Genomic DNA, 118,547 nt, shown 5'->3' on the forward strand with positions numbered 1-118,547 from the left:
CAAGGCAAATGGCTTCTTGGTTAGAGTGGGTGACAATGTTATCACACGTAAAGATGAAATTACCTACCTAGGTTCCATCCTGGAGGCCAATCTTTCCGGTGATAAAATGGCCAACGTAATCAAAAAAGTCAACCAAAGAACAAGATTCCTTTACAGGATCTCCTCACTGGTCAACAAAAACACTTTGAAGACCTTAACAGGAGCCCTCGTACAAGGTTTCTTTGACTATGCATGCACCTCCTGGTACCACAGCACATCAAAGGCCCTTAAAACTAGGCTCCAGACTTCCCAAAACAAACTGGTCAGGCTCCTACTTGGCCTCCCCCCCCGAACCCACCTCACCCCTGCCCACTTTGACAGGCTGGAATGGTTTAGGGTCGACGACAGAGTACAGCATCTTGCAATGGGTCTGGTCCACAAGATTCGATACACCACCAAGATACCCATGTACCTGTCTAGATACTTCCTTAATGTTAACGAAGTCCACACCCACAACACCAGAGGGAGTGCAACAAACCATGTACAACCCAGATTCGGCACAAACAAGGGACTAAATTCTTTTCGCTCCTATGCCACCAAAATGGTTCAAAACCGCTCTCAAAGGGCACCTACGGGCGGCTGCAATTCGAAACTGGCCCCCGTAAAAATCTGAATCCCCCCACCCACCGCCCACCACTTTTTCCCCTCACTGTATATGTTTCTTTTCCCTTTTTACCTCCTTTATGATGAATTCCTGTTCTGTTCTTTGACTATATAGAAGTGTCTATTTGTACGTCTCTAAATGTTTTGATGAATTGAACAAGGTGGACCCTCTTGTAAACAAGTGTAATGCTTAATTGGGTCATCCACTCACAGTTAACAGTCTTTGTATTGAGTTTGTGCTTGAAATGTACTGTAATTCTGCAAACTGTTAATAAATATTTCAATCAATACAATACAATACAATACAATACAATACAATACAATACAATACAATACAATACAATACAATACACTCAAGGCACCACACACAGTATAATACACAGTAGTCACTATAACACACAGTAACTATAACAATTAAAGTATAGTTCCACCGCTCAGTTCGCACGGTTGGGATTTTTCTAAGAAGACCGGGTTTCAAGCAATAGAGGGTATGCACGTGACATCATCATCATACCAGGAAGTTATGCGGAAATGCATACTGAGCGGCAAAAAACTACGTTCTGGACTCGACAGACCGTACATCCAAACAGAAAAGTCATATTTGATTGCATTAAATTACTTTAATCAACATTAAACTCACTTTGTCACTCACTTTGCCACTCGATTTGCCACTCGATCTGCCATTCACTTTATGCATGCGCATACCCTCTATTGAAAATGGGCATTTCACATTATGAATGGACATTCATCATATAAATCTGTTAAAATGCTGCCATCTACTGGCCTTAAATGCATATTACCACAGGGAGCAAACTGACTCATGGACATATTTGACTAATTTGAGTGTGTGAGTCATGAGTGAAATGTGTGATTAGCCCTAGAGTGGCTGTAATATTGCATTTAATCATGTATTCCATATTTACACAGCCATAGATGATAGATCAAAAGTAACTTCATCAATGATAAAGCTCAGGAAAACCAAAACAATCCTCATGAGCTCTGGAAGCTACTAAACAATCAACTAGGCTATGGTCAGAAACTAAAAACCAGGTTTTCAAACATAAACATCAAATCAGACAACACTCTCATCACTGACAACCTTGATGTGGCCAACTACTTGAATATCTTCTTTACAAACATAGCAACAACTCTGGTTAACAAACTGCCCTCCCACTCTGGGCTCTTTGGTGTAGAGCACATTACAACCTTCTACAGAAACCTAGGTGTTTGTAAAGACGATTTTAAACTAGTTATGGTAACAACTGATGAGGTAATTAAGAAACTGAGTGCCCTCCAACCCCACAAGGCCACAGGCCATGACAACATTCCCTCCAAATTTCTCAGAGACTCAGCCATCTCTATAGCTCCAATCATCACCCACATAGTAAACCTCTCCATCAAACAGGGACAGGTCCCCCAAGATTTCAAACTGGCCAAAGTAACCCCCTTGCACAAGAAAGGGAGTAAATTAGACCCCGGCAACTACCGCCCTATTTCTATTCTTAGTTCCATCTCGAAAGTGATGGAAAAAATAGTCTATGAACAGGTTGAAAAGTATCTTGCCACTAATAAATTATTGTACGAGTTCCAATCTGGCTTCAGAACATCCCACTCCACTGACACATGCCTTCTCTATTTGAGCGACCACATCAAACAAGAGGTGGACGCTGGCAAATACTGCGGCATGGTCATGCTGGACCTCCAAAAGGCTTTTGACACCGTGAACCACTCCATACTGGTTAACAAGCTAAAAGCAATTGGTTTCGATAGCACATCAGTGAGCTGGATGCAATCCTACCTGGAGGGGAGAGAACAGATGGTGGAAGTGAACGGAACACTGTCCCCCCCCCTCCCAGTGAGCTGTGGCGTTCCACAAGGAAGCATACTAGGGCCTCTACTGTTCCTAATATATGTAAACGACATGACTTCAGCTTGTGACTGCAACTTGTTCCTGTTCGCAGATGACTCAGCACTGCTGGTCTCGGACAGGGACAAACTGCAGGTTGAAAATGCCCTCAGCTCTGAACTCGGTAGAATCTGCACCTGGCTCGCTGATAACAAACTATCTTTACACCTGGGAAAAACTGAATCCATTCTCTTTGGCTCTATTAGTAATCTCGGCAAGGCAAATGGCTTCTTGGTTAGAGTGGGTGACAATGTTATCACACGTAAAGATGAAATTACCTACCTAGGTTCCATCCTGGAGGCTAATCTTTCCGGTGATAAAATGGCCACCAACGTAATCAAAAAAGTCAACCATAGAACAAGATTCCTCTACAGGATCTCCTCACTGGTCAACAAAAACACCTTGAAGACCTTAACAGGAGCCCTTGTACAGGGTTTCTTTGACTATGCATGCACCTCCTGGTACCACAGCACCTCAAAGGCCCTTAAAACCAGGCTCCAGACTTCCCAAAACAAACTGGTCAGGCTCCTACTTGACCTAGCCCCCCAAACCCACCTCACCCCTGCCCACTTCGACAGGCTGGAATGGCTTAGGGTCGACGACAGAGTACAGCATCTTGCAATGGGTCTGGTCCACAAGATTCGATACACCACCAAGATACCCATGTACCTGTCTAGATACTTCCTTAATGTTAACGAAGTCCACACCCACAACACCAGAGGGAGTGCAACGAACCATGTACAACCCAGATTCGGCACAAACAAGGGACTAAATTCTTTTCGCTCCTATGCCACCAAAATGTGGAACGCCCTACCAACTGTCATTAAGACATGCGAATCCCTTGACTCCTTCAAAACCGCTCTCAAAGGGCACCTACGGATGGCTGCAATTCGAAACTGGCCCCCGTAAAATCTGAATCCCCCCCCACCGCCCCCCCCCCCCCCTTTTCCCCCTCACTGTATATGTTTCTTTTCCCTTTTTACCTCCTTTATGAATTCCTGTTCTGTCTATAGAAGTGTCTTTTTGTACGTCTCTAAATGTTTTGATGATTTGAACATGGTGGACCCTATTGGAAACAAGTGTAATGCTTAATTGGGTCGTCCACTCACAGTTAACAGCCTTTGTATTGAGTTTGTGCTTGAAATGTACTGTAATTCTGCAAACTGTTAATAAATTCTTCAATCAATCAATCAATCAATCACTCCTATCATATGCCCATATATTGCCCGAGCTCATGCCTACGGTCGGTTAGTCAAGGTGGCGGCATTGTTTAGGCTAGCCTAGTACTCACCATAGACTGTAAAAAATAAAATGTAGGCCTATACTCACCCAATACTTATTGCTGCAAGCCTGCGACATATGGTCAGCTGTCATCTAGATTAGAAAGTTGCTGGGTCGCTACACGTCCAATTGAAAGTTATTTCAGAAAACGTGTAGGTATATTAGGTAGCTAGCCTATAGTAAAATATCTCCACTTTCCCAGTTCCCACGAGTTTGCACTGAACGGATCGACAACGAGATCATTCAACGGCGTCGACGAACCACATTTCCTTCAGTGAACACTACACGCTTGTGACATGCTGTAAACATCTGCTGTTTTTGAATAGCCAACATATGAATGGATAAAGTCTACTATAGTTTTGTTTTTATTGCATTCATTTGTCGCACCTGTTTTTGGATTAATTGGTGAAAGGAGAACGTCAATGCAAATGAGCAACGGTGAAGACCAGGCCAGCACTGCTCTACAACACTCCGAAGGTAATCTAACTAATCTTAGTTATATCATATGCCTACTTTTTAATGGCAGTAGGCCTAATGTTTTAAATTGTTGAATGCTACCGTAATGGGGGGGGGGGGGGGGGGGGGGGGGGGGGATTTACAACATGCAGACGATTGTTTAAAAGTGCTCAGTGGGTGGTACCGTGGTGGTACCACGTGTTCGTATGTATTTGCGTCATTGTTCGCAGGGAATTATGGGTAGGCCACTGTTACATTCGAGATGTTAACATTAACGTATTGACTAAAAGAGTTTTCTTGTCAATGTGTTCACATTCAATGTGTGTTGTGTAAAGAGTAGCCATTTGAACCGTCCAAGTGTTCTTTCGTCCATTATTCATACCACCACTAGTAGCAACCGTTACTGTAAGCGACATTCACATGAATCACCTCTCGTTTGCACCCTCACTTTCATTAAGACTATACTTTCAGGGATCATTTCTATAGTTTTTAACTTGAGAGATGACTTTCTAAATTGTTTGGTCTCGCTAACCACGATGAAGAGTCGTGATATTCCCTTTTGAGCGCGAAGCGGGCGGCAAATAATGATTCAGTTCATACGTTTGCTGTCATTGATGACCGTTCTTTGCTTCCTAGTGGAGCATTGAGGAAGGGAATATTGTCAGAGTGGTTCTCTAAATTTGTCAAAAAATAAAAAGCTGCAATTCATTTTATGTCCTATGGTGTTGTAATGTTAAAGTAGGATCATCTAACAAAAAAGTATAATCCGAAACCGCATCTATCGATACACTGGTTTTAACAGAAGTTAGGTTGTTTGTCATCCTATTTTATGACGTGTATGTTTTAATCCTTATACTAGCTAAATGTCGTTATCATAAACTAGTTCTGACGTGGTTAAACGTGGAAAAGGCTGCTACTGAAGTAGCCTACATAGTTGAGGCCAGGGACGAATAGTTTTCATAATCCTCAAGGGGGCCGTGCCGCGCCGCGCACACTAAACTCAAGCATACGTCACAGTGTTTAGTTTATAAACAGAAGAGCATGTTTAAATGCCATGATTGCAGGCTATAGTCCCGTCCGCCTCCGCGCTAGTTCTGTCTCACTCACTCTCTCCAACAGACATCCTCAGCCACGCTCCAAAAGTGGCATCACCTGTCACTCATTAGTAGTCTAATCACTCTGTGAGGAGTGCATAGGCTTTTCCTTTTCTCCATAACGGACTTTTTCGCTTCTAAACCCCTTGTTTCTTTTCCCTGTGACGGTCACTCTGCAATAAGGTGAAACAGAACACAAAGATGAGTAGCCTATTTATTTTTTTAACACGCAGCACCCCTCTCCCCCTCTCCCTCTCTCTCTCTCTCCCTCTCTCTCGTGTGCGCAATGTCTGTGACTGTGAGACTGTGACAGAGACGCGGTCAATAATATATAGCATAAATAATAGGCCAAATATAACACTTTCCCTCTATCTGTGACTGTGATCAGATCCTCACACACATACCTACCTGGCAGGTTAAGCACCCAGATTAGCATTTCAATGCCTGATGATCTGCATGTGTAGCCTACAAGGGACAGGCAACGCGGTCCACCCCCCACCACCCCCCGCCCCGGACAGTGAGGAAAACAGAGAGCAGCGCGATTGTATACACAGTCAATGCAAGACGAGAACTAGAAATCCCCTAAAATCATCAAGGGGGCTCGAGCCCCGCAGCCCCCACGTAGTCGTCGTCACTGGTGAACAGTACTGTGCACATAAACACGTAGCCTACGGGGTACGGCGGGGTAATTAATGACACCTGTCGATTTGTGTGTGCCCCCCTGCGAAAACTAGAAAAACCTGAACAAAATCTATTATGAGTGTAGGCTACTGCAGTGGTTCTCAAACCTTTTCATGTCAAGGACCCCCAAAATGATACAAAATGATACTGCGGACTCCCATTTGAAAATATATGTCAAGGACCCCCATAAGAGAAGATTTGTATGTGATTTTCAACCATTTTCATTTCAAGGACCCCAGGTTTGACCTGAATTAGGCTACGGTCCCCTATGGCATTTATATCTCTGGGACCCCAATGTATATTGTAAAATCAAAGTTAATTTAACTCTGAGAGTGTACAAATGTAGCCTACTCTCTAAATGTAGTGCACTCTCTGAGTTAAGGGTCCATTTGGTTCCTAGCTGGGGACCCCCTGGAACTCCCTCAAGGACCCCTAGGGGTCCCCGGACCCCACTTTGTGAACCACTGGGCTACTGTATAAAATAAATGCCATTTTGGAATCAAATTAAAGCCTTTAAACAAATGTCCATCTGCAGCCTAATAACGGAACTCCCTGGCCATTAGGTATTCCTGCAGATCTTTTCATGATCTTCACATAACTCCAAGTTATGTATTTAGATGCAATTTAACCATGAAAACACAGGCCTTGGTTCTGGTGACTGATAGCCTATCTGTCTTTAAAAAGTGTTTTAAAGTGAAATGCCCATTTAAGTTTATACATTTTTGTTGAACTCTCGCTTAGAGGTAGAGCTGATAATTATTTGATGATGATACTTATTTTGTTACATGTTTTTGAGCAACCCGTGAAGAAGCAGTGAAGATATAAAAAAATCATACTCTAACATCCTTCATTTTCATTTCAGTTTAAGTTATTAAGATATTTGTAATTCTCACACAATTTCTCAGTGAGAGTAGTCCTCGGAAACCCAGACGTTTTTATTTCCAGGAAGAAAATAAAAAGTGAGAGTGATAGATGCTGGCAATTTTACCAATGACTATACTATAGTCTCTCTCTCTCTCTCTCTCTCTCTCTCTCTCTCTCTCTCTCTCTCGCACGCACACTTAGACACATGACCCACTATAGCCATAAAAAGCACCAAAGAAATGCATACTAAACTACATCTGCCATCATTTATTCAGAACATTAATTAATGCAACTTCATAATAACCTAATTCTAAATGCCTTCATCAAAATGTAAAAGGTTTGTTTTATGCATTTGTAAACCACTATTTGCACGACAATGCTGCGTAGTAGCAGAAAGTGTCTCTCTCATCATCTCTCCGGTAGGTATTGGATGAACAGCTTCTCACTGGGCTTACTGGTGTCCAGTGAACGTGACCGCTGGAAGCCTGGGTGGATGCAAACACAAGCCCCCAGAACAATAAAAAAAAAATAGGCTTTCTTTTTAAACTTTCATGTTTGCAAGAGCACACACACACACGCACGCACGCACGCACGCACGCACGCACGCACGCACGCACGCACGCACGCACGCACGCACACGACACACACACACACATAGTACCACACACACACACAGTACGCGCACATACAGTTGGAGGCCATCGATATTGTCCTTTTCTTTTTGCTGAGGTTTGCGTGATCTGCGCAAAAGGACAGTTAACCCATTTTGGGCGGGAACCCCTTTTGGTGTTTTAAACATTGTTATAATTTAGCTATTGAAAAATAGCAGATCTACAAGCTCATAGCGTGCCACCGAGTGGCGCGCTACGAGCTTGTAGGTCTGCTATTTTTGAAAAATCGTGAAAATATTTATTTCAGAAAACTGGAGGATTTAGAAGGATTTTTTTAAATTTTGAGGTCAGGCCTAAATGGGTCAAATGATAAGGGACAATATCGGTGGCACCCAACTGTACACACACATTCACATCATGTGCAGGTTCTTATGTTGTCAGCCATGGTGCATGCTGCATACAATACTTTTTAGTGCATGCAGCATATATGAGTCAAAACGTTGTCACACTGTAGAAGAGACAGCCTTTAGTGTCTCTAGAACACTAAACCCATGGTGATTTTCACCCGAACAATTGTAATTATGTGATTTTCATAATGTTGCTGATGTCTGAGGTGGGTGGGCCCTTGGGTGTCCATCCTTCAGGATGTACGGTGACATCACAGAAGGTATAGGAGTGTTTCCCTGACCCCATCCCTGTTTTTGTCTAGTGCAGGCATGGTGTTCGGGTGAATTTCAGCCAGGTTTAGTGATAGAGGGTGTTGAATCATAACAGAGGGTAAAAAAGATATCCCATAGGCTACTCCCACAATGTGGGCAATTGATGCAATTATCAGAATGTATCACTGGACCAGTCATGTCCTGTCCCAGCTCCATTGTTATTATTACTTTTTTAGGAATAGTTTTAAAATAATACCCACATTCTTTCACTGATTTTGCCCCCCCACGATATAATTTTTTCTTTTTTTCATGTTGAAATATTAAAGAAGAGTGCCTCAAATATATTTGGATGAGAATGTTTTTTTTAATCAAATTTATTATATCGGGTAAAATATACCCGGGTTTAGTGATGGTGTGACAACATTTGGGTTTAGTGTTCTAGAGTCGTGGTTTTCAACCCTTTTCATATCAAGGCCCATTATTTATTCAGCATTTGAGCCTGCACAGACCACCATTATGACATGTAGCCTCTCAGACCCAAAAAGTATTGGGTTGTATAAAACGTATTGTTGTTGGATAAGATTTTGTGCGCAATTCTATGCTATATTTCTGTGGTACCATAGGAGAGATAACAGGCAAACCTTGATCAAAATAACAATTATTCTACATTCTCTAATTGTGTAGACTTCTTGTAAATTAAGTAATGCAGATGTTTAACAATACTTTCCAGGTCCATTATGGACCTGGTTTCATTTTCACACTCTCAAGAGTTCAAGATCAATAAAGGGTCTATTTGGTTACCAACTCTGCATATGGGGACTAGCTGGAACCCCCTCAAGGACCACTGGTTGAAAACCACTGTTCCAACTTCCAGGGCTAAGGCCTGTATTGAACAGTTTGAACAACACCACTTAGGAGTTGAAGTGTGGTGTCTTGTATGCACTACATTATTGCTAATGAGACCAACTAGAGTCTGATCAATGTGTGGCGGCTACCTGGGATGTATACCCTGCTGGCATGGAATCGAATGTCACCACTCACCATGCAGACACATTTCTCCTCTGTGCATCCTGCACATAAATAATTGTCCACCTTACCAGTTCCTACTGTCTGCATCAATGAAGAAATACAAAGAACAAGGTTGCTTAATCGATTGGCTATATCTACACTTTTGGATACATAACTAATTATTAATTAATTGAAGGTTTGGGGAAATCTCTGGCATTAACAACGTGCCCAAAATAGAGACACCAGGTTACAAACAGTTTATAATGAAGCCCATTTGTAGCCTACCTGTGACTGCTGTATACCAGCCCTTCAGTTCCTGTTCCAGAACACTATTTTCATTGTCTGGAGCATACCTCCGGCCGTCTGTAAAAGGAGTCAACGAACAGTCACTTTCTGCACAGACATGACAAAACAAATAATGTTCTTTTTGTTTAATGGGTTTCAGCTCTAATTAACTCACATTTGCCTTTCAGGTACATCATGGACTGTGGGCCCCAGCGGATCTTTAGCTGAAGAGAAATCAAAATAGCAGATAAGAGCATAATTGTTCTGTCCAAATAGAAATTGCGGGACCTATAAGTTGTTGTTATTCTTTCAGGCTGTGGTGGAAAGTAGCTAAATACGTAAATTTACATGTACGTACTCAAGTGCTGTACTTTAATAAAGCACAATTGTGAGGTACTTTTACTTCATTTTACTGGAGGCTAATCTTGTACTTTTTAATTCCACTACAATTATTTGAAAACTTTAGTTAGAAGTTACTTAGATTTTATACATTGGTTATTCAAAAATAGCCGACCGACAAGCTCACAATATATCTACACCTTGTAGATTAGAACATATAGAAAATAATGACTACTTTCACTTTTGGTACTTATTTTGTTCTTTTACTCAAGCAAAAATGTTGAATACAGGCCCTTTACATTTGACTTAACAGAGTAAAAGATGTGAGTAATTCTTCCTTCCACTACTGCCCATAGGTTGACATAAAACAGAAGCACAGAGCGCTGTACCTTTTGTGCGTGGCTGCATTCCACAAGCAGAGAGACAAGCAAGGTACATGTCCAGAAAACTGTTGTTGCTACCCTCTGAAACGAGACAGAGAACAACCTGTCATTCATCTCATCCACACTGGTCGATAACTCTGCCACAGTTCCAGCAGTGGGAAGTAGCTAAGTACATCAACTCCATACTTAAGTACCAGGTCCATTTTGAGGTACATTTCATGTATTTCTTACATACTTGTTCAGTGCTTAATAGACTGCAACATCTCAGAGGCAAATATTGTACTTTTTCAGTGGTGCAACCACTTCCTTAAGTGACTATGTGTGTGCCTGGGTGGGTGGCTGGGTGGGTGGGTGCGTCTGAGCACGAAAACAGCATGGTTGTTTTTCACCACCTGTGCGCAACCTATCACACAAACACACGCACATATCAACTGTATATATGGTGATTTTGGGTGTGCCAGTACAGTACAGTACAGTACAGTACAGTAGAGGGTACAGTAGAGGGACCCCCACACGGTAACTCTGTCATTTCTCAACCGTTTCGGACGCGGGACGGCTCGCCGGAATCGGGCCGGCACCCTGGGTGCGTTCCTGTGGGTCTGGAACTCCCCCCCCCCGGGGACCCCCACACGGAGTTGCACCACTTACTTCACACAGGTGTGATTTTTTTATTCCACTACAATTACTCAATGATGGAAAGTAAGTACTGTATTTAAGTACAATTTGGTTGCACTTTTACTTTACTGGAGTATTTCCAATTTTCAGTACTTCTACTTCAGAACGAAAAAATACATCACTTACAAAATATTGTACTTTTACTCCACTACAATTATATAAAAACCTAGTACTAGTTACAAAAACACCACCACTTCAGCCCTATATATATTTCGGCCATTTGAAAATAGCCGATCTACAAGCTCACAATTAATTGCGATGTGATGCATATGAATGAGTTTTGTGAACACAATGACTATACTTTTGGTGCTTCAAGTACATTTTGATGCCAATACTTTTGTACATTTTTAGAGTATTTCAATTATTGTAGTATTGATACTTTTACTTAAGTAAAACATGTACCGGTAAGTGCCGGTACATGGGTCATAGCAGGGGCATAATTTGGGGTCCCAACCATGGCATGGCAATTGCCATCAGCCATAGCATTCTCAAATTCAATGCATATAGTTATTTTCTCTACCACTGCACATTTATTTTTCCTCGTCCAGATAAGTGATTCTAGATAGGCCAGCGGTGAGTGTATCTTAATCCACACTATCCATCAGTCTGCATATTATATCATTTATTTGTAACCACACACAATACACAGCATTCATTAACTACTTTCAACCAGGACTTCCATATTTTGGGCATGTCATTAGGCGAAAAAATATATTAATATATAAAGATATTATGGAAGTACACAGCAAAATCCTCCAAAATAACTTAAATAGAGGTCCCTGTACATGAAGCAAGAATACCAAGGACATACCGTGACAAAATCATTTATCAATATCATTAGTCCCATTTTAAATACAATCGTGCCGTTTACATTTCTGACTAATAAAGTATTCAATCAATCAATCAAAAAATACTCACAAATTGAACTCTGCACACACACACGCACACTATGCTTCTGTATACCTACCTTTTCTGCCATTGTAAAGCCAAACTCCATCAATCTGGTCACACCATCTGTGATTACACCAATGTTCCCATCCCCTTATATTCTCAATTTCTCTGTCAATAGCAGCAGGCTATTCGATCTGGCCCCCCCGCGCAGTGTACTGAACTCAGGACTCAGGAGTGTGCTCGCCTAGCAGGACTCCTGTTTACTAGCAGCTTACAAGCAGTGGTGGAAAGTAAACTATAGTACATTTACTTAAGTACTGCAAAGTACAATTTTGAGTTCTTTATAGTACTTTACTTGCGTATTTCCAATTTCCAATACATTTACTTCTACTCCACTACATCAAAGACAAATATTATATTATAACAAATTATTTGATAACTAGCTACTATTATTATTACAAAACAGACATTATAACCACTTCAGTTCTATATACATTTCGTCCATTTGAAAATAGCTGATCTACAACCTCACAGTGCGTCGCATTGTGTGCTATTTTTAAAATAATTTTATATATTTTATATATTTGAAAACTTCTGAAATGAGACATTCTGTACAATGAGTACTTTCCACTTTTGGTACTTTAAAGTACATTTTGAAAAAAAATGGGTCAAAGTCAGCTAACAACAGTGACATGAAACATGTAGAAACAAATGTGAAAAGAAAATGTATTTCCTACAAAGAATTGTACATGTGATTGACTCAATAAAGTAAAAAAAACAAAAAAAACAAAAAATACATTTTGATACCCAATACCTAAGTATTAAAAACATGTGAGTACTTTTTCCACCATGCACTGCTAGCAGCTTTAAAGCAGTGAGTCATCACCACGACTTAGCGTAATGGTTGTCAATAGTTTACCTAGGGTGTTAGAAGTGGTGGAGAGGGGATTGGTTCACTGTTTATTATTAACCCATTTAGGACTGAGACCAGATTCTACAAATGTCTTCCAAATCACGACAGTTTTCTGAAAACCTATGTTTCTATGTCAGTGGTTCTCAAACTATTTCATGTCAAGGACCACCATCTGAAAATATGTTGTTCCAGGGACCCCCTAGAAGCAAATATTTGAGTTAAAAACGTTTGAGTTAAAAACGCCTACTCTGAAAGTAGGCCTACATATATTCAAAGATTTGTGCCACATTTTCACGAGTTTCAAAAAATAGCAGATCTACAAGCTCGTAGAGCGGCATTCAGTGCCGCGCTATGAGCTTGTAGATCTGCTATTTTTCAATAGCTACAGTATAACATAATGCTTAAAACACCAAAAGGGTTAACATGCAGGTGTGTACGTGCACACAGATTGAGAACCCATGAAGCTGCATCATGAATCGTTTGATTTGACTAATTTCAATCAGTGGTGGTTACACATTTTGCCTCCCTATGAAATGTCATTCCTGGAGATGCCACTGATTTGAATATGAACTGATTCATAATCACGGTCCTCTGTGCGCAGGCTCTGATCCCCCCCACCCCACGCTCTGCTGCCACTGCCTGGACCTGCAGACACGCACAGTATGTGGCCTCCAGTGCAGTCGATCAATTGACCGGAGACACCTGCACACACACACACACACACACACACACACACACACACACACACACACACACACACACACACACACACACACACACACACACACACACACACACACACACACACACACACACACACACACACACACACACAGCCTCCTTGGTAGTCCATCGTTGTCGAAGATGACGTAGCTTCCTTGTGCTGTGGGTTTTAGCAGTGGTCATCGTTGCTAAGTAATATAAACATGTTTTTTTGTTTGTTAGTTTTTTGCAACAATTTTCTTCATTTTGTTGAGGAAATGGTGAGTGCCTGGTGACGCCAATTGGATGATTTGAGGCATTTTGTTCCAAAAATGTGTTTTGCAAAAATCAACCTGTTGGTGGCGCTATAACAGGCCAATGTGAAAAGGGTGGGATATATTCCTCAGCCTAGTAAGAAAATGTGTGAAAGATTTCGCGTAAATTGCATGCTGCGTTCATGATTTGAGGCTTTTGTTCAAAACGGGGCAATCTTGCAAACTGTAAAAGCCAATTATAGCCAATTAGGATGGAATATGAAATATCGGACAGATCCGACTTGAGCACATGACCATAGAGATACTGTGTAACGATTTGTGAGATTTTTGGACAGAATCTGGAGGAGTAATATCAAAAATGTGTTTGGCAGATGGCAGATGTGGAAAATGCAGGTCAAAGATTTGTCCTTGGCCTCTAGAGAGTGTGCATGCAACGTTTCACGCAGATCGGTGCAGTTTTAGGTAAAACATGTGAACAGCTGCCTCATGGTGGCGCTATAACAGGCCGTTCTGGAAAATGTGGGAAAGAGGTTCATCATTGGCATCCAGGGAGTGTGTGTGCAAAGTTTGGCATCGACCGGGTTAACGGTGCCGGAGATTAGCTGGTAACGGACGGACGGAAGGACGGACGGACGGACAGACGGACACACAGACGGAGTGCAAAACATACTCTCTCCCCATGCCTTCGGCCTGGTGGAGACAATTATGGACAAAATTGGAACTGGACTATATAACACAACAAGGCTGGTAAACCTGGATTACTTGACAACGTTGTGATTATTTAAATAATTTCATCTAAGTAAGTAATATAGTAGGTAGGCCTATATGTTTAAAAAATATATATCATTTTAATATACAAGTTTGACAACATTTAATGTGAGCTATTGGCCCTTTCTGAAACCAGTCCCTTGACTTGAAGTGCTCTCGGGAGGTTCCCTCGTCAGAAAGTGCCCCTCCAGCTGAATCAAGTTCCCTTGATTAGGGTGCTGGGTATAAAAAACTGTTTCGAAATACACTCGCCCTCCTTGTGCAGAAACAGGAAACAGACACCATTCGTTGCCATGGTTACCATCACGCAATTGTGTTACCTGTTATTTTGTTTGTACAGTTATATTGCATTGCATCGATTTGTGTATGTTTGTGACATGTGGATTTCATTAATATGGAAAAAGGAAATACAGCGTGACTGTCAAAAATGACATGTCATATACATCCATGGTGTTTATAAATCATTGTGTTAAAAGTTGTTTTGTTTGTGTGGTTTCATAACTTTCATTTATAGTTTTTTCACGGTGGGGTAAATAAAGAGCCCTTGTGAACATCAGTTGGAGTGTTGTCTATTCTGCATCAGATGAAGATTGTTTAGGAGGAGTTTATTTATAATTTATTTGTGGTGGTACTTACATTTGTAGGTCGCGGTTTCCATGCGGACAGAGAACAGGGCTGCACAAGGCAATCGAGTCTAGATCAAGGGGCCAGTGAGGCTATTCAACGTTGAGGCGCTCGGCCCTAGTGGTAGGAGGAGGGACTACAGGCGGACCCGTGGATTCATGACCGGGAAACCCCGTGCAGCTGGGCTTTAACATTGAGCGCTCGGTTGCACTTCCGCATTTGACCACCAAAATTTGGTGGTCAAATGCGGAAGTAGACGTTCTGAGACGGTACTTCCGGCAGTCTTCCGGGTGCTTCAAAACGCCACTGAGCAACTTCCACTGACATGAATTGCTGGGGGGGCGGAGCTTCGCGCCAGTTCAGTCTCTATCCTTTTATATACTCTATGGTCTAGATCGGCACAGACTCGCTCTTGAGGGCTTTATAAGCCACTTCCACTCAAGGCTGCTTGGTTTCGGACGACACTTAATATGGCGCAGCCTCGCGTGAACGCGCATATCGAGGGCAAGTGTGTAGAGCGAGTGGCGAGGAGCTGGTTTCAGAAAGGGGGATTGTGTCCAATAACCTTGGAGACGCCATCTTGAATTTGCCAAAAAAGAATTAACTCATGGCAATTTCACTGATTCCGTCTCTAAAACATAGATATAGGCCTACCTCATACTAAGCATTTAAAGTACGAGGTATAAAGTACAGAAGCCTTGTGTTCATAAAACAGAAAGATTGGGTATTGGGTAAGACTGACGTTATGTATCTTTCAGGACCTTTCACTGCTTCGTCTCAACCATTACTCTAGGCCCAATCCCAATCCACTCCCTTGCTGACTCAATGAGCCCTCACTGATTTAGCTGCGCGTTCATGTGAAGTCTGCGAGGGCTTGAGGGATGTCCCATTTGAAATCGGTAAGTCAGTGAGGGCTCAGCCCCGCCCCTTTATGTGCCCTTTGCCAAAGTCAGCATCGATGCTGACTTTAGCTGACTTTGGCAAATAAATTACCCACAGTTCATAGCGTTACCAGGGGAATGAGGGGGATCCGCCGAACGTCAATCATTTAAGTATGCAATTAATGCAAATTAGTTATGTATCGCGGTTAGAATGTCAACAAACACAATAGTGCTTTCTCACTGTTCTCAAAGGGAGACGGAATGGAAGGATAGGCTATATATTTAATAACAATAAGGGAAACATGATGAGAAATGACTAATGAGCAAAGTAAAAGAATATAGAAATGCAATTTATAATGAATATTATATATGAATATTACAACCCCTATCACACAGGAAAGTGTATTTATGAAACTAATAATAAACGGATCAGCTTAAATACTAAAATAGACCTAGACATGTATAAATAGGCACTGCCTGTGAATAAGGACAGTTTTTATAAAGTGATGCAAAGTGTCATGAATGGCGGACTCATCTTCAAAGTGATCCCCATTTCTTTCAACACCAATTTGGAGCCCTTGCAGCCTCTCACCCTCAAGCACTTACAGCTGACGTCATTAAAGTCAATGAGGGTCCAGGGCTCAGGGCTTGAGGGAGGCAATTGGGATTGGGCCAATGGCTCTGGTCTCAGCCACGTGGTGGATATTTTGAGATTCCGTTTTTTTGGACTTGGAAAAAAATGAAGGACCGTACAACCACGATCATAGCTGCAGCTCGCAACCGGCTTCTGCTGCAAAAGTGAGTAGTGTAGGCTACAGCCTACAGGAATGCAGGAATATATAGTTAAAAGACCAAGCAGTCCTGAAAGGACTTGGTCCTTTTTTGGAATTTGGAATTTATTTTCTTCCGCCAAAAATAGCAGTTCTGGCTGAACCGTGCAGTCAGTTTTCGCGAAATTTGGAGATATGGTAGAGGGCCATGCCAAACGGTGAGGATGCGAAGCCCACAACCATTGGCCAAAGGGTGGCGCTATATTGAAAATGCATGTTACTTTTGACCTCTGACCTCTAGATCACCCGCCATTTTGAATTATATGAAAATCAATTAAAATGCATCTCCTCCCAGGATCTTTGATCAAAATGCACGAAAACTTCTACACGTGAACTTTGGACCTATACGGACATGGGAAAGTATAGTACGTTTTTTTAAGTGAAAATTGCCGTTTTGTGAAATTTTGTCTTTACTTTGTTCTGTTGTAGTGCCTGTGGCTTTTCTGACCTCTGCTGGTCTAAAGTGCCTCACCTGTCAATCACCTGAGAGTTCTGGCTACCACACCCTTAGTCAGCTGTTCTTGATTAGTTGCAGGCTATATAAGTGGACCTGTGGCCAGCAGCTCATTGTCTCCCAAACACCCAAACTGAACAGTTGTGTTCCCTTTTTGTTGCTGTTATTAGTTAGGTTTCAGATGGGCTGGTCGTAAGTATTCTTATCCATCAGTCCCTGTTTTGCAATGCAGGATTTTAAATAAATGTGTAATATCTTTGTAAACTTTTGATCTGACTTTGTGTCCTTTTATGTTAGCCCTTGGTTGAGCCGAGTTTAAAGGGCCGTAACAATGCTAGAAACTGATTTGTTTAGTGAGAAACATGTATAAAGAACTTGATCCTGATCAAATCAGGTTCTTTACTCATGAATTGATAGATTATTTGATGTTGTACAACAGTGATTTTGAAAAAGACTGATTTGGACAGCTGGCCTTTCAGTTCAGGTTTTTTGTGTCCTGAAAGGATTCCCTTGCATGGATGGTTCTGGTACCGGATGGTACCCAGACCTGGCGAGCCGACCCGGAACTCTGAACCCCCCTTCACCCACAAATGTGGTAATCTGGTTCTCCAAATTGGAGAAAGAGACTGCTTTCCCTGAACTGAATTATCTTTATTCAGACTGCAGCCATCTTGCCAGCAAGGTGATACCCAGGTGACACTTCCCATAGATAGCCCATTCACCCAAACAGAAAAGTCCTAATTATATTAAACAACATCAAAATCACCAACATTGCAGCTGTAGGGAAAGCTTGAATTATCCTCTTTCAATCTGTAAAGTGTTTGTTTCATAAAAATCCACCGTAGACATTTTATGAGCTACTTCCTGTCAATACATTCCTTGCAGATTTTTTTCTAAGTGCTGGAGTTTGGAAGTGCTCGTTGACAATCACTCAACGGCCGATGCGTACCACCTGTTTTGTATGTGCACATAATGCAGGAAGCAGCAGGAGGTTGCTTTACTGATAACGAGCGCTTCCATACTCTGATACTTAGAAAATAATCATCTGCAAGGAATTTCTTTACAGGAAGTAGCTCATAAAATGTCTGGTGGATTTTTATTAAGCAAAACTTTCAGATTGAAAGAGGATAATTCAACCTTTCCATACAGCTGCAATGTTGGTGATTTTGACGGTGTTTAATATAATTAGAGAGGACTTTTCTGTTTGGATGAATGGGCTCCCTATGGGAAGTGTCACCTAGGTATCACCTTGCTGGCAAGATGGCAGCCGTGTGAATATCATCAATAGGAACTGAACTGGGACTTTTCAAGTCAACAACTTAAAGTGGGCCCCATTTGTTTGTTTTTCATGATTGTTCAAAGCTGTTTATTTTCTCTGAAGTTTAATAATACTTTTTCAGTTAACCTTAATCCCTGTTTCAGACTCATTTCATTGGTTTTCACTCATTGAGCTCCTCATCCGAATCTGGTATATTTTCTGGTTTATATGCAGTCAATTCATAAATCTTTATACCCACCTTTAGTTATCCTTGTGCAACTTGCTACAAAAATACTGGTCATGGGTTCAAATCTGGGCACCGCCAACTCTGTGTATGAGTCTTCAAGAACCCTTACCTGCCCCCCCCCACTATAAAAAACCGACCCTGTCACAATTCCATGGTCTCTTTCTCAAGTTTAGTCTTCCATGTTTCTTGTGCATATTATTCTTATTGCCTTCCTGCTTGGTCCTGCCTTATCGATCCTTTTCTAGTTAATTCTTCTAATTGCCACAAACTAAAGAACAATAAATCATAAGATTGTGCCTATTTCCACGCCTGCTTGTACTGTACAATAGTTTCTCAGTCATTCCCAGTTCCATCTTCCCACTGTTCTCACTTCCCAGTTTGCCATTCATTTCCAAGTGTCAAACACACACAAGCACGCACACGCACGCACACACAATGACATGCAGTCAGTAGCCTACTGTCAGTTTGCACCTCAAATAATTATTTTACTGTATGTTTTTGTTTACATTTTAGGATCTGCAAGAGCTCTCCAAAACAAATGCTGGGGTTCACATTGTAACATTAGGTGAGTGAGACATGGTGGTGCTGCTGCCATATTATGTAAATTAAGATTATTGGCTGCAACTAAATAAGTGATGCAATACAGTATATTAATACTGCTGCCAATTATGTCCCAACTGCTGAAAAAGTTGTAGTCCAACTGTTTGGCTGTTGCTATAAATGTAGTGTTGACGTTGCTGGCACTAGATGGCACCAGAGCCCTTTCTATGCAAACACTGCAGAGCTAGCCTACTTTAGTCTCTCAAAACAGACTGTTGCCTCAACAGGGGCCGCTGTTTTCCCGAATATTGGGATTGGGATTGGGATTCTCAGATTGGGTCCAAACTGATATGGGAGGACCTCATGTGAGTATCCTCTGTTCTGTGTTTTGTTAACCAATTTAACCCTATTTTTATACTGCTGTGAGGTTGTAACGCGGCAAAATACTGAAAGAACTGGTCACATGAAAAAATAAAACATTTTGCCTCTAATGAAGTGAATTTCACCAGGGTGAAAGCACATGATTAGTGTCCCACCTCGCATACTGCAAGATAATAAACTTCAGTTTGAAGGCTAGTAGGCTACTAAACAACATCTATCATCTGAACGTATCTTTATGTAGCCAACCGATTATTTTCATCTTCATAAAACTATTTTGTAACAGTATTAGGTTCAGATGTGTTGATGAATAAACCCAATAAACTGAATGAGAGCATATTTTTAAAGCTGTGATCATGCAGCTAGTACAAGCTACTACTGTTTTTGCGTTTTACTGATCCAGTCTCCCAGGCCCCTTTTCCACCGGTGGGGAACTGGTTAATTTCAGAACCAGTTTTTAGTCCATGAGCCAGACCTCCAAAATTAGACCGTTAATTATGAATTGAGTGGGCAAAACCATACATATTAAATTGTTTATAGGATCAATATTCAATAGAAGTAAATTAATATATGATAACCCTTGCACAGGAGTAGCTATTTCATATTTATCACACATTTTGTGATTTTCACCTACAATAGGCTATGTGATAGGTGAATAGCTAAAATTGTAATTAATAGTTAAAAATTAGAAAATATGAAAAAGTTATACTGTGGAAGAGTTATCATATATTCATTTACTTACAATTTTGGAGGTCTGGCTCATGGACTAAACTGGTTCTGAATTTAACCGGTTCCCAACCGGTGGAAAAGGGGTCTCAGTGACCTATTTATGCATATATGGTCTGAGCTTCCAAAAATAATTCCCCTCGGACAGCAAGCGGCCATAAATGCATGATAGCGGTCAGGCTTGCCTACTCATAAAACTGTGAGGTTGTATGCTTCTTCAAGTAATTCTTGGAAGACTCTGTTTGGTATTTCCATTTTTATTCTAACTCTTAGTGAGTGAGACTGACTAGCCTATGCTAAGGAAAACCAGACCTTTAGCCTCATGGAAAGGCTGATGGCACAAGTTTATGACATATAGTTCTCTCTGTTTCAGGCTGAACTGTCAGTGGAGGAGAGCGTCTCTGGGTTGCTGTCCACCGTCTCTAATCTCACAGCTGTCCACCGTCTCTAATCTCACAGCAAAAGACAATGGGGAGTTCAAGGACCATTCTGGAAACACAAACACAAACACAAACACAAACGACAATCTGCAGCGGTTTTAAAATATTGAAAATAAGTCGCAAAAGAATGCCAAGAACACCCTTCACTTGTGAAACACTATGAGCAGCATTGTTTAGGTAATGTTGTAAATTGCGAGGTAATTAATCTATTACTCATATTCATATTAACTGTATATTTTCGGGCTCTAAAATGCAGAAATCATGTGTAATACCCAAACCCCAGAAAACAAAAATTATACAACAGGTCGTTTCGAGGAAGCAATCTGATTGGTTGAAACAGCCTTCTAGCCGTGGATCAAACCAGCACCATTCACCACCTAATCAAAACAAAGAATTCAGCTGCTCTGTTTTCCCAGAGCACTAGCAAACTCGGTGGCTAGGCTAGCTAGTTTCTTGGGACATTTGTGACTACATCTGTCATTAAAAACATATATTTTTTCAACGATTTTCTTAGTTTTAAGGGCTGTTGTATAATTGCAATATTACACTGGAGGGTGTGGTTTAACGTGATTATTGCCACTTGAGTGATTCTTGCGGAACTCTACTTCGTCTCGTTCCTGACCGCATCACTGTCGTGGCAATAATCACGTTAAACCACACCCTCTCGTGTAATATTGCTTAAATATCAACCAGAGGTAACACATGACCTCTCCATAATTTAGACGCCATTTTTTGTTTCCCATTGTTATGTGGATACATACACAGATTATTCTGTTTTTGGCTCAGACCCAAGAATATTTTGTTGTCGTTGGATAAGATTTTGTCCACAATTCCATGCTGAATTGATGTTGGTACCATAGGAGAGATAACAGGCAAACATTGATCAAAACCAACTCTCTATAATTTAGCTGGGGACCACCTGGAACCCCCTCAAGGACCACTGGTGGACCCCCGTACCACTGGTTGAAAACGGCTGCTCTATTGAACTTAACACATGCAGTAACCCTCACAGATGGTGCTTATGAGTTGAGAGAGACATGGTGCGTTGAGAGAGACAACGTAAAATGCCATTTGTTTAATTTTATTCACTCCTTCCTCTCAAATCAGACAACAGTTTTAACATGATGAAACAATATTAGTGATATTTGGAATACATTTTTCTGCAGTCCCCTGTACCCAGAGCCGTCCAAAACCAATCTCCGTTCAAATATCTCAGAGGTTATCCATATTGTTGCCTTTACATTGAGTGCTACAGCCAGAACTATTTCACCTTGTCTTGCACAGCAAAGACATTATCTAGTCTTAGCTTTATGTGCTGAGAAAATAATACCCTACAGTATGTGGAATAACCCTGCATAGACAGCCACATTGATTTGTGTGCCACAACAAGGTAATGACTAATTTATGCTGCATCACATAGCCAATATACAATATTTGGCTATGGTGTCGTGTATACAATATACACGACACGATCACACTGCAAAGTATAAATCGGGCTCACGAATAGAACTTTTGAACCTTGTCAAAGGGAGTTGTTGAGACTAACGGTGTTGAGACTATCTTTTGAGTAACATGGGCCGAGACAGCAAAAACATTGATTGGTTTTAGGAAGGCGAACATCAGAGAAACAAACAGGAGAGAGGATGAGCAGACACACAGGTGAAGCGACAAAGATGAATTAGGAATTGGCCAGCTCTTCTGAGGCCAGAGAGGACTGGAGGCTGTCCAGGGAACCCAGCTCTGCAATAACAAAAGCATACATGTGAACAGAGTTCCATTTGTAAAAAGCAATTCAAGCTCTACACTTATTCAGCAAATAAAACAAATGATAATTTACTACAAGCTCACAATGTGTAGTACATGAACTTCTTTATCTGGAATGGTTATTGTGGAAAATATACAGTACAAGTGAAAGATTATATCGAAAATATATTTAAATTTAAAACATTCTGTCTCCAGAAGCAGAGATAGAACATACTGTATCCCCAACTAATGGCGATACAAATTAATGACCGGGGGGGGATACCAAAAGCAGAGGCTTGGATCTCCACCCCAGACACAGGTGAAGAGTTGGGACTGACTTGCCTTTAAGTTTGAGGTAGGACAGGAAGTCGATGACTGTATGAATAACGTCCTCATCTGCTATCCTCTGGGCCCCTGTGGAAGGAGAGCACAGCAGAACGTCAGTGTACCAACAACCGTATGTACAGTGAAACACACAGTGGCGTAGCAGTCTGGCCACCTAGCCTGTCAATGCCGCCTGACAGCGTGTTGTGGGTTCGACTCCCGATCCTGATGACCTTTGCTGCGTGTCACTCCCTGTCTCTCTCTCCCCATTTCCTGTCAGACTACTCTATCAATAAAGGCAGAAAAAGGCAGAAATAATATCTTAAAAAAAGAAAGTGTCTTCATACTGCCATCCATAGCACTGGTCCACACAAAGTGGGTTAGGACTAGCGTTGTCCCAAAATCTGGGCCGATCATGTCATTTTCAAATAATCGGATCGGGAGCAAAAATCGGGAAAATCCCTGGTATATCAATATTACATCCATATGTGCGTGTGCGTGTGCACGTGCACGTGCGCGCACGTCTGACCTGTTCTGTAGTCTTCATCCTGGGACATGTCTCTCTTGCCAGCCAGGCCAGCCTTGTCCGCTAGTGTCCTGTGTCCTTCCATGCCATCTGAACAATCAAGGTTAGTGAGAGATCATTACAATTATGACCATAGATGGGACAACTAAATAAATACAAACATATACACTGACTCAACTGTTTGTTAATATTTTGAGGTAAATCAATTTCTTAATTTGACAGAATTAACCTAGTGTTAATGAATAAATAAATCTCCACAAATTTGAGAATATATTATGTTCTAGAATCAGGCAATAAGTTATGAAATTAAAACATTCTACAAACTGATTTAATATTTAAATCGGAAATGAATGAAAGCATTTAAATAAACTGGATGGCACACCTACTTAATTTTACAAGTAACCTAATATTAAAAGTGATTTCATTTAATTTAAATATCACTTTTTTGTTTTGTTGTGATAATCCTCCCTACTATAGAGTGTGCTGAGAGGAGTTCCTCCCTGCCCCCAGTTAACCCCTGGGGTCAAAAAACCATAGGTTTCGGTTTTGGCTAGGTGGCCCAGCCTTCATCCAATCAGGATAGAGAGGGGCCTTCCGCCAAGTAGAACACACATTCACACCTGTTTTCTACATTAAAAAGCATCCCAATTCAGACAAGAAGCATCGCGTGAGAAACATTTACGCACACACACACACACACACACACACACACACACACACACACACACACACACACACGCACACGCACACGCACACACACACGATACATATTGTCTGCCTATACCTCATGAGAAAAGCAAAATGACATCGTTCTAAACGTAGTCAGCTAATTCAGAGTGTCACTTCATTTTTCTGTTTGTGTCGATTTCCAAACTTCTACGGACCAGCTGCAGGGCTTGGCTCTTGGAATTGCATAAAACAATATGAATGAAATGAGAAATAAAGTAAAACCACTATAATTCACAGAAAACAAATGTTAGCCTATGTACAGAACAAGCTTAGAGAAACAAAAATCATGATACCTAAACAAGCATGCAAAAGTATTCTTTGCACATTAGGGTATTTCAGGGCGTGGCCGAATCCACCATTCCTTGATGGGGTGAAAACAACACAGCTTCACCTTTGGAATTGCAATACGGAACCTAACCGTTGTTTTTTCTTATTTTTTACCCCATCATGACATAACTTATGGGGAAGTACTGTAATGCAGGTAATTGCAACAACCATCGATGTTGTGAAATTTTTAAACGGGACCGCCAAATATTCTAAACTTTACGCGATTCTGCTAATAATCACAACCAAGTTTTTGTGGGGTCAACCAAAGAATAATCACGCAAAGATGATACCCTTCCCCTATCCGTTCAGCCATAGCATTAGTTGCCGTACAGTACAGTATACTACTATTCAGATTTTATAGGCATGGATATAAAATTGGTTATTATAAACCTACTGGTATTACTCTACAAAAAATGGTGTGTTTCTTCGAGGTGTTGATTTTGATCAGTTGAAAGAATCAATCATAACCTTTCGAAGTACAGTATGAGCACGAGTAGTACTCTCAATAAAATAATTGGGTGGTGAATTCACCGGAGAAGTGGTTATGAAAAAAAGAAAAGAGGACAGTACTAGTACTATAAGAGCTGTTTTTAATTTGTCACAAGCACTTTACTGGCCATTGGCCAATTACCTCCTTCATGGACGACCAAATCAACTCCTACGGAATGGCAACAGGTTAAGAACTTTAACGTCATTTTATCACTGTCAATGTAGCTTATGATGTCTGTCTGTCTGTCTGTCTGTCTGTCTGTCTGTCTGTCTGTCTGAAGTAACATATATAATCCCCTTCATAGCCGTTTCCGATTTCTTGTGACATTAACGCGTCATGAGGCCATGCCAGTTAGCTGAAGTAGTGCTTCAGTTGTGACCGTCACCGTACTTACGACCCATCAGTGGTGCTTTTTAACCCTGAACATATAACATACATTACCTTCTTAGTGTGTTCACAAGGCACTATGGGCTCCATTTTCGTCACCGCTAAACCCCTTATCCCTAAACTTCTTTGTCTTTTTTTTACTATTTTGCAAAACATTTTTGAATAGTTAAAATGGCCATTCTACAAGCTCACAACGTGTCAATGTAGATTGGCTAGTTGAACTATTCAAAAATGTTTTTCAAAATAGTAAAAAAAAGGCAAAGAAGTTTAGGGATAAGGGGTTTAGCGGTGACGAAAATTGAGCCCTATGTCTCTTTTTCTGGCCTGACACTTTATTATTACAATTATAATCTACAATTGATATTCTTTACCTGGCTGGCTTTCTTTTTTTGTAAAGCATTGAACTGTTAAATCTGAGTGGGTGTATTGTAATCTCTGTCAGACATAAAAAGGACTTTAAAATGTTAAATTAAAAAAGCTATGACAAATAGTGAATAGTGAAGTGAATAGTGAAGCTATTTGTAGATCTGTAATCTGTTTAAGCAATTAAAAAATGATATAGCACCTCAGCACAAGCACAAAACCTGTATCATACAAGTTCTATTGGGAACTGAACAAATAATAATAATAATAATAATAACCTTCACATTTTAACTTATGAACACAAACAGCAGCGGCTATAGTTAAGGATAGACTATGGGCCAATGGAGCAGCTGCTCCCCTGACAATACTTAAGGGCACAAGACAAGTGGCAGGATGTTTGCACAGAGCAATTCCTGTCCGTCGTCCAAGGCCCTGCAGCGTCCGTACATGTTTCTATCTTACATTGAGGGCCCTGCAGCTCTCCTGTGTCTCTGGTACTGGGAGAATCCTTAATCTGAATTAGGTGATCAATACGACCTGCAACACAGGATGAGGCAGGAGCAACCTTTACCTGGGCTTCGCACACGCACGCACGCACGCACACACACACGCACGCACGCGCACACACACACGCACACGTGCACACTCACTCACTCACTCACTCACTCACTCACTCACTCACTCACTCACTCACTCACTCACTCACTCACTAGGTAATGTGTCTCTCAAATCTGAACTGAATCAGATTCAAGAATTTAAGGAAGCCAAACTTGTAGTGTCATGTTGATATGTTCTTCTCTGTTGCATGGATTGTATGGATATGACATAGGGACCGACAACAACGCACATTTTTACAAACCAGCATAAATATTGATGTGATCATCAGTCTACTTGTCGCCCTGCCCGGTATTCATCATACCTCGGCTACTGAAGACACAATGTGTATAATGGAGCAGCAGAGTAAAGCTGGCCTAATGTCATGTCATAGCATGGTGAAATGTAATGGAGAACTGATATGACTCCACCAGCATGGAGATGAGGACAGACAGGCTGCAGGTCTGCAGTATACCATCAGTTTGGATTCAGAATCAAAGCTGCACTCCATTGCATATACCCGTACTAATACTGTACCCGGGGATACAGTATGTTCTCTCTCTGCTTCTGGAGACAGAATGTTTTCAATTTAAATATATTTTTGATATAATCTTTCACTTTACTGTATATTTTTCACAATAACCATTCCAGATACCCGTGTGTAAACTAAGTAGGTTAATCACTCAAGTATTTCCAATGTTCTATTTGCTCATACTCCGCTACATCTCAGAGGATCTTCATACCAATAACTTTTACTCAAATCAAGTGTTATTACCAGACTTGTATATGGACTACATTTAGGTTTTGATACTTTTACTTAAACTAAAGGACCACTTTTCAACCTATCTTCATATAATGGGTCCCCACTAATAATCATGATAAAATGGCACAATCATTTTTCTACTCAGTCTGTGTCTCATAGGAGGGCTGTGGGTAGTTCAGAAACCCGTCCACCAGTGACATCATCGTTAGGCAGATTTCTTTTTACCAAAATGTTTAGATTTTTATTATCGTGAGAACGATGGCTTCCTGCAGTTTCTATTAGCTTGGATTCCCCATCGATGATGTCACTGGTGGACGGGTTTCTGAACTGCCCACAGCCCTCCCATGAGACACAGACCGAGTAGAAAGAATGTGTGGTATTTTATCATGATTATGATAGGTTGAAAAGTGGTGAAGTGGTCCTTAAAGTAAAAAAAACAAAAACAAAAAAACCCTACTTTTTTTACCACTGATCCTACCCAGGATTAAACTTTTACAGCTCAGTCGAGACGGGGAGATATTTCCCATTATGAGCTTCAGGCAGCACTATACTTGTTTTTGGGATGCGTCATTTTCGTCATTTGTGGTGTGGTGAAATGTAATGTCATTCAAATGCAGTTATGTTGTTGGATGTGTAAAGCTGTGTGAAAGCAGAAACACTTTAAATATACCTAAGAAATGTAACAAAGTATATTAATACAAAAAGAAATATATACATTTTGCCCTAAGCACTCTACCTTGCGAATGTGTTGTGTTGAGTATAGGCTGTTATTTACTTACGAGGACCTAGGAGGTAGCCTGCGCTGTTCAGAGTCCAGCCTCGCTTCTCTTTAGCCTGCCATTGTGGACACACACACACACACACACACACACACACACACACACACACACACACACACACACACACACACACACACACACACACACACACACCCACACACATGTGAATTAGGGTATATGGCTGCCTATATTTGATATTACCAATAAAGGCCTGCCCTAATGTGTGGATTTTATTGTCTTGTCTTTTAAGAACTGAATTAATGCATGAAGCATACACATGGAAATATGGATATTTTAAATTTGTAACTCTGTTAAATTAACACATGTGCATTAAGCTAGTCTACATTAACATGTTTCTTTTGTAACTGAACTGACACACTATAGCTACTTATTTGCCATCTAATAAAAAAGCTAGGCTAGACGTTTGGTAATAAATTGGACGAAAAGAGTCAGACACATTTCAAGCAGTGTTGCCGTGGTACATGTGGTTTATAACAAATAACAAAGTAACCTAAGAGCTAAATACAAATCCCACAACATAAATTACAACTTACTGCAATGAATCCAATGGTCTCAGAAAGAGTTGCGCAAAAGATAAGCGACACGCAAAAAGCCCCAAAGTACTTCTGCATCTAAAATAAAGAAGGAAAATGTCACGTTCGTTGATGCACACAATTTGTCACGACACAAGTAAAAACGATCAGTGTCTAAACAATTAACAGTATAGGCTCTACGTCGCAATACTATACGATCTGAAACTCACCTTAAGCTGGTGGTGTGACTTGTTGCGTGTTATAGAGTTATCTGAGAAAAGACGCTTGGATGCTCTTTCCAAGTTGCGCGGTCCGCTTGAAGTTTCGCTGCGTGTCCCTGATGTGCTCTTTTACGACAGGATCAGTTTCTTAAAATGTGGCTATAACGACACTTTCACTCGCCTTTTATAAGCCCCTTGAGGAGAAAAGGGGACGCTGCTCAAAGACGTCATCGTAGCCCCGGGCCCCCCTCCTTCGATGGGAACTGGCAAAGGTCACGAATGGGAATTAAATGTAATAATATCGTCATTATATTTGCCACCTTCGTTCTGAATCATGGAGTTTCTTTCATAATCATTACGTTTTCGAGCGCCACGTGCTCCATGGATTGGAAAGTTTGTATAGTAGCCTGATATGTATAGGGCCTATGCTATACACTAGGCGCTTGCGGTCCTTTTAGGGATATTTCAGTACCATGGACAGCTCCAGATTGCATCTAATACTCCCTTACGGAGCTATGTGTGTGGGTGGGTGGCTGGCTGGGTGGGTGCATGGGTGCGTCTGAGCATGAAAACAGCATGGTTGTTTTTCACCACCTGTGCGCAACCTAACACACACACACACACACGCACATATTAACTGTATATATGGTGATTTCGGGTGTGCCAGTACAGTACAGTACAGTACAGTACAGTACAGTACAGTACAGTACAGTACAGTACAGTACAGTACAGTACAGTACAGTACAGTACAGGGACCCCCACAAGGTAACTCTGTCATTTCTCAACCGTTTCGGACACGGGCGGCTCGCCGAAATCGGACCGGCACCCTGGGTGCCGGTCTGTGGGTTCCTGTGGGTCTGGAACCCCCCACACGGAGTTGCACCACTCACAAGTAATTTCAGTGATGAAAACAGTCTGACGAATTATTAGTGTGGTGGCCAGAGAGCCAACCAGACTGTAGTAATTTCCCGACTTTATTTATTTATTATTATACATCACTGTACGCAGTCAGTTATATATTCTACACAGTCTCTGTTAGTGAATAAAATAGAGAAGTTGAACAATTGCATGATGAAATGTATCCCCGAGGAAACAATGTTTTGTAAAGCAGTGATGTTGATTGAACATCTTAATATAGTTATCATCTACTCCAGCAGAATATATTCATCTTTTTGGTCCTGAAGCACATTTTGAAAAAGCACAAAATTCTCCACACCAAATCACCACTCGCTGGCAACTGCCAAATAAAAAAATAAAAAACAATCCGTCTTTTATATCGTTGAGAAACATGCCCTGCATAATGACTATTTTCAGAGCCCGCATGGATTTGTTTTTACATCCGGATACCCCATCCAGGTATATACCAGCTCAGTGGCCTTGTGGTTAGAGTGTCCGCCCTGAGACTGGGAGGTTGGGGTTCAATCCCTGGCCGTCAAGGGTTGGATTGGGGGTAAGTCCCTGCGACATACTAGCGTCATGTCCAGGGGGTGTACTTGTACATCAAGCTGCCTCACGCTACAGAAACAGAAGATAGGCTCCTGCCCTATGGGCCTCATGGCTTGGCAAGGCTATACTTACTTACTTACCCCCTCCAGGACAGGCTTCAGACGCACCTCCTCAGGAGACCATTTCATTTGGCGTTAGGAACCCATTGCGACCGTATGCCCTTGCTGACGTCGATCCCAGGCAGGGTTCGAACCCACAACCTTTCGAATGAAAGGCCAATGCTCTAACCACTACACTATGGTATTGATTTTGACCACTTATAGGTATTGATCAAAGACAGGTGTATTTGTTGACTTGCCCGTACAGTATGTGTAAACTATGGTTGGCAAAGCATGGCACCACCATTGCATTTGGTCTATTATAATTAATTCATTGATTCATTGTCTTTTCATAATACCACATTGGACCATGCATGTTCATGTCCATGTGTTCCTGTGAACATTTAATTTATACCCGTGTAACTGTGACTTCCAGTAGATGATCACACATACATTACCGAGACATACAGTACCTGGCTTACTGACTGTGTGACTGACTGGGGAACACAAATCAGTGTCACAACTCAGAGACCTCTTAGCCCTTCTTTCACCAGTCACCATTGTTATTTCCATGACACCCTGTGTGGACAGTCATCATCATTACCACATCTAACAAGAAACTCTCCCTGGGAGCCACCGGACTCATTGCTATAAGACAGTGCTCTGATGGGACGTAGGAACAGGGTAGGAACAGAATGTTCAGTGAATACATTGGAAAAGTGGCCTCTGTCCTTCCTTGCTCACTGTGATGACCTCCCTGTCTAGGCCTTGTACGGCAGTGTGTCTCTCCCTGTACTCCTGTGTGCGTCTCTCTCTCTCTCTCTCTCTCTCTCTCTCTCTCTCTCTCTCTTTCTCTCTCTCTCTCTCTCTCTCTCAAAATGTCCGCAACACAAACATTAAATGCCATTGACAATGAAGAGAAAATTTACGTCATCTTGTCCCCACACGTCTCATAATTATTTGCCATCGCAATGAAAGGAGAAATTAGGTCAAATGTCCGCCAAATATGACATTAATTGGTGGCAACAGGCATTCTGGTTGGCCAGTATGAGATGATGCATGATGATGTAAGAACGCCCCTCACTTCACACGGGTGTGATTTTTTATTTTGTATAGTGCACTACTGCGACTCATAAAGCTATAGGCTCTGCTGTTCTGAACATGCACATTAAATAAACACAAGCCTCAATAGCATACCAGTTAATTTAACGTGTTTCTTCACATTTGATCTAACCCAGGCCATTTTCACTGACATCCACATCCAAGGCAGAGGAACACTCGCTGAAACACGGTGGTTGTGTGTTTTATCCAGTCAAATAAGGCCTACGTTCTGCTCATGTGAGCTCATCTATTGTGCATGCACCTGTGCCCTCTTTGATAGCACAAGTGCACATACGAAGCAAATCAAACACACGTACGATGGCTCTATAACAATAGGCTACGTGCCAATCGCCTATGTCAGTGATTTTCAACCTTTTTAATGTCAACGACTCTCAGATTGATATGCATTAGGCCACATATACCCTTTTTCATACAATTTGTATCTCTGGGACCCCATTCTACACTGTGAAACGGAACCTAATTTTGTTCAGAGTTACAGACCTGTAATGGTCTATTCTATTTGGTTCCTATAACTAACGGCCATTTAGCTGGGGACCCACTGGAGCCCCAGTGAGTTACTACTTTTGAGTTACTTTATCAATACTTGACTACTATCAGCAGTCAGCACTAATGCTATCCTCCAGCCCATTCGTTTTTAATTGTTTTAATGAACTGATCTAAGGTCTACGCATCTGAAGGCTTTGTGAAGATCATAAATAAGCAGTTTAGCTTCAAGTAAGAATAGTTTTATTCAATCTTACAGTATGTTACATCACCGAGGACACTGATGTTCTCCATTCGATTGATGTAAATGTGGACTGATTTTAGCCCACAGCCCACACAAGTGGTTATTTCTGTGTAAAGGAAAATGGAAAATAATGTATCCATATTCAATATTTTTGTTTAGCAGTATTTTAGTGATTCATTTCACTGATACTTTCCTTGCTTAGCGATGAGCTCAAAAAACCTTTAAATGCAATTATATAATGACGTCGACGATGATAATAAAATACTGTATACTATTTCTTCCCCTGCAGGAGGATGTGGGTTGAGTTTTTCATCCCCTGAAAATCTCACCCATTTGGACCATTATCATCAGCCCACTGTCTACATAGCAGGGAAACATATAATTGCATATAGACACATTTAGTCACACAAATGGGATTTTTTTGGTCTCTTGCCATGGGGTCCAGGGTCATCATTTGTGCAAACTTGGGTGTCCAACAGTGGATGACAGTATAACAAAAAGTAAAAAAGAAAAAAAATGTGTAGGCCTATATTGTACTAGTATGTGTACTTTTCTTGAGTAGGCCTATTTGTTTTTTGATAATTATGACTTTAACTCCACTACATTTCAAAGACTAATATTGTACTTTTGACGCCACTATATTTCTAGAAAGAAAAAAAAGATACATTATGAATTAACCACTTACACGGCAAGCCTTATTCATATAGCAGATCTACAGTACAAGCTCACAACACATCATGATGTTATGTGCATGTTGTGAGCTTGTTCTGCTATTTACACAATTATTGATATTTTTTTGGAAATGTTCTAAATGTCAATACAGCAATGCATTGATATATTAAAAATCACACTCGTGTGAACTGAGTGGTGCAACTACTCGTGCTCGTTTTTTGCTCGTTTTTTTGGTTGCTAACCATAGCAACCATGCTCGTTTCTTTGGTACGAACAAACACGGGTACACGGGTACAAAGCCAGTTGTTGGAGTGGTTTGCACCACTCAAAAAAATAAAATGTACGATAATTATCATAGCGACCAGTCATATCAATCATATCACAGATGAGATTAACTAACTAATGTACTGGGCCAAACTAGTAATTGTAAGTACTCCCTCCAGTACTCAAGTACAAATTTGACAGAGCAACATTCACTTGTAGTTGCATGAGTAATATTTGAACAGGAGTATCCATAGGCTACTTTGACGCAAGTATTGAGGTTGAGTACCAACCTAAAAATGGTGTAGTTTTAAGACAAAAAACAAATGTGCAAATAAAATGTCTCGTCCTACACATTATCTGTTTGGAACAAACGCCCAAACACACGTAATTTTGGCCCTAACTAACCCCTCAGTGTTTTCCATTCTGTTTGTCAGCCTGCGTCAGTAGGCTAGCAGGTGCACGGTCAGCAGGTGTGTGTGAGCAGGTGCTGATATAGTAAGTCCAAAACAAAGTTGGCCTTCCTTCTCCCACTTCAGTCTCTGCAGCTAGTTATTAAGAAGGTTAGAGTTGTGTGAGGCCAATTTCAAAAAGTCTGAAATAACCACGCTTTGGGGGCGGGCTCTCCACGGCTCGGGGCGAGCCGTCTTCACTTTTCGCAATTCTGTGGCGAGCCGTCTTCACTTTTCGCGGGGGCGAGTTGGCAAAGGGGCGAGATGACCTGGTACCCCGTGAACTTGCCATGCCATAGCTATTGGCTGACATGACGCCACTGATTAGGACGTGGAGGTTTCATTTGGGATGCACAGACAGAAGAAAATAATTTAAAGATGATTTTCTATATTTACAGTGTATTTGTCCCCCTATATGTCAAATCATTGCGAGGCTGCATGCCATATTAAGTTAGAACCTGTCTGTGTATTATGTTAGCGCTCTTAACTTGACCGCGCTGCATGGTCTGCTTTCCCTCAGTCCCGTCTAACTGCTGTCAACACAGCCCTCTGTGGAGGCTTGGATTGGGTTACAATGACTGTGATGAACAATTCATCCACACAGTAGCCTACGTTATTGAACTGTCTGGAATGGATCCACGTCTTGAAATAAAGGTTTTGTGCGCTTCCGCAGGTGATAACATTAATTAACCACTTTCAAACTGGCATCTCTGTTTTGGCTGTGTCATTATGGCTGAAGATTCACAAAAACATTAAGAACCTTTAAAAAAATGTCCTTTTCCCCCCAAAAATCAAGTAATCCATAAAGTAATCAAATAAAAAGCATATGCATTGCTCAAAAAGGGGGAAAAGGTATATATTCCTCACCCAACCTTCAAGTCAGGACGTACAGCAGGTTACCCCAAGAACACACAAGGCAGGTGGAGCCTCCTGTTGACTCTGGCATAGAGAAATGACAATATGGAAGCCTGGATGAGAGGGGCATGTGATTTGACCAATCACTGCTGACCCGCCAACTGGAGAGTGTTGTGGTTAAGGGTCGAAAGAAGAAGCTTTGGACAACTGGTCCAAAGCTCTTGACGCAGTTCAATTAATTATTTAATTGATATGACGTTGTGACCAACGGTTTTCTTTTGGTTCCCTTGTCTGTATATATGCCCTTGTACTGTACATGTCTTATTTGTCTTGTCTTGTCCTTGTCTGTGTTTGTTTGTGTTTGTCTTGTAGGCTACTGGTCTGTAGTGTCTGTATGTTTTTTGTTTTTCTATTTGTTTATTGTTTTCCTTCTTAAAAAAAAAAAAGAAATCCTATTATATTTTGCTGACTCATGAGTTTTTCGAGTTACAATATATTTATATATGTATATTATATATCGATTTTGTTTTTTTCTTTAACTGTATTGTTTTAGCTGTCCCTGTGTAAGGCCACCTATGTGCATTGGTGATTTACATATGTTTGTCTTGTTAGAAAATATAAAATAAATACAAAATTGATCAAAAAAAGAAGAAGAAATGCTCTAAGAAGGTTGGGGACCACCTGATGACCTCTCTTCCAGGCCAATACTTTATCCGTTATAGATGGATTATAATCACATCTTTGATGTACTGTATTTACAAACTGCCAGACATAACAGCCCAATACCTTGCATCCAGCAGCCCATGCAGTATAGTCACTTTGAGTGGTACCGGGTGAGTCTTAAACGACCACGTATACGTATATGTCGGACATTACTAACCCTACCCCAAACCCTACCTTTTTTTATTTACTTTCGTCATCATTTCCTCTTCTCCACTCAGCATCAAAAGAAGCACATCACCAGTAATGAGCACTGGTAGGGGGTCTGGTAAAAACAGAACTCCTTCAGATGAAAGAGGAGCTCGCTGAGAAGAAAGGGAATAGATCTATTGTAGCCCGATTAAAGGGTCCAGGAAAATGTAGTCATGATAGTGGGATGGAATAAGGCTTCAGAAGGACACGGTCCCCTGCAAGAAATGTCCAACTCTACGTGTGCATTTATCCTGTGTTCAAAAATAATGAAAAGGGGAATGTCCGCACACATTTTTTGCTCCCTGTCCTCTCTTAACCAAAGAACGTTTCGCACCGATCCAGGCTTTCTCAAGTTACTTGGGTATGGCATTGGAACCCTTATAGGTCAGAACCAAATGGATGTCACTCAATCAGTTAATACACCAATAGGTGAAGATCCACTCCAAAAAAGAAAAATACATTACATCAGTTAACACCTTGATGGCCCGGACCTATTTAATCCATTCATAAAATGTGCCCATCATTTATAGCGTCCGGACCACTTTTACCGGGGCACCGGAAGTTGTTGTGAATGTCTGTGTAGCAGCTAACAATAGCCACACCACTCTAGAGTCGATCGACAACAACGGGAGGTAAGAATAAATCTATCGCGACTAGCGACTGGACAGCGGAGCGCCGTCTAACACAGGATATTTTTTCTCATTTTTTATTGACAATTTACACGAGAACGCACACTTTATGAAAACGCTATAATGTCGCTAGGTGGTGGTAATGGGCTGCCAAATAGACCAGTCACCCACGTACGAGAAGAAGAACCAGGTAACCCCCCCTTCACGCAACCCTATTGGGGTTTTGAATGACGCTTCAGACCACAACGTGGTTGTGGCCGTGGCCGTGCCTCGCTCGCTGCCTGCTTTCTATAACGCATCGAGTGACACACAGGCTGACAGGCAGCCCAGAGCTTGCAGGCAGAGCGCGCCATGGGATGGTTATATATTTTATAATAGGCCTACATTAGGCTACATAAATGCTGCTGCCGCCTATCAAGGCATTTTATTTACATCATGGTTTTACATTCACCATCGCTGATGAGCGGCGCTTTGTAGGGAGGCTTGTTCATTGTAGGATATCATATATGGCATCAATGTAATAAACATATGCGTTGTGAGCCAACGTGAGCCATGATGTCATAAGTTTTGCGGATTCACCGGTTTGACTGTTTACACGGAGACCGGAGGAAACGGTGTTTTCAAAGATTTCCACTCTGGGAGGTGCAGTTTGTTGCGTTTTCACCTCCTGAAAACGCTGTTCTCGTCTAAAGGGACACCAGCAAACGATACTTTATTTTGCCGTTTCCTATGAACACCGTTCTCGTCTAAAGACCACCTAAGTTGGCTCTCACATCCTGCTGAGAACCATGGCCTCAGATTTGGAGATGACCGGTCCAATGAAAGCTGAAGGTCTTGGACCGATGGTGCCATCAGGACCACATCATCTGCAAAAAAACATATCAAATACATATACAATCCATGATACATACAATATGGAGATCTATAGGCTACACAATGATAAAACGGCATGTCAGACAGTGATATTAAGAACTGCCACCCGCAGCTTTTCAGTGCCTTCTGCCAGCTCTATTCATATTTTTACAGCACGGCAATCAATAGTATTAGAGACCCAGTCCTGATGGTCGATGCCGATTTTGACCGAAAAGAGCGAATCTGGCGATGTCATTTCCGGTTAAACGGATCACAACATCCGCTAGCTTTCTGCACTGTGTTACACAGTGATCTGTCCCCGATGCTATGCGATCATCGTTTATTTTAATAACTAAGTCAAATTAAGCTCTAATCAATCCCCGAATATCGCATTTTACGCAGCTATGCCCATATAGACTGTGCGCGTGCGTGAGCGACCGTGCACGCGAGGATTTCGGCCGGTTTTAGGTAGATTACATAGCCAAACTAGCCAAAAGTTGCTACATGATGCTACATTAAGCCCCCGATTATAGAGAATAAAATAAATCCGTCAAATCGGTGGGTTTGGATTAATTGATTCAATCCGTCAAATCCGCCAAGGGTTAAAGAAATGGTCTAATATCTAGGTTCAAATTCATACCAAAAGGTTTTAGGGTTCTCAGTTCATAAATCCAAAAAGCTTCTCTTTTGAGTATAGGAGAGACACCCAATCTCCTCCCCTATGTGATTTTCTACCTTCTCCAATGTATCTTAGAGCAGATACACTATGAATGCAGCTTGCATGAAATGAGTCACCACTGGACTGCGCCTACTCTGAGTTAATAAGTGCTCTTTTTGTCATACCAACATATGCCGGGAGGCATACTATGGTCCGACGGAGCATTGGTTCGACATGCGTCCGCACCTCGGACTAGCGCCTGCTCCCGTGCTTGCGGTTATGGTTAGGTTAGGGGTTAGGGGTATCGGATCAATGAATCGTCGGACCAAACACATGTAACCCATATGCCAGTGACATTTCAGCATGTATAGGCACTACATGGTCATTTCAACATGTACACTACATGTGTTGATTTACATGAAATAACCCCTTTTATGTTATACTTCTTTCCTGTTGAAGGATGGTTAAAGGATGTGCATTTACAGTATATGTGAAATTTCATCCAGGAAGGATCGGGGTTAGCACCTAGTAAACCCCAAACCTTCCTGGATGAATTACAAATGTGGTAATTGCACACAATGTAATTTCACATATAAATGCACATATTTTAACCATCTTTCAACAGGATCTTTCTTGAAAAAGGGGTTATTTCATGTAAATCAACATGTAGTGCCTATAGGCTAATGTTGAAATGTCCATGTTCACTAATCACTAGCATACAGTATGTTGGTATGACAACAAGAGCACGTAAGACACGCATTACTGAACAACGGAGTGACTGTGGGACATTAGAACTCAGAATATGAGCAGTCCAGCATTTGTATTTGCATTTTATGCAAGCTTGCCATAGTGTATATACTGCTCTAAGATACATTGTATTGGAGAAGGTAGAAAAACCACGTAGGGGAGGAGATTGCAAGTCTCTCCTATTCAAAAGAGAAGCTTTTTGGATTTATGAACTGAGAACCCGAAAACAAATTGGTTATTTACTTGAGTATTTACAATTTACAATACTTTTACTTCTTACTCTACTACATCTTGGATCCAAATATTGTATTTTACTCCACTACATTTATTTGAAAACGTTTGTTAACTTTTTTGATTATAATTGATTATAATTACAAAACATAGATTAAACACTTCAGCTCTATATACATTTCAGCCATTTGAAAATAGCCTATCTACAAGCTCACAATGTATCACGATGCGACGCATTGTGAGCTTGTAGATCTGCTATTTTCAAAAGATTATACATTTGATAACTTGAAATGGGACATTCTGCATGATGAGTACTTTTACTTTTTGTACTTTAAGTACATTTTGATGGCAATGCTTTTGTACTTTCCAAGTACATTTTGAATTCTGGACTTTTACTTGTAACAGAGTACTTCTAGCATTGATACTTTTACCTAAGTAACAAGTATTGTTCTCACTGGTCTGTGTCCAACTGTCCATACTCCTAAGGCCTCCCTGCTGAACTGAAGCCGCAAGTCGTAGATTTCTGGAAATGTCATAGTACACTCAAACAGTCATTAGCATTTAGACAGGCTGGGATCAGCTCAGAACACAGATACGCACGCACGCATGCACACACGCACACAAGCTATTCACTTTCTATTTCCGTAGAATGACGAATGTCACCATGGGTTTTCATCTGTTGTTTGATGGTGAGGGCACATAGGGACTGGCCATTGTATGAAACTCCATTTCCTTGAGTAGATTTTTTCCCCCTGTAAGTAAATCTGTAAAGATCTCATTCCATTATTGTTAATTCATGTAAGGGCTACCCGGCTACACACAGGCAGTTGGGACATCAGCCAGGAATTGACATTGTTATCGGGTTCAATGAGGCCGCTGGCTGATGGCGTGTGGTGATTTGCAGATTGGGAATTATCTGCTCGATGTATTCTGTGATTTCCTCACATTCACATAAAGTGGCAGATACTCCGATCATAACGTAGATAGAGTTGGGTCTTATCACCTCCACAGTGACTGTTAGGTCTGTTGAGGTTGAACCAGGCATTCTGTGCCAGGTCGTACACAGGAGGATTTCTTGAGGGAGACATGATGAACTTCAATACAGATTGGATCCGTGCAGGTGCGGCATACAGTATGTACACAGCAGTGGAGTACAAGGGCAAAGGTGGAGGTGGCTGTGGGTATAGGGTTCACGCAAAGCAGCGGCCTTGGCAGCAACTTGTTTGATGTGTGAGTTGAAGGTGAGGCTTCGGTTAAGTATAGGACATGAAGATACTTGGGACATACTTGACATGTTTGATACTCAGCTGTATGTCAGTTTGCATGATGGAATACAGAGGATGTTTCCTATCCTCCTCTCCGGGATCCAGGTGGGGTTTCACTATACTCAGGCTCACCCCGTGGTCTCCATAGCGTCCATGCACTCCTCGGAATACACCATTCGGTATAACCTTGACCTCGTATGCCATAAATGGCCATGGTAAATGGTGCATTTATATAGCGCTTTCATCCAAAGCGCTTTACATAGATTGTGCATTAATTACATTCACCCACATATTCATACACCGATGGCGGAGGAAACCATGAAAGGCACCGGCCTGCACATCGGGAGCAATTGGGGGTCCAGAGCTCCGAGGGGGCCCGGGATCAAACTGGGAGCCTCCTATCCGGCCACTCTACCCCTGAGCCACTGTCCCCCCCCCCCCCCATAGTCTCTTTTGGATAAATAAAAATGTACTGTTGTTCTGTTTGTATCTATTTCTATGTATTGCTTTTGTTACTCTGTTTTTATTTTGTTGGTGCTTTATTTTTGACTGCTGTTCTTGTTTTATTCTATTATTTTATTGTACAGCACCATGTAACGATTGTTTTGGAAGGCGCTTTATACGTAAAATGACCTTACCTTACCGTACCTTTAAAGGATGACTTCAACCCATCTTCATATGTAATTAGTCCTCACTAATGCTCATGATAAAAAATGGTACAATGTTTTTGAGTGGTGCAAACCACTCCAACAACTGGCTTTGTTAGTACCCGTGTGTGTATGTGTCCCCAGAAAAATGAGCATGGTTACTATGGTCACTGACATTACGTCAGACCACAGCTGATCAGGCTATATAAGACCTTGCACCACTCAGTTCACACGGGTGTGATTTTTTCTATTTTGTCTGTGTCTCAGAGGAGAGCTGTGGACACTTCAGGCATATACTGTAACAGTACAGTACGCACACACTCACTCACTCACTCACTCACTCACTCACTCACTCACTCACTCACTCACTCACTCACTCACTCACTCACTCACTCACTCACTCACTCACTCACTCACTCACTCACTCACTCACTCACTCACTCACTCACTCACTCACTCACTCACTCACTCACTCACTCACTCACTCACTCACTCACTCACTCACTCTCACACACACACACACACACACACACACACACACACACACACACACACACACACACACACACACACACACACACACACACACACACACACACACAGTACAGATATATACTGTACTGTATGTATGTTACTGTGAATCAGTGATTTTACAAAATGGCAGGATTTGTGGTTTTTGAAGGTGATGACTGTTTACCTGAATATTTGAATGTTGCATGCTGAGTGTCACTGCGTATTAGCCAACGTGTGAATCATAAAACAAATGAAATGTTAAATCCTATATATTTTAATCACAGCGCTAACCCGGGGTCTCTGCATTAAAAGCCAGCACACGACTGAACATGAACCCATGCAGTGGCCGCCTCTGCTCTTAATATGTGCAAATTACACTTAATAACTCATCATTTAGGTCACCTTCAAATGGAGCTCCAAGCCAGCCATTCAATTACATTATGCTGTGAACAGGCATGCAATTATGGGTTATTTGGTAAGAGAACGTGTAATGGTTTACATCACTTTGTGGGAACTCAAGTAACTGTCTGATGATGCCTTGTCTCTCTCCTTATTCCTTTAAAGTGGGAAATGGGTTGTCGTATTTTATGATACCCGATTCCTGTCAGCCCTCTGTCCCTGCTGTGATTAGATTAGAGAGAGAGAGAGAGAGGGGGGGGGAGAGAGGGGGGGGGGGGGGAGACAACACATTGCATCATGTACATACATTGCATGTACACATGTTAATGTCCTCTCTCCTACTGTATAACCACCCTTTGATCATTAGTAGCATTCTGTCCTAGACTTATCCGCTCTGAATCACGACCAGTAATTTAGCTCTCTGGATAATGACACTCATCAGGTGACTCACACCACACAAACAAACAATGAAACACGCACGCACGCACAAACACACACACACACACACACACACACACACACACACACACACACACACACACACACACACACACACACACACACACACACACACACACACACACACACACACACACACACACACACACACACACACACACACACACACACACACACACACACACACACACACCTACTCTCATGGCTGTCTGAGTGTTGTCTGTTAACGTTCACTCTTCGGAACCAGGGGCCTGTTTCACGAAACTTGGATTAGAGATTAACTGGGATTTGACAGATATCCTGGATCAGCGATTAACCGGTTTCATGAAAGCTGGTTAATCTTGCAAGATTAATTTAGCCAGTTAACCTGGATATGTTGAGGCTTGATTCGGTTTCATGAAAGCAATGCCACATAAGTTATATGGAAAGGGGCCTGCCGCTCGCGGCTTTTGGCATCTTGGTGACGCTTTAATGGCAATGTGTATACCATTAGCAGGACAACCTATAACAAACAGGGCAAACAGAACCCTTAGGGAAAGCAGAGCCTATGGTGCTGGGAACAAACAAAGCACATACATCAGTGGCCACCAGGGCCGGATTAACACCTCTGAGGGCCCCTGGGCACAGAAGCTCGAAGGGCCCCCCTTGCGTAAATCTTTGTGCGCGCGCAAAATATTGGCTGTTTTGGGCCGTTTTGGGGCGGTTTTATGCCGTTATATTGGCCTATTCCCGGTCGCCTACCCCGCCCCAGAGTGACAGCCAGGCAGTAACAAACACATTATTTTGTATTTGACCCACATAGTAAGCAAATGGGTAAGAGAATTCGCCAGTGTATTTCAGTGTTTTTACCTTTTTTTGTAGAGCCACCTGACGCTATGTATGCAGAATGAAAACAAAGCAATGGTACAGTAATGAGGTACAGTACGTCCACCAAAATCACCTCTCCACCTGACCTCACACAGCCCAGTGGGCCCACCCACCTTGAACAACAGCCTATCTAGCGGCGCATTGATGCTGCTTTACACACAATTGCACTTTTCAGCTGCCTTCTCACCAACAATAAAACACTAATCTTTTTAGACACCATTTATTTCATTCGCCAGAGGGAAATCATGTTGTATCTTTGAAGCTAAAATGTTATAAAGCTAGGGTAAGTGAAATGTTTTTGGCTTAAAGCTGCACTATATTCTGATTGTACGCATTGCTGAGCATTTGTCAGGTAACAGGAGTCTTCCTGTCTCTCCAACTCTTAATACATTTATATAAGCTTAATTTTTGTTCCAGTATCCTGCCTGTCTGAGTTCCCTATCCTGATTGGATACAATTGGTATCCTGACCTGAAAATGCATCTTCTAGCTGTGTAATAAATAGCTGGAGAGACAATTTAACATTGAGTCTCATGTTACTGAACAAACAGTCTATAGCAAGGATTAAGAATATAAAGCTATTTAACTCTTATTTTAACCAAAGAAAACCCCTTAACCTACCTTTAATTCTACACAAGTGACCTACTGTGTGACAATACAAGACAATGATAGACTGCCTTTGTATGTAAAGCAAGAACGCAATTTGCAAGCTTGTTTTAAAAGCAGCGTTCAAAATGCAACAATATCCTGATCATGGGCTTTCCTTATAGTGTCTTTGCATAAATTGAGATGTGGTTTTAAGCCTGTTAAAATAAAAAATAATTCCTTCTGTTTTAAGCGTTATTCATAAGGCTCATTCATAGTCTGGATTTTCGGTGGTGAGGTAACCACCGAACTACAACATGACGTCACGAGCCGCGGTGAAGAGCAAACCACCGCCCCAGCCCTTCTCTCTGTTTTTACTCACCACCGTTCAACGTTATTTCAGCTCCGGTGGTCACCTCACCACCGGAGCGGTGGTCACCTCACCACCGAAAATCCAGACTATGAATGAGGCTTTAGAGAAGGCCCGGGTTGACAAAATGTGTTATATTACTGCCTACAAAATCAAGGCATTCAGTGTTTTAAATTATTATTCAGGTCAGTGTTTATCCACTGTCCATTTCGGTATATTCCCCTGGAGTTTTACTTGGAGGCGAAGGGGTGGTGGCAAAGATGTTTTGTTTTTTTATGTTGCAGGTGTATGATGAAATTCTCGCATGATGTTGTGATACACAGTCAGTGGCCAAAGACAGTAGTTGTAGTACCAAGGGCTGTTTTTTTGTACAAGTTCTAATCAAGTCATCAAGTTAGTACCCACAATGTTAGCAAGTGTTGTCGACATGACCAGCTAACACGTGCATTTGATACATTACATGTATAGTTGTGGGATAATCAACCATCTCATGGACTTGATAAACATGTTTTCCACATGAATAGTTTTGAAACTGATGTAATTTCCAGCCCATGCACATGCTGTGCAGACAAAGGGTAGAACCATGCACCAATCACCCCCATAATGGAAATATTATGATAATGTAATGAGATCATTAATTGTATGATCATAACTATTATTACCAGGCTATTATTAGTACATTGCAAACATTCTGTGGCCCCCAAACAATTGAAAAACGGTCATCTAGATGAGATAGTGCACAACTGCACACATCTCTGCCTTCCTGTTAACTTGTAGGCTACATTTTATGATTTGTTTTATAAAATATGGATACATTGATTTTACATTTCATATATTTTCTCTAGACATAGGCTTGGCAAACTACTCATTGGCTGGCTGTGAGCAATGTGTTTATATTTTGAAAATGTTGGGAGAACTACAGTAGGCACAGTGCCACAGTCACAGAATCATATTATGGTCCCTTGACCCAAATGGAACTAAAACTTGGGCTCGTCCGGGATTTGAACCCGGGACCTCTCGCACCCTAAGCGAGAATCATACCCCTAGACCAACGAGCCTCATACATATAACAGTACATGCAGCGCACTCTTCTCGCCCATCAAAACTGGGGGTTTAGTTTGTAACTGGTGATGTGGCAGATTGGGACAGAGCTGATCTGGTAGAACAGTGCCCTCTGGTGGTTACAAGTTCATTAGACTTTTTTGTTGTGTACTACCCCGAGTGAAATAGTAAGAGAGTGGCGACACTATAGCGTTAGGACTGACTCCCATTGTAACAATGGAATGCGGAAGTGCTCATTCTATCTCAATGGGATAGTTCCAATGTTGTTTGGAATGTTTGGAACTATCCCGCTTTGCGGCGAGACCAAAGCGTGTCGCCACTCTCTTACTATAGAGTGACCAATTATTTGTTTACAAACATTGGGACTGGGCGCACGGGTTAGTAATCAATTCCCAACAGATCTCCAAACCTGTTGTTTTGGGGAGCGCTGGTTTCAGTCCATTCAATCTCCTCTTGTGAGTTGGCTAGTGAGGTGCACCCTAGGAGACATTTATACTTCAAAGCCCAACAGTATTGCGAACAGAGAACAGCTGATATACAAGCTCACAAGCTCGCAGATGCGACTGTTGTGAGCGTAGAGGTCTGCGTGCGCGACACCATGCGGGACGAAGGCCCTGGACCCTCATTGACTTTAATGACGTCAGCTGTAAGTGCTTGAGGGTGAGAGGCTGCAAGGGCTCCAAATTGGTGTTGAAAGAAATGGGACATCACTTTGAAGATGAGTCCGCCATTCATGACACTTTGCATCACTTTATAAAAACTGTCCTTATTCACAGGCAGTGCCTATTTATACATGTCTAGGTCTATTTTAGTATTTAAGCTGATCCGTTTATTATTAGTTTCATAAATACACTTTCCTGTGTGATAGGGGTTGTAATATTCATATATAATATTCATTATAAATTGCATTTCTATATTCTTTTACTTTGCTCATTAGTCATTTCTCATCATGTTTCCCTTATTGTTATTAAATATATAGCCTATCCTTCCATTCCGTCTCCCTTTGAGAACAGTGAGAAAGCACTATTGTGTTTGTTGACATTCTAACCGCGATACATAACTAATTTGCATTAATTGCATACTTAAATGATTGACGTTCGGCGGATCCATATATACTCTATGGGCGGATCCCCCTCATTCCCCTGGTAACGCTATGAACTGTGGGTAATTTCTTTGCCAAAGTCAGCTAAAGTCAGCATCGATGCTGACTTTGGCAAAGGGCACATAAAGGGGCGGGGCTGAGCCCTCACTGACTTACCGATTTCAAATGGGACATCCCTCAAGCCCTCGCAGACTTCACATGAACGCGCAGCTAAGTCAGTGAGGGCTCATTGAGTCAGCAAGGGAGTGGATTGGGATTGGGCCGAAGCATAAATTATACTTGATCTGAGGTGGGTGGGTCTTACAGTACCTTCATGATTCTCAAAGGTATAGGTTCGTTTCCCTGCCCACATCCCTGGTTTTTCCTACTAGGTGCATTTCACCTGTGTTTAGGTGTGATAGAGAAAAATCCATGATGTATATTTTGATAGCTTATGCCTCTCAACATATGTCATAATTGTACACATAACACTTCAGCTTGTAGGAGGTTACATACAGGGAAGCCTGAGTGAAGAGGTCAGCTAGGATACCAAGTCACTAAAGATGGCCTAGGGACACTTTAAGATAACCACCTGTTAAAGCTTGCACCAGCTGTGGGACAGTGACTTTTATCACTCAGGAATCCTTTTAAAGAAGGACCCCTGTGGTAACTTGCTGACTGACCGAAACAGCTTACATGTACACACACACACACACACACACACACACACACACACACACACACAGTAGGTGCTGCCACATGGTCGAAAGAGCTGCGCACGTTCTCGGCTGCGCGTAGCTTAAAGCTTGAGTTTTTAGACAGCTGGTGGATGGAAATTAAGCTCCACCTCCGCCGAAGACTTGCGCGACGGCCAGATTCCCGGAAACGCTCTCCTCCGCTCAAGTCTTCGGCGGAGGTGGAGCTTCTTTTCCATCCACCAGCTGTCTAAAAACTCAGAATTTAAGCTGCGCGCAGCTTAAGAAGTGCGCAGCTTAAGAAAGTTTTGCGCTATGGTGTGGAGACGGTGACACACACACACACACACACACACACACACACACACACACACACACACACGCGCACGCACGCACGCACACACACACACACACACACACACACACACACACACACACACACACACACACAAAGGGACAAAGGTGACACCCACATGTTAGAGATAAGATGGGACAGAGAATCAGGGAGAACGGGAAGTGAGACACAGCAGAGAGAGACAAGGGGGAACCTAGGCGCTCTGCCTGGGACGAAGGCCTCAATATGATGTGACTGTATGGAACGATGATATCAGTAACCTGATGTAAAGCTGACCAATAAATGGAAAGAAGGATATGTGCCTGTGTGGATCTCCGATTCATTTCAACAGCAACTTCAACAAAGGAATTAGGTCAAATCTCCACAGAACCCTGTAAGAAAGATACATCATCCAATACTCACTTCACACGTGTGATTTTTTCTTCACTGGACCATTCTCACATGTCTGGGTGGACCAAAGGAGAAGTTCCCAACTTAATTTCTCTTTTTTTAGGAATATATTAAAAATAATATGCACGTTTTTCACCGATTTTGCCCCCCCATGATAGGGCCCCCCATGAAATCTCTTTTTTTGTTTTTTTGTGAAAAGTCATGATGAAATATCAAAGAAGAGTACCTCAAGTTGCCATGTATTGCTGTACTGCAATATATTTTGATGAGAAATATTTTTTATGGAATATTTTATTTTGGGTAAAATATACCTGTGTTTAGTGATGGTGTAACAAAAAATATGTTTAGTGTTCTAGGGTTAAGCAAACCTTACACACATCAAGCTAACAGCTTGATGTGTGTAAGGTTATCAAAGATGATAATTATGTATAATTTGCACAATAGTAGACTATTGTGCAAATTATACATAATTATCATCTTTGAATGGGCCTGATACCAGCCTTATGATTATGAATATATTATGTGTGTGATATATGGCAATTATGGGCTATTTGTTAAATTGCCACATGCCCTGTTTATGGCCGGGCTAATCTTAATTGGCTTTTAGGATGTTGTTCACTAGCTATCTAATCTTCTTAAACTAGTTGGATGGTTGGGCTGCAGTGTTGTCTTCACTGTAAAGACAGTATATGGCTGACTCTGTTTCATTGGTCATTACCACAAGAAACATTATATTAATCTTTTCTTTCCTTTTGTATCTTCAATTTCTTCCATTTTTTCCTCTGCCTTCTGAAATTGCAGATGGATATGTTCTCTCCGTCCCCCCCTGTCTCTGATTCATCAATCTGGGAACAAGCTAATGGAAAATCACCAAAATTAGCCATATTAAAGAAAGCAGCATATGTCTCAGATATGAGTCATTACTAGGCCTTCACTTCCTATGACCTAGTTTGAACGTATTGGGTTTGATTTTGATGATGTTAATTATTACTATAGGCCTACATACCTTTTGTACTTGATTAGGTATAGTGTTATATTCTATTTTAGAATTCTGATCCGCCTAGTCTGAAAGGTATCCGGAGAACTCGCCGTTTTTTCCGACTCGACGCGGTTTAGTGTATTTTAGTTTTACTTCACCTTCATTTAAATTGCATTGAATTGAGAGAGAGAGGATAGTTGTTTAGAGTTTACACTAGATGAAGTAGCAATGCTAAAGTTTAAACACCAAAGTACCGAAACAATAGTAAACAATATCCTGAATTGGTAGGCCTACTATCATTGGTATTCACATACTCAACTTTTTATCATTATCTAGCAGACCATTTAATTGCACAAAATAATTGGATCACTTTGGAAATTAACTATAACATCTGTGGGTTTGACATACTACACTGATGAAGACAGCATGTTAGCATAACGATGAAGACATTGATGAAGAATTTTCGCTGCGGCGAGTTGGTAAACTGGTGAGTTCTCCGGTATCCGTCTGAAAAGTCACCTCTACAGACTCCACCTTAGCCCATAGCACAACCAAAAGCCTGGACGACCTTGCAGGCGTATGCAAAGGCTAAAATATGTAATTTAGCATATTATGTGGACATAGCATTCTAGTGTTTACTTTTATTGTTCAGACATTCTACTGTTAGACGGATGTTAGGTTCTTAGTTTACCTATGATCCTAGTTGACTGTCTATTTCTATGTATTTGATGTATGATCATGTGTTGTTCTTGCTTACTGTAAATTCGTAAACTCATATATTCCAGATATTTCTATAATGAATGAATTGCATTTTTATAGCGCTTTTCCAAGTGCTCAAAGCACTTTACAATGGTTCATTCATTCATACATTGGGAGGTGAAGCGGCGAACAGTCGACGCCAGCGTCCTCACTTCCCACATTCACAAACCAATGGTGGCAAGCTCACACCGACCAACTCATTGGAGGCAATTTAGCATTCAGTGTCCTGCCCAAGGACACTTCGACATGTGGACAGGAGGAGCCAGGATTCGAACCGCTGACCCATATCATTGGACATTACATTACATTACATTCATTTAGCAGACGCTTTTATCCAAAGCGACTTACAATAAGTGTATTCAACATAGGTAGGGAACAAAAACTACTAATCACCAGAAGTCTTTAGTGCATTTTCTGCAAAAACACGACATGTTCTACCTCCTGAGCCACAGCCACATTTACCCGTTAGTGGCAGATGTAATTAAATACAGCCTACTACTGTTGGATTATTCTCGTAGAAATGCCATTCAACATTTTTTAAATAAAGTTAACGTAACATTTTGTTTTGTGCCAATTTTACATTTTATTTTAAGACCTTTTAAGGTTCCGGTGGGTGAACCTTGTACAAATCGTTTATTACAGAAACCTTAAAACTTGTACAAGCAATTGACCACAAAAAAATCCCATTGTTCAAACATTAAAATAAGTCAATGGTAAGTAACACATGATTTATGAAATGCAATAAATAGTTGTAAGAAATAACAGTGAAAAAATATGTTTATCGGTATCACAGAGCTTGTAAATGGCAGCCCTGAAACAACAAACGGGGCATTTTGTAATATCCATAGCATTCACAGCATCCATAATGATGCTTACTGCCCCATTTACACTTAGTTGTGCCCCTGCGTTGCGTGCCAAAAATGGACAATCTACAAGCTCACAATGAAGGGTTTGTGAGCTTTTATTTTGCTCATTTTCGGAGCACAACAACCAGCGTCGTAACTAAGTATGAAATCAGGTCTTTGGGAAGTCATTCCTACTCTGCTTCCTCTCATGTGGTGTCTTCAAACGTTTGCGTTTCCAGCGGAGCTTGAAGAACCGGAGCGTTGCTGCTGTTACAGTTGATGTCTGGTATCTGTGACATCCACTGGTCATACGTCATGTGACCTGCTACCTGCTCCTTACTATCCATCCCTGCAACACACCGGGACAGGGATGAGGATAGAACGTTGCTGTCGGACAGAAACCTTGCATCTCCATAATACTACTACTAAAATAGCAGACCTAATACATTTAATCCCGTCTGTGTCGAATTCCGTCAGAACTAAATTCCCAATGTGTAGTAGTGGTGAAAGCCGGTATTACACTCAATGTAAACAAGATGTAAACAAATAAAATGGTGTTCAAGCACAGACAGGATCAAACACATACTGTATCTCTTGAAAAATATCCACTAATACGAACTGTATTAGTGGTTCCGAATGTTTCCGAATGGAGTTAACATCCATGGCTACAAGGTCAGCACTTATATGCTTTTTTGTACATGTACAAAAAAGCATATTTTTTGTGTGGGTGGGGGGGGGGGGGGGGGGGGGGACGGACCAAGACTATCATAGATATGAAAGCAAAAGTCAGAGTCGATAAAATACATCCATGATAGTCTTGATCCAAGCCTAGTTTCCACCCAAGAGCAAGAATATGACTACTGACAGTGACAAACGCTCATGGACTCGAGTGCATTCCGTGAACCTCTGCTTTGTCACTATTTGCCAATAGAAGGCTCTGTAGAAGACTGGCCCGGTGATATGAACAGAGGTGGCGCAACTGTCCTTAGATGGTGCTGACCGCTGTGAGCGGTGAACTCTTTTGATAAATGAGTACTTTTTTCCACTGTCAGTCAGTGGACACTTCATAACCATAATTATGAGTAAAATCTGGATTTGAATGGGGAAAAATCTTCAGAGTGAAAAAAATGTCCTTTTGCACACCACTTCAAGGGACAGGTGCGTGCGCAGTCAATGCATGAGATGGGACAAAAGGGAGATCCTGCACACGGCCTTCACACAGTGTTTCTTTTTTTTAAATGCAAATACAACTTTTTGGTTGCACTGACCTTCATCAGGTATCTGTTGCATTTGATTTATTTATTAAATGCGTTCTTTAACAGTTTGGAGAAAAGAAACACAGGAAAGTACAGTTTAATACAAGGTCTCTTAAGAGGATTTATAACCCAAGAAAGCACTATGGCTTGTTTTGTCCTTCATATTCAATTAATCTAAGGTACCTTTTACACTAATTATATTCTTGTAAGGCAGCCAATGCTGCACATTCTATGTGCACAATACATTACCGGATACAACAGATGTTATGTACAAGTGCAACATCTAGTGGCTGAATGATGTCATTGTCGAGTGCCCCTTTAAATGAACCCTGGGTTTTACCATCTAGGACTTTTTTGTTATCCTTTTGGACTAAATATTTTACTGTACCTCCTGGAGGGTATGTTACGGTATTATGTGTGTTACCTGTGTGTTTGGAGATGTTACAGTAGTATGTGTGTTACCTGTGTGTTTGGAGATGTTACAGTAGTATGTGTGTTACCTGTGTGTTTGGTGGAGGGGATGCTGCAGAAGTCGGTGGTCTGCCGTTCTTCTGAATGCGCACCGCCACAGTCCTCAAATTCCGGGTCCACCTGCTCCTCCTTGATTGAGATTCTCTTAGCATCCTCTGCAGAACAAAGTTAAAAACATTTTAAGAATGAAATAAGAAAAACAATGATAGATAGATAGATAGATAGATACTTTATTGATCCCGAAGGAAATTTGTTTTGTCCAACAGCTCCAGTGCAATACATACATACATACAGAATAAAAAGAGCATGAACAACATATACAAAATACATTACATCAGTAAATAGAATGCAGTAGAAAAAGGCAAAAGCTATAAGTTAAAAAGGCATGAGTTAAGAGTGCAACACCACTAAAAAAAACAAAACAAATACGTTAACTGACCAACCCCCTCCCTCCTCGTATCCCCCCCACGGCCCCCATTGATTCATTGTCTCCACCAGGCCGAAGGCATGGGGAGAGAGTATGTTTTGCACTCCGTCCGTGTGTGTGTGTGTGTGTGTCCGTCCTTCCGTCCGTCCGTTACCAGCTAATCTCCGGCACCGTTAACCCGGTCGATGCCAAACCTTGCACACACTCCCTGGATGCCAACGATGAACCTCTGCCCCACATTTTCCAGAACGGCCGGTTATAGCGCCACCATGAGGCAGCTTTTCACATTTTTTACCTAAAACTGCACCGATCTGCGTGAAACGTTGCATGCACACTCCCTAGAGGCCAAGGACAAACCTTTGAACTGCATTTTCCGCATCTGCCTTTTATAGCGCCACCAGGAGGCCGACTTTTGTAAAACACATTTTTTGATATTACTCATCTAGATTCTGTCCAAAAATCTCACACATCGTTACACAGTATCTCTATCTCTATGGTCATGTGCTCAAGTCGGATCCGTCCGATATTTCATATTCCATCCTAATTGGCTATAATTGGCTTTCACAGTTTGCAAGATTGCCCCGTTTTGAACAAAAGCCTCAAATCATGGACGCAGCGTACAATTTACGTGAAATCTTTCACACATTTTCTTACTAGGCTGAGGAATATATCCCACCCTTTTCACATTGACCTGTTATAGCGCCACCAGGAGGCCACAACCTGACCTGGCTTGGTCAGGTTGTGGCCCCGAGGGGCACTTTTTCTAGTTATACAGTCTAATGGCCCTTGGGATAAAGGAGTTCTTAAGTCTATCTGTGCTACATGTCTGGGATAAAAAACCTGTTGCTGAATTTGCTCTTCTGAGAATAAAGTGCTGTGTGCAGTGGGTGACTGACATCATCCAGAATGGCTAGTGTCTTAGCCAGAGTCCTTTTCTCTGCCATCACCGCCAGAGTCAGGCTTGATCCCTGTCACCTTGCCTGCTCGCTTAATCAGTCTGTCTAGTCTGGCTGTGTCCCTCTGTCTGGCGTTCCCTCCCCAAAAGAACGCTGGAGACCACTGACTGATAAAACATCTGCAGGAGCTTCCTGCTGATGTTGAAAGAGGCCAGTGTCCTCAGGAAGGAAGGAGGGAATAAGAAAGATATCTTCAAAGTGATTGAGTTTATAGTGCATAACATACTCATTGGTGAAGTATCAGCGCAAACAGTTGTACTGTAGCCATGTCGATAATCACATTCCCATGTTGTGTTTTCTGGACAAACTGTTGTTTGTGAAACTGCAGAAAGTTAAACCGTAATATTAATTTCATGAATGCGTATCTGGCTCTTGCTTTCCTTTTGTACACCACAGGCTCTCTCTATGTGTGCAATAATAAGCGCCCTCAAGCTAGTCTCGCGTAGCCAGATGATCGGATATCCATGCCTGCCAAGATGTCTTGGGACTTCTAAATTCACTGCAGGGGCTAAAACCGTGTGAAAACAATCCAGAGATTTATTGGGAGAATTTGGGACAGTGATGTGATTTGTTTTCACAGTAGTGGACGTAGGTTTGTCAGGGGACGTTCTGTACACTGTTCTCAACTTCTAGCCTATACATTGGATTTGGATTTAGATTTAGATTGGCCTGTCACAATTATTACAAAATCTCCCAATCGCAATTATTTGAGCTAATCACAGCTATTTTGCATAATCATTTCATAATGTTGAGAAATAGCAGAGATAGCCGATCTGTAAACTCACAACGTGTCTCAATGCAACAAAATAACCTATTTAGTCAGTTTACCTTTTGCTAGCTGAAGATCAAAGGAGTACTTGGTCTCCTCCACATCGTGGCTGGGTGAGAGGTCTTTTACTTTGTCCCGTAGTTCTTTCAGCTTAATGTAGAAATGCACTTTGTCTTGAGCACGAGGAAACTGGGCACACCGTGGACTGGACGACGGCATCAGGTAGCACACCTGCACAGACAGCCACACGTTAGGTTAGAAAGACAGGCATTTCAACAACAGACACACGGGCATTGCAACCACCACGCTGATGCCCATCTGGCTGCATCCTCACCGTTTCGGTCTCTGGGATTTTGTACGGTTGTAAGCCAAATTCAAGGTTGGTTGCCTTCACACCGAAGATCTCTTTGCAGAAGATTTCATAGATGCCTGCAAAAAAACATACATTTACCACACAATGGCTTAACCACTTAAACCCTCTCTAGTCTACATACCGGAATTACAGCGGTATTTGGAATGCAGTTTTCCTTCTACAATACATTTCTTTGCCAAAAATAGCTTGGGTTCAAGTGGTTAAAGGCAGGGCTTAATTTGTGCAGAAGCTGGCCAGAGCCCTCCGGGAAATCTAGAAGGTGCTCGGTCACCTCAAATGCACATACTGTACAATACAATACAATACAATACAATTATACAATACAATACGTATGATGGGAGGACATGTGGAGAGAGAGAGAGAGGAAAACAGAACAAAAAACACCATGATTGACGAGTGATCAAGTAAACGTATGTTCTCTCTCTCCGTCTGATGTCATTCAATTCTCACATCCTAAAGAAAGCATTTCTTTATTTCTTTTGTTTTTCATCAAATAAAACCAATAAAATAAAGATCTATGAAGTTATGTGTATTAGAAATGTGTATTATATTCGTCTTACCTTTTCCATTAAAAGCTGCTATGAGAGGCTTGTATTTCTGAAGTTTCTGCAATAACTGCCGACCACCTTCACGGATCTCTTTACTAGAATAGACATTAAGGAAAATAATAAGAGACACAGCTAGCAATGTGCCCTCCTTACAATTTTCCCATTTCCCCTATTTTATCTGATAAATATTCCACTCGGTGTAATAAGGGTTTTATCTCATGACACCCAGGTCCCTACATAAAATGTTGGGAATACACTACAGTGGCAGTAAATGTCAATACTAGTGTTCAATTAACCCAAGAGACCCCCACAGATCTATTGGATTCCATTTGTACACTGATTCTTAGCCGAGAAGAACTGTTAAGTGATATTATTACACCAACGGTAAATATGTTCTTGAGGTAATTGTTTATCCCCCAAAATCATAAAGGCTAATTTGACCTTTCGGATACACAAATAAGTCGATGTGTCCAAAAACAAAGTTACTGCACTTTGGCTTTCTGTCCAATCAATAAAGGATTAAAAGCCCCAAATAAATCTTACAACAAAAACAAAACATGATGAGTTCACACTTCACAGTGGCACATGCAAAAGATTCAAAGATGCAAAGCTTTGTGCCTTGTATGTTAGTGGCTGAAGTTGAAACCAGCTCAACTTTTTGGTAGCTGTTGTAGCTTTTTTTTTTAATATATATATATATTTATTTATAGAGGGACAGACAGTAGGCTGACAGGAAATGGGGAGAGAGATGGGGGGGGTGACATGCAGTAAAGGCCGTCGGGATCGGGAGTCGAACCCGCGGCACACTGCCAGACTGGATTACCAGCCAAGGTGCCTGGACCGCTGAGCCACGGCCCAGGCGCTGTTGTAGCTTTTGCAGCAGCTACAAACGTCAGATGTATCATTGAATCTTCACGTCGCTGGCTTCCATTGAAAATGAATGGTACACTGTATCGTTGTATCTGTCCGTGTGAAGGCAGCAATAAGTATTCACCTGGACAGGTCCTTGCTCCCTGGCGTGGTCCTCTCCACCATGTTGGTGAAGCCGATGCCATACTTCTCTGGAAGGCTCTGGTCGTGCATGAAGTTCAACTGCTCGTCTGTGAACCCGGCCAGGAACAGACACTTCCCTGCAAGGGGTCACATGACACAGTACAGTCCTCATTGTTATAACTTTGAGAGTAGTGCTGCACAATTGATCGAAAAAAGATCGAGATCTAGATCGAGACACCTACTGTATGCGATCTCATTTCTAAATTTGAGCAAGAATCATGCAAGAATCATTGGCTTTCCAATTCATTTGAGTTACTCTTTTGTTTTTTGCTACAAGAGAGACTAGAGGTTTAAGTTGAGCACTTTGATGTTGTCCTTTTAAGCCACCGTAGACAATAAGACAATAAATATTGTCATGGAAAAAAAATGAGAAATAGTGCAGCACTATTTGAGTGTACAACATGGATAAATTAACACAGGCAAAGGAGATGAAATTCATTTGTTCAGATAAACAAGAAAGACATACAGTCCAATAATGGCTCTTCCAGGTCTAATTGTTATAACAGAATGATACATGCATAGAGAAATAACTACGATACAAATGTCACACTCTTCACAATTTAAACTAATACATTTAGTCTGACATTTGTATAGCTTGATGTACAACCATGAAATGCCATTTCATGGTTGTACACCAAGCTATGTAAAGAGTTCCTTAGTCGTGTGGAGTGCTATGGTTTGTGACATCATCAAGCGCCAGCCTGCGCTCTACTCGAAATTTTGAGTGCATTCTAAAATCTGTAATCACAACAATTTTGCAACTTTTAGAAATGCAATAATTACAGAGTAGTCTACAGTTATGTTGCTATGGCACAATCAGTAGGTTATTGCACATATTGATTTGTAAGGCATTCTTTGAGAAAGAGTTACTTATAAAGAAAAGATAACATAACTTTGCATCACTCAAATGTAGAGGGATTCTTTGGTAGGATCTACTGCATTCATATTGAAATGATCACGCTCAAGACAAGACCATATGTAACTAGCAACTGTTTGAGGGTGCCCATAGGGTAGAGACTCAAGAGGCCATCTAGTAATCAGAAGGACAGCACACTTGTCCAAGTGCCCCAGAGCAACACTCGTAATCAATAACAACCCCATCCCCCCACATAATATTAATATTATGTAATCATCAGGATCACTTTCTAAATAATCCCAGAGGTGTAATAAAGAAGGACTGTGAACGGTAACATACAGAAATGGTTTCCTGGATTGGGGTAGTGGCGTCCTTTGAAGGCTGACATCAGTCCTGGGTTGATACCAATCTGGGGAGAGATTTAAAAAAAACTGTTACTAATAATTGAAAATGGAAAATTAAGTGTTGTCTGCAACCATTATAGGTATATTGATAATCCTTTTTGATCAATCAAATAATCTATTCATTTTCTTTGTTTTGTTCTTTATGAATCGACTCAAATACATTCTAATAGATTTTTCATAGTGTGCGTCTGCGAAAATAGTGAATTTACAATCCACAATGCAACGCCCCCCTAAAACATATATATATATATATATATAATTTTGTATAATCATAATCATTTAATTGATTAGTTCGATTAACCCGCTGCACCTCTAGAATCAATTAACACTGAAACACACATGTGCACAAATGGAACTTCCTCACAAAGCGGTGACGATTCACGCTCACGTGTTTCGCCATTGGAAATGCCCCACGGGTACTCCCGGCAAATACACCCAAGACGGCCACTGACTGAATGGTCCCCATTAAATAACTCACAATCAAAATGTCAAGATTGTAGGTTATAATGTCTGGCAGGGTTTTGGCCATAACTTCGTCCACTGACATGCCGTTGAAGCGGTTCAGCGTTCTCTTGGCCTTCCTCGCCGCCGCCGCCTGCTCCTGCTCTTCATCCTGAGCGCTCCTCTCCTCCTCTCCCTCCTCTCCGGATTTCCGCTTCGGAGGTCTTCCTCTCTTCTTCTTGCCTGGCGTCACAGCTGAAAGAGAGAGACAGAAGTAGGCGTGGCTGTCACAATTATTACATAACCGCAATTATTTTGTCATAATCGTCATAATTGTTTCCACGTTGAAAAGTTTTCATACATTAAAAATCACACCCGTGTGAACTGAGTGGTGTAAGGTCTTATATAGACTGATCAGCTGTGGTCTGACGTAATGTCTGACGTAATGAAATCACACCCGTGTGAACTGAGTGGTGTAAGGTCTTATATAGACTGATCAGCTGTGGTCTGACGTAATGTCTGACGTAATGAAATCACACCCGTGTGAACTGGGTGACCATAGCAACCATGCTCATTTTTTGAGCACAGACAGACAGACAGACAGACTAACAAAGCCAGTTGTAGGAGTGGTTTACACCACTCAAAAATATATATTTTGACACCTGCTTCGGTACCTTGAGATGGCTCCGCAGGCGGAGGCTTCCCATAGGAAGCCTGTTGAAAGGGTTCCACGGGCGGAGACTGCCCATAGGAGGACTGTTGGGGTCCCGCTGTGGGACCATAGTGGGGGTGGTGCTGGTCCTCCTCATAGGTATGGTAATCCAGGGTGTGGTGGAGGGCCGAGGAGGCGTAGCTCTGATGCGAAGGGAAGTCATGGTGGTGAAGAGCCGGCTCCAGCTCCGTCAGGTGCGGTTCGGTTCCGAACGACTCCGCGGAGTACGGATCCTGGTTGTGGTACTGAAGAACTCTATGGCCCTCCGTCTGATGACTGTTCTGATACCTGACATGAGACAAAAACAACAAAAAAAACATGAGGGGGTTGGAAATAGTTAGCGGGAAGGAAAGGTGTGTGTGTGTGTGTGTGTGTGTGTGTGTGTGGGGAGGGCAAGAGAGAAAGAGCAGGGAGAGTTGGAACAGAAAAAGAAGATGGAGAGAAAGATAATGATACAGAAAAAAAGAAAAGAGGAGGAGAGGGGGGGGGGGTAAAGAATCAGAAGAGAAGAAGTCGAGAATGACAGTGAATATGAACAACAAAATTGGAATAGTAGTCAGGAAGGCTGGGAGGCAGAGGAATAAGACACAAATGAGAAGCATAATATTCAATCTTATCATTTATATACGGTGTGTGTGTATATATATATATATATATATATATATATATATATATATATATATACACATACATACACATACACATACACATACACACACACACACTGTATAATATATATACTGTATATATATACTGTATGTCATGCAATGTCATACATCTGTTGGTTTTGTCCCCAACTCGTCAATGTTTAAGTGTTAACTGAGCTCTTATATTTATCACAGGTTTGTAGCTGGATTTATCCACTGTTCTGAACACAAATTATTTTGAACATCAGCCCTAAAGCAATATTTTCCCTCTTCAATATCTTATTATTGAGCTGTACAGTAACAATGCCAAAATGACACAATATTGCACAAATTGAAGACGACCTAATGCATTTTGGATACCTATAATATATATATTGCATTTTGTAGCATAATATACAACTTGTATGTCCAATCAATGTATTTCTCTCAATTCCCTGTGCATGCAACGTGCAACACAATATCACGTTTAAACGTCCAAATAAAACACACACATCAATGCTGATATGCCTGGGGATGCACAGTTGCACACACACACACACACACACACACACACACAAGGTTTCCATGGAAGCCTCCTCCTCCTCCAACATCACAGATCGCACTCACCACTGCTGGAGATAATCCGTAGAAGGAACCGTCAGAGACGTGTACTCCTTCTCCTCCATCTTTACCGTGGATTTTTATACCAATAAACCGGAATGCATGTTGGCTGTGACACTCGAGTACGAGCCTTTTATCGTCAAAAGGCTTTGATTAAGAGGGACAGCTAGGGATCGAGAAGCTGCCTATCTGAAAATCCAACCAGCACAAAGACGTTGGTGTTACTAGACACACACAACCATTTCACAATCCCATTGTTTACACAAACATCGACGTGCCTGCTGTAACGTGCAAATGGTTAGTGCATCTGTGCCGAAACGTACCTGTACGTGTCCATCGTTTTGTTGTTAAATGATGACCATGAAGGCAACCCAAAACAAAGACATTTAAATGTCTACGGTTTCGGATCGTCTGCTTTGGATGTTTTTCTTTTTTTTTTTGCAGGAAATAATAGTTTAACTATCGCCACCCGCTGGTCGGAGTAGGCTACTACGTGACTCGACAGCATCTTCTTCTTCTTCTTTTGACCTTCCGGCAGACTAGACGCCGGCGTATTGCTGCCTCCCACTATTTGTGTTCGGTATTGCACAATTACACTGTCTAAAAGAAACGTCATGACAGCTTTCACCACAAGTCACTTTGCTGTTCCTCTGGTGGTTTGAGTACGTTTTTCAGTGAGATGCGGAGCAGCCGCATCCAGCACTGCCGTGCACATTCTTCTCCTTTCCAATGCATATTTTGGACACTCCATGAACACATGCTTCAGTCTCTTCAGCCCCACATTCACATAGTCCTATATTTTGCTTCCCAATGTGAGCCAGCCCACTTGATAGTCCACAGTGTCCAAGTCTTAGCCTAAGATTTAGACTCTCGTAGACGTATTTATGGATTCTGACGTCATGACGTCAGAATCGATAAATACGTCTACGAGAGTAAATCTCAGGCTATCAAAGTCTCAGCCTCGTCATTATGACCTGTTCCCTTCTGTTGTTCCCCAGCGTGGCGTTCCCTCCCCTAACACTATCCTGTATGTTATGATAAAACCTTCCTCTCTCTTCATTCTCCCATTCACTCTGCCACCTCCTGGTTATCTCCTCCTTTAGTCTACTTCGGAATTCTGAGATCCCCAAGGCTACATCCCCACATCCACCTCCTCCTCCCTACTCAGGGCCTCTTTGGCTGCCACACATGCCCTCGTTTCCCTCTACTCCAACATGAGCCCGGAACCCACATAAAACCCACCCCTACTCCAGCACGTTCTGCTCTATAAAGTGCAGTCAACAGTTCACAGATGAGTTCCGGCCTGACCCGTGACCTCCCACCCCGCAGAGCCATCAGCACAGCCGCCGAGTCAGATCAACTCGACAGCATCGCTACACCACGCAGTAGATATACGATATGTGCATGTACCTGTCTAAATACTTCATTGATTAATTGATTGAAGTATTTACAGTTAACAGTTTAACAGTTTGCAAAATTACAGTACATTTCAAGCACAACTCAATACAAAAACTGTTAACTGTGAGTGGACGACACCATAAAGCATTACACTTGTTTCATCATAACATTTAGAGACGTACAAATATACACTTCTATATAGCCAAAAACAGGAAATCATCATAAAGGAGGTAAAAAGGGGGGGGGGAAACATATACAGTGAGGGGGAAAAGGGGTGGGGGGGGGGCCCGTAGGTGCCCCTTGAGAGCGGTTTTGAAGGAATCAAGGGATTCACATGTCTTAATGACAGTTGGTAGGAGAGAAATTAATTTAGTCCCTTGTTTGTGCCGAATCTGGGTTGCACATGGTTTGTTGCACTCCCTCTGGTGTTGTGGGTGTGGTTTTCATTGACATTAAGGAAGTATTTAGACAGGTACATGGGTATCTATCTTGGTGGTGTATCGAATCTTGTGGACCAGACCCATTGCAAGATGCTGTACTCTGTCGTCAACCCTAAGCCATTCCAGCCTGTCAAAGTGGGCAGGGGTGGGGTGGGTTCAGGTGTGAGGCCCATAGTAGCCTGACCAGTTTGTTTTGCTGTGGTACCAAGAGGTGCATGCATAGTCGAAGAAACCTTGTACGAGGGCTCCTGTTAGGGTCTTCAAGGTGTTTTTGTTGACCAGTGAGGAGATCCTGTAGGAATCTTGTTCTTTGGTTGACTTTTTTTAATTACGTTGGTGGCCATTTTATCACCAGAATGATTTGCCTCCAGGATTGAACCTAGGTAGGTAATTTCATCTTTTCGTGTGATAATATTGTCACCCACTCTAACCAAGAAGCCATCTGCCTTAATGTCAAAGAAGTCCACACCCCCATAACACCAGAGGGTGCCCAGATTTGGCACAATGGACTAAATTATTTTCGCTCCTATGCCACCAAAATGTGGAACGCCCCACCAACAGTCATTAAGACATGCGAATCCCTTGACTCCTTCAAAACAGCTCTCAAAGGGCACCTATACGAACGGCTGCAATTCGAAACTGGTCCCCGTAAAATCTGAATCCCCCAGACCCCCACCCACCCCCTTTTCCCCTCACTTACCAGTATATGTTTCTTAATTTATTTACCGCCTCTATAATGATTTCCTGTTTTTGGCTATATAGAGTATATTTGTACGTACAAAACGTTATGATGAATAACATGGTGGACCCTATTGTAAACAAGTAAATGCTTTATGGTGTCGTCCACAGTTAACAGCTTTGTATTGAGTTGTGCTTGAAATGTAGTGTAATTCTCCAATCTGTTAATAAATAGTCCTACTTCAATCAATTAATCAATCAATCAATCGACAGTAACCTGGTTCTCAAACTTTTTTATGGACCCCCTTAACTCCCTGAGACTGAGTGAGTGAGTGTACAAAACAAATGGCGCCAAATTGACCCGTAAGACCTGCAAGGGTCCATTTGATAACCCCCCAAGGAACCCTGAGGGTCCCAATGGCTCAGCCTGGACCCCAATGTGAGCAACATTGTCTCATCACGATTACCTCACCTTCTGACGTTTGGCAAAATACTTCAATTACCTAAATTCTTGACGTATTTCGGAAAAACGTCATGGCGTGACTTAAGTGTAAAAAGGTCACGCTCTGACGTTTATTTATTGGCTTGTTTTTCGTCGCTAAAGTATGCAAATTCCGCTAAAATCCGCCTTTTTGTACACAATCGTTTTGGAAGATAATACTAGTCTTTTACTAACTGGCTAACAGAAATAGCAGATAAAGAAGTATTAACACTGATAGTTTGTAAAAAGTGTGTTTATTTTGGTCCGCCTAAAGCTAATTCATGCTAATGTTCCAGCTGGGGGCACTGGTGGAAAATGGCTTCCTATTTAGCTACAGGATTGATTGATATCAATTAGAGCTGGGACTCGATTAAAAATTTTAATCTAATTAATCAGAGGCTTTGTAGTTAATTAATCTCGATTAATCGCATTTTAATCGCATATCATTATTTGACCCGAGAACAGTGAGAAAGCTATTTTTTCAAATGGATTTTGGTATACTAGTGAATCAATGAATAGTGAATACATAAGTTTAAGCAATAAAACATTGTTTTGTAGTAATAATAGGGGTAATAAATTATAATAATATCTCAAATTTAATAATTTATATAAAGCTTTTCTGAGTACCCAAAAATGCTTTACAAGTGGGACATGATAAATCAAAAACAACTTTATTAGAGGAAAAACACTAAGGAATTAAATAGATGAAATAGCTGGGGAAAGCAATATTGAAGGTTTGGATGGTGGGGGCATGTCTCTGAGAGTTTGGGGAATGCATTCCACAGGGTTGGGGGGGGGGGGGCTTGGTGCAGCAAATATGTGACATGACCATAACAAAGCACCTCTGTGTTTCTTCCGTGGACATACAGTAACAGCCATTAACAGATTTTACATTTTATTTGGCCATAACCGTTTAGTTAGAAACCATGTCATCTGGTCGGGTCCTTGAATTGCTACTGGTAGTTGGAATAACGTTAGCTCTGATCCATAGTGTTAGAAGGAGGAAAGTAGGCTTTCACATATTTGTTTGTGCTAAAAACGAGGGGCTGCACAGACTGCACTTCCGTGGGTGTGAGGGGAAAGGATCAAATTAAGTACCATAGAACTCCTCCTGAGTCCTAACTACGCTAAGGACCAGAGCTACTGTTGTTGACGTTAGCTTCCAGGCTAGGCTCGGTGCAACATGTTTCGCATCGAGCCGATACTGGAGGCTTGACGAGGTGCGGTCTTCGGTGATATGCGAATTCTTTATTGAATAATTGCACACAACTGTGCTGTAATCCACGCTATCATCGGATAGCCTTTTAAATCCTATTTCCAATCCACGGGGACAAGCAAAGTGATCTCAGCGGTTTCCCCCGGTCTGGTGAACTGTCTGGTGGTGTTATTGTTCCCCCAATGCTGCTGGGGCATACCATTCTAAAGGGGGGTGGTTTCCACTCCCTGTAACAACGGACACTTCACTCGGTGAACTGGGTGGTGCGCCGGTCCATCTGAAAACTGTCCAGTGACAACGTTCCGCGGTGAAAAAAATAGTGCGATTAAAATGCGTTAATTTTTTTAACGCGTTAATTTTTCTGTAGTTAATTAATCTCAATTAACGCGTTAAAGTCCCGGCCCTAATATCAATATATTAGCTAAATGTAGCTAACGGCTATCGTTGCGGCGTTGCCAGTTTCTGCGAGAGAAATAAGCAACCCGCCCGGTATATGAAAACAAGACCAAAATAAGCGAAAAAAGCCGATCTACAAGCAATTAACAACACAAATCTTGTCCAAATCTGATATGGGGTCCCAGTCCCTGGCACAAAATACATTTTTTGATGTAGGGTTCTTGGACAATACATAATTCTGGGGGTCCTTGACATGGAAATGTGTGAAAATCACTGGAAACTTTAGAAAAAAGCCCCCCAAAAACGCAACCTGCAAGGCTGCAACTACCAATAAGCTCAAAGTCGCTTATAATAAGAGGACTTGGCAACCCTCGCAACAGGAAGTTAAGTCATTTGACACTACTCTGTGAATATAAATAATAATAAAAACATGTAGGACCAACCATAGATATATATAAACACTAGATGGCTCAAGGCGGAGTTTCTGACGTCGTTCACCCGGCAGCCATCTTACTTCGGGGCTACAGTACAGTATGTTCAATGGCAGCTCAAACAGAAACAGTCATAACTCGCTCAAATCTTGACGGATTTACAAACGGGTTTGTTTATTACAAACGTTGTCAATGTGGCTATGATTCAGGACGCTTATCGGCTTAATTTATGTTTTTTATATGAACGTCGTATAAAATCATATACGTATGCGGACGTCTCTGACGTTTATAACAAACCAACCCGTTTGAAAATCGGTTGAGAATTGAGCAAGTTATGGTCATTTAAGAGTACATGCCCCATAGACACAATATTATGTGTCCCGAGGTAAGATGGCCGCCACGTAACGACGTCGCTCTCCATTGGCCAACAGCGCGGGTGAGCTATCTAGAGTTTATATATATCTATGGGACCAACTTCCTGTAGCGAGGGTTGCCAAGTCCTCTTTTTATAAGCGACTTTGAGCTTATTGGTAGTTGCGTTTTTGGGGGGCTTGTTTCTAAAGTTTCCAGTGATTTTCACACATTTCCATGTCGAGGACCCCCATAATTATGTATTGTCCAAGAACCCTACATCAAAAATGTATTTTGTGCCAAGGACTGGGACGCCATATCAGATTTGGACAAGATTTGTGTTGTTAAATGCTTGTAGATCGGCTATTTTCGCTTATTTTGCGCTTGTTTTCATTTAATTGCTTATTTCTCTCGCAGAAACTGGCAACGCCGCAACGATAGCCGTTAGCTACATTTAGCTAATATATTGATATCAATCCTGTAGCTAAACAAGTGCATTATCGCACTATATTACATATCGATGCGATCTGCGTTATTATGACCTTAATTTTCATGGCAGGTACATTCCAAAGCAACTAATAATAACCACGTTATGGTGACATAATGTTACAATGTTTACACTAAATTCGTTCGAGTCTTCTTCTTCTGCTATTGGAAATAGGAAGCCATTTCCGCATTTTCCACCAGTGCCCCAGCTGGAACATTAGCATGAATTAGCTTTAGGCGGACCAAAATAAACACACTTTTTACAAACTATCAGTGTTAATACTTCTTTATCTGCTATTTCTGTTAGCCAGTTAGTAAAAGACTAGTATTATCTTCCAAAACGATTGTGTACAAAAAGGCGGATTTTAGCGGAATTTGCATACTTTAGCAGGGAAGCTGTTAGGGTAACAAGACAACTCACCCCTAAAGCCACTTTTGGTGAGTTGTCCAGACAACTCACCCCTAAACGTGAAGACATCTCACCCCTGCTTTTTTAGGGGTGAGATGTCTTCACTTTCCGGGGTGAGATGTCTTCACTTTTGGCCACTTTCGGGGTGAGATGTCTTCACGTTTAGGGGTGAGTTGTCAGGACAACTCACCGGGGTGAGATGTCTCGTATTCTTTGAGCTATACTTTACTGAATATTTCACAAGAATATAACACAAGAGTCAAATGTACGGTCAAATGTAATGTAGTTTATTTAAATATAGAAACATTGTAAACAAAGTTCAAACAGCAGTTTGTACAAAAAATATAAAAAAAAGGTAAACATCAAAAGTTTAGAAAAACATCAGTTTGTACAAAAAAATATAGAAAAAAGTTAAGTATAGAAAAAATGTAAACTAAAAAATATAGTAAAAAGTTGTCATAAAAATAAATAAAAACATCAGTTTGCTACAAAAACACTAAAAAGTTTAGGTAAACATCAAAAGTTTAGAAAAACATCAGTTTGTACAAAAAAATATAGAAAAAAGTTAAGTATAGAAAAAATTTAAACTAAAAAATATAGTAAAAAGTTGTCATAAAAAAAAAACATCAGTTTGCTACAAAAACACTAAAAAGTTGTCATATCTACAAAAAGAAAGAAAAAAGTTGTGCTGTGTGTAGGGGAGTGTGCTGTCCCATTTTGGTCAAAAGTTGTGCACTAAAAAAAAAAGTTGTGCTGTGTGTAGGGGAGTGTGCTGTCCCATTTTGGTCAAAAGTTGTGCACTAAAAATAATGCTATATAGTTGTTTAAAAAGTGACATAGTACTGCTTTAACCCATTTAGACCTGACTTCGAAATAAAAAAAAGTCTTCTGAAAGAATATATTCAAAGATTTGTGCTGCATTTTCACGATTTTTTCAAAAATAGCATACCTACAAGCTCGTAGCGCGCCACTCGCTATGAGCTTGTAGATCTGCTATTTTTCAATAGCTTAAAGTATAACATAATGCTTAGTTAAAACACCAAAAGGGGTTCCCATCCAGAATGGGTTTAACTGTTACACCCCTCTAACAATGCTTAAAAAAAATGTGTACAATCTATCAATTATGCAAGAATGTAAACATGAGATAGTCAGACTGCAGCACTGAAGCAAATTGATATAGCACAGAGGCCATTAAAACCCACTTCTGTCTCATTCTGTCTCCTAAAACTCAGACTTTCTGCAGCATCTAACTAAATAAAGCTGTCTTCTTCTCTGCTCTCAATGTCAGAATGACTTATAGAGTTACAATGTGTAACTTTGTGTATGTGGAAAAAAACCTCTCGATCACTCTCTACTTACTAGAACTATGCTTGTTATGGTTAGACCGAATAAATTGAGTTTGTTTAGCTATCCAGTGTGCAATCATTAATATATGTGTTCCTGTCGGGCGCCCGCTGGCCTAGCGGTCCAGGCGCATGCCACACATAATATGGCTCTGGCCTGACTGCGTGTCACGGGTTCGAGTCCCGTTCATGACGACCTTTGCTGCGTGTCTCTCCCCTTCTCTCTCTCTCCCTCTTTCCAGTCATGTTTAGCTTGGGAGGCAGGGTTGTTCCTGTCTACCTTCACTTGTATAAAAAGGCAAAAAGCCAAAAACAAATCTAATATATATATATATATGTGTTCCTGTCTAGACTAGAGATACTTAGAAATAATTAACTCAGTATTTGGTATAGATCAAGCAATGCATCCACAATTCCACTATAGCACGCAGCCTATATGCCAAATGTTATACTGTGATATTATACAGTATTCAGCACATTATTTTAGGGCTATTTTGCAAAGACATTTATTTTACAATATGCAATCATTAGCGACATTGTCACTCGTGTGTGTGTGTGTGTGTGTGTGTGTGTGTGTGTGTGCAAACTTCTGAAGAAATGTGAACTGAACCCCTCTCAATTTGGTTACTCCAGAAGAGTCCAGATGGCTGTCACTTTTCTCACATGCTAATTAACTAGCAGTAGCAAGATCATTGTCCGAAAGTTCGCTTCGTTTGGCAGGTGTGAAGGCTCATTCGAATCCTAATGCGTGTCTAATGTGTCTGTCTGGTGGGGATCCGAGTGGAGACTTTCTTCATCTTGTTGAAATATAAATACTTCAAAATTAAAACACATGTTTAGCTCAGCATGATCTATAAACTGTATAGCTAACATGGAATATGCATAATAATTGTGATCGGATCATCAATGGGACTCTGGGAGTAGGCTATCTATTGTAAACTTCGGATCATTTTGCGCTCCCGTCTCCGCTGTGCCTCGTTCATGTGCCCAAAAAAAGAACAGTGGCGCGCACACACACACACACACACACACACACACACACACACAGTAAGTCTCCGACGACACACTGCATCCGTTACTCTCACTTTACGTGAAAAGTCTATTTTTTAACATCGGCTTCTGAACACATTGATAAAATTCCCTGCTACGTTTCCTTGCTTTCCCTGACACAGCCAGTGTGAAGGCAAACCGCATCAAATTAAATATGCAAGAATCCAAATTCTCCGCCCATACGCATTTGAGTCTACAGAAGTATTAGGTGAGAATGTGACCTAATTAGCAACTTTGTACAGCCGTCAGACTCTGCCTTTGAAGCGCAAACATTATCCACAAACGACCCCCCCCCCCCCCCTCAATGCTGCATAGAGAGAAAGAGAGAGAGAGAGAGACGCTCTACTCCTAAGTGTTTCACCGGATTTTACTGTTAAATAAATAAATAATTAGCCGTGACTGCGCACGTCTGTAGGAACCGATAGTTAGATCCGAAATTGAATTATGCCTACTGTAATGGGTGCCACGGAAAGTACAGACAACTCACCCCGCAATGTCAGAAAGTGAAGACATCTCACCCCGGAAAGTAAAGACATCTCACCGGGGTGAGATGTCTTCACTTTCCGGGGTGAGATGTCTTCACTTTCCGGGGTGAGCTGACCGGACATCTCACCCCGGACATCTCACCCCGACATGTCAAAAAGTGAAGACAACTCACCGGGGTGAGATGTCTCGTATTCGCTGTTAGCATTGGTTAACCCAATGGTTATAACATTAGACATAGTGACATAAGCATTTATTTCATATTTATGTCGATATCAGCTCTGACATTTATTTCAGACCTTCTCTAACATGACATGAATAATAATATAGCGTCAGATTATTTTAGACAGAAAAATAAAAAACGTCAGAGCGTGACCTTTTTACACTTAAGTCACTCCATGACGTAATATTAAAATACGTCAAGAATTGAGGTAATTGAAGTATTTTGCCAAACGTCAGAAGGCGAGGTAAAATTATGACATGTGTGAGAATGTGTTGATGTGAGAGCCACGTATATGCTGGCTGCTCAAAGAAAAAACGGAAATGTGTGCCTATCACTGGTTAACACGAATTCACCAGATCTATATTACTTACTATAGTCCTTATTTTCCTAATTTTAAATAATGTTATATAATTAATTAATTAATTAATTATGCAACGATTCTTGATCACAAATTCACAACCACTTTATTGTGATTGCTTTTACTGACAATGCCAGCTAGGAGGAGACAAACAGAAGACTTACTCGCGTACCTGACATAGAAGAAGAGTGTGGTCCGGTTGAGTTTCCCATAGGCTGAAGAGACGGCCTGGTTTGTCGTGCCGCGATTGGCGGATTGGTTGTCACGGGTAACCACCGGGCAGCGCGTGCGGGTGCCAAACTGCCAATCACAGCGCCTACTCTCCGAGGTATGGGATTTGTATTACCCTCTGTACTACTGTGTGTTTACAATCGTGATATGTTTATGCAGTTTACACTGTGATGGTTAGGTTTGTACCTATGGTTTATGGCTTATTAACTATGTAGCATAGTGATACGACTACGTAGTCACTAGTCAGTCAGTGACCCCTAGCTTCTTGGTGGACATTATTTGACAAGTGAGTAGTGACAACTGTTTTCTGCCTTAGAGGGGGATCGAGCAGTGATGATCACCAGGACTGAAACAAACAAGACTCATTCTGATTAGCATTTGACGAGCAGGTGGGTTTCCAGACAGATCGGTGTTGATAACAACTGTTACATTTCCTTTTCGGTATTTGACTTGTGCTGCACTCATACTAATTTTCTGACCTTGAGCACTGGTGTGTGCACAGTACTGTTTGTGTGTGCACTAGTACTGTTTGTGTGTGTACTAGTTCTACAAGCAGAACTAGTAAAATATCTCCACTTTTAATATTCCATTTTCGTGATAGGATATAACATTCACAACATTACTGACTGAAATATGTATAAACTTCAATGAGCATGTATGTATAATGTACAGGTCAGGCCATACACTGTCACTAAATGCATTACATTTGAGTGGTGCAACCACTCATATAGACAGCTATGTGTGTGGCTGTGTCCCTGGGTCGGTCCCTGTGTCCGACCACGAAAATAGCGTTTGTACACAGACACACACAGGCCAGGGAGGAGGTCTAGTACAGTACAGTACGCTAGTTTTTTATTCCTAGGATAGCTCAGGGTTAGGAGCGCTCGTTTTACTACTCCGCCACATCTTTTACTACCGCGGCTTTTTTAATAGTTTTTGGATTAAGGTTGGTGAGGGGTATGTTAATAGTTTTTGGATTAAGGTTGGTGAGGGATGCGTTGCTCCCCTGCTTGCGGTTATGTTTAGGTTAGAGTTAGAGATAGGGTTAGTACTAGTCATAGAGTACTAGTAGGCATAAACACTTGTGTGCGGTCCAAAACACAGCCCAGCGCTTCCTACTCCACTGACAACCAATCACAGCGCTCCAAATTCCCTCCCATCATAGGAATAAAAAACTCGCGTACAGTACGTACAGCATCACTCACTTCAGACAGGTCTGATTTTTAATGTTTTATGAAGATCAGGAAGATCATTAACCATTTTTGGGGTTGTCACTTGGATTTTGAGGTGGACTGTTGGTTGGGAACCTTAGTGTTGAAGAGGATTTGTCTTGACTTGTAGAGCTACACAACTGCAGGACGTCCTCTATACAAAGACTACATATGATGAGAATCATGAGAGATACCCATATGGAGCAGGCCGAGATCTGTCAGGGTAGATTAGAGCAAAGTGTTATACACCATGGGCATAGGGACCACATAAAGGTCCATATATGGTCAAGTTGGGAAGTAGTGACAGCTAAATTACATCATGGTGAAGCCATCTCTCAGGAGAATGCATAAGACACATTTGTGACTAAATTTGACTGAGGGACTGCCATTGGATTTTTTAGAATTTTCGTTTTTTCATATCATATGAAAGCAGGGAATCATAGCTTCAAATTGACATATTGGTTCAGTTTGACCCACCAGTTTTGGAGATATGGCTTATAGAGTAATGTCTTACAGAAAACAGCGAGTTGAGAAAACAGGCTTGAAAGGTTCACTTCTGTGGTCTCTAACATTACACCTAGCTACATGTTTAAGCATTTATTTCATATTTACGTCGATTTATGTCGATATCAGCTCTGACACTTATTTCAGACATGCTCTAGTATGTGAAGAGTCTGCCTGTGCTATTAACTCATTTTTGAAAAAAAAAAAAAAAAAAACGTTTTCTCCTCTGGTGAAAAGCTGGAATGTGCGCGATGGCAGTCTCTCAGTCAAATCTGGTCACATTTGTTACAGAGTTTTTTGCAACTGGTGTCTGCCAACGAAGTGGCTACACAGCAATATTTCTTCAGAGGACCTCCTGACCATATACTTTACTATATAGTAAATACTATAGCCTACTGACGATTGAGTCTTTGAGCGCCTCAATCTGGAATAATTGAATTCACTTCTTATTCACCTCAAGCGTCTTACTTATTATATATTATTATTATATATATATATATATCATATATAAATGCACCATTTACTTAAGTTCACAGGTATGTTCTGCTGTAGACAGCTATGCTAGACAGTATATAACTATTTCTCACTTACGGTAGTATCTAGCCTACAGACAATACATTCATCATAGCATTTTCAAATAATTTCCCTACACTGAGAAGGCACACGCATTTTTCTAAAAAGTCTGTACAGTTTGCTTACACGCTACCACTGTAAAATATATGGAAGAAGTTGGGAATAATTAGCCTAATCCCATATCAGTGCCTTACCGGTTTATATTCACTCACTAGGTAGAGCAGAGAGTAATATACTTAATAGAACGGTGATGGGCTTTGGATAAAATGTCTGTCTGTTCTGATAACTTCTCTTTTAGGCTGAGAGGAACCTGTTACTCCTCTGTGAAGATGCCAGCCGGTGTGACTTGGCCTCGCTACCTGAGGATGCTTGGGGCTAGTGTCCTGTCCATGTTCGCAGGGGCACAGGTTGTCCATCAGTACTACCTACCTGATCTGGTGAGTGCTAACATGAATTGCTTTCCTTTTCATTGTGGGCTTGAGTAGCGAGCCCTGCAGAACCTCTCTTTGGCATCTAATCACTTCCACATACTTTGTGCTAGAAATCTAGTTCAAACTTCAACATCAACAGCTTTATGCAGTTATGTGTGCTTGTGTTTTTGCATGAGGAAGGGTCAGATCTTTCTAGGTTCACACAGAGGTGCTGATAACTTTAAAATGAATTATAGATATATAATTAAATTAGGACTGTACTTTGATAGCTCAAATGAGAAAGTAAGCCAAAATGTAGACCAGGAGGATACGTTTTCAAAGGTCCATTCCGTTATATTATGGGGAGAAAGAACGGTAGTCCAAAACAGCGTAAGAAATTTCTCCCACTGACCTGAGTCAGCTGGCTTGTTATATAGTACAGACTTCAACACAACGATTTGTTGCCACGTCCACAACCAAGCTTCTTAAGGGGATGGGAGTGCGAGGACAGGCGTTCCGCAAAGCCGTCAAGTCACTGTCAAAGGCTGCCGAACGAAGCAGCAGCTGGCTATGAAGTATGGATCAGGAAAAAGTACCACAACTGGGCTGCAAAATGAACATGGAGGGGTAAAAGCAGAGGGGGGCACACCTGGGACGGCAGGTGTCGCCGTTGAGCCCTTTGGAGGTGTCGTGAGCCTACTTTATCAACGAAACACCTATGAAGGAGGGTGCCCACCTGATGACCTCAGTGAAGCTTTTACCCCTAGACCCCTTTTACTCAATGCCAAGTTCTGATTATCTCTAAGGGATTGTACTAGTTGTATCTAGTCCTATAAGCTGAACTGGCTACTGGGCTGTGACGTCATGACCAGTGGCGGATCTACTTGCGGCCGGCCGGGTGCCTGCCTACCTCGTATTGGCTATGCCTTACTCATAAAGAATTCCTGGCTCCGAGCCTGGTCATGACTCATGTACTAGTAGTACTGGGTACAATACATCATCATAGAGTAGCGAGCTACTCGAGCCCACACTGTTTCTTCAGTAACAGTATTTTCTAGTTTCCACTGATATTGGGTGGATGCTGTGATAATTCGCCTGCGTTTCCACTCATTTGAGAACCAAGGGACCACGGGCAGTACAGTGTATGGTTCGGCCCAATTCTTCCACCCGAGAACCAGTAGTTATTAGGGGGAAATGCACATACTAGAAGAAGTCCACTATACTTTTAAAGGTCTTATATTTGCTACAAAATATGATCAGATTCCATAGCTCTGGAATGATACAAAATACATAACAATTTCAAGGTTTTTGTTTGCACATACCATACCGATATGTTGTATGTCTCAGCACCTGGCTGAAAATGTGATGTTCTGTACACATCAGCAAACTGATTTGTTGTCAGGAATTTGAACTTAATCCATGAATGCCTGCAAACTTCCTGCCATGCATACTGTATTCCTAATATGCCCTGTCTTTTTCCTTCTGTCCATTAGAGTATCCCAGAGATCCCACCAAAGCCAGGGGAGTTGAAGACAGAGCTGCTGGGATATAAAGTCAGAGAAGAGGCTGCCGCAGCAATAGAGCAGCTCAAAGCTCAACAGAAACTGGACTGATTGCTTTGTACTGCAAACTTTATGTCACCACCTGTTGGTCACTGAATCAAGGAGAATACATGTTAATGCTTGATGTCTGGCAAGAGCTGTTTGACAACCAAAGTATCCAGATATTGGACCATTTTTGGGCTGCATGTTGTAATCTTTCAATTGTGTGTTCTTCATGGCTTCAACCGTGTACCTTTTGCTGTGGGTGTTCATTAATGGGGCACTAGCCATTCACTTTCTAGAATGGCATCCCCCCCCACCATTTTGAATCCCAAGGAAAGGTGCGGTGACACATCTTTCAGCGACGCCCTGGCACATGGTTGTGTACCTGTTCAAGATAAGGACTTCAACACGGAATAATAGGAAGCTACTTTAAGAGGATTCTGAGACTTTGTATATAATGGCTTATGAATTAATGTGTCTTATAATCTGTGCTGAGGTACAGTTTGTACAGAGAGAGCATCAGAGCAAGTAAATAATATATTGATAAGCATGTTTGTATTGTCTTCTTTCCACTCACAAATTATTTCACCCCGCCAAGCATCACCTGTTCAAACAAACAACCAGCCTGTTTTACATGTCCCTGTGAAGCAGTTGACGGGTACATTTGAACTGGCTTATTGTGGCTGACATGTTCAGGAGGTGGCAGAAACACAACAGATGATCAAACAGACATACACCTTCAATGATCCTGGGGGAAACCTAGGTGGCACGGCAGCAGCAGTAAGACTGAAATATAGGAGAGGTACCATGAATATAATGAATGAGTATACAGTATGTACACTATTAACAGTGAATATGATTATAATACAGTGTCAACATGTCTACCAACAGTGTTTTGTTTTTCTTTTACAAATCTATTGATTTTTGCACAGACAGCAAAAAAAACAGTGAATTTATGTAGATTGGCTGATGGCTACAGTCTATTAACTACAGTCTATTGTTACTACAGTCTTAGCCCTGTTTACAGCGAGTCTCTCACAGGCTACTACTTGGCCTCACTCCCCGAACCCACCTCACCCCTGCCCACTTTGACAGGCTGGAATGGCTTAGGGTTGACGACAGAGTACACTGTACTCTAGCCTGTGAGCAGGGGTGTCAAACTCATTTTGGGGCAAGGGCCACATTGCGCGAAAGGTGACTTGATGAGGGCCGCGGCCAGTTGCAGCTCACATGCGTTGACTTACACAGACTGTTTATTGACATAAATTTACTTTATTTGTATTACAGTTGTAGGCTACAAGATGTTTGGTATGAGGTGGAAAAAATACCCAATAAACCACTCAAATAGTTAAAAATGCAATCATTATTTTATCAAAAATATCCATAATGGCAAATTGACATGTAGCCATCATGAAATCTGCACTTTGCATCTCTTTGCTTCGACTATCGTGTGTAAGTAAACTATATTCCTCACTTGGTAAGGGAAATTAAACTCTACTGATCTGTAACAACTATGGTTAGCCTCTCCATGTCCTGCTGCATCAGAGTGTGAGGAGAGAAATCCACAACAACTCAACTAGTAGTTGAATAGACTGTTAACGAGCAATCCGCACCTGGGCAGAGACAAAGCCGTCTACAGCAGGGCCATTAGCGGGGCGGGAGGGGGAGTAGCAGTGTTGTTTACTTTTTGAAAATCATCTCGAGGGCCGCATTGGACCTCTCCCTGGGCTGCATGCGGCCCACTGATCACCAGTTTGACACCCCTGGAGTACAGCATCTTGCAATGGGTCTGGTCCACAAGATTCGATACACCACCAATACCCATGTACCTGTGTAAATACTTCCTTAATGTCAACGAAGTCCACACCCACAACACCAGAGTGAGTTTAACAAACCATGTGCAACCCAGATTCGGCACAAACAAGGGACTAAATTCATTTCGCTCCTATGCCACCAAAATGTGGAACGCCCTACCAACAGTCATTAAGACATGCAAATCCCTTGACTCCTTCAAAACCGCCCTCAAACGGCACCTACGGACGGCTGCAATTCGAAACTGGCCCCCGTAAAATCTGAATCCCCCACCCACCCCTTTTCCCCATATGTTTCTTTTCCCATTTTACCATAATGATGATTTCATGTTTTGACTACATAGTTGTGTATATTCGTACGTCTCTAATTGTTTTGATGAATTTAAATTGGTGGGCCATATTGTAAACAAGTGTAATGCTTTGTACTTGAAATGTACTGTAATTCTGCAAACTTTTAATAAATCAATCAAAAACAGTGAGAGAGACTCGCTGTAAGCACTAGACCAGGGCTACTACAGTCTATGAATAACTTAAATTAATGCATATTTGTATACGTTCCCTCAGTCCCTAAAAAACAGTCGCTAGAGAAAATCCATGGTCTGTCTCTTATTTAGAATGTATGAGCCGAAATACCCAATAAACCACTCAAATAGTTAAAAATGCAATCATTATTTTATCAAAAATATCCATAATGGCAAATTGACATGTAGCCATCATGAAATCTGCACTTTGCATCTCTTTGCTTCGACTATCGTGTGTAAGTAAACTATATTCCTCACTTGGTAAGGGAAATTAAACTCTACTGATCTGTAACAACTATGGTTAGCCTCTCCATGTCCTGCTGCATCAGAGTGTGAGGAGAGAAATCCACAACAACTCAACTAGTAGTTGAATAGACTGTTAACGAGCAATCCGCACCTGGGCAGAGACAAAGCCGTCTACCGCAGGGCCATTAGCGGGGCGGGAGGGGGAGTAGCAGTGTTGTTTACTTTTTGAAAATCATCTCGAGGGCCGCATTGGACCTCTCCCTGGGCTGCATGCGGCCCACTGATCACCAGTTTGACACCCCTGGAGTACAGCATCTTGCAATGGGTCTGGTCCACAAGATTCGATACACCACCAATACCCATGTACCTGTGTAAATACTTCCTTAATATCAACGAAGTCCACACCCACAACACCAGAGTGAGTTTAACAAACCATGTGCAACCCAGATTCGGCACAAACAAGGGACTAAATTCATTTCGCTCCTATGCCACCAAAATGTGGAACGCCCTACCAACAGTCATTAAGACATGCAAATCCCTTGACTCCTTCAAAACCGCCCTCAAACGGCACCTACGGACGGCTGCAATTCGAAACTGGCCCCCGTAAAATCTGAATCCCCCACCCACCCCTTTTCCCCATATGTTTCTTTTCCCATTTTACCATAATGATGATTTCATGTTTTGACTACATAGTTGTGTATATTCGTACGTCTCTAATTGTTTTGATGAATTTAAATTGGTGGGCCATATTGTAAACAAGTGTAATGCTTTGTACTTGAAATGTACTGTAATTCTGCAAACTTTTAATAAATCAATCAAAAACAGTGAGAGAGACTCGCTGTAAGCACTAGACCAGGGCTACTACAGTCTATGAATAACTTAAATTAATGCATATTTGTATACGTTCCCTCAGTCCCTAAAAAACAGTCGCTAGAGAAAATCCATGGTCTGTCTCTTATTTAGAATGTATGAGCCGGAAGTCCGACACCCGACGTGTATCCTAGCAACCACTATAAACTACATTTCAAACATGGCAACGCCAAGAGAAAAAGAAGCTGCTGTGTATCTTGAAAAACACAAAATTGTTGAACTAATGGACAATTTAACCAGTATGCTGTTCTTTTATCGACCAGGTCAGTTTTTCACGTTAACATTAATTTACTAGCATTGTAGGCTACTGCTAAGGTATCCGCATTCCGCACTTTCAATGATAGAGCCAAACGGTGTGTGTGTGTGTGTGTGTGTAGTGTGTGTGTGTGTGTGTGTGTGTGTGTGTGTGTGTGTGTGGAGAGAGAGAGAGAGTGTAACCCTTTATCACCGTTGTTTTTTTGCAGAGAATCCTACAGAGTTTCTCATTAACCAGTTGGAACAGATGGAAACATCTAAACAGAAAGCTGTGGATGCACCCTGTCTCTTTGACGAGTCCAACCTGGACTCTGTATTTGGCATATTGGACCCTACAAAGCAAAAATGCATAACATATGTCCAATACAAGGAAGGTAAGCAGAGGAAAGAGGCTACTCACATTTCAGCAATAGCAATGTCGAAATCTGTTACAAGTCTTATTACTTGATGACGTCACACTTTGCCCAGTGCGAGGTAGTGTGTGCAGAACGCACTCGAACCAGCTCTCCAAAAATACTCAAAAATAGTAAAAAAATATTTTTCTCAGTGTCCACAGCACATGGGTGTTCCAAGAAAACGCACACAAAAGGAAGTATTTACATACACTGGCCTGGTTGGCTCTACAGGTCTGCTCTGCTGCTTGTGCAGTCCTACATTGACTCCTGTGCAGTCGCAGGTCCCCCTCTTAAAAAGGCCAGGCCCCACCCAATCTAATCAGTGGCCACCCAATGTCCAGAGACATCACAATTCATTCATACCACATTTTAGAGAGTCACATAATACATAATATAAATTATCCCCATAGTGTCTCCAGATTTCCCAAAACAAACTGGTCAGGCTACTACTGGGCCTCACCCCCCGAACCCACCTCACCCCTGCCCACTTTGACAGGCTGGAATGGCTTAGGGTTGACTACAGAGTACAGTACAGCATCTTGCAATGGGTCTGATCCACAAGATTCGATAGAGATCCTGTCTAAATGAAGTCCACACCCACAACACCAGAGGGAGTTCAACAAACCATGTGCAACCCAGATTCGGCACAAACAAGGGACTAAATTAATTTCGCTCCTATGCCACAAAAATGTGGAACGCCCAACTATCATTAAGACATGTGAATCCCTTGACTCCTTCAAAACCACTCTCAAAGGGCTGCAATTCGAAACCGGCCCCGTAAAATCTGAATCGCCCACCTTTTTTGCCCCTCACTGTATATGTTTTTTTTCTTCCCGTTTTCCCTCCTTTATGATAAATTTACTTTCCACCACTGACACTAACTATGTAATTTTCTCCGCTGCAGCGTTAACCACACTGGGGATAGCAGATATAAACATTGATAAGTGTCCTGAAGGTGCAGGCGAAGACAGGATATCCCGGGAGACCTTCAAAAGAGAGGCGTACGTATGCAGTACGCATGTCTTTCTTCTTCTTCACTTTGTCAGATGCTAGCACCATGTTGTCAATGTATTTCTTATTTCTGTTCTTTTCCAAACAATTAAATATCCATTATTAAGAAATAGTATTCATTAATAAATTAATAAACCATCACTATTAATTGTGACGTTTGTATAAGAAGTAGGCTACAGTATGTAAGAGATAATAGTCATAATTTGCAGACTTCTAGAGAGGCCTATAGAGCGTCGCAGTCCTGCCCCCTTTCATGACGACGCCAGGCCCAAGAAATGAATCCCAATGCATTTTTCCCATAGACATTTCAAAACTTATTTATTTAAAGACCTTTTAAGCGTCGTACGAAGCCAACTCGAGTCGTGACAAATCATGACAACAAACACAATATTTTGGACCAAACAAATAATTACAAAGAAGAAAAACAACAAAAAAAGTGTTGTAACATGCCGTTTTTTTCTACTTTCTAATTCTTTGTTTGGCCCGAAAAATTGTGTTTGTTTTCATGATTTGTCACGACAAGAGTTGGCTTTGTCCGCGGCGTAAACGTCTTTAAATAAATACTTTCTGAAAAGTCTATGAGGAAAATGAACGGGGAATAATTTCCTGGGCCCTGGTAGGGGGCGGGACTGCGACGCTCTATAGGCTTCTGTAAAATAATTGTGATGAGAAGATTTGTGTTAAAGAAAAATCTAAACACACAAAAAAAACAGCAGATGTGCAAGTGTAGCAGTGTGGCTCAGAGCCCCTGCCTGATGGCCTCAAAGGTCTAATATCTCCCCCGGTCCATAGGGATATCCCTTTGGTCTAGTGGTTAAGATGTTGGACTTTCACGCGGGAGGCCCGAGTTCAAATGTCGGGCGTTACATTGGTGCCGTGACCCGGATCGGGTTTCCCCGTGGGAGGAGGTCAAAAGGGGGGTGAGTGTAGCAGTGTGGCTCAGAGCCCCTGCCTGATGGCCTCAAAGGTCTAATATCTCCCCTGGTCCATAGGGATATCCCTTTGGTCTAGTGGTTAAGATGTTCCCGGGCGTTACACAAGCTCGCAGCGCCACATGAAGTGACGCTCTGTGAGCTTTTAGATCTGCTACTTTTTGTTTTCTGAAATCTAAAAATGTAAAATTACCCATGCATGCAGATGCTTTCCAGTTGTGATGGGTTAATTATTTTTAAATACAATAAAGGGGACAAATCATAAATGTAACCAAATAGACCATCATCGGTCCATTTGGTTTGCGTGGTGGGGGGTGGGAGGGTAATATTGAACGCAATACAATACAAATACAGTAAGGAGGAATGTCATGTTCTGTCTCTCTTTTCTTGCAGGAGAAAAGGCCTACAGAGAAGTTCAGACACTTATTTTCAATCTTAATTGTCCTGTTTGTTTGTTTGTTTGTTTGTTTGTTTGTTTGTATGCTAAACAAATGTATATTATCTTTATCACTATTTACATCAGTAAAATATTTCTGAATGAAAAGGTTTGGGCTCTTGTCTGTAAAATCAAATATATATTTTTTTATTTTACAGATTACAGCCCCACATTAATATAATTCTCATCAGGCATTGTGAGACTAAGAGGCACAAATAAAAAAAATAAACATTTGCATAGACAATAGATTAAAAGTACAATCAATTATTATAATAAAATACAGTGAGCAAAAGCAAAGTAGGCATATTGCATGTAATTTGTTATTTGTAATATGCATGTCATTTTTGTTATCTTTGACACCATGAGTATCCTACAGAGAGGAAGATTGAGCTAAACAAGCCATAGTGCTTTATTGGGTTTAAATCCTTTTAAAACAGACCTTGTATTGAACTGTCTGTAGGCCTACTCTCCTTCGCAAACTGTTAATAAATAAAGTATTCAATCAATCAATTTTATGGATTATGATTTTGGACTTGCAGGAGTATATTTCAACTCAACTCTCTATGTATAATAAATTATAATTTATAATAAATTGCAGCATTTAATACTATGGGGTGAATATACGATGTAAGGCCATTTCTTAATCAGGATTAGAAAAGTTAGGCAGGCTGATAACCAACCAATAAAGTTTGAAGTAATGGCTAATGCAGTGGTTCAGTGCATGGGAACTAGCCCTGGTTAGAGCGTTAGTGAGTTCTGGTCTGACTCTGGACCAGGGCTAAGTGGGAACCAGGGTTCCTTGAGGGGGTTCCATACAGACAATTGCAATACGTCTTGAGTTATGGGAGTCCTTAATTGGCTTGAAATTAAAAGGTTTGATGAGGAACAAGTTAACAACTGATGTAACTGTAAAGCCAGCCTTGCAAATATGCACTCCTGGACAGTAGGTGGCTCAAGAAGAAGAAACAGAAGCAGAAGCAGGAAGAGAAGAAGAAGGGAGGGGAGAAAAAAATAATAATAGGAAAGGGGGCGTGGTCAAAGAGTGTCATGGCGGCACCCGCCTGCAAATATAAAGTGCCCTCGTCGGACGGACTTGTACATTTGATTTAAGTTCTCCAATAAACCAAATATATCTGGTATATTTCGCTGGGCGTCGTGCTCTAGCGCTAAGAATGGGTACCGTACATGCCAGGGTAAGGACATTTACGTCACATTTATTACATGAATGGATCATGGACGCATGACCTATTTACACTAGTGTAACAGGGCTAATGTTACTGCTGTCAAACCTCCTCAGAGGCCCTATCCTATGAGCATGGACCACTGAGTCATAATCCTCAAAACGGAGTCATATTTTGAAGTTATGAATATGTATATATTCTTATCTATCTATACAATAGGCTATAAAGTCCAGTAGGCTTAGTTTGTAACATTGACATATTTATTTCTGTAAATAGATTAATAATCACTCAGACTCATTTTTCTTTCTTTGTGAAATATTTAATTTTGATACTATTTATCATGTGATTTGATTGTGAGCAAGCACAAAATCTAATTCACTGTAGAATGGGAATGATTTATTTATGCCATAAAGTAGGGTTAAAAAAAGATCGAGAATATTTGGGGGTGATGTACACAGGTTACTATGTCTTGTCATAATGTATACAGAAACATAGGCTGTGTTTAACTTTTCATAATAAGTACTTGCAAACATAACAGATATGGGTGGTACTAAGCTATAGCCTACTATACAGCTGTTTTGAAGGCTGTGGGGGATTGTTATGCATTTCAACAGAAAGTAAGTATACATGACTGGGCCTTTGCTACTGAGATTTTTTAATGAATGCAAAAATATAGGAATAATGAAAAAGTAAAATATGAAAATAAATTAATGGTACTGTAGGTAGGCTACATGATGAAAAATAAATCAACCAAGAATAAACTTACAGTATAATCAGCCATAGGCACAGCATATGATAATAAACATGATTCTCATGACTACTTATACAGAATTGATTTTGGGCTATGAGTTAGCTAGATTACTGGTTTTCAACCAGTGGTCCAGGGACCACCAATGTAGCCTGGCGCGGCCAGACTCATAGCGAGGATTCACTGACGCTTCGGGGTCAGTGAATCCTCGCTATGAGTCTGGCCGCACCAGGCTACCACCAATGGTCCTTGAGGGGGTTCCGGGTGGTCCCCAGCTAAATGATTGAGAGTTGGTAACCAAATGGACCCTTATAGATCTTTAACTCTTGTCTGAGAGTGTAAAATGAAGTAATCGTGACAGCCCTAGCTGAGAGGTCCTCTCCTCACACTTCTGTAATACAAAGAGTATGTTGCATGTTATGGGAATATCATGGTAGCCTGGAATCCAGACTGATTCGCTACGTTCTGTGGATTTGTTTCTCACTCGCTTCTCAGTCTGGCCAGGGTGCTATTTGACTTGCATTTCCTAACTTCACCAATTATGTAGTCAGAAAGAAGGAAAACAAATCGATTCCAGGCTAGTAACATGGTAACGTAAGTATTGAAATATAACCTTTTACTTGTTGATGTTGACCTGTGCGACAGAGCCTAGACCCTCTGCCCATGCGAGGGCCTGAGCTGGGTGTCCAAGCCGATGACATTGAGGTACCAGAGATGGAACTGGAGTCAAAGCAAGAGGTTCTGGAAAACAAGAATGTAAGGATTTGCCTAGTTCTGCATCATTTAAAATAGTTTAGCATATATCGTTTTATTTTATTTTACTTTACTTTACTTTACTTTACTTTACTTTACTTTACTTTACTTTACTTTACTTTACTTTACTTTATTTTATTTACAACAAAGGCAGTGGACAACAATCTGTTTAGACAACGCTGTTTTTGAGAAACAACTGCTCATTTGCTGCTGCCTAATTCTTTTCAGGTTGTGGTTCAACGTGTACATATAGACGGCCTATCGAGAACCAAGGATGACCTGTTAACCTATGAAATTGCTGGAGTCTTCAGAGCAAAAAACCTAATTGACGTGAGTATTATTTGAAGAAGTTGCTGTCAGTTGTAAACCTTTCTGCATTCATGTTTAATTGCTTGCATTTCTTAGTCCTGAAACTCAAGACAATTTGTTAAAATTGGGAAATGTGGGGGCACCGTGGCACAGTCGTTAGTGCTGTCGCCTCACAGCTAGAAGGTCCTGGGTTCGATTCCCGCTGCGTCATCCCATACCCGAGGCGGGGTTGGCGAAAGGGCCTTTCTGTGTGGAGTTTGCATGTTCTCCTAGGGTAGGTACCCTCACAAAAAACATGCAGTAGTCCTGGTCTCTAAACTACCTCCCCCTGGCACCTGATGGAGGGGAAAGGAACCGGTCAGAATAACGTGTTCCTTCCACTCGCTACTGGCTGGGGAAATTCCCCCCTGGCAGGTGAAAAGAAGCCGCTTGGACTCATGATGTCAGTCCGCTGCCCCCCCAGGTTGGCAGAGGAAGTGTAGAGCCCAGGATTACATTAGATAATTGACACTGGAAAAAAATGGGTTGAAAAATCGTGGGATAAAAAAAATAATAATTGGGAAATGTGCTTCTCAGTACATTTCTACTAAAACAGCTGTTGTGTTGGAGTGTGTTCCCACCAGCAGTCCTAATATGTGGTTCTCTCATGTGTTATTAGGTCATGAGGACCTCCCATGAAGCCAGACAGAAGCTGCTACGTCTCGGCATCTTCAGAAAAGTAGAAGTTGTCATCGACACCTCACAAGGTGCTGTCACATACATCATGGTTTACATTAGAACTTACTCAACTTAGTACACTACATAGTACATAGTCAAATGTCTTTGATGTAATATGTGATTTTTAATTCCTATACATTGTTAGGGTTGCAAGTATTGATACATTGTTTGATCAATTGAATAATCGATAGCCGTGGTTTCGGATAATTACGAAATTATGTTTCAACAAATCAACACGAAAAAATAAACTACATTGCCAGACGATCAGAGATCTGTGCGTTTGGGGACATCTAAATACAGTGAATGGGCTAAAACTGTGCCGAAACTATTCTTAGATTTTAAGAAGGATCCTTCATATTTAATATGATGGTGTCCAAGATTGGTTTTCAAAGCAGTGACGTAGGTTTGTTACCACTGAATTTCTCCAGCGTCTAAGCCCATTCAATGAATTTATATTTCCTCAGATGTATCAGTAGGTGGAGATCTCTGGCGATTTAAAAAAAATGATATATCGTATATATATATATATATCGTATATATACGATATATAATTTAAAAAAATCGCCAGAGATCTCCACCTACTGATACATCTGGGGAAATATACTTACAGTATTTATATGATAAAATGAATCCTTTTGTTGCATTTAGAGATCCATAAATAAGCCAGAACATGTTTTGCCCCTGTAGGTGCGGACGCTCTTCCCAACGGTCTAGATGTCACGTTTGAGGTGACAGAGTTGAGGCGGATGACCGGCAGCTACAACACCATGGTCGGAAACAATGAAGGAAGCATGGTCAGTACCACAACACCTGCTATACAGACCTCAGCTATCACATATGAAGGAAGCATGGTCACTCAGTCTCATCCATTACACCGACGATACAGACCTCATCTACAACCAGGAAGCATGGTCACTGACCTGGGGCGGCAGTAGCTCAGGGGTAGAGTGGCCGGTAGAGCGGCTGGATGGACTTGCGAGGTTCCCAGTTCAATCCCGGGCTCCCCCAGAGTTAGTGTCGAAGTGTCCTTGAGCAAGACTCTGAACCCCTAATTGCTTCCGATGTGCAGCTTGGTGCCTTGCGTGGTTTCCTCCGCCACCGGTGTATGAATTTGTGTGTGAATGGGTGAATGTAATGCACATCTATGTAAAGACTCCAGAGCCTTGGATAAATCTAAAAGCGCTATATAAATGCACCATTTACCATTTATTTACTGCTATACAAACGTCAACTATCAGATATGCCTCAGCTTGTTCTGAAGTTCGTGATGGCAGACTTGGTTAATTTCTCTGTTAATTTAATTGTGATTGTTTTCTAGAGAGTTTTCTATGTAAGATACATGATTACTTCAGGAACCTCAATCAGAACATTGGCTGTCAGGCCAGGACAAATAAACTAGAAGAGCAAATTCAAAATATAAAATGTAGCCTGTAGTGTTGCCTATGTGTGAGTGTCAGCTACATTATTCCATAAATTATTCTTAACTGCTATGGAAAGACCACCCTATGTTGTATTTTAATTCTCTACTTCTTATTCTAGTTCTACCCATGGCACCCCTTCTCCTACACCTTCTTTCACTTTAAAACACTTCGGGCCGCGGTCATTTTAACATCTGCTCTGACAGTTAATTGATTCGATATATTTGATATATTCATATCAATTTAGAACACTTCCCTGGTTCTGGTGACTGATATATCGTCCTTCTAATGCTGGAGTGGACAGTTCGTTTTTCCCTCTAGTATCTTTATTGTAATAAATACATATTGATGAAATGATTTCGTTCCACATTTACAGGTACTAGGGTTGAAGCTCCCCAACATGTTAGGCCGTGCAGAGAAACTCACCTTCCAGTGCTCCTATGGCACCAAAGAGACGTCTTATGGTCTGTCTTTCTTCAAACCCCAACCTGGACATTTTGAGCGCAAGTAAGGCATGACTACTCCACCACAAGTTATACTTAGTTATACAGTAGGTCCTCTTGCAGAGAAAAAAACGTACTTGAAGGTTTGCATTGTTTTAAGCTATGTAATGATGGTTGAGTTCCATAAAACTACCTACAACATATCAAGTCCAAACTAAGTGCAGAACTGTTCATTACAAACATGAATGAAATGAAAAATATAAATGAGTATAAAGTTACAATTGACAAAAATAATAATAAATATATATATATATATATATTTCTTTTTTGCCACCAGGGGGGGAACGTGCCCCCTACCCCCCCACCCCCTAAAATCTCCACTGCTGGTGGGTGAGGATCATCAGCTGAGTCGCGTACACAGAGAACGTATCACGTATACATTCTAGTTTATTAAATAGACACAGATAAATATATACAGTATAAAAAGCGGATATATGACATCCCTAGCAGATATGGAAACAAAGATAAGAACAGAATGAACACGAACAAAGCATGCATCTATATCATTGCGCACATACAGTCAGTCTCTACTCCAAAAGTCATTGACGTGAATATTAGGCTGCTTTTTAAATGCAATAAAAGTGAACTTTCTCAACAATTTATTCTGACAGCGGTGATATGAAGGAAATGCTTTTCTCTACTTTAGTAACATTGTATTTTCTGTTCATCTGCAACAGTTTCTCAATCAACTTGTACAAAGTCACAGGCCAGTTTCCATGGAGTTCCCTGAGAGAGACAGATCGAGGTGTCTCCACAGAAATTACCGTAAATACTTTCCTCCATCCCTGACACTGGTTGTTCACCTTTTGTTTAATCATTCTGCTGTTTTCTTCTTCGTCTCTCTTTCACAATAAAGAAGTAACTTATTAAAGGGACTAGAATTCGACTCTAGTGCCACGCCACGCCATCCAGGTGGCCACTGTACTGTACTGTACTGTACTGTACTGTACTGTACTGTACTGTACTGTACTGTACTGTACTGTACTGTACTGTACTGTACTGTACTGTACTGTACTGTACTGTAGCAGACTACTTTGTACCATACTGTACTGTACAATACTGTACCGTACTGTACTGTGCCGTAGTGTACCATACTGTGCTGTACTGTATTGTACAATACTGTACTGTACTGTACCATACTGTGCTGTAATGTACCGTACTGTGTGTGTGTGTGTGTGTGTGTGTGTGTGTGTGTGTGTGTGTGTGTGTGTGTGTGTGTGTGTGTGTGTGTGTGTGTGTGTGTGTGTGTGTGTGTGTGTGTGTGTGTGTGTGCGCGCGCAGTGGAAGGGGGTTTGGCCTAAGATGTGATGTAATTTGCATCACTGTGAAATGTTGCGCAAGAGACAGGTATTCCATGCAAATGCAAACTGTACAGTAGTTATGACAGTTGCATGGATGCAACATAGTGTGTTATGTCTGGACAGGCATGCAGTAGGTATTGTGCATGGAGAGATGTGTGCAAACAGTGCGGTTTGGTAGGAGAAGGCGAACAAAGGGGAACCGAACGTATAAACGGGCGCACAGCTTTCAATTAGTGTGGCAAGATATTTCACTTTCAAATAAAATAAACCTTAAAAAAAGGCCTATATAAAAAGGTTAAAGAAAACCTCAGTTCAACACCCGTGTGAACTGAGTGGTGCAACTCCGTGTGGGGGTTCCCCGGTGGGGAAGCCGCCCACGTCCGAAACGGTCGAGAAATGACAGAGTTACTGTGTGGGGGAAATTAGCAGACACCTCTCTCTCACTGGGTCTGAGGCTGAGCACACTTTAGATTCCATGCGCGGACAGAAGAAGCTGTGTTTTGCGTCATTTCCGTTTTTTTAGACAGCTGGTGGATGGAAATGAAGCTCCACTCACGTGGCAGATTGCCGCGTCGGCCAGATTCCCGGAAAAGCTTGCCCCAGCGGCATTCTACCGCATGGGTGGAGCTTCATTTCCATCCACCAGCTGTCTAAAAACTCGGAAATGACGCAAAACACAGCTTCCTTTGGCCGCGCATGGAAGTTCAAGTGTGCCCAGGCTGTCTCTCTCTCTCTCTCTCTCATGCAAACTCCACATTGTAATTAGCAGGCAACAGTGCAACACTATCTCTCTTTCTGTTTCTAGAACAGACAGCAGCGCCACTTTTGCCCCTACTGGTACCCTACCATACATAGGGATGGACATAGGGACATTGCTGTTCCTTGGAGTGGTTGCACCACTCAAAAACACAGCCCCCTAACGCATTAAAACAGTTTGACTACATAATACGATTTACCCGCATTTTAATCAAATATTCTACGCTGCCTAGATTGTTTTATTACCTTTAGATCATACGCTGAAGTATCTGGGCTTTTGATTGGCGAAAATCCGCCTAAAATAGGTTCCCTGGTGTCTTGCGATCAATCGCACCACCCGCCATCTTGGTACGCCACAAGCCGGGTGCATAAAACCACATTCCATGAGGCCGTGTCTTCCGTTCACTTGCATTGGACTCAATTTCCCAGAAGCCCTAGCAGCCCAGCCCAGTCGATTTCCGGTTTCGACCACAACAGTTAGCTCCTTCCACCAGCTCCGCGGCAAAGACGGACTTTCTTTTTAATTATTAAAATAGGGCGATTTAGACACATAAAACAAATAGCGGGGATGTCGTATTAAGCAGGGCATATCGTTTCATCAATCAATTTAAAGCAGGGAAACTGTTAAGACAATATCAGTCACTAGAACCAAGGACGGGTGTTTTCAATGATTCTAACATGGTTAAAGTAGAGTTTGAAGTTACAAAAATGTTTGAAAGTGAAATATCCCTTTAAATGACCTCTTGAAGATTCTACAAATGCTTTCTAAATCCTAACGTTTTCAAGGACTATATTCAAAGATTTGCACCAAATTTTCACATTTAAAAAAAAATAGCAGATCTACAAGCTCGTAGCACGGCACTCGGTGCCGTGCTATGAGCTTGTAGATTTGCTATTTTTCAATAGCTATTGCTAAAGTAGAACATAATGCTTAAAACACCAAAAGGGGTTCCCACCCTGAATTAAAGGTCTAGAATAGAGACTTTATTGGGAAACTGCATGATATATGTCAGAAGCTGTGAATAGACTGTATTGAAGACTGTATTGAAGCTGGTCTATACCAGCTTCAATACAGTCTATTTCCAAGAATGTCTTCATTATTAGACTTTGCTTTTGTTTGCATTCTTTCCAAGGTGAGTCAATGTTGGCCAAACATAAATGAGTAACTCATGGGTGATTGAATTTTGTGATTCTCCAGGGAATGTTTTTGGATAAACTTTTCAAATCGGTATGCATTTTAAAATGCATAAAAATGCAATGATACCGTAACTTTAACAAAGCATAGCCGGAATTTATTTCAGTATTGTATGACACAAACTGAATCCAATGATATAATTTGTATTTCTGTTCCACCAGTTCCCACTGTGGAAAACCAGTCAGACGTTGAAGTGGGAGGGTGTGTGGAGAGAACTGGGCTGTCTGGCTCGTACAGCATCCTTCGCTGTCCGGGAGGAGAGTGGTCACTCTCTCAAGTCCTCACTCTCGGTACTGTACTGTATTCTGAAGACATTGTCTCACAAACCTTTCTATGTCAGTGGTTCTCAACCTTTTTCATGTCAAGGAGCCCCAAAAATATATGTAATTGGCCGCCGACCCCAATCTGAAAATATGTTGTTCCAGGGACCCCCCCCCCAGAAGCAAAGATTTGAGTTAAAAACGTTGGCTCTAAAATAATATATATTCCAAGATTTGCACTACATTTTCACGATTTTTCAAAAATAGCAGACCTACAAGCGTGTGCCGCGCTATGAGCTTGTAGATCTGCTATTTTTCAATAGCTAAAGTATAACATTACGCTTAAAACACCAAAAGGGGTTCCCGCCCAAAATGGGTTAAGCCACAAGACCCAACTATGCACACCTCTAGGTGCATTTGGTGAAGGGGTGAAAGCATATTAACATAATTTCTATCAGTAGCAGCACAATGACAACTTTGTTAGTTTTCATTAGTGAATACTGTATATACCAATGTTGTTGTTATTGTTAAAAGACGACTAACAAGTAGAAATATATAGTTTTTTGAATGTGTTGAATTTTCTAATTATCTTCTCTCCCAGCATGCTATGGTTATTGACACCAGAAACTCCTCCATTATGCCCAGGAATGGAGGCCTGCTAAAGATCCACCAGGTTCGTTTACGTTTACTACCCAGGCCATAATACTATTTGTGTTCACTGACACAAATACGTTTTTGTGTTTGGAAAAAAAGTACCAATAGTAGAGATGAGGATTTTATTGATTCCAACTCCGTTTGGTTGTGTTTAGTGTAGTGACATTGTGTGTGTGTGTTCCATGTTTATGTTGTTATATTGTGTGTGTTGTGTAGGAGTTGGCCGGTTACACCGGGGGCGATGCCAGTTTCGTGAAGGAGGACTTTGAGATCCAACTCAACAAAAGTCTGTTCTGGGACTCGGTGAGATACTCCATAATAATGTAAAGTTATATGTTCCGTTTAGTGCAATTTAGTTATATTCCGTTAATTATTCTCAATTACATTGAATTCAGTCCAGTCCATTTCAGCCTTCGCAACCATATCAAGATGTATCTCCTTGTGAAACAGGGCGGGGCTACAGGTGCTTCCTCAGCCAATCACATCATTGTGGGTGGTGGGGGAAGGTTGTTCACTGATTGAAACATGTTCAGCTCAGAGCCATATAATAGAAGAGTTGCGTTATTGAGGGGGCACGGAACAGCCCGGTCACGTGATCCCGGAAGCGCTCGGGCGCACAGCTGCGCTCTCATGGAGAGCCTGATTAGGGACAGTTTGTGCGCCGGATGTTGACAGACTGCATGGCTCCGTCTTTTTAGCAAACCTAGAACTTCCTGTTTGAGAGCTAGCAAATTTAAGACATCCGGTTGCTTTCAGAATAAAGCGTCGTAAATTAAATAATTATTACATTACATTATTAGTATTATTATTACATTACAGTTATGGTGAAGACACACATTATGTTTCTGTGTAAAAATAAGTAATTAAATAACGTAAAAAAGTTGTTAAATTTGCTAGCTCTCAAACAGGAAGTTCTAGATTTGCCAAAAAGACGGAGCCATGCAGTCTGTCAACATCCGGCGCACAAACTGTCCCTAATCGGCGTCCCCAGTAGCGCTACATGCCGCCATTACGCAGGCCCCATGAAGTCAACGGAGTTTGCAGAACTCTGTTTTTTCTAAGGCTCTGGTTCAGCTGACCCTCCTGTCTTCTCAGGCTATGGGATCTAAATTCCCGCACTGCAACAGGGCTGAGTGAAAAGAAAATAGAAAAATAAAAATTATGATTTAGTACTTGAGACCAGTGTTTCTGTAACCAACTGGAAGAAGAAATATAGAAAAAAACTGAAAAAAATGACGATATGAGTTAACCCTTCATTTGAAAATATGTAATTTTTGTCAAACAGGTTAACACTTGTCTGTCTCTCTGCCAGTGGCAGCTGTCCTATAATGTATGTCTCCCCTACAGTCTCCCGCTGAGACAGTCTCTCCTACACTGTCTTTTTTTTAACTTAATTTTTATTTTCAGATTAACACAAAATTACAGTCACAGTGGTTCATACTGTATACACCAATATCAAGCAACATATTCCTGTCCATTCATGAATGTCCATCATTCTCTGTCAGTTTTCTACTGTTGACCTTTTCCTACATTTTCCTTCATCTTTCAGGTCTTGTCTGCCTCGATGTGGGGAGGGGTGCTGTTGCCGATCGGTGAGAGGCCAACGAGCATAGCAGACAGGTACTGTACATAACGTTATTGAATATATACCGTCCAACCGAATATTTAAATGTTTCTCTTGGCCCCTATTTGCGAGTTTGTTTATATCATGCTCATTGGTTATGTTTTTAAAGGCTACATCATTATCACAAAACATTGTTCTTTTTTGTTGTTCAATTAATCAATGCAATTATTTTATACCATAAATGGTGGTAAAACGAGGCAATAAAGTACAATGCTCATCAATTTCAAATCATCAAAAGTCATGTGAATCCAAGAAGACATCTTGACATGATTTAATCAGCGAACACAAACATAACTTTTCATTAGGGATGCACCGAAAGGGAAATTCTTGGCCGAAACCGAATATAGGAAACAGTTGGCCGAAAACCGAATATCCGAATATGATTAATATTATATATCTTTTTTCCTACCATTGCTGTCATGGCCGTACCTTAAAGCTACCTGATTTATGGCAAAAGAAATGGTTATGGCAAAACTTAACTTAAATAATAATCACTATTATGGGTCCATAAAACATTTATTCAGCTCTTTTGAATGCATTAACACAATCCATGCCAGTACATTACAATAGAAATGCAGACCAGGTGCCAGCGTTTCTATTGTAAAAAAATGCCTTTTTAGCCATTTTCTGCCGAATATTTTCTGCGGCCGAATATTCGGTGCATCACTACTTTTCATTTTATAATATGGAACAAAGTAAAGACAGTATTCACATGAAGTTAGAAATAGCTCATATTAAACATATTTACATGATGTTAGGTGATCTCCAGGACATGAAGCTCTAGTCTACATGAAACTACACAAACAAATCTTTGTTTCTTTTTCTTATTGTGTTGTATGTCTGTCTGTAACTGTGCTGATATATTGTGGTACCGTATATAAAATATATATATCGCATGGATGCACCTGGGACGTATCCTCAGTGATGTATCCTATGGTCATCAGGGTTTCCGGTCTCGCAACATCATACCTCTCACTCAGGTGACCCAGCCGGGAGTGATCAAATCCCAGTACGTCCCAGTAGCTACCCTCGATCAGTCCCATTAGGGAAACACCAGGGCCACACAATCCGATGCTCCGGAACTACTCTGCCGGAACTGGGATTGAGAGGAACTGGCGCGTGGACGGACTAGACTCCTGTCCGGGCCCCTCCTATGTCTCACCAGGTCCATTCCTGCTCTGACCAGGTCCAGGACCTGTGCGTTACACCCAGCACCAGGCACGTCATTCAGGAGTGGTGGATTCTCGAGACGCAACGCAATGGTTCTGGTAGATATGGTGGTGCTGCAGGCTCCGCTTGTGGCTTGAATGGCTCTCCTAAAGGCCTCACCGTGGGTTTGTTGGGCTTCCTCCTCGCGGAAGACACAGGCTGGAGCGCCAACCCAAACTGCTCCCGGGTGCCACTGCCGTCTACATTCCGGCTGTCACCAGTCTCTCCGGTGGTCACCAGACTATTCCTGGTTGTCATGTAGTCTATTCCTATGAGTCACTGTAAATAGAACAACTAAAACAAAAATATATTGCATGAATGCAACAATGCACCTGGGACGTATCTAACTACAAATATAACTATATTATACACATTCATCAATTAGAATAAAACATTGGGGCGGTTGGCTGTCACATGGGTAAAGTTCCTGAGCACCACTGTGAAAATTAGGGGTTTAAATCCGCCGCGATATCTACGACCTGGCCGAGTGTTTCAACAAGCACAGTTGATCTTGTTCACAGGAGGGAAGCCAGACAGCAAGAGCTTTCTTTGTCCCTACTCTAGCAAGTCCTACAGGTTTGTCAACGGTGCCTGTTAACAGGGGTGTTGAAGTACGAGGAATAGGAATAGGGTGTTCCTATGAGGTGAAAAGAAACGGCAAGTGATTCCATTCCATCAGAGGAGGCATGTGGTTTCAATACGGTCACTATGCAAGGCACCAACCTGCACATCAGGAGCAAATTAGGGGTTCAGAATCAGCGTCTCGCTCAAGGACACTTCGACACCAACTCTGGGGGAGCCTGGGATCAAACTGGGAAACCCACGGTTCCCATCCAGCTGCAATACCGGCCACTCTACACCTGAGCCACTTCCGCCCCGTGATGTGTGTCTATTTCTGTGTGTCTGTGTGTGTGTGTGTGTGTGTGTGTGTGTGTGTGTGTGTGTGTGTGTGTGTGTGTGTGTGTGTGTGTGTGTGTGTGTGTGTGTGTGTGTGTGTGTGTGTGTGTGTGTGTGTGTGTGTGTGTGTGTGTGTGTGTGTGTGTGTGTGTGTGTGTGTGTGTGTGTGTGTACTAGGTTCTATCTTGGGGGTCCTACCAGCATCAGAGGGTTCAGTATGTACAGTATGGGTCCACAAAGCGATGGTGAGACATTTCTTTGGCTTGAGCTTTATATATTACACAGTACAGGCCCAAAGCCTCCTGCTAATGTATCTGACAGACAATGAGGAAAACAGTGACTCTAACAACCCATATACTGTAGACTTCAGCTCTGTTTCCTGGATAGCAAATAAGAAAATCTTTGTTGTTCAGCACACAGAGGTCTTCTTAACATACAGTAATTGAATAGTTTAACCATATGGCATCCATATTTTGGGCACATTTTCAAATAAAAAAATAAGCATGTTTTCAAAATGTTTTGATTGTAAAACGTTTTGACATTGTAGATTTGGGTCCCTGAAATAACAAATGGAATCAAACGGGGGTCTGTGGCTTCTGCTGTCCATTGAAGTACAGGGAGTGAAAGCTCTATCTATCCCTAGTGTCAAGCGTTGGTGCTGTTAGCCATTGCCCTTCTGTACAGGACCACTATAGGCCTACTGACCTGTGGTGTTCTGTGCTGGTATTACTGGTCTGGCAGGTGACTACCTTGGAGGAGAGGCATACTGGGCCCCTCTTCCCTTCAGGCCGGGACGGGGTGGCTTTGGTGACCTCTTCAGAACACACTTCTTCCTCAACGCCGGGAATCTGTGCAACCTCAACTACGGTGGGTATCAGAATCACTCTGAAACGACAATACCCACTAAAACAGTGGGACCCAAACGTTTTAGCATGCGACCCAGTAGGCTAATGGTAGAGTACAGGTAGACAAAGCTCAGGAAGTAAAGTTAGTGTTCATTATAGACAGTGGTGGAAAAAGTATCAATACTGCAATGTAGAACTACTGTTAGAAGTAAAAGTCTGGTATTCAAAATGTACTTGAGTAAAAGTGTGTGTGTGTGCGCGTGCGCGTGTGCGTGCGTGTGTGCGTGCGATTACCTTCTTCCAGGAGAGGGCCCGCAGGCTCACCTGCAGAAGCTGGCAGAGTCTATCCGCTGGTCGTATGGGGCAGGCATCGTGCTGCGTCTGGGGAACATCGCTCGACTAGAACTGAACTACTGCATTCCTATGGGAGTCCAGAGTGGAGACAGGTACTTGTCTAATAGCAATTATTTTTGCATTATCGTAAATTGTATTCCATGTCACCAATCAACTGCCTTTTCATATATAATTATATAATAATTGTATAAACATGCATGTTTTTATCATTATTATGAATGGTACCATTTAATCAGTTTTGCAAGTGTAAATGGTAAAAGGCTGAACTGTGCCCAGACTGAAGTGGGTAGAATCAGTGCTGTGTAGCTCCATCTGGTGGAATACATCCTGAAATGCAGACATTTCCAGAATAAAAGTGAACTTCAAGTATGGTCTGATGCTTCTTAAAGGAGAATTTCACAGACGCTAACATTTACGTTACTTTTATGTTACTCTTCAAATGTTTTCCCCAAGCAAAACTATTTCTCTCTGGTGGGACAGTGTTGGAGAATCAACCGTATTATATGTGCAGCATACATCACCTACAGTATACTCCAGACATACTGTACACTCCAGACATACTGTACAATGTCTGTACAATGTCTCTTGTTTCATGTACAGTGTACATGAAACAAGAGACACATACTATAAAATAAACAACAATTGCCAAATGTGACATGAGTATTTTTATTTGTTGTTTTTTTGCACTTTAATTTTGGGTGAACCAACCTAGCATCAGTGAGTACATAGGTCTCTCCCACTGAGACCCAGTTTTGCAGTGGTCATTTATGATCCCTGAATAGATTATTTTTCTCTCTTCTTTTTGGATGTAAATGGCATCATATTTCCCTCTTATCTTTACAGAATATCTGATGGGGTCCAGTTTGGAGCGGGAATCCGATTCCTGTGATCTTGTCTTCCTTCAAGTTTCATTGTTACACGCAAGGGACATGAATCCAAAAGAAAGTACGCACATCTCTAAAAAACTTTCAGGTGCTGGACAAAAAGATACGTACAGGAGAAGGAGATGTAGTCCGCACACTGTTTTGTAGCTCCCACAAGAATTTTATTTAGAAGGATGACAATGCTTCGACCCCTTATGGGTCTTCGTCAGGTACACGCAAGGGACATTTCATTGAATAAGGGAATCGATCTTCATCATTTTTAATGATGGCTCCAACCACGTGACATAACGATATATTTTGTCAGTGTGCAAGCAAAACAGGTGCTACAATTTGATATGTGGAAGTAAGGTATGTGATACAGGCCGTGAGTCGGATATAAATGTGTTCTAGACTAGAAGTTACTCTAATAAAATATGTTACCTGCATGTTTTAAGTGATTGTCTCTCAATCCTGTATTGGAAATATGCTGCACTTAAAATAATACTAATACTGGGGGGGGGAGAAAGTATAATACATTTTACATATACAGTATAAGGTTTTCACTTGTGATTCCACACAAATCAAAATGTATGCAGTATAACTTAAACCCACTCATAACATGTCTACGGTGGATTTTTATGAAACAAACACTTTGAAGATTGAAAGAGGATAATTCAAGTTTGCCCTACATCTGCAATGTTGGTGAGTTTAATGTCATTTAATACAAGCAGATCAGAAATTCGATTTGCATCAATGGGCTGTCAATGGAGGGTATTGCAACTCTAGATTAATCCCATTATAAAACATCTAGTGTTGCAAATTGCGGCTATGTCTGACGCAAATCTTGACCTGATGGTCAAGATTCAATGTACTGTATCCCCTGAGCTAGCAGGCTCCATTAGCTCAATGGTAAAAATGTCAGCACTGTGAGTCTGTCGGAACAGGAAACCAGGTTCAAATATTAGCCTCGGTCCCAGGCTTACTCATCTGCGAAGAGAAAAGCCTGGTCACAACCTAAGGCAGAGACGCTATCGGCGGAAGTGTCGGTCCGGAACATCCGTCAAATGTATTTCCCCCGGATACTATATTATTCCGACCAATCACACTTGTTTCATTCACGGAGAATGTAAACTGATTTGTAAAGTATCAACGTAATTTTCTTGAGCAGTAGGCCTACTTCTGCCAAAATCCCGCAACTTCCGCCTAAAACAAATGATAGCCTTAGGTCTTGCCCAGAGTAATCTAGTAAGAGTGTGGCAACACTAGCGTTGACTCCCATTGTAACAATGGAATGCGGAAGTGCTTATTCTATCTCAATGGGATAGTTCCAGCCATAGGAGCAATATTTGGAACTATAGCCCATAGGCATAGGCTTTGCGGCGATATCAAAGTGTGTCGCTACTCTCCTACTCTACACTCTGGTCTGTGTTCAAATATGGGGTAGAAGTGGAAAATTACATAGTGCAGCTTTAATCTTTCTTGCTGGTGTAGGTTAATTGTACAATGTACTCGCAAATTTGAGTGACCACTTACTGTAAGCCCTGTATTGTACTTTATTTGTTGCACAAATTAATTATTGGTGTGCAAAAATATTGAGCCTGTACTGATGATGTCTTATCAGATCTGTGGGGGCACTATGAGGGCAGTGTAAAAAAAAGCGTATAAAACAATCATTCTTAAATCTGAATGGCGCATTAAATGTAATCATGCTTAGATGGATAGTGCTCCAGACGTCATCACTGTGCGTCCTATTGTAGTTTTATAACAAACGCCACTGGCGCGGTTCATGAAGCGTGCGCATGCGCCATATCGTCATTATTCGAGTCCTTTCCTTCCGTAGCAGCAGCAGTCGGCTTGTTGTAGCAAACGAAACGTTGCGGGAACGGAGCGGACGCACCGACCGACCGCCTGCGAGGTTTTCATTTCATTCACAGCTTTTCTAGATATTTCCATCTTCCCCGCGCCGCCGTTCTACGGAGCACATCGTGGGTTGTTGTTATTATAGCACCGTTTGTGTTTGTTTTTTTACAATAATCCGAAACCGATAAGAAGAAGGCGAGTGGAGAGAAGAGATATCTGCGGATTGTTCATCGAGCGAGCGGTGGTTCTTGTGATCTGGACACAGGCCAGCCAGGCTAGGCACGCAGATGGCGGTCACCGTGGAGGATCTGTACCGTAGCTACGGGGTTCTGGCCGACGCTGCTAAGGACAACCTCAGCCAGGTGAACTGAACACGCACACTGCCAGCCGAGCCAAGGCCGCTAACCGAACCAGAACGTGGGCCGGCTCACTGGGTTTAGAGATATGAGCTGACCAGCTCGGAGCCTCCTCGGTCGGTTTTGGGTTGTTTGTATTTCTCGGACAAGCTAAAGCTAACTGTCTGGAATAAACTAACAAAGCATGCGTCTATGATGTCATAACAAAGCGTCTTACGTTATAACCGAATTTAGAATATTTTGTTTCAGCGGTGGTTTTCAACCCGTGGTCCTTTTGAGGGGGTTTCCTCCAGGTGGTCCCCGCCCCACTAGATAAATGATGGAGAGTTGGCAACCAAGTAGGACCCTTTAAAAAATAGGTATTTAACTCTTGAGCGCGTAAAATGAAAGCAATGGACCCTTTACGTCCTCAACGCAGTCCTATGGTACCAGTACCACATCAATACAGCATGATGGAACTGTGGACAAAATCTTATCCAACGACAACAAAATAATATAGTAAGTCTTGGGTCTGAGATGCTAAATCTCATCAAATATGGTCCCTTGATAAGAAAAGGGTTGATTTGAAAACCACTGCTTTTAGTGATCCCTGCATGGGGGACAGCCAGCCTGCCACATGCTTATTTATTAATTAATCAACTGAAGTAAAACATGAAAGATGATAAGCAACACATGGTACTTGATATGATAAGGGCTTCAAACGCGTCATGGCCAGGGCCTTAAAACACGCGTCGTTTGTGTGTATACTTAGCGTGTAGCTTAGTAGCTACTTAGCTTGGTACAACAAACTTTAACACTCCTATTACCTCTTTCCACTTTTCAGTGGAAACGGCACATTAAATTCATGAATGTCGGAAGTTCATAGGAACCCCTTGAAACTAACCTGTAGTTTAAAGGGACGATAATAATGATACTTGGTGATACTTCGTGCTAAAAATGCATAGCGATTCTTTGTGACGTCTTGTGCTTGTCCTTGGTGTCTTTATGCCATCAAGCTAAAATGCGTTAACACGTTCTTCCATCTGTAACGTTAAGCCGGTGGGTTTCAAATCAGAATATAATATAAGGATAATACAATTTGGCGTTTTTATATGCCGGACAAAAGTGGGAATGGTGGTGTACGATATAATTATGTGCCAGAGCCGCGACATCTGTTATACTTCTTAGTCTTGATCTTGGATGAGTTAAAATGCTTTGAATTTTGTATTAATGTGCACATAAAAATAAAACGCGGGATATTTACATAAACTTGCATATCTTGATTTCTGATTAGACCTTTTTTGTATTCTCCATTTCCACTGCTTGATTTTAAGCCTTAAATGTTAAGGGCTCAGACTAGGATCCAACAGGACTTTATTGCACGTGTAGCTCTGGTCCATAGCTCTAATGCCGCGCAAGAGCAGTAAGGCTATGGAACAGAGCTATTCCACGTAGTGGTAATATTTTTGACTTCTGGATAAACATCCAGAATTCTGATAACTAGTGAGCATTTTATGGTCTGAATTAATTGAAGAGATTGATCAAATGGGAAGAAAATTAGTCTACCAGATGAAATAGTTTATTTGCAATGCAATCCCAAAGGTGAGTGGACGACCAAATTAAGCATTACACTTGTTTACAAGAGGGTCCACCTTGTTCAATTCATCAAAACATTTAGAGACGTACAAATAGACACTTCTATATAGTCAAAGAACAGAACAGGAATTCATCATAAAGGAGGTAAAGGGAAAATAAACATATACAGTGAGGGGGGGGGGGGTCAGATTTTACATTGCATAGAACAGGGGTTCCCAAACTTTTTTGGACCAGGTACCCCCTCATCTGAAGCGGCCGCAGAAACCTTTCAAGTGTCCCGTGTCTTTTTGTTGTCTTTTTGTTGTTTCTGCAGCATGCGTCCTGCTGTTACTGTTTGGGGTCACGACAGGTTGACTGGTTTTAGTAATCATGTCAGCTATTGGCCCAAAGCAAACATGGGAGAAACACAATGAACAACACACAAAATACGTTTATTGCGCAACTTGGCAGAAATGACCACGTAGATAAACATAATTTTAATGTTAAAAGTTTAAAAAAAAAACGCTGGCATAGAAGAGCATGGCCACATGCCTGATGTACATCGTAATTAATAAGAAGGCATAGCTTTAATGCATTCTTTCTCATTTCCATCAAATGTTTCTCTGTTTATATTTTGAAGCACAAAGATGCATACCAGTGCATCCTGGATGGTGTGAAGGGAGGGCCGAAGGAGAAGCGTCTGGCAGCTCAGTTCATTCCCAAATTCTTCAGCAGCTTCCCTGAGCTGGCAGATGCCGCCATAAACGCTCAGCTTGACCTGTGTGAAGACGAAGATGTGTCAGTAAGTTTTAAGCCCCCAGATTTGGTCACTTAACTGAATAAAATAAGGACTATCTTGGCTTGATGATTTATGAACTCCTATGTGGTTTTGTCACTTCATGGTGTTTTTTTCAAGAGGTGATATAGAGATAGCATGTTGTCATTTAATTACCTATAATTGTCTTAAGAATGAACACAGTGGTGTCTGCATGACTTGTTTTAAGGGTCATTCATAATCAAGGTGATGGAATGTCTTCAACTGGAGTTTTTCCCATGCAGTGTGTCCTAATTTGGCTTGTAGCAAAATGTATGCAGGACGAACACCCACTATTTTACCTTTTTAAAAACACTTCTCTGTTCCAATCTATCCAGATTAGACGACAGGCAATCAAGGAGCTGCCTCGATTTGCAACAGGCGAGAACATCCTCAGGGTGGCAGACATCCTCACCCAGCTCCTACAGACAGGTATTGGAAGTTTTCCGTTGGGCTCGTTTGTTTGGACTGAGAACGCTTTACACTGTACTCTCTCTACCAGTATGTCTGCCTGGAGCTTAAAGCCCAAACCACACCAATGGCTTGCATCGACATGCGCCGACGTGCAACAGGACATATGACACCGCTGGGACGAACGGTGAAACCGCTTTGTTGCGTTTGTTGCGTCTTGACCCATTGGTGTGGTTTTTGGCTTTACATTGTATGCTCTCTAACAGGATGTCTGCCTGAAGCTTTACACTGTACTCTCTATCAGTATGTCTGCCTGAAGCGTTAATAAATGGTGCTAAACGTTCTGCTCATGGACCATCGACTTCTAAAGAACCAAATACCAGACGACTTGCCCCTTTACCAACTCGCCCCGGCGAAATGTGTTAATGTAGTTAACAGTTAATTTAGTATTTCCCTCCCTATCTGAAATTATCTTTTATACAGATTTATTTGATTGTATAGTAGTCGATCTCTATACTTTGTAAAATTAAGAAAGAATAACGTGAGACGGTGACTGCTTAATTAACCCATTTATCCTGACGTTCGCTCTGAAATAATATATACCTATTCAAAGATTTGTGCCGCATTTTTACGATTTTTCAAAAATAGCAGACCTACAAGTTCATAGCGCGCCACTCGGTCGCGCGCTATGAGCTTGTAGATCTGCTATTTTTCAATAGCTAAAGTATAACGGAATGCTTGAAACACCAAAAGGGGTTCCCGCCCAAAATGGGTTAAGCTAATTAGGACCTTCTAGCAGTTAATTTAGTTTTATTAAACACATTTCTTCCATGTAGCCCATGTTTTGTAATGGCATCCTCATGCTATTATGCCTGTGGATATACAGAGTGAACTTAACAATGATAAATTAATATGATAATACCTTTTTATATAATCACCAACATGAATTATGTTTGTTATTTACAGCTAGGTAGAGTAGTGGGGCGAGATGGAAAAGGGGCGACCGTACCGGTTACCAAAGAACCAACCAATATATAACATGTCTCCCATATCTCTTCCCATTGTGTTCTGTGTTAAACTTGCTCTTTTTGTGCTGAAAAGACGGAACCATCTTTTTACTTTGTCTGGCTTTTTTTAAAACTGCCTCCTGGTTTGCTTTACGTTTATACTGTGTGTATATATCTATATTAAACCTACAACTGTCTTTCCATTTTTATTGTGCTTCCAGATGACGTCCCAGAGTTCAACCAAGTCAACACGGCACTCCTCTCCATCTTCAAGGTCGATGCCAAGGGTGAGGGTTTTCGAAACGTCATGCATTGGAACCAAACTGAAATGTTCTCTGCCACTCCAGTCCAGTCTAGTGTAAAGTTGGTTTTCAGTCAACATTGGTAATACAAAGTATGTAGCCAGTTGAGTAGTAGGTATGGAGCAGAATGTATTCATTTGAGTTGCTCTCTGGCTTCCCACCATGATAAGGGTGTGAATTGCTTTGATTATATTGTCATGGGGGTGGGGGGTCGTCAGAGCACCTAGAGTGTTGCCTGATGCACGTATTATATCAAAAGGGTCTGGACGGAATCAACTACGGATTACCATGATCGGTGATTCTTTTTCGAGGACTTGTACTTGATTTTTAGTCACTTAATTTGATTTCCGCAACAAATAGTTTAAATGTTAAAAGTGTATTTTGGTGTTCTGAAATTGTTCTGATCATTGATGAAAAGACTGACTGTTTTTATTTATTGTCTCACACTATTTTTCTAGGTACTCTGGAAGGTATGTTCTCTCAGATCCTGCAGGGTGAGGACATTGTAAGGGAGAGAGCCATCAAGTTCCTCTCTCTCAAACTGAAGACCCTGCCAGAGGAAGTCATGACCAAGGAGGTGGAGGACTTTGTCTTTGCTGAGACCAAGAAGGTGAACCCTCACCTGTGTTAGCCTCGCGTCGCCAGACGAATCTGCCTTTGCAGTGCAAATTGCCCCAGGCGGTCTGGCCAGTTCAATTGTGGGAGGATTTCGTGGCACCGCAGTAGTGAGGAAACGAGCTCACAGCGTGTCGCTTCATGCCGCGCAGCAAAAGCTTGTAAATCGGCTATTTTCACTACTTCTTAAACATTTGTTTTCTAATTTATGCAGTTTCTTAGGTTTGTCTTTATTTGTTCATGAAATAACTATTGAATAATATATATATTGTAGAAAACCAAAACCAAAATGTAGAAAACCAAAACCAAAATGTAGAAAACCGAACATAAAGGCACCCATAAAAATGTGTTCGCCACCCACAAATGGTTCCCTACCCAGTGTTTGGTGTGGAAACAGTGTTTCAGTTCATCTGTTTTTGGAAACCTAGAGGCGATCCTCATTTACAACAATACAAATCGGTTCCCACCCGCCCTCCCCCCAGGTTCTGGATGACGTGACGGGAGAGGAGTTTGTGCTGCTGATGCGGGTGGTGTGCGGTCTGCGAGCGCTGCAGTCCGTGGCCGGGCGCCAGCAGCTGGTGGAGCTGGTGGTGGAGCAGGCTTTCCTGGGGACTGCGCTGAACCCTGCAGACCCCGACATGGTGGACAGACTGCTGCAGTGCTCGCGCCAGGCCCTGCCGCTGTTCTCTGTGAGTGACACGTATTATCACTGGGTCATCATCAATGTGTCTGTAGTACACAAACAAATGTGATTTTTTTTTTTTAAATATAAAACTAAAGCGGTGCCCATTGAGCACTGGCCTACTTGGAATGATGCAAGTTGGAAATGCATGCCGTGGATAGATAACATTATAATAATCTTATTTTGACACAATTACTGTATGTCAGTCCAGGTTTTCCTCAGAATGTATGACACTGATTTACTATGGCACATTAGGAGTCCACTAGGACAGTGGTTCTCAAACTGTTTTATTTTCAAGGAACCCCATAACTTTCAGAGTTACAGACCTCTGACCTGGTCATTTAAGGCTAATTTTTGTCCATGGAAAAAATAGAATTTTGACAAATGTTCACCACAAGTCAGCATGGTGATGACCCCTACGTATTATATTTATTTATTATATTGTAAAGTCTAGTTCAGATCAAAGATTTACGATTAAACATAACCGTTTAAAGCCCGATACTGGTACTTTGTAATATGATGAAGCATTAGAATGGCAGTGTTTAGCCGTGTGTCCTTGCGCATTCATCATTTGTTGCATTTCTTTTCCTCTTTCTCCCACTCTCCAGAAAAATGTTCATTCCACACGATTTCTGACGTACTTCTGTGAGCACGTCCTACCCAACCTCAGCACTCTGACCAGCCCTGTAGCTGAGCTCGACATTCAGCTGGAGGTCAGTGCTTTATTTAGGTTTATTCTATAGAGCGTTGCAGGCTTTTCAAAAAGTATTTATTTAAAGACGTTTACACCCTGCCTTCTTTTCTTCTTTCTAATTATTTGATCTGCCCAAAACATTGTGTTTATTGTCATGATTTGTCACGAGCCGAGTTGGCTTTGTCCGCGGTGTAAACGTCTTAAATACCTTTTGAAATGCCTATGGGGAAAATTTATGGGGAATTATTTCCTGGGCCACTCGTCATTCTGAAAGGGGGCGTTACTACGGCGCCCGATGTCCCAACAAGTGGACAATTCTGTTGCGATTTTTATTTTTCTAGCAAAGAATAGAAGAAATTATCAGATATCCAGCATTTATTTGCCCACAGCGAGGGTAGTGATAATTGATAAGGGTATAACGGTTATCAGCCCCTGGGTTGATAGGGCAGTAGCTGACCAATCGCCACAAACTTAAGTTTCTGATTAATTTTGATACTTAACGGTTTGCAAAAGGTGTTATACAATAACGATAAAATATGTCTTCCTTGTGATGACATTGGCACTCCTACAGAGTTTAATTTTGGACCCAAAAAGAATCTGTTCAGTTTTGCCACAGCACACTGAACTGTCGCTACAGATGGTACTTCATATAATTCAAAATGGGGACAAAAAACATGTGTGGCTGGTGCCAATGGTACCGGAAGATCTCAAAGCTAAGGAGTTAATCTGGGCGTAAGGCAACAAGCTAGTGATGTCGTAATGTGTCACGCGTGCTTGTAAATCAGCTGTTTTCACTATTTGTCGTAGGAAGTATCCCGTCTTTATTCCCGCTTTAACAAACCGAACCACTTATGCGTCTGTTGGTATGTGTGCAGGTGCTGAAGCTGTTGGCAGAGATGACTCCCTTCAGTGATATGGAGAAGCTGGAGGCCAATCTGCACCAGATGTTTAAGACATTGCTGGTAGGAACTTGCACAGGTTGCACACATACCATGTTTTTCCTACAGCGTCTTCGACTCTTCGTGTATTTGTTGATCATGGATGCATTTTCAGCAACATAACCACTCAAATGAGGGGGGGGGGGGGGGGGGAGGTTGACTGTTGGCTAGTCACTCTCAGCCAACAGTCCGTCAAGATGCCACAATTTCTGTCTACTCATTCTGCGTCTCATTGGTGGGCTGTGGGCGGTTCAGAAACCTGCCTACCAATGACATCATCATACATGGGGATTCCAAGCTAATTGATAATACAGACTTTATCTTCCTGGATAGTTGGCATGCTGAAATGGAAGCCATTGTTCTGCCATTAATAATACATTTTTAAAAAAAAGTTTGAAATCTTGTGAATAGTTCAGAAACCTGCCTACCGGTGATGTCACTGAGTACAGGTTTCTAAACTGTCCACAGCTAGGGTTGGGATTCGGAACCGGGTCCATTTCAGACCCGGTTCCGACATAGCGGATCAGGAGCCGGTTCCATAGTTTTTTTATTAACGGTTCCCCAAACGGTTCTCATCAGTCGTCATTTAGCTCCGTTGTGTCTGTGTGTGCATGCAAGCAGAGCCTGGGGTGACGTCACCCCACCAACAGAGTGAGTGGGGTCGGGGAGGATACGCCCACTGTTCTGTGCATTCAGCGACCGCCGCAGAGCGAGTGGGACAGTATGTCGCACAGATCTCCAAAGTGTGGTTAACAGAGAGGGAAATGACTGAGGCTGAGCAGTGAGCACGCAAAGTGCAATAAATGCGATGCTATAGTTCCCTCTGCAAAGGTTGTTGCAACTTGTACCACGTTCACATTGAGGAAACGTCTCAAAATCAATATGCCTACACGAGTCCACAACTCACGAGAATAATCTAGGCACATCGCGTTTGTGAGCCATGCGGAAAGTCGTGCCCGCTCTCCCCGCAGCTCCACCACAGCCGGCGGGGGACGATCTGATGCAAGGCTGGTTTACTTTCCCCAGGCTAGTAACGTAATAGAAAATAAAAACTACTAACGTCTACAGAGCTTTTCATTAGTCGTATTGTACAACTGTTGTTAATGGTGTTAATTTAGAACGCCAATGACTCTACGTCTTTCTGTCTGATATTTTATGAATCACGTTAACTATAGAGCCAAATCAATTTGTCTTTTTTACAACTTATAAGCAACTCAACTGCTTTTGATTTGGCTCTAAATTAATCGCGTGTCTGTTGAGAGCCCAGCGTTTAGGTGCATATACCTCCATAGATTGATTACTTTATAAACAGTTTGCAGAAAAAAGCACAGGAACGTAGCCTATACAGTAATCCAAGAAAGCACTATGGCTTGTTTCCATTAGGGTAAGGGGTCCTTCATATTAAATTAATCTGAACATTAAAGACAACATTTGTCACCACAACAATATCATTACTGCAATGTGTAGGCCTACTGTATATTTAATATACAGTACAAATTGCAATATACAGTACAAATTGCAACAATGATATTGTTGTGGTGGCTAGCTGCTGGTGGTGGTGGTGGTGGTTTAAATAATAGTGCCACCTCATAATTGTAAAGTGCATTTTCAATTGAATTTGTCTTTATTATGTACTTGGTTAGGTTAGTTATAATAAGCATAATCTATGTCAGAAAAAAAGGGGAAAAAAATAATATTAGGATCCGTTAACCCATTTTGGGTGGGAACCCCTTTTGGTGTTTTAAACATTGTTATAATTTAGCTATTGAAAAATAGCAGATCTACAAGCTCATAGCGCGCCACCGAGTGGCGCGCTATGAACTTGTAGGTCTGCTATTTTTGAAAAATCGTTAAATGTGCCTCAAATCTTTCCGAAAATTGTCATGATTTAGAAAACTTTTTTTTTTTTAAATGTCAACGTCAGGCCTGAATGGGTTAAGGGAACCGTTAGGAACCGGAACCGTTAAGAGGCATCCGGGAAGGATCCGGAACCGTTAAAATCCTAACAAATCCCAACCCTATCCACAGCCCACCTCTGAGACACGGTAGTGAGTAGACAGAGATGTCCATCTTATAATGAGCATTGGTCAGGCCCAGTAAATGCAATGAACACTCAAGATTTCCAAGTGGGCCCTGATGCAGAAAAGGTTGAGAACCACTGTACTATTCACCACTGAGTAGCTCCAGCGTTGAGCTTTTTTCCACCTCCTTTATTCTCATCTCATCTCGTCTCTTGTTGTTATCTCCATCTATCTCTCTTTAGGAATACATGCCTCTGCCCCCTGAAGAAGGGGAGAATGGGGAGAACTCTGCGAGCGAGGAGCCCAAGCTACAGTTCAGTTATGTAGAATGTCTCCTGTTTGGCTTCCACCAGCTGGGCAAGAAACTGCCCGACTTCCTCCTAGACAAGGTGGATGCTGAGCGCCTCAAAGACTTCAAGATCAGGTGAGGCCTGTGTACAACATTGTCATGTCAAGGCCTCCAAATTGATGCATATTAGACCACTGGCATTCTGTATTTAACTAATGATCCTTATTTCTCAACTCATTGACTGCCAAGAACGAGTTAAAATGTTTGGCCAAAAGGCTCCGGCTGCTAAACACAAGTTACACACATTTTTAGTTTCATGTTTAATTATATAATTTTGCCATCTACATTATCATCCGGTTAGCTCCCGAGTTCTATAGCGCTAAACAGGCACTAGACCCTGACCAAGATGTCCGCGGCCATAGACTTCTATGGATTGAGGTGTTTGATAAAAACTGGGATATTGGTCGCTCATTACTAAATCGTCGCTACCTTGCGGTTACAATATTATGAATGCTTCGGATGACTTATAAAAAGACAGTAGCAACATTAGCTTTAGCCGATTTAGCTTCTGGTTCATTTTGGGTTGACCTTTGGGGCCTTCAAAATAAAACTCCCGGCTGAATCCAGTGGCAGGGAAGGAACACTGAAACAATTCTGACAGTCAATGTTAATATGCGCGTCATGTGTTGTGAGTCATTTTAGCTACCGGTATTCATCATACGCCGACGTAGCAGTGGTTAATGCAGCTGTGTGCTTCCAACAGGTTACAGTACTTTGCCAGAGGTCTGCAGGTTTACATCAGACAGCTCCGAGTGGCCCTGCAGGGCAAGACTGGAGACGCACTCAAGACAGACGAGGTAGGACTACAACTCGGTGATGTTCTCCTAATATCGGGAACAAATGCCCATGTTCTCTCACTGCATTTCCTTATTGTGAACCTTCCGCTAATTGTCCTTGATGGCACAATTCAACAACCAGTCTCTGTGGGCTGTAATGCATTTGTGGCTTTACATTCAAAGCTACCGTTGAGTAATTAAATGAGTTCAGTGTATGTGTGTATTTTAAATTTGTTTATTGTATAGAAGTTAAATGTCCAAATAGAAACTTTATTCAAATTCAACTTCGTTTTCTTTTTGGTACAAAACATCAATTAAAACATTGGTAATAATCAGTGGTCTAGGACTCAACGAGATCGGCGTCGGATCCAAAACCTGGCATTGGTCAGGCTCTAATCAATATGGAGACAGCCAAGGGAGTGGAGGGTTGGTTCCATGTCGTAATCTGTTCATCTGATCATGGCTGACTTCTCCCTTTATGTTTGGTTCAGAATAAGATCAAAGTGGTGGCACTGAAGATCACCAACAACATCAACATCCTCATCAAGGTACGGTCTGTTTTTTTTCTTCTTCTTTTCAATAAGTTTGTTTTTCTTTTTTTTCCGTTTGGTTGAAACCACCCTTTTTTTAAACATTATTTTGGCATGTATATCACTTTCCTTCTGTGTAATTCTTGTTAATATTAGCAACCTATTTTGATTTAATGCTACTTCAGATATATTAACATACTGTAAACATGTGCAGTATTGTATGACTTGTCCTGTGGGCAGTCCTCTGGTTGATTGAATGTAGACGTCAACAACATTGTTAACCATTAAGCCTTATAAAATGCTTGATGTCTCCTGATGACTCGTTTTCCTTCCAGGACTTGTTCCATAACCCTCCATCATACAAGAGCACAGTGACCCTGTCATGGAAGCCAGTCCAAAAAGCAGAGCCTCAGCCTGTGGCGTAAGTCTGCCTCACCTCCACATCCTCTAGTGGTTTTCAAAATATGGACACCATTGTTCAAATATATATATATATATATATATACACGGTATTGATATAGGAGACAAATTACTTTTTGTATAATTTTATATATTGCCCAGAATTTGTCTGTTGCATTTATCATGACCAATGCCTTTCGGAAAAGATCTGGGGCAGGTGAAACATCCATGTCAGTTAGTGGGATCTTGGAAGAAACTCCCTTTTACTACAACACGGGTAGAAAGAACACACACATACTGTAAATGAATGCCCCAGTTGATCACCAGTGGGATTCAAACCCAGGTCCTTCTTCCTGTGAGCTACCATGCTGCCCAGTTGAGCCTAATTTATACTGTATGAGCAAAGCCTGTGGTTCATGACTTGACTCGCACAGTAAAAAAAAAAAATCTTGAGTTTGACCTTTCGATCCACGGCTCTTCTGTGCTCAGAGCTAAGAGGCAGTCGGCAGAGGAGATGGGGACGGGTGCAACAGGGAAGAAGCAAATCTCACCTCTGCCCAGGACTCAGAGAGACGCCCGGCAGATCTACAACCCTCCCAGCGGGAAATACAGCGCCACCATCGGAACCTATGGTGAGAGGGGGGGCGGCGGGGGGGACCCGGGGAGTTCCTTTGGCTGATGCTGTTGAATGAATGTTAATTTGGTGTGAAAACTACTCTCCTAGCATGCAGTAAAGGCTGCAATTCTCAAACCTATGTGAAGGAATGCCAAGACTGTGAGAGAACAACGCTGTCAGAAAAAAGAAAATATATATTTGTAATCATTTATTTACAGTATTGGTAAACTTTGCATAGAACAATGCTGTTTGACCACTTAAACCCAACCCTATATTCATGAGTTTCAAATGTAGTCCTACTACCTGCCGTGTTGGGGACCAACACAGGTGTTTTGTCTGATTAACTAATTAATTTGTTTGCGACAAATGTTTGTCCGCGACAAATGTTTGTCCCCAACATGCTAGGTGTAGGACTACATTTGAAACTCATGTCCCACAGGAGGCCATACTAGGCCCCTCCTTTCCCCCCCTTGCATTGTGGTTGACGTGTTGTGAGCTTGTAGGTCTGCTATTTTAACCGAATGTTTTCCCCAGAAAAGGGACATGGTCGTTAAAAAAACCCAATATTATTATTATTATTATACTATAATACTTATTATACTAGTGTTGAGTTTGACAGCACATTTTGATTTTAGTTTTAGTCAGTCTCTTGTATAGTTTCCATTTAGTCCTAGTCACATTTTAGTCACCTGGAATGTTTTAGTATTACTCTAGTTTTAGTCGACTAAGTCTACAGTTGATGGCAAAATATGTTAATGTTTTCAGCAAGTGTAACAAAGTGTAAAATGTATTTTACTTATACTGGATCTCTTGTCCACTAGTACCTTCCTAACATTTTAGTCTAGTTTTTATTTGTTGACAATTGTCAATATGTTTAGTCTTAGTCATCATAGCTTAGTTTTCATTTAGTTTTTCGTCAGTGAAAAAAGGTAGTAGACGGCCATTTTTCGTCCTATAGTATTAGTCGATGAAATCAACACTGGTGTGATGCGATTCTAGAACAGCGTGGAGGATTCCGAGGAGGCCGGGGTCGAGGTTTCGGAGGCAGGGGAGGCAGGAGTCGAGGACGGATCTACTGAGAGACACTCAAGAGAGAGAGAACATGCTGGTTGAACTGCAGCTCGACACCATCCTCGCCATTCTGAGGGCTTCCCTTTCACACTCTCACCTCCCACATTTTAAACTCGTCCACTTTTTACTTCTTACTTTCCTTGCTTCTGTCTTTCAAAGGGATTGTGACATAAAGGTTTTTGTAATTTTTCTTTTTTTTTTTAGGTTTTCTGCGCTCAATTGCGCCCAAAAAACCTGAACTTTTAACTTTCAGTAGATTTCTGTGGTCTGGGGGTTTCTGGCTCAAACAAGTGCAAGTTTTTTGATGTCACAGCCTGCAAATCCCATATATGTCAATGGGATTTGCCAGCAGATCAGTCACTGTTTTGCCCGTTTGCAAAAAAGGCTTCCAAACCCCAGAGAAAACTCCAGACCACAGAAAATCCACTGAATGTTCAAAGTTCAGGTTTTTGGGTGTAATTGAGGTTATAAAACCTAAAATAAAAGGGCTAAAAAAAGAAGAAAAAATTAATGTCATGAAACCATTCAAGTTTTACATTTATTCAGGAAGTCCCCTCCCACACACACACACTTTGTACGAATCCAAATTCTGCTTCAGTCTGGACTTGAACTTTTTCTACCTTCCCTTTTCACCCACCCTTCCCTTACACCCCTCCCCTCTCCATTCTACTCAGCCAAGGTGTTAGTTTGAAGAAACTGATTTTGTTTTTTGTTTTCTTATTATAATTATTTTTTTATTGTGTTTTCTTTTTTTTTTTGGGGTGGAACAAAATGACTGACAAGTCGTACCTGCGTGGTTTGTGTTTTTCCCCACAATTTGTTGTAGAAAGAAAAAAAACCACCGTTTCCTTGGCGACGTGTCAACGAATGCATTCTTTGTACCTTTTTATTTAATCCGAAGTTGAAAAGGGTTTTTTGATTATCACTGTTTTTAGAGCTTTGATTTGTTATATCGGCTGACTTGCTACTTTGTATGAGTCGGATAATGTTTCCATTTGGATTTTTATCATAAACGTAAAACTTGTAATGTAACGCTCCAGCTTTGGTCCTCCTTTTGTTCATGTAGTGCAGTGGTTCCCAAAGTGGGGTCCTTGAGGGAGTTCCAGGGGGTCCCCAGCTAAATGATAGTTGGGAACCAAATGGACCCTTATAGGTCTGTAACTTTGAGAGTGTACAAATGGACCCTAACGGTTCCATTTAGTTTCATTTGTACAGTTCATTTAATTTTACGATATAAATTGGGTCCCAGCGATAGAAATCCCATTAAATTGAGGTCTGTCCGTAGCCTAACGCATGTCAAACTGGGGGTCCTTGAAATGAAAATGGTTGAAAATCGCTGCTCTTATGGGGGTCTTTGGCATATATTTTCTAATAAGGGTCTGCGGGCATATAAGTGTTCATTTGGGGGTCCTTGACATGACAAAGTTTTGGAACCACTGATGTAGTGTTTGAATAGCTAATCTACCGTCGGGGTCACTTCACCAGAGTCAGATTAGCCGAAATGGTCTCCAGTTATTGCTGCTGTTCATTTCCATTAACACTGATCTGGATTCAGACTTAACTAAATTATTGTTGGTACAATGTGGCATGAAATGGCTGGACAGAATTTGGTTCTGTCACATCCATGTTCATATTCTAAACAAATATCTTTGAAAAAGGTGATTGTGTGATTACTGATTAGCTCTAAATCTCAGATGCCTATTTATTTTTTTCTGCGTAACAAATACGTTATTTATTTTTATTCCTTTAGAGAACCCATGCGAGGTTCCATCACTACTAGGGTGTGCTACATTCTCGTTTTCCTGAGCTATATTTAATTTAACGTGTCCACTCGTACAGTTTGTAGTTTAAGCAGTCATTTGAAATGTGAATTACATCATGGACATAAGACCAGGAAAAGCAATGTGCTTGACATGTTGTTTTGTGTTAAAGGACATGCATACTCTTAAAACGATGGACACCAGAGTTTTGGCATCCCTTTTCATATTGGTCCCTATCAGAGCATTAAGTAAGCTCTTGTCTAGAACCGACCACAGGGGCAAGTGAATATAGCTTTGTAGTGTTTTTTTATAACCACTAATTATGCTGTGTTCACACTGGCAGATACAAAAGATACAAAGCTACTTGGCATACATATTTGTAATTTTGTAGCTGAAGCCAGATCAACTTTTTTGCAGCTTTGTAGCTATACGAACTGATGTATCTTTGTATCTTCATGTCGCTGGCTTCATTGAAAATGAGTGGCAGACTTAAGACTAGTATCTTTGTATCTGCCCGTGTGAACGCTAGCATTAAGCATGAAAAGTAGTTTAATTATTTTATTGCTCTATAACAATTTATTATAGAGTTTAAAATCGTACCACAGCAGCATGACAATGTTTATTAAAAAAGAATCACACGTGAAGTGAGGGGTGCCCACTGTATTTATTTCGGCCACATGACGTATTTTCGTGCCCTAAACAAACCTTCCAAATCCATAGACTTGGTTGGCAGACGATTTACGCATAAGTGCTCTAAACAAAGTACATAGACTTGGCTGGCTCTAAACAAAGTACATAGACTTGGCTGGCACCCTAAGTGCTCTAAACAAATCTCCTTAAAGTCCATAGACTTCGTTGGCAAATGATTTTTCTTAAGTGCTCTAAACATTAAAGATCCCATAGACTTGGCTGCCAAATAATATACATCATACATCTTTACATGTATAATAAATATGAAGTAATCTTCAAAATCCATGCATTGGAGCCGGGGTTAGCGGCCAGGGCCCCTCAAAAGTACAGTAACTGAGTAGCCGTATACTTGCTTGGAGTAAGGTAATGGCTGAGTAATAGGCCTAATTATGGCATGAATTTAAGGCGGTGTCTATTTGTAGTGGATGTTTAATGTTGAGCTTATTTTGTAAACTAATATTTCTCGGGTTTGGGCGGGGCTTTGTCCAACTACTCATACCAAAAATAAATATTGCCCTATGGTCAAATATAATTCCCAATTTAGCAAACAATATAGGCTATTATATTTAAATGTATAGGAAATAGGCCGAACTATTGCAGAAACACAACCTTCCGTGAACATGTATTTCCAATGACCAAATGTATCGTCAAATAAAATAAATAGGAAACAAATGATAACTGACCTTACCATAACCATACTCGCCACTAGAGGGCGACACAGACGGCACTAAGGCACTTCTCTCCCAAATCAACCTGTTCTATTTTTATTCCCCACCAAAACGAGTCAATTTGACTTTGATGATGTCGTTTTGTCTTTCTTGTGCTGCTGTTGGTCTGGCTTGAAGGTATTCTTAATGCTGCTATGTAACTGAAATATATATTGAATTAATTACCCAACCTTTTTATCTTCCTCTGGCCCAGCCAAACATATTTCGCGATTAAAAAACAAAACAATTTCTAAATGGCTAGTAGTAGACTGGTGCGTTCGGATATAGGGCCCCCAAAAGGGGCGTAAACATTTGTCGCTTCTAGCCCGCATCCTTGTTGTGGGGCGTGGGCTAGGTTGTGGGGCAAGTAGGACCCTATAGACACAGATCAATCACTTTGCTAGAGTGACGAGCTTGTAAACAGTGACTTTTCCATGCTATTACACTACTTTAATGGTGCAGATTTGCTCGGTTCATACTTGTGCCATAACAGAAGAACTTTAGAAGGAAGAAATGTTATTGTCTGGATCTCTCTATCAAACAATCAAAGTATCAAGCAAATGTGCATGGCTGACGGCGCACAGAACCGTGGATGCATAACAGCCAAGCAGGTTTCTATTTTAATTGGATAGCTGGTCATGTAATTTTATTTATATATCACTATTAGTATAATTGTAATCCATCTACTACAACCTATAGGAAAAACAGCCTAAAAGTATATGAAAGCCATTTAAAATGTTTAGAATACACAGGTGGTCCCAAATGATTAATTACATCACGAGGACGTAAAAGTAGGTCAACTGTCAATTAACTACCGGTAGCTTATTAAAATATATAGCCAATCTACACACCCCATGGTGAGCTGCAGATCAGCTATTTTCAATGAACAGAGTTAACGTGGAGATTAACAATCAATAACAAAAAACGCACCTGATCTACAGGTAGGCCTATATTATATATTGTTAATAAGTGTTCTTGAATCAGCCTATACCATGTGTTATCATATGCACTCACACACAGAATGGAAAGATGATTTTGACAGCTACTGCCCCACTTTCAAGGCTACAACTGATGCAGCCTGCCTTATTGAAGGAACGAACTATTATACATGCAATTGCTTAGCGAAACATCTGCAGAAATCTTTCATGCCCATGTTTATTTTACATCTGCTGGTGGGTGCTCAAACTGCTGATTGATCACATCCACCGACTAGTGCTAAACAGAAAAGCGTCAATACTTTTTCTAGTTGAGTGCTGTAGATTGTCCATTTGTCTATGTTCATAATATCCCCGATTTTGCGGAGATAAAGCTCTCTTCCTAATAGCTTGTAGCCGGCCTACAATGTTGAGCGCAAGCCTCGTCTTTCCATTAGTTTTCCGTTCAATCTTTAGTCGGCAAATGAGTAATTTTACAAACGTAAAGCGTGTGAATTGTCATTCACACACCGTTCAGTTATGGTTCAGTTTGCCCCACATCACGGCGAGGGGGCGGAGATCAGAGAGGGCTCTCTATATGACGATAAGTTTCCAGCAACGTGTCTCACTGAGAGCACTGCCAATACAAACTAATAGGCGAGTCGTCAGGACGACATGACCTAGACACTTTTTATTTAAAAAGTAACAAAAACAAATAGCCTATTGCTTTAGAAGTGTGTGTGTGTATCCATGTCCTATACATGCAATAGGACTTGTGGGTCCAGCGTAGGTGTGTGTGTGTGTGTGTGTGTGTGTGTGTGTGTGTGTGTGTGTGTGTGTGTGTGTGTGTGTGTGTGTGTGTGTGTGTGTGTGTGTGTGTGTGTGTGTGTGTGTGTGTGTGCGCGTGTGCGCACAGCTACAGCTGCGAAGCCTGGGTAACTTACAGCCGCCACATCAAGGCCCAGCTGGAGTAGTTCCACATACACTGCCTTCAGCGCATCCTAGGCATCACATGGCGTGATCGTGTGCCTCATTCTGACATAGGTGACTCGCAAGGACTGCAGGAGTATTGAGCCCACAATCACCCAGCACCAGCTACGATGGCTGGGCCATGTAATATAGGATGCCCTCAAACCGTCTGCCTCGCATGAGTGCTCTATGGTCAACTACACCATGGTCGGTGCTCTGCTGGAGGACCGAAGAAGCGGTACAAAGACCAGATGAAGACTGCATTAAGGAAGTGCAAGATCAAAACCTGAGGCCCTGGAGGATGTGGCTATACTGACCGTATAACACCTGGCGTCAGCTGTGCCGAGATGGCACCAACATGCTGGAGGAGGAAAGGACAGCCAGGAGACAGGAGGGGAGAAACAAGAGCAAGACACCTACAGTTGCTGTTGCCGCTACCACCACATATCCATGTCCTATACATGCAATAGGACTTGTGGGTCCAGCGTAGGGCTTTCCAGCCACCAAAGAACTCACCGATAGAAGTGGACGTCATCATCGGATTCGATGGACAACCAACCATAAGCTAACAAAGAGTGTGTGTGTGTGTGTGTGTGTGTGTGTGTGTGTGTGTGTGTGTGTGTGTGTGTGTGTGTGTGTGTGTGTGTGTGTGTGTGTGTGTGTGTGTGTGTGTGTGTGTGTGTGTGTGTGTGTGTGTGTGTGTGTGTGTGTGTGTGTGTGTGTGTGTGTGTGTGTGTGTGTGTGTGTGCCAATCGTTCAGGTCCCTTTCAATGAAAATGTGGAGCTGTCCGTGGTGCTGGGAGCCGTACCTACCTACTGCTCCGAAGCTTCAGCACCATGGACAGCTCTTGGTGTTTCACCAATAAAGGTTTTAGATCAGTGGTTTTCAACCAGTGGTCCTTGAGGGGGTTCCAGGTGGTCCCCAGCTAAATGATGGAGAGTTGGTAACCAAATGGACTCTTAAATAGATCTTTAACTCTTGAGAGTGTAAACCACTTACCACTATATTGTTAGCTAAACGGACCTGAGTTCCAACTGTACTTGGACCGCTTTCCCTGTCTAGACCAAATATCTTTTCCAAAAACAGCAGATCTACAAGCTCACGTGTTCCCCCATAATATAAGCATGATGGGGTTCAAGTGGTTATAGTTACACACAGAGAGCAATGCCTTTAATAAGCTTCTACAACTTCCCCCTGACTCTAAGCAAATGATTTCTCGTTTTGTTTCTGTCTTTACTACTCCTGTATCTACCAACCACTTGAGGGAAGCATGGGTCTCTGAAATGGGAATGGAGATGAATGATGAAATCTGGAATGCACTCTTGTTCCATTAATACCATGCAGATATCAGCTAATACAATATAAACTCATGCACAGATTGCATTATTCTAAGACAAAACTGCACAGGATCTATCCTAACTCAACCTCTCCGATGTGTGATATAGATGTAAAACAGCAGAGGGCAGCCTAACACATCTATTTTGGCTCTGTCCTCAGCTACACAGTTTTTGGTCAAAGATATTTGAATGGTTTTCTAAAGTGTATAAAATAATTATAATATTGACCCTCAAATGGCTTTATTTGGATGCTCAGAGATTGCTTTAATATATACAGATGAAGAACAAAAAGCTTTGATGCTCGGAATGGTTGCAGCGAAGAAAATAATTCTGTTGGACTGGAAATCATCCTCTCCTCCTTGCTTTATGAAGTGGCTTAATGAGATGACTGTAATCATACAAATGGAGAGAATCAGATCCCACAAGACATTCATAAAAACATGGACTCCCTTCACAGATTATCTAAAAAGATAGGTGAAAACAAGGATCAAACACATGAATGAAATGCACAATGTATAGTATGGCAGTGCTCTGTTTGTCTGTTTTTGTTTTTGTTACGTATGTTGTTGATTTTCTTTATTATTGTCATTATTATTATTACGTTGACATGTATGTAAGGGATTGTTTTAATTATATGTTGAAAAAACAAATAAAAAATATAATTTGAAAAAGATAAATAGTTACACACAATAGTTACATAGTTATACACCATTTGGACAGATACTGTTTCTGTTGAATGAAAAAGATTCTCGTTTTGTATGGTGACATTTTATTGCCTTTCTCCAGTCCTTAACCCGGTTGCTTAATACCACATATCCATATACTATGTCTCTTCTTCGCCATATTGTGTTCCGTTTCAAATTTAAAATTGCGCTACTGCATGTGTTGTCTATACTACAAATACTATTAACATGAGTGACTGGATGGAGTTTCTTCCAGCGGTGAAATGTCCCTTTAAGAACATTCCTGCTGTGGGACATATACAGCTTATAGCACCGACCATGAGATGTATGCTATTCCAGGTAGGCTATTTATAGGCTCAATCAAAGCAACATATATAGACTCGAACAATTACAGTATGTCACGACTCACAACGCCCTCCGATGGCCCTTATAGACTACAGTATGTGCAGTGAGTGTGTATCCCGGTCCGGCGTCCAGCACATGTGAAAACAAATTCTTATTCAAATCAAAATGCATTTGATTTTCGCAGTGGGGAAAAACAATCCATGGTGGTAAATGTGACCTTTTATTCCCTTTCATAATTAAAATATAAGCAACAGAAGGGGAAGGACTCCGGCATGATGCACCGCCCCCTCGTGTATAACGCTAGGAATAGTATGGGCTATAACATCGCCGGGAGGCTCGGCTAAATATAGCATGCAGAGAGAGAACCGTTAACGTGTCAACTAGGAAGGGGTTGCTGCTGCATGTAGAACTTAGAAGTGGCTTATGTGTGACCGCGCTGTGAGATCACTATAAATATCGCGCGCGCACACACACATCAAACAAATTAAACGGGTGCGAAACACACACACACATGCACACACACACACACACACACACACACAGAGGGAACACCGTGTACTCGTCGCCCACTCCGAATACTTGGAACGTTGCATGCTTTTGCAAACCCATGTATAATCACCACCTCCTCTCCTCCTCCAGTACTGTCGAACCGAACCCCACCACACCACACCACACCCGGCGCGTCTCCGAAACGGTAGCATTCGAACGTCCTGTACGGTCGTTCAACGCCATTGGCAGAGCGAACACCTCGCCTTTAACCTCCTTCCTTTCCCTCTGTCACATTCAACCCCCATCCATTCCCCACCATTCACAGAATCGGGGCAGGAATTG

At 41.5% G+C, this 118,547-nt stretch overlaps 6 protein-coding genes across 15 annotated transcripts; 4 read left to right on the forward strand and 2 right to left on the reverse strand.

Moving 5' to 3' along the window:
• Window positions 1-21,970: 21,970 nt before the first annotated feature.
• On the reverse strand, window positions 21,971-28,468 carry gal (galanin/GMAP prepropeptide; the record flags this gene model as incomplete). Its single annotated transcript, XM_079502425.1, has 6 exons — window positions 21,971-22,551; window positions 22,897-22,968; window positions 23,408-23,494; window positions 26,163-26,237; window positions 27,837-27,891; window positions 28,391-28,468. 6 exons carry the CDS (start codon window positions 28,466-28,468, stop codon window positions 22,490-22,492), a joined length of 429 nt encoding a protein of 142 aa, XP_079358551.1. The 3' UTR covers window positions 21,971-22,489.
• Window positions 28,469-49,228: 20,760 nt separating this feature from the next.
• On the reverse strand, window positions 49,229-77,598 carry LOC306923014 (G/T mismatch-specific thymine DNA glycosylase-like). Of its 8 annotated transcripts, XM_079500963.1 has the most exons (12): window positions 59,359-59,514; window positions 59,042-59,224; window positions 57,751-58,076; window positions 57,114-57,331; window positions 56,571-56,640; window positions 55,317-55,452; window positions 54,335-54,417; window positions 53,736-53,830; window positions 53,461-53,632; window positions 51,279-51,404; window positions 50,791-50,835; window positions 49,748-49,871 (listed from the first exon to the last, which is right to left on the reverse strand). In XM_079500963.1, the coding sequence occupies exons 2-11, from the start codon at window positions 59,098-59,100 to the stop codon at window positions 50,825-50,827; spliced, it is 1,296 nt and encodes a 431-aa protein (XP_079357089.1). In that variant the 5' UTR covers window positions 59,101-59,224; window positions 59,359-59,514; the 3' UTR covers window positions 49,748-49,871; window positions 50,791-50,824. The 8 variants fall into 8 exon arrangements, with proteins under 8 accessions (XP_079357083.1, XP_079357084.1, XP_079357085.1 ...); XM_079500957.1 differs by lacking the exons at window positions 50,791-50,835; window positions 59,359-59,514 and adding an exon at window positions 77,355-77,598 and having other exon boundaries at window positions 49,229-49,871; XM_079500958.1 differs by lacking the exons at window positions 50,791-50,835; window positions 59,359-59,514 and adding an exon at window positions 68,951-69,082 and having other exon boundaries at window positions 49,229-49,871.
• uqcc6 (ubiquinol-cytochrome c reductase complex assembly factor 6) lies at window positions 69,117-73,801 on the forward strand. 2 transcript variants are annotated; one of them, XM_079500966.1, is made up of 4 exons: window positions 69,169-69,187; window positions 69,326-69,398; window positions 71,596-71,734; window positions 73,201-73,801. In XM_079500966.1, the coding sequence occupies exons 3-4, from the start codon at window positions 71,627-71,629 to the stop codon at window positions 73,318-73,320; spliced, it is 228 nt and encodes a 75-aa protein (XP_079357092.1). In that variant the 5' UTR covers window positions 69,169-69,187; window positions 69,326-69,398; window positions 71,596-71,626; the 3' UTR covers window positions 73,321-73,801. The 2 variants fall into 2 exon arrangements, with proteins under 2 accessions (XP_079357091.1, XP_079357092.1); XM_079500965.1 differs by lacking the exon at window positions 69,326-69,398 and having other exon boundaries at window positions 69,117-69,295.
• Window positions 76,833-80,178, forward strand: efcab10 (EF-hand calcium binding domain 10). The gene is made up of 4 exons (XM_079500967.1): window positions 76,833-76,962; window positions 77,164-77,328; window positions 78,254-78,350; window positions 79,686-80,178. Exons 1-4 carry the CDS (start codon window positions 76,860-76,862, stop codon window positions 79,729-79,731), a joined length of 411 nt encoding a protein of 136 aa, XP_079357093.1. The 5' UTR covers window positions 76,833-76,859; the 3' UTR covers window positions 79,732-80,178.
• Window positions 80,179-80,739: 561 nt separating this feature from the next.
• samm50 (SAMM50 sorting and assembly machinery component) lies at window positions 80,740-95,761 on the forward strand. Of its 2 annotated transcripts, none has more exons than XM_079501086.1 (15): window positions 80,740-80,921; window positions 82,303-82,413; window positions 82,639-82,740; window positions 83,378-83,465; window positions 84,124-84,230; window positions 85,231-85,361; window positions 86,035-86,122; window positions 88,771-88,899; window positions 89,471-89,542; window positions 89,740-89,826; window positions 91,073-91,143; window positions 93,431-93,498; window positions 93,995-94,120; window positions 94,403-94,544; window positions 95,296-95,761. In XM_079501086.1, exons 1-15 carry the CDS (start codon window positions 80,901-80,903, stop codon window positions 95,339-95,341), a joined length of 1,389 nt encoding a protein of 462 aa, XP_079357212.1. In that variant the 5' UTR covers window positions 80,740-80,900; the 3' UTR covers window positions 95,342-95,761. The 2 variants fall into 2 exon arrangements, with proteins under 2 accessions (XP_079357212.1, XP_079357211.1); XM_079501085.1 differs by having other exon boundaries at window positions 93,431-93,496; window positions 93,984-94,120.
• Window positions 95,762-97,120: 1,359 nt separating this feature from the next.
• On the forward strand, window positions 97,121-111,342 carry api5 (apoptosis inhibitor 5). The gene is made up of 14 exons (XM_079501150.1): window positions 97,121-97,537; window positions 99,726-99,887; window positions 100,238-100,331; window positions 101,539-101,604; window positions 102,078-102,229; window positions 102,717-102,923; window positions 103,525-103,629; window positions 104,486-104,572; window positions 106,812-106,993; window positions 107,622-107,715; window positions 108,186-108,242; window positions 108,560-108,645; window positions 109,113-109,255; window positions 110,239-111,342. The coding sequence occupies exons 1-14, from the start codon at window positions 97,463-97,465 to the stop codon at window positions 110,316-110,318; spliced, it is 1,590 nt and encodes a 529-aa protein (XP_079357276.1). The 5' UTR covers window positions 97,121-97,462; the 3' UTR covers window positions 110,319-111,342.
• Window positions 111,343-118,547: the final 7,205 nt, after the last annotated feature.

Source organism: Electrona antarctica (assembly GCF_951216825.1).
Source record: "Electrona antarctica genome assembly, chromosome: 5".
Taxonomy (NCBI): Eukaryota; Metazoa; Chordata; class Actinopteri; order Myctophiformes; family Myctophidae; genus Electrona; species Electrona antarctica.

What these genes read in the sequence shown, in the direction of transcription:
- samm50 (XM_079501085.1), top strand. Translation starts at nt 80,901, where the DNA reads ATGGGTACCGTACATGCCAGG. An exon ending in TCTGTGCAACCTCAACTACG is followed by an intron (nt 94,121 to 94,402) that starts GTGGGTATCAGA and finishes ACCTTCTTCCAG; the next exon opens with GAGAGGGCCCGCAGGCTCAC. An exon ending in GGAGTCCAGAGTGGAGACAG is followed by an intron (nt 94,545 to 95,295) that starts GTACTTGTCTAA and finishes TTATCTTTACAG; the next exon opens with AATATCTGATGGGGTCCAGT.
- uqcc6 (XM_079500965.1), top strand. Translation starts at nt 71,627, where the DNA reads ATGCCAGCCGGTGTGACTTGGCCTCGCTACCTGAGGATGCTTGGGGCT. An exon ending in AGTACTACCTACCTGATCTG is followed by an intron (nt 71,735 to 73,200) that starts GTGAGTGCTAAC and finishes TCTGTCCATTAG; the next exon opens with AGTATCCCAGAGATCCCACC.
- api5 (XM_079501150.1), top strand. Translation starts at nt 97,463, where the DNA reads ATGGCGGTCACCGTGGAGGATCTGTACCGTAGCTACGGGGTTCTGGCC. An exon ending in CACCCAGCTCCTACAGACAG is followed by an intron (nt 100,332 to 101,538) that starts GTATTGGAAGTT and finishes TTGTGCTTCCAG; the next exon opens with ATGACGTCCCAGAGTTCAAC. An exon ending in AGATGTTTAAGACATTGCTG is followed by an intron (nt 104,573 to 106,811) that starts GTAGGAACTTGC and finishes ATCTCTCTTTAG; the next exon opens with GAATACATGCCTCTGCCCCC.
- efcab10 (XM_079500967.1), top strand. Translation starts at nt 76,860, where the DNA reads ATGGCAACGCCAAGAGAAAAAGAAGCTGCTGTGTATCTTGAAAAACAC. An exon ending in GCTGTTCTTTTATCGACCAG is followed by an intron (nt 76,963 to 77,163) that starts GTCAGTTTTTCA and finishes GTTTTTTTGCAG; the next exon opens with AGAATCCTACAGAGTTTCTC. An exon ending in GAGACCTTCAAAAGAGAGGC is followed by an intron (nt 78,351 to 79,685) that starts GTACGTATGCAG and finishes CTTTTCTTGCAG; the next exon opens with GAGAAAAGGCCTACAGAGAA.
- LOC306923014 (XM_079500957.1), bottom strand. Translation starts at nt 59,100, where the DNA reads ATGGAGGAGAAGGAGTACACGTCTCTGACGGTTCCTTCTACGGATTAT. An exon ending in ACAATCTTGACATTTTGATT is followed by an intron (nt 56,641 to 57,113) that starts GTGAGTTATTTA and finishes ATCTCTCCCCAG; the next exon opens with ATTGGTATCAACCCAGGACT. An exon ending in GGGAGCAAGGACCTGTCCAG is followed by an intron (nt 54,418 to 55,316) that starts GTGAATACTTAT and finishes TGTCTATTCTAG; the next exon opens with TAAAGAGATCCGTGAAGGTG.